This window comes from Alnus glutinosa, chromosome 2, assembly GCF_958979055.1.
Source record: "Alnus glutinosa chromosome 2, dhAlnGlut1.1, whole genome shotgun sequence".
NCBI classification, from domain to species: domain Eukaryota; kingdom Viridiplantae; phylum Streptophyta; class Magnoliopsida; order Fagales; family Betulaceae; genus Alnus; species Alnus glutinosa.
In genome coordinates this window covers 21,207,259-21,336,853 of record NC_084887.1, presented here as the reverse complement: position 1 = coordinate 21,336,853, position 129,595 = coordinate 21,207,259, and the positions used below count along the sequence as shown (strand labels likewise).

The 129,595-nt window shown below is 34.8% G+C and overlaps 3 protein-coding genes and 2 long non-coding RNA genes across 6 annotated transcripts in view; 4 read left to right on the top strand and 1 right to left on the bottom strand.

The window, feature by feature from the left end:
• Window positions 1-1,408, top strand: part of LOC133860149 (uncharacterized) — an 8,593-nt gene extending 7,185 nt beyond the window's left edge. The window contains exons 2-3 of the long non-coding RNA XR_009898876.1: window positions 306-350; window positions 1,201-1,408. This is a non-coding gene — a long non-coding RNA (uncharacterized LOC133860149). The remainder of the gene's footprint in view (window positions 1-305; window positions 351-1,200) is intronic.
• A 20,832-nt stretch (window positions 1,409-22,240) lies between these two features.
• Window positions 22,241-22,913, bottom strand: LOC133861816 (uncharacterized). Its single transcript, XM_062297632.1, has 2 exons — window positions 22,716-22,913; window positions 22,241-22,617 (listed from the first exon to the last, which is right to left on the bottom strand). The coding sequence occupies exons 1-2, from the start codon at window positions 22,809-22,811 to the stop codon at window positions 22,507-22,509; spliced, it is 207 nt and encodes a 68-aa protein (XP_062153616.1). The 5' UTR covers window positions 22,812-22,913; the 3' UTR covers window positions 22,241-22,506.
• Window positions 22,914-38,953: 16,040 nt separating this feature from the next.
• On the top strand, window positions 38,954-49,540 carry LOC133861658 (uncharacterized). 2 transcript variants are annotated; one of them, XM_062297446.1, is made up of 7 exons: window positions 38,954-39,106; window positions 43,701-43,820; window positions 44,432-47,680; window positions 47,773-48,015; window positions 48,158-48,316; window positions 48,600-48,758; window positions 49,016-49,540. In XM_062297446.1, exons 2-7 carry the CDS (start codon window positions 43,746-43,748, stop codon window positions 49,265-49,267), a joined length of 4,137 nt encoding a protein of 1,378 aa, XP_062153430.1. In that variant the 5' UTR covers window positions 38,954-39,106; window positions 43,701-43,745; the 3' UTR covers window positions 49,268-49,540. The 2 variants fall into 2 exon arrangements, with proteins under 2 accessions (XP_062153430.1, XP_062153431.1); XM_062297447.1 differs by having other exon boundaries at window positions 38,961-39,106; window positions 43,704-43,820.
• Window positions 49,541-51,838: 2,298 nt separating this feature from the next.
• Window positions 51,839-53,665, top strand: LOC133860147 (uncharacterized). Its single transcript, XR_009898874.1, has 2 exons — window positions 51,839-51,898; window positions 53,355-53,665. It is a non-coding gene; the product is annotated as an uncharacterized LOC133860147 (long non-coding RNA).
• A 10,089-nt stretch (window positions 53,666-63,754) lies between these two features.
• LOC133861003 (uncharacterized) lies at window positions 63,755-68,347 on the top strand. The gene is made up of 3 exons (XM_062296692.1): window positions 63,755-65,688; window positions 65,805-65,866; window positions 68,034-68,347. The coding sequence occupies exons 1-2, from the start codon at window positions 64,487-64,489 to the stop codon at window positions 65,863-65,865; spliced, it is 1,263 nt and encodes a 420-aa protein (XP_062152676.1). The 5' UTR covers window positions 63,755-64,486; the 3' UTR covers window position 65,866; window positions 68,034-68,347.
• The last annotated feature ends 61,248 nt before the right edge of the window (window positions 68,348-129,595 follow it).

The following is a 129,595-nucleotide window of genomic DNA, read 5'->3' as shown; positions in this document are numbered from 1 at the left end:
CGTTGTAATGCCTAAATGGTTTTTTTTTTTTTTTAAAAAAAAAAAAAATAGTTAAATATCACACTAATACTGTAGTCATGCCCATATATAAATACATGAAAAAGCTATATAGCCGTTATAATGCTCGAATGACATTACAATACTCTAGATATACCATTGTAATATTAATGCTAAAATTAATAGGAGCGAATAGTATCATGCATGTGAATAGTACCATACAGACCTAATAAATAGAAATCCTTAGACTAGATTTTGTTATTAAAATATGAATAAAGACTAATATGCAATCACACAATAAAATGCAGTGATTGCCAGTGTCGAGAGTTCACATCACAGTACAGTTGGAGACTGTAAGTATAATACCTACTGAGACCTTGCTACTTATTTTACAAAGCATATATTTAAACTGAGCCTTGTTATTTTATATATTAATGTTGGCTATACTTTTGATGATTTTTACATGTTTTAAAGAGAATGATTTTTGTAAAAAGTTGAGTTTTGGAAGGAAAACCATATTTGCGAAACGTCACATTATTGCATATTGTTAATAAAAATTGATATTGATATTGTCTGTGAAAAGACAAGATAAGATGGGTTAAATGAATTAATGAAAACCCATTGGTTAAATGTGGTTATTCATTTAGCACCTTCGAGTTATTAGGAGTAAAAACCTTGTTGGTTAAATGGGGTTATACATTTAGCAATCTCTGAGCTATTAAGAGGGGGAACCTGTAGCAACCCGTCAGTTAATTTGGTTATACATTAGCAAACTCCATGCAAGTGGGAGATTTGATACTTGCTCATATGACGAAGAACAAGAAGAAAAATAAGAAGAGGTAAAAAGAAATATAAGAAGATGGTTATACTAGGCATTGCATATTTAATAATAACATGATATTTATATGTTTTATGTGCTTTCTGAATTGTTTTATTGCTCTATTTATATCTATATACATATCCACTAAATGGAATGGGACGTGAAATTTATGTGTGTGTGTGTGGGGAGTTATATGTTATAAAGAAAATGCCAAGAAAAAAAAAACTATAAGAGGATTTTGTATATTTAGATATTTCTATTTTTTTTTTTTTTAAAAAGGCCTCTTATTACAAACGTCAATTTCTATTATACTTGTTGAGACAATGAACTCATATATCTGCTTGTAAAATTTTGGTAATTCTATAATTTCATAAATGTTGCAGGAAAAGAGGCGAAGGACGAGGATCCCTACGCCAGTTTAGGGTTTTGTATTTGAGGCTAACTAGGAGCCTCAGCTTTTTTAGAGACTAACTTATATTAGTCTATCATTGTATATATTAGTTGTGGCGTCAGTGGCACCTTTTGTTAACAAATGAAATGGTGTGTATTTAATCATGTAAAAGCACAATGTTATAATTTATTTAATTAGAAGTTTATACAACATCTCTAGTGTGTTTATTTAGATGTGATATAATGCCATTAGAAAAAGAAACACTATTCCACTGTGTGATCTCTGATGTTATATGAAGTAGTAGTGTCACGTAGAAAATTTAGATATTTTTCACTTACGCCTTCGTTTTAAAAGCCGGGGCGTTACATTATGTGCCCACCCCTCTTTCATGAACTTTTCATAAACTTTCATAACTTAGGGCAACATAATAAAGAGGTTTTCTTTCTTCATAAAACATCTCATTTCTTTCATAAGTACCACGTGTTCATAAAAGACATCATAATTTTGATGAAATATTTTTCGTAAATAAAACATATACATAACACATCAATAAAACATGCTAAAAATATAACTTACAATATATCATAAAATAGTACTTAAAAGGGGCGGTGTAGTATTATTTACCTCTGCTGAAGTAAACTGACTAGCAACTAGAAACCTGAGACACAAGACCTAATTAAGTCAATCTCAAAGATATAAGTTTAATAGCCTTTTAGAAAGAACTATTAAACATCAGATTCTAAAACATGCTTTCTAGGCTACTAACTAGACTAATTCCAATTAGCACTAGGCCCCTTGAAATATAGACCAAAGCCTATATGCATCAATTAAGTGTATATTAAACACAATTGTTGAAACTAGTGTTTTGATTTTTAATAGTTGTGATTGTTGATGATTGATGGAAATGTAAATTTTGACGTTGTGCACGATGGATTGATGGAAATGTAAATTGTCTATTAGGTCAACTACAAAAAATCTAAAAAATATATTTGGGAGAGCAAAAAATAAAAAATCAAAAAATTAAATTTTTCTTGATTATATTTAGTGACATGTCATTTTTTTAACACATCACTAAATTTATTGACGTGTTAAACATTGAAACTTCAATAAATTTTTTTTGATGTGCCAAGGTTTGACACGTCACTAAATTTATTGACATGTCAAACATTAACACATAAATAAATTTATTGAAGTGTGAATAAATTCCTAGTTTTGACACACTGATTCTTAACGTTGGATACACTTCAAAAATAACATGTCACTAAAGTATAGTGACGTCTCAGACCTCCTGACATGTACAAAAAAAAAAAAAAAGCCGAAAAAATGGTTTTTTGGTAGTGCGTGATGCACATGAATTTGAAAAACTTTTGCTGCTACATGATCCGACAAATGCCTAGATCGATGTAGTTTTGTTTTTATGCTTAAAACTCATTATTAAAAGACCCTAGGACTGATTTATAGGTATTTGGAGTTTCTGTCAAGAGCCTAGAATCAGTTTTCGAAAAATATTTTTGAAGATTTAAAACATTACACAACAACTATGCAATCTAGGAATTGAAAAGATGAAGTTGCATTAAGAAACATTGTGTCTGGCCGATCCTATGGGGTACTTCGATAATACTTTTCATGCATAAAAATCAATCAATCTAGAAAATATCAAGTTGGTTCAATGATTAGAAATAAAAAAAGACTCAATCTTTGCAAAACTATGGGTTTTGCAAGAGTTATAAGTGTCGCCTCCGTTCTTATGCCAATAAGGAATTGGTTTATTTTGAAATTGAGTAAGCATAATTTTAGGGACAATTCACATTATATTTTTATGTAGAAATCATGTTAGTGAAAATCTTTTACATAATATTCATAGTTATACCTTTCCTACATATGGTATATTTGATCCCTTAACCCCTTCTAGATAGGGTTTGCGCTGTCCCATGGGACCTATAATAAAACATTGTTGTCTCGATGTTGCTACATACCGTCCATCACTAGCAGCAAGGGGGTGTACAACCGGTTGCGGTTGTGGTTATTTCCTCATAACCTCAACCCCAACTGAGGTACCCGATTATTTGCTTTTTAATAATCGCAACCAATACCAGTTGCGGTTATTAGCAACCAAAGGTTATCCAGTTATTAACCGGTAACCCATCGAGACTAGAAAACAAGAAATTTTGACTCATTTCAAGTAATCTCTTTCTCTCTTGTTGTAGAGTGATATGTAATTTGTTTACAAGTTGTACCTATTTTAATTCCGTTGAATACAAATTATAGATGAAAATAAAGGAATTAGTCATTTTTATCTGTGAGTTTAGTCTTGATTATTTATTCTTTGATTTGGTTCAGTTGCTGATAGTCAGTTTTAGTTTAGTGAAATATGAAATATGAAATTGTTGGTACAGTTTCCGGTACGGTGACGTGTCGCCTTGTGATTTGTTGCCTTCCTCGATGTTCGTTCTCCTCGTAATCTGCAAAATAACAAACGGCTCGTCGGGGGTGCCGACCGGACCCCCACTCCGATGCCTAAGTCAGTTCAACTTATTTTCTGGAAAATATCAGTAATCTCAAGAGTTCAGAGAATCTGCTTGTTTTTAATACCTGGCGTAGTAGTCTTATTTATAGGCTCACAGTTCACAGTTATAAAACTGCTAGAGTGCTTGGAACATAATCTAATTAGGAGTCTGAGTCCTAGATCACATAGTCTTGAGTCTTATCTTCCTAATTAGGAGTCTGAGTCCTAACTGGATATGACACTCTCTTTAGCTAATGTCATTCTATTAGGTACCTTATCCCATATTTGATGGGATAGAAGTCTATCTTGATATATTTTGAATATCCGTCTTTTTGGGGATAACGAATGGTCTTGTACTTAGGTCTGATCTGGCCGGGCCAACCCGATGGGCTCGGCCCCCGATACTACCTTAGGCCCACGTGTCTTTGGAGCTGATTATTTCTCCGACAGTTACCCCCCTAATTATCTTATTTGAATTTAGAATGTAAGAGAATTAAATACCTCAATTTCTGAATCTGGATCTTCCATGATCTGTATCTGACAATTACTGCCTCTTTCAAAGTAATTATGACGAATAATGCCTCGAATCTCTGGAAGGATTAGAATTCCTGCTCCTTGTCGATCTAGAACTGCTGTTAAAGTTCTAATTGGACTCTGATCCTTTATTAGACTTCTAATCTGATATCTTCTTAGACTTCTGATCTGATCATTCTTCTTATCTGATTGGACCATAAGTCCTATCCCAATTCTACTAGGAATAACTGATACCTGATTTCCCTGAAGTAGTTGCTAAATGTTTATCTCCTCCTTGGATCGGGTTGAGTGGATCCAACTTGTGATTTGTCATAGTACTAATATCAACTTCTCATAGATATCTTCTTCATAAACGCCTCTACATAATATTGTCGGTCAGGCCAAAGTTGTAAAAATGATCTCTTACTCTCGGTAGGAGATGGGTCAGACTGATGTGTTGATTTCACCAAGATTGTGGTGAAATGCCACTATGAGAGAACACTTTGCGTACAACTTTCCTGAGATCAAGGTTCTGTCTGACAAAAAATGGTAAACCGTTGAAGAAAAGGCTTAACATACCCGAAGCTTCTTCATCGGTAGTGCTTCGTAGACCGCTTCCACAAAAATCTCTCTTGGGGGCTTCGGAGGCCCAGGCTAGCGCGGAGGCTTTAGTTGTCCGAGACGTATAACGATTAGGGGCTTCTGCCGGCCCGAGGTTTTGTGCTTGGCGTACCAAATCTTCTAATCTGAACACCATCTAGCTTGGTCTTACCTGTGAATATCTTTATTTCCGAACTTTGTAATGTTTGAATTCTTTGTTATGGAAAAACTTTCCATGACAAATCAATTCTCACTTATCCTCTAATAACTTGAACAAACAATCGGTTTGCGTAAGTTAACTCCGAGGAGGGTAAGAAAAATCTTTTGTTTCAAAAATCTTTTTGTTTTGAACTCCGTGACTAGGAGAGAAAAAATCTTTTGTTTTAACCTCCGTGACTAGGAGAGAAAAATCTTACTTTGAGTTATCCTCCTTAACTTAAACAAACAGTCGGTTTGTGTAAGTTATGACCGAGGAGGATATGAAAAAATCTTTTAGAAGCGATGAACTTACTTGGTTATTTTTTGTAGAGGTGATATCCCCGTATGGTTTGTTATAGGGGTTGTCTCCCCGTATCTTTGTTCGAGTTGCTCCTGAGAGATCTTAATTTGAGAGTTTGGTGTAGCTTCGGTGATTTTCCCTTTGTAGAAGCTTTAACTTTGTTGAGCTACCCCCCATAGCTTTAGTCCGCGACCGCGGGCTAAGTCGTTCGAGGCGGATAGTCAAGTCCTCTTGGTATCTTGATGATTTTTTAAAGAGGTTTTATCCTCATACCTTCATGAAGCTTTTCATTCTTGAAACTTTTTCATTCTGAACCTTTTCCTTCCTGAAGATCTGTCTTTCTAAACCTTTACCTTCCTGTTTGCCTTAATGAGCTACCCCCCATAACTTTAGTCTGCGACAGCAGGTTAAGTCGTTCGAGGTGGGTAGTCAGGTCGCTGAGCTTTACCTTTCTTTTCGGAAATCTTTGTAACCTGTAAAAGACTTTATATATTACTGAAATGAAATCATAACTTGAAATCTTTACCTTTTAATTTCTTTTCTGATTGTGGCATTCGAAGAAGCCTTTTACTTAGGCATTTTTTTCTTTTATGTAGTCTTTTCGTATCCTCTGAGGAATAGAATATCTTTTTCTGTTCTCGGTGTTGGTCTAGCCGATAGACTTTTCCTGCTCTCGGTGTTAGACAAACCGAGAGACTTTTCCTGCTCTCGGTGTTGAATGACCGAGAGACTTTTCCTGCTCTCGGTGTTGACAAACCGAGAGATTTTTCCTGCTCTCGGTGTTAACAAACCGAGAGACTTTTCCTGCTCTCGGTGTTGAGTGACCGAGAGACTTTTCCTGCTCTCGGTGTTGAGTGACCGAGAGACTTTTCCTGCTCTCGGTGTTGAATGACCGAGAGACTTTTCCTGCTCTCGGTGTTGACAAACCGAGAGACTTTTCCTGCTCTCGGTGTTAACAAACCGAGAGACTTTTCCTGCTCTCGGTGTTGGCTGACCGAGAGACTTTTCCTGCTCTCGGTGTTGACTGACCGAGAGACTTTTCCTGCTCTCGGTGTTGACTGACCGAGAGACTTTTCCTTGTTTTCTCTGCAAGGTTGTCTCCTTGGCTCTCGGTGTTGGACTGACCGAGAGACTTTCCTTGTTTAATTTGTTGTAGGGGTTGTCTCCCCGTATCTTTTCTGCAAAAAGGGTTAACGAAGCACTGCATATCCTAAAACAAAATAGCAGAATGCACAGTAGCACCATATATTCTTTTCATCTGTCGGGATGATTTTGTGATCCTTTCACTCACGACAGGAGTGAAGCCTCAACATATGAGTCTATTTTATCAAAATATATATACATTTCGGCAAAGCGTACAAGTGCATGCATATATATATTTTTTCCTGATTGGTAAAAACCAACATTTATCCTTACTTTAACATAAATCATGTTTGTCAAAGAAGAGTATGAACTTATCTGGTGAATTCGATGAAGATGAACCGTCTTACTTGGAGCTCCTTATCTTGCACACCACTCGATATGGTGCTTTTTGGGAGAGTTCCTCAAACTGGACCATCGGCTCGGATTTGTCCCTCGGCACGTGACTGTGCACTTAGGAGGATGGCAAATCTAGAGGGGTCCTCAAAGTGTGCCATTTGGAACTAGGAGCTCGGGCATAGTCTCCTCGGGATAGTACCCTCGGAATAATACTCTCGGTATGTGTCATCTCGGTACATACTTTTCGCCTCGGTAGAATACCCTCGGATCAAACTTCTCGGATCATACTTTCTTCTCGGTATATCACCTCGGATCTAACTTTTCGCCTCGGTAGAGTACCCTCGGATCAAACTTCTCGGATTATACTTTCTTCTCGGTATATCACCTCGGATCTAACTTTTCACCTCGGTAAAACACCTCGAATCTAACTTTCCGCCTCAATAAATCACCTCGGATCTAACTTTTCACCTAGGTAAAACACCTCGGATCTAACTTTTCGCCTCGGTAAAACACCTCGGATCTAACTTTCAGCCTCAATAAAACACCTCGGATCTAACTTTCCTCTTTTTTTTTCTTTTTTTTTTTTTTGACATTTCTAGAAAATCATAAACAAGGCCGGCTTAACCGGCTTTTGAACAAGAGAATGACCGAATTGCCAAATCTTGCCTCAAACAACCAAATCGATGAGTCTTGCTTGCAGTTTTAACAAACCCATATTTGGCAGGTTTTCTGACTCGGTGGTCAAGCAGATCATCCCCACTGCCGAGGCCGTACAAGCTATATGGCCTCCACCTAAAAAATTGGGCTTCAACCCATCACATGAATCTTTCTGGACAAAGCATTTCAGAAAAGCCATACTAACCATAAGGCCTACCAATACCCAGCAATCTCTCCTTAACTTGGATGGCACGTGGCTTTTAACCACGTGGTCTGACTACCAAATATTAGTGGTCACAGCAACAATGGGTTAGGGGCCTGGAAAATCTGGTCCCCTGCCGAGATGTCCTCGGGCTCCACTGCTCCAGCACAATCCGGCGATGGAGGGATGATCCGATCCGGCAACGGGACGTCGTGCGAGATGATGCTGATCTCAAGGAGCTGTCGTGTCTCGCTGGAAGCGATTGGGTTTATTCAGAGGAGCAACGTGTGCCTGATGGGCGGGCTACGGGCTCCGGCCGGCGGCGGCGTGGGCTTGCGGAAGTGCATTGTCCTCGAAGAAGGTGTGCATGCTGCTCTAGCGCCTGATCTTACCAACCCTCAGAGTGACCGAGTTGAGGACTTCGCGACCGGTTTCTTGACCCACCGAACTACTCTCAGTTGAGTTGTCAGCTCCGTGGACAACCTTGATGTTACTATGAACCACGTCCCTGAAACTAGGGATCCGAAGTGAGGAGGTTCTTGACTTGGTTCCATGAAGCCGGTGGTTTCTTTTGAGCTAAGGATCCGAGGACGTTCATGGTGGGGGACTCTTCATCACCTGACTCGGCATCATTGACGAGGATCTGAACTTGGCCGAGATGAGCCGGCGTGGATCTTCCTTTGGAGCTCGAACCGAAACGCAAATTTAGAGGCCGTGCAGGTTTTGGTCTCGCCTTCTGGTGATTTCGACTCCTGTTGGATCTCCCATTGACGAGTGTCTCTTCTGAATTTTGGGACTTGCTTGGTCGGTGACCAGTAGACACCAACCTTCCTATATGCCGAGCCTCTTGCCGATACACCATGCAAACCTTTTATGATAAAGGCCTGGGCTACGATCCGTTCATCCTCGACAACCATGGTTCGGTAGCTAGGAAAGTCCTGGCTGCAATCTGGTTCCACCATGAGCTCTGGAAAACCGTGTGGTGAGCTGTTCTAATTCCATCTCCAGCAGTCCGGCAGGTCACCGTCAGGGCCTGATTTCATGGACGTGAGCCAAGTGAGAAGATGGTGCAGGTCCGGGTGTCTACTTGAATCATCTGGAGACGAGCTTGATCTCCTACCATCAATCATCATCGGCCAGAAAACTGAAGATTAGGGCTGTACATCGTTTAGCCCGTGAAGGCCAGCATTGATCCGGTGTGACCAACTGACTCAGCGCCACCGGCAGCAAGGCCAGATCGTGATGTTCTCTGGCGGCAGAAGGGGAAGAGCCGACTAGCCGAGGGGTTCTCCGTTCATCAAGGAAGAAACCATAGCCGGACTGGGTTGGACATACCCGTCGGTTTTTTTTTTTTTTTTTTTGGACCGACCCGAACTCTCCTTTCTTCTTCTCTGTATATTTTTTGTTTGTCTGGGCCAACTCATTGGAATGAATTGGACTAGGCCCAATTTCCCAAGCCTAAGCCAATTGACCTGAAGCTTTCTTTTCTTCTTCTCTGTCTAGAATGTATGTGTCTAGAATGTATGTGCTGCAGAGAAGAATTTTGATTTTTTTTTTATTTGAACCATGAGTCCACGACCACATATTGGATGAAGGAGGACATCGAGACCGCGGTACTTTCCGGAGCGCTCTGAGCACATGGAGACGTCGATGCCCACTGCGGGCTCTTTTAAGCATAGTCCACGCAGATCTTGATCTCCGATTGCGATTGCAGGTCCTGGGACTGCCCCGATTGGGCCATTCCGGTCCAATCCGACCCTCATAAACTGAGTTTTTGGGCACTGGCCACCTTCAATTTCTCTGATCTTCACGCATAGAAAACACGACTCGGTGGATTCTGAGTGGAGTCTTAGATTACACTGTGTCGCCGCTGCCTTGGAGGTCAGGAGCTACGGCTCAGTAGCCTGGAAAGACAAGGGTCGCGATCTTTGGCATCATGTGGTTCGCGTCATTGGGGCTCTTGATGGTTTCGGAGTCGGTGGTAGTGGATCTAGAGCTGGACCTTTGCGGTGGCAGATCCTTCTTCACGCATCATGGGCGAGGGTCTGAACTTGAATTGAGATGAGCCGAGGGTCTCCATCTGGTCTTCTCCTCTTTGGTGGAGATCCGGAGAAGAAGCCAGAATTTGGATCTGGTTGGCTTCTCCTTTTTGTGCCGACTCCTCTCTTCTTACCTTTTCAGGTCTTTCTCTACAAGGTAGAGAGATTTTTGTGGATTCATGACAGGTCGGCGCTCAAGGACATCCTGTGTTCAATACCGACCCGCGTCACATGGAGCCCAATCTGAACACGTTCTCTCTGGCTTCGTTTTGGGAGGGGCTGATGGAAGAGGGAAGTAGGTGTGTGTCTTCCATGTTGCTGCTGTCCCGGAGGTTTAGAAGTGGAGTCGCTCTTTCACCATTGTCTCGGGTGTCTGGGTCACTGAGGTGGTCTCGGGTTCGGATCAAACTTTGTCTATGGTGCCCGGTTCCAGATCTGGTTCAGGCTTCGGCGGGTCACAGCTAGAGCTTGGTTCCAGATCTGGTTCAGGCTTCGGCGGGTCACAGCTAGAGCTCGGTTCCAAAATGCTGTCAGGTTGCTGGTCCATTTGAGTTGGGTCTGGACTTTACAGTCCAGAAAGAAGGGGCCCGAATATCTTCTTGTTGATGTAGCCACTTTTTCTAACCTTGTTTTTCTGAAACAAATCAAACCCATCATGAAGCAAGTCATACGAATTTACAACTGTACACCTGTGTAAATTCGTTATGTCTGTGCGTAGATCTAGTATATTCTCAACACCGATTTGGTGTGATTTAAATTCCGATTTATCATCATAATAATCTTTTTCTTCTTTTATAAACCCAATTATCTGTCTTGTAGTGCCAATAAAAAATATCAAAAATCAACAAGTATTAGAAGAGAAGCACCATTCCAACCAAAACTCATAGTATAGTTGAAAGGCTTCATGTTTTTTTTTTTACGAAGCGCTTGTAAACGGACAAGAGCACAATAGTTATTGATCTTTGCCTCTTGTTGAAGAGAGTGTCAGATCTGACACTCCAAAATTTCTCATCATTGGATTTCATCATAGCACATATAGTTATCCACACAATGAATTTCTTTCCACAATTTAACAAATCATAATGAAAAGAAAGGTATGGACTTATCTTGCGCATCCGCAGTGAAGAGTATTGATTTTGTGTCGGTGGACGCAGATTGGGGGTCTTCATGAAGGAAACCATCGGCCGGTTTCAGCCATGAATTGTCGTGAAGTCATCATTGTGAATTTTGTACTTTTTTGTTGTTTCAAAAATAAGCTGAATCCATCATCACCAAGCAATTAGGTTCCGATCCGTGATTTCAAACTTGACTTGATCGCGCAGTCACCGTTGCAGATTTATTTTTTCGTAAGAACGATTCATCGTTCCCACAGACGGCGCCAAACTGTTGGTACAGTTTCTGGTACGGTGACGTGTCGCCTTGTGATTTGTTGCCTTCCTCGATGTTCGTTCTCCTCGTAATCTGCAAAATAACAAACGGCTCGTCGGGGGTGCCGACCGGACCCCCACTCCGATGCCTAAGTCAGTTCAACTTATTTTCTGGAAAATATCAGTAATCTCAAGAGTTCAGAGAATCTGCTTGTTTTTAATACCTGGCGTAGTAGTCTTATTTATAGGCTCACAGTTCACAGTTATAAAACTGCTAGAGTGCTTGGAACATAATCTAATTAGGAGTCTGAGTCCTAGATCACATAGTCTTGAGTCTTATCTTCCTAATTAAGAGTCTGAGTCCTAACTGGATATGACACTCTCTTTAGCTAATGTCATTCTATTAGGTACCTTATCCCATATTTGATGGGATAAAAGTCTATCTTGATATATTTTGAATATCCGTCTTTTTGGGGATAACGACTGGTCTTGTACTTAGGTCTGATCTGGCCGGGCCAACCCGATGGGCTCGGCCCCCGATACTACCTTAGGCCCACGTGTCTTTGGAGCTGATTATTTCTCCGACAGAAATATATATATATATATTTCGCTTTCTGATGTTATTTGGCCACTAATTGTAGGACCACAGACCTTGTCGTCCTCACATTTAAGAACTTTCATCACATTTATATTTTTAATTTATTTTTAATATCTATATATATATATATATATGAAACTGGTTACCGGTTACCCAGTTATTAACCGGATTCCTAAAACCTTATAACCGATAACTGCAACCAAGGTACCCGGTTATCCGGTTGTGGTTATTTCCGGTTATTTGATTATCCAGTTAACGATTGTTGGCGGTTATTAGTGTTAATAACAGCCTCGTTTGTACACCCTACTAGCAACCCGACCGGGTTCGACCGCGAGTGGCTCACGCTACTAATGATATCCGTCTATAGTGACCACCTATCAAACATGGTGACACCAGTGACTATAAACCATTGGATCCAATACCAAACAATAAACATAAAATATATGGGTCATAGGGTCAAGCTCTTATGCATATGTGCCTATCATCCATACATGATGATGAATATCATATATTCAATTATTATAAATCATTTATCATTTGCAATAATAATCGTTTGATGAAAATATTAGGCTCATAACATAATTCATTAAGTAAACAACATGTATAAAACATCTCATAACTTATAAAAAGAATATTATTGCATTTGTATATTAAAAGAGTTACCCATTCCGTAAACATTTACTTATCTCGATCGCTCATCCACATTTCCGGACATTTTAATCTCATGTCACTACAAATTATATCATAATATTATACATATTGCACACAAGAATCTTACTCTTAGATGTGAAACCCTAATCATGCAGCTAAAACCCTAATTATACCCTTATTATCCCCATCGAACGTTCGGCTCCTCGAGAATCGAACGTTCGGTTCCCCAAGGATTGAACGTCCGGTCCTCTGTAACAGCAATAAAAACCTATGATTTAATTATAAAGTCCTAATTTCATCAATAACCCAACTCCTAATCATCACAGAAGCCCTAATATACATCATGTACCATACATACACATTTAAATTCAAGCATAAACCCATTCACTGTTTTAAAAACATCATAAATGATAGCTTTTGTTTTCATAATCAAATGCCTTTGTAAATCAATCATGTAAGAGTGTTTGAACTACTGTAATATGGGTATCTTGCTATTGTTTTTTTTACTTAAAAACATAATCTACTATTTAAAGCTTATGCAAGAATCATCTTTCTAATAACAGAATACTAACTTAACCTATAACATTGAAAAAATAGCAAGGCATGATTAGCTACCTAATTAAACAGTAAATGCATGCATCACAATGAATTAGAAATCTCAGTTGAGATTATTACCTCAAGGTAGAAGTTATCCAAGCTTTGAGGAGCAAAATCCTCCAAGAAAACATTCTCTCTTTCTCCTCGTTACTCTCTCTTTCTCACTATAGGGTTTAAGAGGCAAGGGGATCGAAATGGGGGCTAAGGGTCGTAAGGATTAATTTATACTCGCACCATATATGAACAAAAAGGCTGAGATGTCAAATTTTAATGGCTTATAACCATCATCGAACGTCCGATCTTCGAATCGAACGTTTATTTTCTAGGGTTGCATCGATTGATCAGTGGTAGCATCGAACGTTCAGTCTTCATAGAACCCTAATATTTTTAAAGCTTTTCAACATCTTTTATGGAATACTTGTACATGGGTGTAGTAAAACATATATATTTCAGAGAAAATTTCTACACTTCAATGGTTTAAAATATTTAAAACTTTTTGTGATTTGTAAGCCTATATTTATTTTAAAATAATTTCCACATAATTATGCGGGGTATTACAAAGAGTCCGTGGACCATATTCTTCTCTATTATGAGGTTGTTGGTGTCTTATGAGATGCTTTTTTCAGTCGCTTTAGGTTGTCATGTGTTATGCCCAGCCGAGTTAGGGGTGTTAATCCGGACCGGGTATAACCGGCTGGGAAACCGGAAAACCCGATTAGTACCCGGGTACCCGACTTCAGGTAACCGGTTACCCAGAGCTGGAGTCGGGTATTGATGTTATAAAATCGTGGTTCTACCCGAGTACCCGGCTCCAGGTACCTTAGTTAATTAAAAAAAAAAAAAAAGATATTACCCCCTTCCCCTTTACCCTAAAATTACACACGGCTTATGAAGGGTTTTTTTTTTTGTCTATTTAGTAGTTGCTGCCTGTTGCCCTAATTCCTTTCTTTAGTCTTTTACGTTTTAGTGTTTTACCCTAACTCTAGACTGTGCCGCCGTTGAGCCGCTCCTTGTGCCTCCCACTCGTTGCCTCGTTCAGCCCATTGAAGCTCCTGCGGAAATCGTCTCCTTCACGGCTTCACGACGTTCAGCCGACGACGGTTCAGTCCACAGTCGCTCGGCGCTCACTCTTGACTCTTCACGTTTGCTCACTTTGCCGAATCACTCTTCTCCAGTTCTCCTCCGCCACTCCTCGCCGACTTCGCCGAATCACTCTTCTCCAATTCTCCTTCTCCTTAGAGCTAGAGAAGTAGTACTAGTTAAAAAATTGATGACTCACGACTAGCCTAGTACTCTAGTAGCCTTGTAATATTTTGTAATATAGATCAGGTTTTGTATGATGTGCGTTTTTTCGTTTTTATCATTTTTCTTTTTTCAATTCTTTTCCTGAACTTGGTTGCACAGATCAAATTTTGTTGTTTCATTTTTTTTTGTAGCTTATGAGAATCAATATAGACGATATTGTCGATGTCAATTTAATATTGATGATGGGTGTTTGTTTGGATGAGAATCAATGTGGCTAAATATTGAGATAAGTTTGTGTTTGTTTGGGTTCTTGTCGTGAAGTTTGTGTATTCATGTTATAGTGTTATGTCCGTGAGAACTTTGAGCTTATTATGCCCCTTGTCAGAGGATTCTCTTTGTCAATTGTTTAGTTTGACATAAGTTTGGACAAATGCACAAATGTCTTCTTATATGAATAGGTGGATTGATTGTTGAAGGAGGCTGGATTTTATGCTGGCACCTTTTTAAAAATGTGTCAAACCTTTCACTTATTTTCCTCAATGATTTTCTTTTTTTATCCAGCTATGATTTGTAGTTGTTTGTGCCTTAACTTCATAAGTATGTGCATGCTCTATCGTGTAGGCTTTTGGGTTTGAGCAATGTTATTTTATATTATTATGGCTCTTAATTGTTTGGTCAATACTATTAAATGTAATACTATTTTTATGCTCCAACTAGGCCTATTATGGAAAATGTCAATGAGTCAAATGACAAGCTTCCAACTACAAATGTTGAAACCTCATCACCTTCCTTGCAAACAAAATTGGATCCCTAAAAAAAAACCCACAAGCTGTGAATCGGTCAAAAGTATGGTTGCACTTTACAAAAGTGGAACCAATTGACAAGGAAAACCCTAAGGCAGCATGCAATTATTGCAATAGGATGTTAGGGTGTCACTAGAAACATAACACTTCAGCTTTAATGACCCACCTTACCTCTAACTGTCCAACTTCTCCACTTAGAAATTCGGAAAAATCCAATGTATCCAAAGGTCAAACTCTCTTGCAACAGTTATTTAAGAAAATGTCAGAGAGCGGTAGTTGCAATACCAACCAACTGGGATTTGTGAAGTATGATCTGATTAAAATAAGGAAGTTGATTGTTCAATATTTCATTAAGGAGGAATTGCCTTTTAGGCGTGTGGAGAGTTGTGGGTTTAGAGAATTGATGAATGGAATTGAACCAAGGTTCAATTTACCATGTCGCATTACTCTACAAAAAGATTGCATGGAACTTTATGAGGAAGAAAAACTTAAATTGAAGGCTTCTTTGAGGGTTCAATTGTTTGGTGCGCACCTCCTGATGGGGTAATCAAGTTAAATTGGGACATTGCCGTGAATAAGCGGTTGTGTATGGTGGGTGTTGGCATTGTTGCTCGGGATTCCGGTGGAAATGTTGTGGCGTCTAAATGTTTTATTCAAAGGTATATGTCGGATGCGGCAATAGCATAAGCTTTCGGGGCATGCCAAGCAGTTTCTTTTGGCTGGAGGCTGGGTTTATCTTCAGTATGGTTAGAGGGTGATGCACTGGATATTATTATGGCATTGGGCAAGGAGGAGGATGACGAGGGTAAGTATGGGAATTATTTGGTTGAAACCCGTGGCATCTTGAAGCAATTTTTGTCCTTTACTGTAGGGCATGTTTGTAGGGAAGGTAATTTTGCAGCACACTTTCTAGCAAAATTGGTTGTTTCTCATCAGTTGAATCAAGTATGGTTCGACTCTTTTCCGTCTTGTATTCTGGGCGTTGTGTCTTATGAGTTTGTTGTTTCTTGATTTATGAAATTACAAGATCTTTTCAAAAAAAAAAAAAAAAGTTTAACTTGATTTCAAGTCATAAGGGTGAAAATATTGGAAGAATGTTGGAGAATACATTGATAGAATGGGAGATTGAATCAGTGTTCACTATTACAGCTGATAATGCGATAGTCAATGATGTGGCGATTGATTATATGAGAAGGAAGCTGAAGAACAAGAGAGATTCTATTATGGGAGGTGAATTCCTTCACATGAGGTGTGCTGCTCATATATTAAATTGTAGAAGTGAAGTGATGCCCACTTTGGGCATCAACAGTTTCTACTTAACTTGTAACCGTTTGACTGTTACATATATAAACAATGCCATGCGGCAATTATTGTATATAGAAAAAGATAACAGAGATAACAGAGATAGAAAAATGTCTCTAGGAAAAACATATGACAGCATGTGTTTTAATCTCTTTGGTTTTCTGAATACGTGGAAGGCATTTAGACCGTGGATTTTATGGGTATTGCTCTAGTAGTATGCTTTATCATCGAGAGAAGAATTTAAGAACAAAGCATATGGAACAACTACGTATGATCAAATTTATTTCAGTATGTCAAAGGTATCGAATGATTTTATTCCGCAATGTATGATTTTATATTTCTAACATAAATCTTATTGTAAATGAAGGCTTAAAAGGATTGGGTGATTGTGTTTCTAATATTAGAAACGCGGTGAAATTTGTGAGGTCTTCACTACAGAGAATGGCAAGGTTTAAAGGATGTATAAAGTGTGAAAAAATTCAATGTACGAAGACAATGTCTCTAGATGTTCAAACAAGATGGAATTCTACATACTTAATGTTGAGTGCAACTGAGAAGTACCAAAAAGCTTTTACTCGACTTGGGGAGGAAGTTGTTCCTAGCTATGATGAGTGGGAAAATGCTAGAGAATTTGTGAAGTTTTTGAAACTTTTTTATGAAGCCACATTGAAGGTTTCTAGTTCAATTCATGTCACTTCCAATGCATATTTCATTCAACTTTGTATTATTATAAAGACATTATCTGATGGGTGTATGAGTTGCAATCCTATCCTTAGTGCAATGAGTTGGGATATGAAAAAGAAGTATGAAAAGTATTGGGGGACTATGGAAAATGTTAACTTATTGTTGTATGTTGCTCATGTTCTTGACCCGCTTACCAAGTTGAAGGCATTTCAATATTACTTGGTAAAATGCAGTGGCCCTAAGCGGGTAAAACAAATCGAGACAAATGTGAAAGACCTCTTGAACCGTTTGTGGGAGCAATACAACAAGTTATATGGGAAGCGCTTGTCTAACTTTGATGTGGGTGTGGAAAGTTCAACTGTTACTTCTATAGATGTTAGTGTTGATGATGATGAAGATACATTTACAAAGCCGAAATATATGAAGGGTTTCATCCAAAACCTTGAGGAAGAGAACAACTCGGAGTGTATGTCGGAGGTAGATCGTTATTTTTTGGATGGGTGTGAAGCATCAACAAATGAATTTGACATCTTACTTTGGTGGAGGGTTAATGCACCCAAATATCCTTTCCTCGCAGAGATAGCCCGTGATATATTGCCCATTCCTATTTCTACAGTTGCATTTGAGTCTGCATTCAGCAACGAAGGATATATATTGGATCCCTTTAGGAGTTCATTATCTCCATTGACAGTTGAGACCTTGATTTGCACATAAGACTAGTTAAAGGGCAATGAAAACTTGGACTATGAGAATTTTATTGAAATATTTGATGAGCATGGTAAATGTTTATAAATTCATTTTAGTTTTCATTATTATTAATTCATTTAGTTATTATTCATTTAACTAATTCTCTTTTTTTCTTTTTCTTCTATTGTAGTTATAGAAGATTGAGAGCAGAGCTACAAAAAGCCAGAGACCGGACCATGCTAGGATATGTTTAATATATGTTTATGAACTTTTGGTTATGAACTTTTTTAATTTGTTTATGGACTTTTGGGTTTGAACGTTTTGAACTTTTTTAATATGTAATATGTTTATGAGCTTTTGGGTATTTAATATGGAATTATGTGTATGAATTTGTCCTCTCTGAAGTTTCACAGTCGAGAAGGAGCCAACATAATCTTTTTAGATGATTCAATCGGCAGTTAGCACAAACAAGAGCTACGAAAAGGTCTTGTTTGCACCTTCTTCAAGGATGGAAAGGCATAAAAAGGAATCGAAGAATTTTGCAAGCATGAACCTTCACTTCATTGGCTTGAAAGAGCACTGTAATCCTAGAGGTTTTGCAATATTTTTTTTTTCTCCTTCCTATTTGAGTATAAAAGCTCGGGCACTATGGAAGCTAGCTCCAATGAAGTACTGCATAAGCTTTTTAGTGTTGCTTCTAATTCTGGGCATTACTGGTATAAAAAAGTTTAAATGAAGTTTAAAAAAGTAGGTCTAATACTAAAAATAAGTCCAAAAAAATATACCACCCGGACTGGATAACCGGTTTTATCCGAGTACCCAGGTAAAAACCGGTTATCCCGGTACCCTGGTTAACTAGGGTACCCGGGTCCGGGGCCGGGTGTTAAAAACAAAAAAACCAGGGACCCGGAGCCAGTTCCCGATTTTTACCTAATACCCGGGAACCTGCTCCGGGTTTACACCCCTAAGCCGGGTGATTGATTTGTTTACTTGCTAGCAGACTAATGGTAGTTGTGCATTGTGTGGTATCTTTGGAGGGAAAGAAATTATCAAAACTTTGAGGACCACAAGAAAACTTTGGAGGAGCTTAGGTCCTTTTGTTTATTCTCTTTATACTTGGATAGCTGCGTTTGTAACTCCTTTGGCGATTAGTTTTAATGATTTTCTTGTTCTTTTTTTCTTCTTCTAGATAAACATTTCTCTTGTATATTTCATGTATACTTGAGTTGCACTTACACTTTTAATAATATTTTGATTACTTATAAAAAAATTAAAATAAATAAATAAAAATTGAATGTTCTGATAGGGCAAGGTCACAATTATGATTAGATCGCAATTGGTGTAAGTAAACCCATATTTTTAAAACATCAAATGGGAGAGAGATTCAAAAGTTGAGTCTCCTGGCCTTCCATTGTTGGTCTATAGTAATATTGTAACGCCCCGCTTTTGCAAAAAGCGTAAGTAATTTTCATCAGAGTTATAAATTAGCAGCGGAATATAATTTTTCTTTAACAATGACACATCAGAGCTGACTGAATAACCTTAAAAATAATAACATTTTGTTCTGATATAATAATCACATTCCAAAATAATACAATATGTGCCACATGCGGCACTTAATAAATACATAAATATTGTTTCCTCCAAATAATGATTATACATTAAAAGTCTCGTCCTTAAGCTGCTTCCTTTATTCCTGCAAAAATTTGCATGCGATTGTGGTTAACACCACAATCCCATGCTGTGGTCGAGTGAGCCAACGGTCCTCAACCACAATGATACACTGATTTATTTAACCATATACAATGCAATGAAATGATGATAGTTATATCTACATACATTTAATCACATTCATTTATCTACTTTAACTCTTTATTTACTTAAGTCATATAATTGCATTCATTCTTGCTAAAGCCTTGTGCTTAGCTAAGGGGTATCTATGAGCCTTGTGCTCCTTAAACTGTAAAGCTTGTTGGTTCTTAGGGCCTTGTGCCTCGACTGTGAGCCTTGTGTTCGCCAGTCTACCATGGGGCCTTGTGCTCCCACTGTGTGCCTTGTACCTGCCAGCTTATTATCATTAATCCTTCAACCTTTGGTTTATCCGTCGGTTTGATCAATGTATTGATGCATTGGTACCTAAACTTTCGGTTTACCCGTTGGTCTAATCAATTGCTTGACTCCTTGATACGTAAATCTCAGTTCATCCGTTGGTCTCCTCAATTCACTGACGCCTTGGTACCTAAACTTCTAGTCTTTTTATTAACCCATTCATAACTCATAATATGATCATGCAAACAACATCATATACATAATTCCAGCCAGAGCATGTTAAACATATCAAATGCCAAACCATATGCATACAATTAAATAAAACAGCAATCACTAGTCATTAAAGACTAAACCACACGTATCATCCTCAGTGAGTAAGAAATACTTATAGTAATTCTTCTGGCTTCAGGAAAGCGTTCACATATATAATCACTGTAATATATACATATACAATACAAGTAAATAGTGAATTAGTATAATTCACTAATAATGCATTTTAATCCTATTTTCATTCTTGACTTTTAAACCTTAATATAATTTCCTAATTATCTACAATTTGTCCGATTACTTTTTATTACTAATCTTTTATGTAGAATTTATTACGGCATTTATTAAGATCCTTAAGCATTATATTTCATTTTTCATTTTTCATTTTTTATCTTTAATCAATATAATGTCATTTGGACATTATAACGACATATAAAATTGATTAATTATTCACGTGGCATTATAATAGCATTTATATATAATAGCCAAAATACTCATTTTATAAAAATAGATAAAATAGTTAAAACTCATAATTTTTACAATAGAATTTTGCAACCCAAAATAACTTAACCTTAAATCAACTAATATTAAGACAAGCATTGTTTCAGTTATTTTAACTGAAACAGTGAGATATCAAAATATATTTAAGCCTATATTTAACTTATTTTTATATCAAATAAACTTAATAAATGCGTTAATATAATTAACGAGTTTTATACTTTAAACACAAGTGTAATAAAATAACTTCGTACTTATTCCTTATTTTAACCTTATAAAAATTGAGCAAAGTAACGGCATTAATATAATAAATGTCTAAAATACTTAAAAGTATTTGGGCAGCGTAACGACGCTTTTGTAAAATAATGAATTTTCACTCGGGCATCATAACGGCGTGTTTTTATATCTCAATACTCCGCTTGAAATACCATATTTAAAACACATCTTAAAAATATTAGATAACAAATAACTCATAAAATCACAATATTAAAATAAAACTTTAATTAAAAACCAAATATCATTTTTCTTTTTCTTTTTCTTTTCTTCTTTTCTTTTATTCCTTATCCTTCTTTCTTTTGTTTTTTCTTCTTCTTCTTTCACTGCAGGCAACAAGAGCGAGAGAGAGACAAAGAGATAGAGAAGGAAAGAAGAAGAGCTTGGGAGAAAGAGATTTACAGTAAGGATCCTCCTAATTTCTTCTTCTTCTTCTTCTTTGTTGGACTGACCCGAGAGAGAGAGAGAGAGAGAGACAGAATTTGAGAGAGATCGGGAGAGAAATTAAGAAAAATTGAGAGAGTTGAGATGTGTGATCAAAGGAGGGGTTGGGTTCTTTATATAGTGAAATGGACGGCCCAAATCACTCCAAAATGATCGTATCCAACGGCTGGGACGAAGATTCGGGTAAATTTGGTATTAAAAATCGAATCTCAGGTGATTCGGTGCATGAATCTGTTTTCTGCAGAAAGTCGATCGATCTACTTGAACAGAAGTTCGATCAATCCACTTTTATGTCGATCAATCTACTATACTTAGCCAAATTTTCATCCGTCTCAACACCCATAAAACTAAATTGCTCAATCGAATATTATAATCAATCGATCGATTTCGACTTCTAATAAAGGTTCAATTCCTTAATCAGACGATCGATTTTAAGACATTAAACAACCGCTCGATCGATTCTATAATCGATTAATCGAATTAGACTTAGTTTAATTCTAATCCATTTTAACTCTTATACACTTATACATATATTTCTAATAAATATTTATACCTATCTTGATGAATATTTATTCCACAAATATTCATATGTATGTTATTCCTATTATTAGGCCTTAAATCATATTTTAAGATATTTTACTCAATATCTTAAAATACGGGGTATTACAAATATAATGTAAATCACCTTGCCTTAACCATGGGTCATGCTCCTTGTTGGAGGGTGTTTTATTTTGTGGATTACAAGAATAAACTTCTTTAGGATAGATGATATGTAATTACATCAACTACGACCACGTTGCCATGAAGTTACTCGGGGATCACATTAAATCTATACAATCTCCGCATTGCCATGTAGGCTAAAGGAAAAGCGGCAAATTATTAATGGTTAGTATGAGATACCTAGATGGCATTAACAATGATAATAGTTTTCGCCTAATTATAGTAGTTAATGTCACCTCACTGCCGAGCGGAGGGATATTAATTGCGGGATAATTGGTTTATTGCACAAAACCAAGAAATTTTTCTCTAAAAGCTTTGAAATAAAATATATGGGTGAAGTATCGAATTGAAATATTTTGAAATCAATTTAGTATCATGCCCCTACAAAATAAGAAGAATTCCTTATACATCTACTGTTGGAAGCTCCATGTGTGAACACAGATGCCCACAAGTTCTTTGATCGGTAATTTTTGGAACAACAATCTCAAAAGACAAAGAAGAACAAAAAAAGGATGGCATTTTTTATTGGATAAATATAACGATTGTCATCTCCTTTTTCTACAAACAAAAACAACGTCTAAGAAAAGGAAATACTCTTTTTAGGATTGCTTTCTGTGTTCAACCTTTGGATTCTTTCTCTGCTTTTCTTCTTGCCCGCCTCTCTCTTGAGCTCACATACTTGAATCCACCATTTTCAGCCTCTGAATCTTCTAAATCTTTAAAAGATTTCTGCAAATCCAAAATTTAAAAAGACAGAACCGAATCAAGAAGTGTGCCAAACAAGAATTACTGATCGAGAGTAGAAAAGCTTGCAGCATAGAAGGTACCTCTCTAAGCTCAGAAAAGCTTACAGCGTAGAAGGTAACAGCTGCAGCTGCTACAATTCCTAGTACGGGTAAGGCTACTTGTTGAATCCCATCCATTTTCTCTTTTCCTTCTGTCTTTCTCACGGGAGTATATGGTTGATGTAAGGCCCTGGTGCCTGATAAGGATAATCACAATCACTGCCTTCAGAGGGGCCTGGTTTTTTTTTTTTTTTTTTTTTTTTTATTATTATTATTATTTTTTAACGAAGCAGTCTTAAATGGGCTAGGGTTGGGTCAACTGAAGCTTGGCCCAACTCAGCCTGTTGTAATAGGTTGAGGCGAGGGTTCTACCAATGGAAATTGATGAGACGATTGTCATTCCTAGACGCACCACAAGTCCCCAACTCCTCCCTTTTAAATTAGGGTGTGTTTGGTTATGTAATTTTGTAATTTAAAAGTATATTTCTAAACAAAATTTTAAAAACTTTCTCGTTTAGGGGTGTGTTGAAAAAATATTGACGGTTTGAAAAAGTAAAAAAAAAAAAAAAAAAAAATCTACTTTTTCAATTCGTAGGCGAAAAGATATTTTTAAAAAATACACAATTTTAAATGCCAAATCGCGCATTTACCAAATAATTAACTCCGCTTTTAAAAATTAAAGTTTCATATCACACATTTTGAATTTGCTATTATTTAATTGCATATTTTGAAATCACATAACCAAATCAACCCTTAAAAAGTGTTAACCTACCTTTCAAAAAGCTTGCAGGTCGCATGCATTATAAAACTCCCAAATTGTTTAACTAGTAAATAGCTTTTAGTGTTACTGTAACATCCCCATGTAACATCCCCATATTATTTAGAGGGCTAATACACAGGTGACAGGAAATCGTCCCCCCCTTTGATTAAAATAAGGGTTTTTACTCAGAAAGGGGGTGCCCATCCCCCGCAAATCATTCTCCTATTATTTAACATGTAAAAAATTTGAAGAGTTACCACTACTCTTCAACAATCAAATAATGATGAAGCAAAAGGGTATATCCTTTTTTTCTTTTCTTTTTTTCTGTTTTTTACAACCACAATAGAAACAATACTAAGTCACGAATATAAACCAGAGCAGCTACTAGACCATAAATAATTTAAAACATCAAATTATAACTTAATAATATGACCAAGTCTAGCATCAATAAGGTCATAAACCAAATAGTTAAGCTTAAGCCATCAAAATAATACAAACAAGTGTAAAACATCATAAGCTTTAAAATAAGTCTAGGATATATATATAATAAGGCCACAAAACAAATCCTCAAGGATCCCGGTGCAATGCCAAATACTACGCCACAGAACTGTTAATGTTGTCATACCCTTCTCCTTGCCATGTGCCTTCTGTTAGGGTTTATGCTCTAAAAGCTAATTTCTTTTGTATGACATTTTAGTTTATTAAATAAATTTGTTTATTTGCTGAATTTTTTGAAGAACATTAGAAATATTATTTTGCATGTGCATATTATTAAATATGGTTTTGAGGTGTGTTAATGAAATTATTATACAAAAGATCTTAAACTCTAAGCCTTGTAACTTATAAATTGTATTTCATAGTCAATAATAGAATTGGACATTTCGTTTATAAGACTATAACATATCAATTATGATGATTTATCTTGATCATAGAAGTTGAGATTTCTTATTGATATATCAATGTGGTTACAATGCACTAAACAGACCACGTGAGTTGTCATTCTATTATAACTATTGTCAATATGAATAACTTGAACTCAAGACTACTTATTGCATTCACTCTCAATCCTGAGAGGAAATATACAAATTGAAATGTGATTTTAAGAGTACTGTAATAATCAAGAGATTAAAAATGATATTGTAACGCCCCGAAAAATTAATTAACCAGTAATTAACTTTTGTGCGACTCCCCAAACCTATTTACCGAGTAAATAAGTCTCGATGGATCCTCTATTCCTCAAAAGAGAATACTAAGCAGCGAAAACATATGATTTTTCTTTCGGTCTATCAACATTAAGCATTACAATCAAAGCATTTACTAAAAATCATCACATTAACTTAAATTATACTATACACATCATCCTTGTAACAAATCCAAACTAAAACTTAATACACAAACATGTCTTAGAACTCTAAGTTTGGAACATTACCCAAAAATACTAATTACCACGAGCGGCCTCCGAAATCTTACAATGAGTCCTCAAGCATTAACCAGATCAATATGATTATGACAAACAGACCATCTGCCTCGAGATCCATCTCAAATTCGACATCTATAGGTAGGCTAACTATAAAACAACACATGTTTTACAAGTGTAAAAGATATAATCGTAAATCCACGACTTGGTGAGTAAGAATATATAAGGAAACATATTATCATATGGTGAACTCAGTTGTTTAGCCAAAATGTTTATAAGTCACCGGCAGTAAATAGGGTGGGCAATTCGGGTTCACGGGTCGGGTTTGTGTCAACCCGACCGACCCGATTACATAAACGGATCAGACATGAACCCGACCCGATTAATAATCGGGTAACCCGAACACGACTAATAATCGTGTCACCCGTTTACCCGATACGAATTTCATAATATGCATGTTTTTTCATATGCTTTTTACCTTCAAATTTCAATTGTCGGTTTCCTTTCCCTCAAAATGTATTTTTAGCTTGAAGTTATGTTTAAACACCAGCCTTTTTCTCAAAATTAAACAGAATAAAACTAATGTATTGAAAATTTAAGCAAAATGGAAAACCACTTGAATTCCTATATATAGAACAAAATGGATAAAAATATAATACCAAACCGAATTCCTTGGTCGATGGTGTGGCCGGTTGTGGCGTCGTTAATCGGTCGGTGGTGTGGGCCGTGTGGCCGGGATTCGGGAATATGGTGGTGGGTAAGAGAGGGGGGAGGGAAAAGTTTGGCGCAGAGAGAGGGGGAAAACTGGAAAAGGCCGGATTCTTGGCGTGCCGCGTGCGGGCGGCCGGCATGCGGGCTGGCAGTGTGCGGGCTGGCGGCGTGCGGGCTACTGGGCAGTGGGCTAGCCGGCTAGGGTTCGCTGTTCGTTGTTCGCAAAAGCAAAATCAGAAGAATGGGCAATTGGGCATTTCGTGTTTTGCAGGTTCTTCTCTTTTCTCATTCTTTAAAAAAAAAAAAAAAAAAAAAAAAAAAAAAAAAAAAAAAAAAAAAAAAAAAAAAAAAAAACTATCAGGTCAGAATCGGGTTGACCCGATTTCGACCTGAACCCGATTATATAAAACTCAAACCCTATTTTTCCGTGTCGTGTTCGTGTCGGGTTTGCGGGTCGTGTCAAAAATTACCAACCCTAGCAGTAATGTAAAGTGAGGTCCTTTATTAAATGACAATAATATCATCATGATGCATTATAGATATAGAATATAATAATTTATAGTGAACATGTCATAGTTTAACTCCATAATGTCTATCTACACTCTTAACCCCTTTATGGTAGGGTTGGCGATGTCCCAGTGAAGCACGTATACTGCCATCGCTAGTGGCCCAACAGTATTTAAACCCCTGGGTGATTCACACCACTAACAATGTCATCATTGTGACCACCACCCAAGTTAATTATTTTAAAATTAATTAATTAATTTTGGGGGAGTTACAATCAAGCGCATATACTAATATACACATGTTCCATACTCTTCACCAATTTTTTCCATGGTAGCACGTCATACAATGATATTAATCATTTATTTTCATTGCATGAATTTGCAAATCACATATTCAATTTACGAATCACATATTCAATCATTCATTATATCAAATATGTGCACAAAACATAGAGTTCATAACATCTATACAAAGCATTTCATGTGAGTATAAGATATGCACGTTTGACAATAAAGTAGGCATGCACAAGTCAATAAATAGTTTCCATGTAAGTTTTACTCACCTTGATCGTACGGGTCCTCTTGGTACACTTCCTCGAACTCACAAATTTTGTTGTCTGCGAAATACCCTAACGTTAGAAGGTTCTATCGGGCTAAAACCCTAAACCTACACCTCAAAATGGCCAAAACACATTGTCTGGTCCAAGGGTGATCGATCACTGAGCAGTGATCGACCAAAACAGCTCAGTGTTAATACTAGCTCAAATAGTGATAGATTAGGACATTGTTCATTATCTTCAACCTCCGAAAAAACTCATTTTTAGCTCCAGTGATGCCTATAGAGGTCCTAAGAATCTAAAAGGTTATCCATTTTACTCATCTAACACCTTTAAACACCTAAAGACCAAACCTTTATCCATTAAACCTACAAAGTTAAAAACTTTATAAACTTTCCATTACAACCCCTCAAAAGCTCCGATGGACAGTCCTTATCCATCTCTCACAGATCCTACACTTGGTATAGCTTCTTTTCTTTTTTCTTTTTTCTTTTTTTTTTTTTTTCAGTTTAATTCAATATTATAAACTATTTTCTTAGTTCTAATCATCTCGATATTCATGGTGATATGGGTTGATGGAGGGATCCCAATAGTACCAATAGGATCACCCCTCTTATCTTGGCCCCTTTGTTTTTTGGTAGGATGTATAAGGAGAGTGAGAAATCTCTACTCAAGCAAGGAACTCACCCATAGGACCCTTTGCTCTGTATGGTAGGAGAGCCTTTCTTACACTCTCTCTATTATTACTCATGGAATTCCTTCTTTTCAAACAGATAATAACATGAGATTTGGATCTGGAGTTGATATCATTTTGGTTAATATCATTAACAAGACTATGAATTTGTATGAACAACTTGTTTGCAATTCAAATAAGATGTGTTTATTCATGTTTTAAAAATCATTAGGAATTGACATTAAGTGAAAATAATTTGCCACCAAATTAAACTAAAACCTATTTAGTCCAATTAAAACAAAAAACAACCTAAGGCTAGGGTTTTTCTTTAAAAAGCTTAAGCTTTTTCTTTAAAAAGCTTAAGCTTTTTCTTTAAAAAGCTTAAGCTTTTTCTTTAAAAAGCTTAAGCTTTTTCTTTAAAAAGCTTAAGCCTCTCTTCTTAAACCATGCTTAAAACACTTAAAACGAGCTTGACACACACAAACACAACCAATTACGGGAAAGAAAGTGAACAACAAGAGATTACAAGACTAGAACAAGGGTTTTCATTATGTGAGGCATTGATCTCCCAAAATTCTTCTCAAAGTTATCACCTCTCTCTCTCTCTCTCCCCCCCCCCCCCCCCCCCCTCCCAAGCAGTACTCTAGAAGCCCTAGCAGACCAAATAGTAGCTAGGGTTGGCCTAAGGGTGAATTTATAACCTAATCACTGCGTCTGTAAGTCTTGGACGTATTCAAGTTTCATACTGGCTAACCTCGATCAATCACTAAAAAATGGGTGATCAATCACTAGGGTTTCCTGGCACTTGGTGATCAATCATTGCCATTGGGGTGATCGATCACTCATGCCCAAAACTGGTCCAAGCGTCAAATCATACCCATTTTTCCTATTTTATGTCAAACATTGTTCCTTATTAACCCTTTAAGTCCTTAAGGATTTTTTAACCATAGTTTAAAATAGGGTGTTACAGTATCACAATATTATCAGTAATTTATTATGGTATAGCTATAATATTATCCGGGCATTATAACGAAGCTATAAACTATTTATCGAAAGGACAAAATGAGAGTGTTAAGTTTTATACCTCTCGAAGCTACATCTCTCGAGCACCTCCTTACACCTCACGTTGGAATTTCATTTCCACAAGGTGTCACCACTCAAGACCCTTCGTTTAAAATGAGAAAATGGGATATTTTGGCAAATTTCCATATGTTCTGAGCTCTATTTATAGAGTTTTTTGCATGTGTTATAGTGCTCGATTAATCGAGCCCTTTTCAGCTTGTCCGTGCATTGTGTGCCACATGTCTCAGTCGATCGATTTTGACTCTCGATCAACCAAGTCATCATGACTCGCAATTAATGCGAGTTGAATCAGTCACATTCGAGTTTAACTCAATTTGACTCAGCTATGCTATGCTGGCTCAGTCAATCAAGCACAGGGCTTGGTTGATCAAGCTTCACTTTTTCCTGCCGAAAATTCTGAACCTGCCACATGTCCAACCTTGGTCGATTGAGCTAGTTGCAAGAACTTCTTAACCTCGCATTTTTTACCTGGTTTCTTTTATCCTTTCATCCTATCTCTCCAAGTTCCTTCCATACTTAATCGATCAAGCGTTATCACGCACATGGTTTTAATTTGGGCATAACTTGAGCTATGAGTGTTATAATCGCGCATAAGATCCCAATCTGAAAAAGCTCTCTTTAGTGCGCATGTTGTGGTCTCCTAACTATGCTCGGTGAGCGTATTTTCAAGTCCAAAATGTCGTGAATATATATCAAAATTTACAATAGAAAATTCCCAAGAAAAAGCATCAAGACAGCATGGTATTAGATCATGCAAAACAAAAATTTACAAAGGAAGAACACTTCCTCACAAAAGTTGGCTAGCACTTTGGTGTGGATTGATTTGATTCCTTTTGCTCCTCTGTCAAGGTGCACGTGTAGGCTAGGATTTTGAAACTTCTAAACCTTCTTCTCAATTCTGATTATGAGACCAAGAGTGTAACACCCTTATCTCACATTAGGAAGATAACAAGTAGCCCACATAGAGTGGGTGGTTTATAAGAGATGCTCATAGGTGCTAAGTCTCACATTGTCTAATTACTAGGTGAAACTTGGCTTTATAAAGAATTCTAGAGAAGCTCCAAATTGAATACTTCTGGGCTGATAACATAAATGTGACTAGCGCTTTTCTCTAGGTCATTACAAAGAGTGTGGACTTTTATGCCTACACAAGACCCCTTTAAATAGGCTTATGTTTCAAAGTAAAAGCAAGACTAGGTTTCTTTATCAAAATAAGACTTAACAAACCTAAACCATACCACCAGTATGCACGGCCACATGGGGCGAATCCTTGTGCAATTAGGTCAAGCCTCTAAGGGATAATAATTAACTTGAGAAATGACCTGAAGGGAAAATAAAATTAGCTCAAATATGCATATGACACTTGTCATCTCATGATTTGCCTTAATTTTGACTTCTTATAATTTCAATTGACCTCTCGATGAATTATCCATAATGGAATTAAAGTCATAGAATTTATTGTCACTTTAATTGACCATCTCTTAATCTTTGTGTTCTCGATTTAATCTCTTGATTATTCTTGTACTCTTGAAATCATACTTAATTTTAGAAACTCCTTACTAAAATACTATAGCCAAAGATTTAGAATAATCAATTTCCATTAAATTTATCTCAACGGAAAATTTCATATTTCTTTGATTAAGATCAAAGGATTATGGATTTCATCATGAGGAGTAATGTTCTCACAATGCTACGTGTGATCACCAACACAGAGATTTTTAACTGTGAAAGATCTCACTCCTAAATATATCAAAGTGACATCTACTTCACATTTGAGTTCATATTCATTTCAAGAGATTGAGAGTCAATGTTATAAGCTGTCATAAATTCAAGTTATTCAATTTATAGTAGTTTATAGAATAACAACTCACATGGTCTATTCAGTGTATTATGACTGCACCAACATATCAATAAGAAGTCTCAACTTCTATGATCAAAATAGATCATTATTATTAACATATCTTGATCTTATCAGATGGAATGTCCAATTCCATTACCGATTATGAACTATAATTTATAAATTAAAAGGTTTATATCTTAGATCTTCTATATGATAATCTCATTAACACACATACGTCATATTTAATATAACTCAAGGACTACGCGCGCGTGCGTGTCTATATATATATAAAATGACATACCCAATGTTTTCATAAAATTTTAAAAAATAAACATGTGTGTGTGTCTATATATATATATAAAATGATATGCCCAATGTTTTCATAAAATTTTAGAAAATAAAAAACTTTATTAAAAAACCGAAAATATTATACAAAACAAATTGGCTTTTTGGACATAAATCCTAACACACAATCCATCGTTTTCACCTCCAAAAACTCCGTTTTAAGATTCTTAGCCATTTCTAGGAAATACATATTTCTTTAGGGACGTTTGGGATTTATTTTTCCCGTATTCATGATTCCTTTCCCTCTTCTCCCAAGGATCTTTTCATTTCACCTTCAAGATCTTGACTTATTATCCCATGTTTTGTCAGAAAATCCCTAGTTCTACATGGTGTCCGCATGTACTAGTTTCAATACTTTTATATTCTCAAATTTCCTATTTTCTTTTAGGTTTTATTTTTCTTGGGTATTATATCAGGTAGAGAAAAAGAAGAAGAAAGTTTACTTTCTCTTATGGCCGTGTACTAGATAAGTAATAGGGAATAAGACTTTGAGGTTTTGAGAGCTAAGACATGTCATTATTCATTTGGAACATCTATTGACATCTAATCTATGTGCAAGAATAAGACTTTGAGGTTTTGAGAGCTAAGACATGTCATTATTCATTTGGAACATCTATTGACATCTAATCTATGTGCAAGGGTCTGTTTGGATTTATGATTTCAAAAAGTGCAATTTAAAAATAGTAATTTTAAAATGTGCGATTTAAAAAAGTGATTTTTAAAAACACAGTTAAACGTTTGGCAAAATCGCAATTTGGCCTTTAAAATCGCAGGTTAGCCTTTTAAAATACAGCGTTTTCAAAAAAAATCTCATTGCCTGTGATTTAATAAACACGTTTCTGCGTTTTCAAATCGCAATTTTTTAAAAACGTAGTTTTTAAAATGTTCATTTTCTACGATTTGATTTAAAATCGCATTTTTTTCTCTACGAAATCGCAATTCCAAATGCACCCTAATACGAAAATGAAATGAAGATTAATTATTTTATGGTTAATATTTTATTTTGTTATATTTAATGGTATACATATGCTAGTAACAAATTTAGCATGCGGCAATACATACAATATTAAATTTATAAAAATATAATATTAACCACAAAATATTATTCTCCATTTCATTTATTAGAATAGAAACGATCGTATTCTATCTAATTCTTACAGGAGTTGGACAAATATTAGACCCTTGAAAGAAGCAACAAATCCAAAATTTAATGATTTCATTTATAATTATTTTGAATTGAAAAAAAAAAAAAAGAAAAAAAAAGAAGTCAAATGTCTAATTATTAATTGGAGACGCCAATTTGGTCCTAACAAACATAGAGTATTAGCAGATTAGTTGACCAATGACTAGATTGTCTGGCCGGCGATTATTTGGTCAGGGTCCTCTCCCATCATTCAAAAAGGGATAGAGGAAAAAAGAAAAATTAAAAACAAAAAGCCAAACGTTTAGCTAATTTCCACTTATTCCCCCCAAATCTTAGTATTTACGTTTTGTTATTTTGCTAAAGGTTTTTCTTCTAACACCCTCACGTCAATTTAGTTGCAAATGTTTATTGACACAGAGAATATAAGATAAAAGGGTTGCGGCCAATTTCAAGGTCTTTGGTAAAACAACATGCGACAGGATCAGTTGAACAAAATGCTAAAGTTTGTTTCTAGAAAACTGCATAATATATTAACAAGAACACGCGCACGCATACAGTAATTAATTGTTTGAATTACTAACAATTTAAATAATTAATGTGAGAGAGTATATAGAGAACCCTCCTATCAGATAGGTAGTCGGGTAATCCAACATTTATTTAAATAGGTGAGTCTGATTTATTAGTGAAAACTTCTGTAATCGGGTTTCGTTCTTCATCAATGGACCCTCTTCGGTTTTTGACAAGGTTTCTTTAGCAACAACCATCTCTCGATAGTTGTTGCCTTTACTGATTGGGGCTCGACTTTGAGTCATTTTGCAATTTAATGCTGCCTAGTGTGGCCCCAGGAAAGGCCCAGCTTATTTATGGTTCTTCTGGAATCATAGATAACTACCATTGCCTACTATTAACTGTTTGTGTTTGTGTTTTGCTACATTTTCCGTTGTAGTTCGGTTGGTTTGTAGTTTGATCCACTTTCCCTTTTCTCATATTTGAATAGGGAAAAAAAAAAAGTGAGTCTCATATATGATCTCTTACATTAACTATCCTAACAATTTGGACAACTAATTACATGGATTTCAATCCCAAATTTGGAATAAGAATCATCTACAATTTCTTTGAAATCATGTAAATTGTAGATTTTAAAATCATGTAATTCATGCCGTTCCTTGTATTGAACGGCTTGAAAATGATACTCATGATTAAAAATGTGAAATGTTATCAATGAAAATTGAGTATATTTTCATCAGATTCTTGCGCACTATGTTGTAAAAAAGTTTTGAGCCAAAAGCTCTCTTTTGATTTCTAAAGAAGAAGTGGGCTTGTTTGGCAAAGAACAAAACAGAACAGAGTAATGGGTTGTTAGTTTTGAAATTAGTAAAAAGTGATGCTCTCTTTTGATTTCTAAAGAAGAAGTGGGCTTGTTTGGCAAAGAACAAAACAGAACAGAGTAATGGGTTGTTAGTTTTGAAATTAGTAAAAAGTGATGATGTAATATAAAATAAAAAGAATTTGTATAAAAAGTGAAAAAAAAGTTGTATTGTAGTGAATTTTTTTATTTGAATAGTAATAAAAAATTATTGATGTGATATAAAAAGTGAGAATGTTTTGATGTTGATTGTTATTGGAAAGTGTAAAAATAAAATAAAAAATTGTGAATAGTACCGGCCACTATCCTGTAATGTTCTGTGGCTTCTCAAACAAGTCCAGTATCTCTTCCAAAGTGAAAAAACAAAAAAAACAAAAAACAAAAAACAAAACAAAACAAAAACAATGTTTTATAAAACAAAACAAAACAAAAACAATGTTTTTTTTTATTATTATTATTTTTTATCTCGGTCATTCCACATTTTTAATAAGTAGCATTTTTTAAGCCGTCTAAGGTAAAGAATGGCCTAAGTTCACATAATTTAATTAAAATTCTACCTTTTTTTTGCCTTTTTTACTTTATCTAAGCTACTTTATACAAAATTAATAAATGCTAGAAATTACATTTTTATCAAACAATTATTTTCCAATGTTATTGTCTTTTTTTTTTTCTTTTTTTCTTTTTTTTTAAGTGAACCTTATTAACTCCTCTTATCTAAGAATCCAATCATCCATCTGTGTATACATACAGTACTATTTCTTGAGTTTTTTATAATCTTTGAGCAATCAATCTTGTAATCTAATTCATTACAAAAACAAAATCATGTAATATTATTGCTATGTTGGTCGCTGATAATATAAGCAAGCCTGTTTTTGCTGCATGACGCACTTCATCTATTTTTTTAAATAAATAAAAAAAAAAAAAAAATGCATGCAACACTTCTAGCGTAATTGTGATTTCATCAATTTTATATTTGGATAAATTCTGAAGAATATTAAGGGAAATTTTGAAAATTTGATCCTTGAGAAAAATTGTTAATGCGTTATGCGTAGATTATGGAGCAATCAATCTTGTAATCTAAATCATTGGATTATGAATTACAACCCATCAATTAAAGAGAGTAGATTATGTCTTCTTTTTAAAGATAATAGCTTTCACATTACGATACAATAATCAATGCATGATTCTTTATTATTAATCCCAAAATAATAATAATAATAATAATAATAATAATAATAATAATAATAATAATAATAATAATAATAATAATAATAATAATAATAATTAATTCATTTTTAATATATTTTTATATTTAGTTTTTTATTTTTTATTTTTTTTATTATAAGTAACAAGTGTCACAATATAATTGGTGCTCATGTGACATATTAACGAAATTTGTCAACTTTCTAAACGCAGAGATTGCTTAATCACTTTTTAAACCAGAATTATTTGTCATAACCCCAAATACGATGACGAATTTAGCAATTTTCGCAAATATTAATAAACTTTATTCAGTATGAAAACTCGCATGAAAGAATGTTCAAAGGAAAGTTTATAAACCCCTTTCCATGAGCTAACTATAAATTAGCATTCCTTATTATTAGGATCGTCCAAATCTCGGTTTAATCAAGCGTAAAAACGAAAAAGAAAAACATTCTAAATCTTAAATGACGACATATTAGGATAATTTTATAAAACTTTTTTTTAAAAAAAAAATATGAGATACGCTGCTCTCATACAATGAATAATATTATTCTTCATACCACTTGACATGACGTGTTTTAAGTAGTTTCTTATTTTAAACATTTAAAAAAAAAAAAAAAAATACCCAAAAGACAAATCATTTAAAATACGTCACGTCAACCAGTATAAAATGAATACAATGAATTGGTTTGAAAAGTAGCATTGCTCGTATGGAATATGTAGTACTATCTTTATTTCTTTTCTTGTCATTTCCTCGATCCCTTTGAACCCCTTTTAGCTGCTTTTTCCTTGTATATGTTGAACTATATTATTGTTCATCTTTAATCAAGGGGCACATTGATATCTATAAAGTTTGTCCATTTATAATCCTAATTATCCCTACAACTAACAAATTAATGACCTGGAAACTTGAAGCCCAAATTGCATCACAAACTCTCAGCCATCCACAACAATAGCTATATGAAACAACGCATCATTAACACATTCTGACAATTCGTCCAATTTGCCTTTGTCTTGTTCTTAGATCCGCATACAAATTGATCCTGGGGCTAAACTAAAATCTTAATAAAGGGGGAGAAAACTAATGCTCGGTTTGATTTGACGTAAAATACTTTTTAAAAAATATATATTTTATTTTTATTTTTTTATGTTTGGTGCAACAAAAAATAATATGCAACGAAAATCATTTTTAGTTTGACCGTAAAAACCTCTTTAATTTTTGAAAATTGTAAATCGTTTTCTGGATTTAAACTCTTCTTTCTTGCACGCATTGGAGTTTGTTGGTAGCCCGAATCTACAGCCAAAGGTCCCCAAATTTTTGTATTTGATTGCCAAAATTCAGCAGCACTGGCTGGATTCCAGCGAAATCACTGGTATATGGCAACCGCAACAGGAATCTAGCAATTTGTGTCGGAATCCAGCGATGTCCAGCCACAGTCGCTAAATCTGGCCATTTGTGACGGATTCCGACCACCTTCGCCAGAATCCAATTAGCCTAAATTCCAACTGGCCGGAATCTGGCAATTGCCGTCGGATTTCGGCAATAATAGCTAAAATCCGGTGAAAGTGGTCAAAATTATACCGGCCAATGACAGAATTTCGTCACTAGCGATTTTTTCGTAAATGCTAAACGCAGAAAAATATTTTCAGGAAAATTATGAAACATGATTTTATAGAAAATATTTTATAATGAAAAATATTCTACGTCGAAACAAACAGAGTATTAAAAAAAAAATTGAAAGATCCCTTCCATAAAAATACATAAAATTTTAAAGAAAATTTTAAATTTTAAAATTTTGGATCGGACAGCTGTGGTTCCGCCCGTGAGTTGATCACAATTTGGTACAATTAAAGAATGGGGTAGAATGGCATGTATTCTTGGAGCAAGAGGGAGATAGGGCAAATGCACAAAAGATTCGGATTCAATTTTGAAACCCCAAATAGAATGACAAGAACAGGTACCAAAAAAGAAAGAAGAAATGTCATAGTCGGCCAAAAAAGACACAGTTTTCTTCATGTTCGCACGCATGCAAGGGCGGTTTGGACGGTCGACACAGGCGGCCACTTTGAGACCAAAAAGCAAAAACATTTTCTTATATCATCTCTTCAATGACCAATTAATCCCCCTTTGTGTCTCAAATTTCGGATGTAGCATGCTTGTGTGAGGAAATAAATCTTGTTTCCCATAATAGAAGTGAAAAATTAAGAAAATAAAACAAGCATTTTCAAACACATAAATTTACGTGGTTTACCGCTAAGAACTTCATCTACCGAGTTGCAGAAAAGTTTTGCTATTTCTTAACAATGCAGCACAAAATCCTAAAAAATATAAGCGCATATAAACACAATCCTTAACCGGGTCAAATCACCGAAACGGGTAAAAAAACTTTCCTAACAACTTGGAATTATAGGTTTATGTCACGTGAGTAATGCTGGAAACTACATTTTTAATATTACAATTATTTTATAATATTAATGTGACAGTTTTAACCGATCTTTATATCCATCTCTATTAAAATCAATTTATGGTTTTAACCTAAGCCTATGTGATTGTGGACCACCCATGGGGAAGGTGGCTAATGGGTAGGTGAAAAGGGAAATAGAAAATGGTGAAATGATGTTGAAATTTTGGGACAACTTAATGTTAGAAAAATAGTTTTGATACATTTGGATGGGTGCTAGGATAAAAAAACATGAATTGGTGGCCTATTTGGAAGTACACCTACACTTCGAATTTTCAAATAAAAATACTCTTAAAATTTTTCAAGAAGACAAATATTTTTATAAATTAAAAAAAAAAAAAAAAAAAAACACAGTCGTGGATGGGTCACTATTTTTTTCTGTTTTTTTTTTTTTTAAATTTTTTATAACAATACTTTTGTCATTTTGTGTACAATTGGCGTAGGTTACATTGTAATTTTTTAATAATTTGGAGAGATATTGCTTTAGTTAAAATTTTTAGAAAAACATTAAAAATTACATAATTTGAGAAGAATATATATAATTTTTTTTTTTTTTCAAAATAAATACAATTTGACCGTTAGAGATGCTGGTGATGAAATGATGAAGTAGGACGAAATTTTAGAAGCTAAAATGAGACAAGTTAATTATAGAAAATGGTGAGGGCATACTTGGAGGCGGCTTAGATTCTTATTAATTTATTTGCTAAACAAAGAATTTAAATTGTTCATAATTAAATAAATCAGAATCAATTCTTGTTTCTTCTATGTGGTAAAGATTTATTTGAAACTGAAAAAAAAAATAAAAATAAATAAATTGAGCTGCTTTCCTAATATTGTGAATTACTGTTCTCAATTATCAAATGTTACATAACATGAAACGGAATTACTCAATTTCGAATGTCTTTGGCACTGCAATTTTATACCAAATGATAGAAAATGCATTTTTTTTAAAAAAAATTGTGATTTGAAAACGTATAAAAATTATATGTTTTTTTAAATTGCAGACAAAATTATGCATTTTGAAAAACACACATTTTTAAAGGCTAAACTGAAATTTTACCAAATGCTTTAACTGTATTATTAAAAATAGCGTTTTCAAATTACATGTTGTGAAATCACAAACCTAAACGGATTCTTAATTAATTATTCACACCTAATTAGTTCTTTTCAATACAACTTTGGTACCGCTATTAGGAAAATATATTGATAATAATTGCTTTGCCTTATATCTTAAAATAATTCTACATACTATACAAACATTCTATAAAATTGAAGTGGCTTAGTCTAATAGTCACTAGATCGGTCATTGTTTATATATATATTCAATTACAACTAAACCTTGCCACATTAATTTTATGATATGTTTATGTGGTGTGTATACTCACTCAATCATCAATATCCTACCATGGTAAGAGAACCTTCGAGCACGACTGGTTTTATTGGCAACAAAAAGAGTACATTGGCCCAATCGTTTCAGAATATAAATTGAAGGGATCCAATTAAAATATAGAAAAATATTACATGTACTTTTAAGTGCTCATTTTTATATGGCAATTAAAAAATATCATTAAATTTTAGATGGATTAATCTACATACTTCACACTAATAATGATTTTCACTACTACATTATAAAGTAAGCACTTACAAGCAGGGGCGGAGCTACCTTGGTTTTTCCTATAAAAAAATAAATAATAATAAATTAAATTAAAAGTTAAAAATTTTACTCTTTTTTTTTAGTTTTATTTTTTAAATTTTTTTTGTGAGAAATGCTATAAACTGCACCCATATCCCATTGGATTAATCTGCGATTTGTATCGGTCCTTAAATAAATAAATCTAAAGCATAGCTATTATTCACATCAACCCAATAAAAATAGAGGGAAACGGGGGTACATAATGTTATAAATTGCCAAATTCCATTTAAGCTTTTATGTTTTCTCTCAATTTCTAAAATTAAGAAGAAAAAAAAAAAAAGCAGTGCCATTACGGATTAAAGAATTTGTTTTTTCAGTTTTCCTTTTTTTAACTCTTTCTAGTTATTTATTCATAAAAATAAAAAATAAATAAATAAAAAAGGTTAGCATGGTAGTTTAGAACAAATCCAGAGGCAAATGTTGAAGGCGTACAAAAGCGGCAGCGTTCCAACCCAGCCATTGTCCGGATGGCTACTAGAGGGCCCCACCTACTGTCCCACGGCACTAAGAAGTGGACGCCTACTCTCTCGACTTATACACCAACAACCTCTCTCTGTTGTCTCTAAATTCTTTTCCACCTCCATCGCCATTTTCATCCGCAATTCCATTTTCTTGTTTTCAGAAAACAGACAACAACGTTTTGCAAGAGCAATCGTATCTCCATATTTCTCAGGCAAGTTCTTTTTCCCCACCTTTTTTTTTTTTTTTTTTTTTTTTGGCTTTTACATATATGTATCATGATTCATGATACGACGTGAGAATTCAATTCTGCGTTTTTAATCTGATTCTTATGCTGTGATGATGTTTATAAACCTGTGATCTTTGTTCGTTGATGGTGATGAATCTCGGGTAGTTCTCTCTTTATTTGTCTGTATGTTTGTTGCTCTGTCTGCTTGTATGAACCAGATGTAATTCTGTTTTGTTGGAGGCCTTCTGAGATTCCGATCATTATGATCAAGATGATCATTTCATCTTCCATCCGCTTACATGCATCTGATCATCAATTTTGTCTTTTCATTTCCCTTTTCTAATTACTTGCTTTGTTTTGCTTGGTTTCTTTGACGAAATTTAGCATCAAAAGGTAGGATAATTTCTTAGCATCAGTGGAAGGTCAAGTTCATCCACGAAGTCAATTTGTTATTGTATAATCCGGGAAGATTTTATTTTATTTTTTAATTTTTAATTTTTATTTTGGGATTAACAGGGACAATTTTCTAGTCTATGAGATCTCTCATCTTTTATAAAAGAAGAAGGAGATCTCTTTTTATTCCTTTTTCTGGGTTTGCTAGGTGGAAATGTTATAACTTGAAAGCTGTTTAGATCTTAAAAAAGATTATTTATGCTAAATTCGAATCTCTTCTGTATCTACTCATATATATATATATATAGGAAATATTTTATAGCTCTATTGCTTCCGGAATAAATAATACAAAAAATAAAGCTGTTTACCCTTAGTATGAAGATTATAAAAGATATTGAAGGGAATAAGCTAAAAGTCGAGGGCTAATAAATGAATTAAAGATGTTAAAACAGTGCTTTTACTTTTACTTTTTTCTTTATTTTTTAATTTTGAGTCAAAGTTTGATCATTTGCTAGATTAGCAGAGCTGTTAGGAATTTATAAAAATAGGAGAGTGATAGCCATGGAGGATGGTGTAGATTCATCTGTCCAGAAAGAAATGATTTGAAAATACAGAAAGACCGAAAGTGATGGGATGCTTACCTTGGTAGTGGGTCCCACTCGCCATGCTTTTCTTTTGGTGTAATTGCTATTTAGCATTCTTCTTCTTCCTATATCCTTTTCAGCTAACTGATATGGCATGCTCGATTATTTTTAGATTAATCTTAATATTAAAGAAATTAAGAGGGAATTAAGCATGTTACGGCAATTAAATAGCATTTATTTGGTTCAAATGCAAGGAATTGTGTAATGAGATGTGTTTGGTGTCATTTTTTTATATGTTTTTTTTTGTAAATTCACAATTAATTATGTGAAATTTACATGTGATCTCATAAATTTAATTGTGAATTTATATATTTTTTGTACGGAGATAAACGAGAAATATATAAGAAAATGAAATAAAATATTTCTAAGCAATCATTTATTAGGGTAAAATAGCGTTTGATCAATCCTTGCAAGTTAATATTTAGTGGGTCCCAGTTGGAACCAGCGGTTCAGATGAATCGATAAAAGAAGGAAAAAGGTAACGGTGATGAAAGCTTAAAAAGTGAGATTGGAAGGCCTAATTAATAATTATATTGGATGTATACTGAAAACAGAGAATTGAGGGGCCCGCAGAGTTAGCTGTTCCACATGATAGCTCACATGAGGGATCAGGTTTATTTTGGATCATGTGGTTTTGATTTTGCAAGAATTTGATTAAAGTATCCATTTGCTTGTACCTAAAAAAGTTATAAATATTAAATACTTAAAAAAAAAAAAAAATGTTATATAGTATACATTTTTTAGCTGTCTGTTTATTTTATTTCGTTCGGCTATCGGAACCAATATTATATAGTTGTCTCTTTTAGAATCTTTATTCCACCTCTTCTGGCCAATGATGTCTTTTTCTTTTCTTTTTTTCTTTTTTTTTTTTTTAAAAAAAAAAAAAAAAACAAATTGACTAGCCACGATCATTAAAATAGACAGAATCTCGATCATGTGCCATACATATGTATTTTTTAGGCCAAATCTAACTCTCTTGCCCTCAAATAATAAAAAAAGAGTAAAAAACTAACGTAGTGTTTGCCACCACAGGAGTGATTCAACCACCATCAGGTATTGAGGGTGGTTCGGGGGTGGCATTTTTCCTCCTTTTTTTTTTTTTTTTTTTTTTTATTTTTTAACTTTAAAAGCTATTTAAGTAAATTTAATTTCTAAATTTAAAGTATTTTTGTCATTTCACATCTAAAGAAGCACATGTATGGCATGTGATCAATATTCTGTATGTTTTAACTATCTTTTTTTTAAAAAAAGAAAAAAAGAAAAAAAAAAAAAGGATTGGTAGTTTAAGCTTGCTGAGTGTAACATATGGCAGTTTGTAAGGGCAATATGTAAATAAATAGTTGTTGAAGGGAATTAAGTGTAATTAACCTTTTTGATTTTATAAGTCATAGCTATAATCCGGTCCAATGTTTGTCACTACATGATTAGCTGGCCCAAGAAATTGGGATCCCACTTACTGTAGGAGGACCATGCAATGATAGGTGTTGTATTACTTGCAACATTTTGCCATGGCATTTTCAATATAATATTTAAGCACATTTGTCTTCAATCAGTCGGTTTGTGTGTGCGATTTCAATAAGTGCGATTTAAAAATAGTGATTTTATAATGTGCGATTTGAAAACGTAATTTTTAAAAAACGTAGTTAAGAGTTTGACAAAATCGCAGTTTGGCCTTTAAAATTACAATCTTTTTAAAAAACTTAATCTCAAACGATTCATTTTTTGCGATTTAGTTTAAAATCGCACTTTTTGTTTACGAAATTGCAATGTTAAACACACCCGAGTCACCAATTTTTCGAAGGGTTTAAAACAATAGTTGGTAAAATAAAAAATAAGCAGACCAGAAAAAGTTGGTAAAATAAAACAATAGTTGTCCTCTCAAAGAAAAAAAATAAATAAAATTTAAGACCCCTTTGTGTTTTAAGCAATTTCAACTTTTAGATTTCAGTTTTCAATTTTGTAAATTTAAGACTTGAGTCTACAAATATTTAGAAAAATCTAAATTTTTATTGGTTTTTCTCAATTTTAAAAATTAAAAATAAATAAATAAAGGCAAAAAAAAAATTAAAAAATATCATATCGGGGTGGCTGCGATCCACTCTTCTATTTGAGGGTGGCCGGTTTGGTTTTTTTTTTTTCTTCTACTTTTTAAATTTTTTAATAGGAGAGACACAATTATATTTCCATTAAATTTTTGTTATTTATGTTAAAGAAAAAATAAACAAAAATCTTAGATTTAGAATCTTTGTAAACTAGGCGTTAAATTTACAATAGAAACTAGGGTCCAAATTTCAATCTCGTGTACCCCTCCCTACCTGATGTTCTTGCTTTTTTTACTTATATAAAAAAAAGATAAAAGGTCAGAAGGCTCGTTGATATTCCGGTGATAAGTGTTTTGGGGTCTGAAATCTGAATTTTATATATATATATATATAAGTGAAACGGCTAGGTATGGTGGTAAGTGATAAACACCGCTCACACGGAGAATTTGAGGAATAGCATACAATCTGTGTGCCTCTGATTTTAGTGGGGCCACCAGTGCCATCATAATGACGTGGTAAGCTCTTTTCTGTGGGTCACAGCTCAGGTGGTTTGTCAAAACACACTTCAATTCATTCTACGGAAAAGACGTTTCTACCCTTACACTGATATGAAACTACTGAAGCACCCTTATGACAATTCGACTTGGCATATACCTTTTTTTTTTTTTCCTTTTTTTTTTCCGTAAATCTTTTTTCTAAAAGTCTTATTTAATTTTTGGATAAGATGCGTATACTCTATAGTAGGATAACCTTTGTTTACGAGTCACCCTATAGAATAAAGTTTGGTTGCATCATTTGTATTTCAAGACAAAATATTTCCTGTTATATTGTAACAATTAATTGTGTGCCAAGGTACCGATAGGAAGTGCATGTAAAAAGAGAAAAAATTAGCAAAAAAACTTACACAAGCAAGCCAACGGGGGGGGGTAGCTCCAATTTTTAAGTCAGTATGAATCAAAAGGAAGAACAGTAGGGAAAACAAGATAAAGTCGAATGAAAGGGGACATAATTCTCCTTTTACTTATGTCTTTCGCTTTTTATAATGAATGTTGCCATAATCATCTACCACGTGTTGCACCTTCACTAGGAATAGAAATTTTTCTACTGCGAATATTCCTTACACCCCACGACCCCATCATGTGTATTCCCTTATGCTTAGGAACTAGGAAGGGATTCAGTGTAGAGTTATTTAGATGTTCTCAGATAAGTTGCAGGACCAAGCAGAGGGTCGACAAGCCCTACATGTACCATTTCATTTAAGGGCAAATTAAAGGCTTTACATCTATGTGTCTTCCCATAATGAATTTAAAATGTGAAACTGATTAGCAATTTTGCAAATGAAATTACGGAACTGCCTTGTGATGTCACAATAAATGCAGTTCAATATTTTGTTTGAGTTTTGTTTTGTGTTCTAGTAAATGATATATTTAAGTGAGCACACTTACATTCCTGCTGTATTTCTTTTGCTTAATCTGACTCTCAAATAAATTTGATCTTCAGAAGATCACAGAGAAGTAAGTCTGTTATTTTCATCTTGGTTTTAATATGGAAGACGACACACTACTGAGCTCAGAAGTTCCGGTTAAGAAGGCCGCTGAGGATGCTGCTAGTAATGCCGAGGTAATTACTGCAATCTTATATTTGTTTTATGACTGTAAAAGTTTATTTGCCGAGGATGCTCCTGTACTTTGTGACAGCCGTTGCCTTCTAAATATAATTTCTGTATTTGCTTTATAATATCCGTTGCTCTTGTTATATATAAATCTTCTTTTGATCTTACCTCCAAGCTTCACCAGATACTTATATGACTCCCATTATTATTGTGAACTTGTCGCTGTGTTACAGAGAAAAGAAAATTGTCAGTATGCATATATCAAACAAAGGGAGAGGGGTCTATGGGAAACTGATAAATTTGTAGTCAATCTCATTTTTATGGATCAGTTGAAAGCAATATATTGGAGACTTTAATATACCAGGCTAGGACTTTAACTTGTGCCAGTATGTATATAATAATGTGACCTTATTCTTTGTTAAATACGGTGTAAAAGCCGCTCACTTATGTGGATGTAGGCACAGAGTCGAACCACATAAAATTCTTTGTGTTGTTTTCTCTCTCTTTTCTCTTTAGTTTTCACCAACTTACATAGTTTCAACAATCACAACATGTCAACGATGAATGCATAGTTTATATTGTTTAGTAGTTGATATTGACTCCAATGATCTTGTAACAGGTAACAAATGGAAGCTTACCTCAATTAGGAAAAGAGGGAAAGAAAGAAGAGGAAGAAACTGATGGAGAATTCATAAAAGTTGAGAAGGAATCTATAGATGAGAAGGATGCGTCACATACAGTTGTAATAGCATCTGCAGAGGATAACAAGTCATCTGCCATTGAGAGAAGTTCAAGCAATCAGAGCAGAGAATTACTAGAAGCCCAAGAGAAGATGAGAGAACTTGAGTTTGAATTGGAAAGACTAGCTGGAACATTAAAGCATTCTGAATCTGAGAACTCTCAGCTGAAGGATGACATCTCGCTGACAAAGGAGAAGTTGGCAGAAAGTGGAAAGAAGTATGAAGAGCTTGAACTCAATCACAAGAAACTGCAAGAGCATATTATGGAAGCCGAGGAGAAATACAGTGTGCAGCTAAACACACTGCAAGATGCACTGCAAGCTCAAGAAACCAAAACCAAGGAGTTGACTGAGGTGACGGAGGCATTTGATGGTCTCAGCCTTGAGCTAGAAAGCTCAGGAAAGAGGATAAAGGAGTTGGAGGATGAGCTGCAATGTTCTGCAGGTGAGTTGGAAAAGCTTGAGGATTTGCATAAACAAAGTGGATCACATGCTGAATTGGAGACAAAGAAGGCCTTGGAATTTGAGAGATTGCTTGAAGTGGCAAAACTGAGTGCAAAAGAAGTCGAACATCAAATGGCTTCCCTACAAGAAGAACTCAAGGGCCTGTATGACAAGATTGCTGAAAATCAGAAGGTTGAAGAAGCACTTAAAACTACAGCAACAGAGCTTTCTGCCATCCAAGAGGAATTGGTGCTTTCAAAGTCCCAAGTGCTGGACACGGAGCAGAGACTTTCTTCAAAAGAAGCTCTTATAAATGAACTGAGCCAGGAACTGGACTCGAGAAAGGCTGCAGAATCTAAGGTGAAGGAGGATATCTCGTCACTTGAAAACCTTTTAGCCTCAACTAAAGAAGATCTTCAAGTAAAGGCTTCTGAATTGGAAGAAATCAAGTGGAAACTGCAGGAGGAAGTGAACGCGAGGGGATTGGTTGAGACTGCGTTAAAAACCCAGGAAGCACAAGTTTTAGTTGAACATGAGGAATTAGCTAATGTGATCAAAGAAAAAGAAGCTCTTGAAGCAGCTGTGGCAGATATTACTAGAAATGCAAAGCAAATGGCAGAGTTGCACATCAATCTGGAAGAAAAATTGAGGCTTTCAGATGAGAATTTCTGTAAAACTGATTCTCTTTTGTCTGAAGTTTTGTCAAAGAATGCAGAACTTGAACAGAAGTTGAGGTCTCTGGAAGATCTTCATAATGAATCTGGAGCTGCCGCAGCAACTGCAACTCAAAAGAATCTTGAGCTCGAGGATATAATCCAGGCTTCAAATGCAGCAGCAGATGAGGCAAAATCACAACTGAGAGAGTTTGAGACAAGATTTATAGCAGTAGAACAAAAGAATGTGGAGCTTGAGCAACAGTTAAAATTTGCAGAACTAAAAAGCAGTGATGCTGAAAGAGAATTGAAAGAACTTTCTGAGAAGATATCCGAATTAAATGCTACATCGAGAGTGGTCGAGGAAGAAAAAGTTCAGCTGAATGGCCAAATGCAGGAATACCAGGAAAAGATAAACCAGCTGGAATCAGCTCTAAACCAGTCCTCAATCTTGAATTCAGAGCTTGAGAAGGAGTTGAAGATCACTGTGGGAAAATGTGCTGAACATGAGGATCAAGCCAATATGAAACATCAGCGCAGCCTTGAACTAGAAGATTTGATCCAGGTATCTCATTCCAAAATGGAGGATGCTGGTAAAAAGGTGAGTGAGTTAGAATTGTTCCTCGAAACAGAGAAGTATAGAATTCTTGAACTTGAAGACCAGATAAGCACATTAGAAAAGAAATGTGGGGATGCAGAAACAGATTCCAAGAAGTACTCTGACAAGGTATCAGAACTTGCATCAGAACTTGAGGCATTCCAAGCTAGAGCATCAAGCCTTGAAGTTGTATTGCAGGAGGCCAATGAAAAGGAAAGAGAGTTGACTGAGTCCTTGAATATAGCAACAGATGAGAAAGGAAGGCTAGAAGAAGAATCGATCAGTTCTGGCAAGAAGCTTGCTGAAGCAGAATATCTATTAGAGGTTTCAAGAAATGAATTGAATCTGATGCAAGAGAAGTTGGCAAGCATTGAAAATGATCTTAAGGCTGCTGGAATGAGAGAGAGTGAAGTTATGGAGAAGCTTAAATCTGCAGAGGAGCAACTAGAGCAACATGGAAAAGTGATAGAGCAAACTACTGCAAGAAACTCAGAGCTTGAACTTTTACATGAATCCCTAGCAAGGGATTCTGAGAGTAAACTCCAGGAAGCTATATCAAACTTCACCAACAGGGATTCTGAGGCGAAATCTTTGTTTGAGAAATTGAAGATTCATGAAGACCAAGTAAAGATTTATGAAGAGCAGGTAGCTGCAGCAGTAGGAAAATCTGCATCTTTGAAGGAAGAATTGGATCAGACTTTATTGAAATTGGCTTCTTTAGAAAGCATAAATGAAGAACTCAGAGGACAGATTTTGACAGCTGAAAATAAAGCTTCTCAATCTTTCTCAGAGAATGAGCTGGTAGTTGAGACCAATATTCAGCTTAAAAGCAAGATTGATGAACTTCAGGAATTGCTAAACTCTGCTCTTTCAGAGAAGGAAGCCACTTCTCAACAACTTGTTTCTCACATAAACACTGTTGCAGAGTTAACTGACCAGCACTCAAGAGACTCTGAACTACAGTCTGCAGCTGAGGATCGCATTGCGCAAGCAGAAAGACAGTTACAAGAATCCATTCACAGATTCACTCGCAGAGATTCAGAAGCCAAAGACCTGATTGAGAAGCTAAGTACTCTAGAAAGCCAGATAAAGTTGTATGACGAACAGGCTCAACAAGCACGTACAACGGCTGAAGCTCGAGAAATTGAGCTGGAACAGAATCTCTCAAAATTAAAGCATCTGGAAAGCATTGTTGAGGAACTACAAACCAAGTCAAGTGACTTTGAAAAAGAGAGCGGGGGGCTGGCTGAGGCAAATATGAAGCTTACTCAGGAAGTGGCCACGTACGAGTCCGAACTGAGCAATTTACAGGCAAAACTGTCTGCAGCCCTTGCTGAGAAGGACAAAACAGTTGAAGAGCTTAACTCTTCAAAGAATGCCATAGAAGATTTAGCACACCAGCTTGCTTCTGAAGGGCAGAAACTACAATCTCAGGTTTGGAGAAATTTTTTTTTAGATATTTTGGCTAACAATGATATGGACATTTCTTTGCCCCATGATGTTCTAAATATGTTTTAAAAATACAGATATCTTCTGTTATGGAAGAGAACAACCTTCTTACTGAAACATATCAAAATGGCAAGAAGGAACTTCAGACTGTGATATTGCAGCTTGAAGAACAGTTGAAGGAACAGAATGCAAAACAAGATGCTCTAAGATCCGAGATTGAAAAGCTCAAGGCTGAGCTTACTGAGAAAACTGTGTTGCAAACTCGTCTCACGGAACTTGAGGAACAATTGGTGAAAAGCGAAGATCGACTGAAACAAGAGGTATTCCAGTAGATTCTCAATTGTTGCTAGAACCAGGATTTCGAGAATAAGCTCTGCAAACTCAATTCAAGTGTTTCACTTTTTCAGTTGAAAATTTAATTGAGATTTGCCGTATCATTTCTGACTGATATGATGACTGTAGGTTCAAAGCATTCAGGTGGCTGCAGCTGAAAAAGAGACAGAATTGCTTTCAAAATTGGACGATCATGCTCATAAAGTCCATGATAGAGATCTCTTACATGAAAAGGTGCTAGAACTTCAGAAAGAGTTACAACTTGCTCAGAACACCACTGCTGAACAGGTTACACACTATTCATTATTTAAACAAATTACCACACTGCCAAATAATTTCAAATCAAGGCTTCATTTCTATCTTTGACATAATTCATAATTCAATAATTAGCCATTTCTAGGAACAAAATTGCAGTTTTTGTGTTTGCAGATCCATTATTATTTTTGTGGCCTGAATCCTGATTCTCAATTTGTAGATCTTTAATTCACTTATTCTATATGGAAATTCAATCTAAGGATTTTAAAAACACTTGTTCTTGAACTGTTCTTTTTTCAAATTTCCAACCAACCAGAAAGAAAAGGACTCTCAAAAGGAGTTGGAAAGCAAAGCAGCACAGAAGCATTCTCTTGAAGAGCTTGAAGCAAAGAACCAAAAAATCATGCTTCTAGAGAAGGAAGTGAAAGAGCTTGAGGAGAAATTGCAGCTAGCTGATGCAACTCTTTCACAAAAGGTCATTTTTATTTCACCCACCTTCTGACACACAATAATACTTTTGTAAGTAGGATAGCGGATGCGTGACTGTAGAGACCAAAACATGTCACTCATACTGCATTGAAATGCAGTATGTATCATAGCAACCGTGTATATCTTATACTGCGTTCTATTAGCAATTCTTCAAGACTAAATTCTTATGGGTTGTATCAAGATGAATTAATTCTCGTGCAAACAAAAATCACTCAAAGTTGGACATATTTTGTTATGTTGCAGAGAGATGGGGGCAGTCCAGGTGAACACAAGGAAGGATTAGAGGTGAAATCCAGGGACATTGGATCAACCATTTCCACTCCATCAAAAAGGAAGAGCAAAAGAAAGTCAGAAGCAACTTCTGTTCAAACCTCATCTTCTTTGGAGACGCATGCCCAATCTGCCAAGGGTTCTCCTCTCATGAGCGTTAAGTTCATCCTCGGAGTAGCTCTGGTCTCTGTGATCATTGGCGTAATTCTTGGGAAGCGATATTAGTTTAGTATTGTGGATTTTGGTTTTGATCTTCTTTTTGTGAAGTTTTTTTGCTCTTGCTTTTCCTTTTCCTTTCAATATAAATTATGCAAAGCAGGTTTGAAAGTTTTGTTTATATGCTTTCAAGCTTAGGTCTTGAGGTTGGTCAGGGAATTTGTTTTCATTTTTATCCCCCTTGTCCATAAGCAAAACAAAATTACAGTTGATGTATTATTCAAGTTTGTATTTAATTTGTTAATTGGATAGGAAGGAGATGCTTCCAATTTCTTGGCTTTATGATTCTGTGAAGTACTTATTACGTCAATCATGGCTTTGTGAGTTTTCTTTACATATAAAAACTTCAGCATATTTTGGAGTTTTCAGTTGCTGATAAAAGCTTGTTATTTAGTGAAGGATTGGTGTTGGGGTTTAGGAAAGGGTTTTGGGAAGGGGTGAGAGATGTACACGTGTCATTATCTCCTTTTCCTAATTAAACAGTAATTGCTCTCCTTTTACCTCAGGTTTAGGGATTAGCAATCCGCAAAAAATGGGGATACCTATTCAACTAAAAGTCGCCCATTAATTTATTGTTTCACTACTTATTTAATTTTATATCCAATGATCCAACGGCTAAAAAATTGACATCCTCATCCAACGGCTAAAAAATCAACTTCTTTCGCATGTTTACTTCACCAATTCTAGTTGTGGGTTAAACGCGCGTTTTTTTTTTTTTTTGAACAAATAGTATGTGCTATTTAGGATCTGAATGCCCGAAGGCTACATCATGAGTAATGAGGGACATATCCCCCCACATACTCTTAAGTCAGAAGGATCTGACTTAAAAAACAATTACATATATAGAATCTCAAATTTAACTAAAATTACAATCAGCTCCTAAACAAAGAAAATTCTAGTAAAACTTGAGCCACACATAAGCAACTGTACCTAGAAACAAGAAAATACACAAACACAACTAGCAGAAAATACAATCCAAAAACGTCAGACGGAACACTGTCTTCGCCGGAGACCGGCGCGTGTACAACACGCGCCTCCCCCGAAACCGCTAGTCGATAGATCAACCACCCAGAGCCCGACCGCCGCCATTGCACGGCGAAAATAACGCCGGAACGAGACACCACGCGCAGGTAGAAGAGAGAACGTCATTGGCGCGTGACAATCACGCGCCGGCCACCAATGATCCCGACAGCCGGAAACAGCAGCGGCGGAATAAGAAAACGCCGGTGAACCCATCTAAGCGGCGCGTGTCTCTAGAAAGCCGATGGATAGCCGTAGATCTAGCGTCAAAAATTGAAAACAATTAAGGCACAAATACGCTCCACCGGCGAGACAAAACGAAGACAAAATACTCCGCCGGACACCTCGGGAAGGACCTCCTGCCAGAGAACAAGAAGAAAGAAAAGAAAACAAACACAAAGAACACAAGCTCCAGTGTCCAAAGGACTCGGAGAACAAAACTCCACAATCAAAACGACTGGGAGACAACCATCCCCATGGTAAACACCATGGAGGAAGCAAAAAATTCTACCGGGGAAGGGGGGCTTCTAAGCCCCCCTTCCCGGCGACCAACAGCCTGAGCCTTTGTTTAGCGGACAGAGAGGGTGAGAGTCGAAGAGAGAGACGCGCGTTTCACCTACACAAAAGGCTGGTCTGCGTCCGTTGTCCATAGCTTAAACAAAACCTAAAGTAACAAGCGTTCCCCCCAAATATTCCCCCCCTCCCCCCATAACCTAAAGCCACAAGCATTCACCCAAATATTCCCCCCCGACCTCCTGAAACCTAAAGCCACAAGCGTTCTCGGCGGCGTTGGTTCACTCTCGACGGTCGGCCACCCTCCATCGGGCCATTCTTCACCGGCGTTCTCTGTCTCCGGTGCTCTGTTTGTACTCTCTCTCAATCTGTGCATTTTTATGGGATTTGTCTGGGCGTGAATCACCCATTGTCTTAGTATATTGCGATATACTATAAGTTGTTCTTCTCTTCTTTTTTATTTTGCCCTCACGAGAAATTGATATTTGTCAGATTCCCGTGGGTTTATCTCTTGTCTAAGTGCTAATTAATGGGGTGTGTGCTAAACTTGCAGGCCTAAGAGCATTCCCAATGGTTTATGTATTTTTCAATCTAGAATAGCTAATCAAAATTTATTTTATCTAGTTTAGCTAATGAATTTTAAATGCACTATACATCCGATTATCTATTTTTAACTCTATATTATTTTTTTATTATTTTTAATTTATTTATTTCATTATAGTATTTTTTTTTCATGTGGGTCCCGCTTTATAACTCCACTACTTTACACACTTTCTCTTAAATCTCCACTATAAAGGAAGAAAAAAAAAAGAAGAACGTGGAGTGGTGGAGGGAAAAAGGAAAAAAGCAAAGCTAAAAAAGTGGAGATAAAGAATAAAAAAAATAGATAAGTGAATAGTATAACTCTACATGTAGAGTTCCACTATTTATGGAATTAAGGAAAATCTATTATAGAGTTGGAATACATAAGCTGATGGAGTCTCTTTTTAGCACTTTTATTATCTATTCTAGCTTAAAGTTGCAAATAGATAATCCATTGGGAGTGCTCTAAGAAGACAGATTTGGAGAAGAAATCAAGCAAGAAAGAAGTGTGGGGAGCAAATTAAGGTATTATCTCATCTTTAATTTTTTCTATTTTATTTCATCTTTAAGTTTTTTTCTTTTTTTTTTGCTTTTTTTTTTTTGTTGAATAATTCATCTTTAAGTATTAAGTCAGGCACTTTATGAACTCTAAATTAAGGTCAAAGATCCAATATATAAATGTTTCTATTATTTCTATTATTTCTAATCCAACTAGAAATTATTTCTAATCCAATATATAAATGAATAATGTTAGAGAACAATTATTTTATTTTTTTAATTTTTTTTTTAAAATTATCAAGAGTGATCTATTTCAAATTTAATGGTTTAGGATTTTCAGCCGCACAATTAAACATAAAGACCACCTCTGCAGTTCCAAGTTCTTTTATCACAATGTAAAGTTCAACACTTAGAATGGCAGCCTTCCAGGCCCGAGACACCAACTTGAGATTTAAATAGTTGATCCTAGGAATTCTAGCAAGAATCTGCATAGATATCTCAGTAGGAAGACTGGAGATTAATCTTGGATTCTCCTCACAAAAGCTTGATGACAACCTTTGCCTCCTGCAAAGTTCACTTCGTAAAACCTCAGAGGGCTCACTCCTAGAGTTGTTTAAGCTCAGTCTAGCCCCCATTGAATTTAAAAAGCCTACGGATTTCAATAAGAAATCAAACTTGATACGAAGTCCACTTGATTTTTCACGCCTTGTGGTGGATTTCCAACAAAAGAGCACAAGATTCAATCTTGCTTCAACTTGGAATTTTTGAATACAAGTCCCCTTAGGCTTGTCTGTTCAAGCCTAAAACAAGTCACTCTTGAATGGTACTTCTATATCCTTTAGCACTCTCGATCTCACTTGCAGTAATCGAGTTATAGGCGGAAACCCTTGTCAGTAAAGCATGTAGGCAGACACTACATTGTAGATTCCTGGCATGACTTATCTAGTCTTGCAGAAGGTGAGCTTGTTTGTCTAAGTGTGGCCGCCCTAGCAATAAACTCCTAAACATATCATTCTTGCTCTACTTTCTTCAATATGGTGGTAAAAATTTGAAGGTGTTGTTGCACTTAAAAAGATATAGCTTGGATGCCGAACAAGCTTGATTTGTAAATTTTATAGAAATATTGGTGGTCATGAAATTTTAGTTCTTTGCAATAACCTTAGAACCTACAGGAAATGTGTGCGGACATAAAATTGAGACATGGACAAGAAACTTGATTAATTTTTACTTATTGAAAAAAAAAAAAAAAAAAAAAAAAAAAGAAAAAAAAGGAAACCTAGAAGCTGTTCCCATTTATCAAAAGTGAACCTATGGCCCTCTGAATGATGCTCTCGAGCATTAGGTACTTTTAATAAGACCTATGGTGCTGCTATCATTTTTTGTACTTAACCATGCTCTTTCATGCCTATTTGATGAGCAAATAAGAATGACACGACTGTTACTCATGTTTGTGTAGTGCTTATGGGTGTGTTAAAACTCGCAGGGGTGAGTAGATTTGTGGGAAAAGTCAAGCAAGCAAGATGTGTTGTGAAAAGCAAGAAGTGTTTTTTTGTTAGTGCAAAGTGGGTTATATGCTAATGCTACTTTTTTTTTTGTTATGTTCTTACTTTATTGAGAGGCCAAATGTTGCCAGAGGAATTTCTCATATCTTCTTCTTTTTTGTGAAGTTGGGAAAAGTTCTTTGAACTTGTGAATAATTTGGAGATATCTTACAAAAGATGTATATTTATTCTCTGCTTCATTAACATATTGTAAAAACATTTGAGGTTTAAAAATTAATCATGTTAAGTTTTATTCGACTTTGTATTTGATTTGCACTTTGCTTACAAATGATTTGAAAAGCGTAAATCCTGTTGCCCTTTTGTTAACGGATTTAAGTTGATCAAGAATCAATTTCAATCTCACTAACATTTTCTTCCTTCAGCTATGATTTTTTTTTTCTATATTCTGTAAATTTGCTAAATATATTTTGAAAAGAGATGTTGAAAATATTGCTTTAAAACAAATATTTGCAAGAATGCAATCTAATTTAAGCGTTTTTTACTTTGGTATTAAATACATTAAAGGAATTAATAATTCTATTCCAAATTTTCTTACTCATGAATTTTTGCAGTGCCCTAATGGCAAGCAAAAAGGACAAAGAAAAATTGAAGGTCACTACTACACCCCTGCTAATACTTTAAATGTGGTTAGAAAATCTTTTGTCAAAAGTGACAACTATTATCAAAGCTAGTTATCCCCCCGGGACAATCTTCTCATAGATTGTAAAGGTGTTGTTACAGCCTCCCCTTTCAAAACTACAAAAGATAACCCTGCTCATCCTGTTTTTTCTGAAACCAAAAAGATTATTGAACAAAATAATTTTGCTAACCAATCTCTCCATACTATTGGTCAATAACTAGACCGTACAGAAGAATAGATTGATGTTCCTATTCCTACTAAGATAGTTGAAAAACAAATAATTTCTTTGCCTGAAGAAAGAAAAAGACTTGGTTTAAAAACTAATAACTAAAAAACAATTGACAAAATGCTTTCTGAATTAAAACTCAAAACTGAAGCAGGTTCTTCAAGGAATGCTTGCGCCATAAATCGTGGCCAAGAAATTTCTAACGAATCTGACTCAGAATCTTCCAACTCTTCTACTGATTCTAACGTTAAAATTCTTGAAGAAAATTTTGGAAAAATTGATTTTTCATCGAAACTTCAAAGATTTTTCAATAAAGCCAAACCTGTTAAACCTCACAAAGAATTGGTACTCTAAACCTACTCCACCTGATTTGCAGTTTGAGGAAAGATTTTTCCAAACACAATTCTCTATTTCTACTGATAAATTGTATGAATGGAATATTGATGGTTTATCTGAAAAAGAAGTTCTTAATAAAATGAATCATATGTCTATGGTAGCAAATGCTTGTGTCACTAATCATGATCTAAGCCACCTAGAAATTGTTGATGTTTTGGCTACTAGATCCTCTAGTACTCTTCGTCATTGGTGGGATATATAGACACCTTACTAAAGACTCTAGAACCACAATTAGACAAGCTGTTACGAAAAATGATGAAGGTTTACCTATCTTTGATGAACAACTTGGTATGGGAATACCTGATGGAGTTAATACTTTAATCTATACTACTATTAAACATTTTGTGGGAACTCCTTCCAATATTGCTACTCGTATTTCTGATTATTTAAATAATCTTCGTTGGCCTACTATGTCTGATTATAGATGGTATCAAGATATTTTCCTTTCTCGTGTTATGGTCAGATCTGATAGTTTGAAACCTTATTGGAAAGAAAAATTTATTGATGGACTACCTTCATTATTTGCTCACAAAGTAACAGATGAACTTGTTAATTCTCACACCGGAATAATTGATTATGAAAACTTAACCTATAGTGATTTATTTTTTACAATTAAAAAATTGGGTATAAAAATGTGTATTGATCAAAAAATGATAAGGAAACAATTAAAAAAATGCTAAAAAGCTAAATATGAAATGGGTAATTTCTATGAACAATTTGGTTTATCTCCCATTGCTCCATCCCGGAGGACAAGGAAGAAACCTAATAACTTTCTCAGAAAAAAACCTGCTCCATATTTTTCCAGGAAAAGAAAATTTAATAAGCCTGTTGAAAAAATGTTTAATAAGAAATCAAAACAGAAGAATAAAATTGAAAAACAAAATCAATACGATAAAAATTGATGACAGTGAAAAAGAAGATATTAATAGAATTTTACAGTCTGGAGAATCTTTTGACTCATTTGACATTGATATTTTCAATTCTGATGAATACGGTTATCAATCTGCTAGTGAATTTTCTGACAATAATGTTTTCAAAATTGATTGCAATGATTCCTGCTGCAAAAATATAAAAACTTGTAATGTTCTTACCAAAGCAGAAGAACAAGAAGATTTGTTAATTACATTAATTTCAAAAATTGAAAATACTAATTTAAATGAAGAATATCTTAAAAAACTGAAGAAAACAATGACTAAAAGTCTTGATAAACCCATTCAGTCAAAAATTTCTCTTGATAAAACTTTGGAAAGGTTTTCAAAACAAAAATCCAAAGTAATTACTGTCTCAGATATGCAGCATTAAATTAATAATATCAAGAAAGAAATCATTGATTTAAAAGGTGATTTACATACTGTTAAAACTGATAAAAAAGATTTAAAACAACAAATTCTATTATTAAACCTTCAAAATCATTTTCATGTAGATAATTCTGATAATGAAGAATCTGCTAAAAAACCTGGGCAATCTAGTGAAGCAGAATCCAACAATAAGATGATCTCTTCCAATAATGATAAAGTTGTCAATATTATTAGGTATCCCATACCTAATAGGAAAGACCTGGTTAGTCGTCTTAGTGAGGCACTAGTATTTTCTAAGTTTGATATGAAGTCTGGGTTTTGGCAGATCCAAGTTGCTGACAAAGATAGATACAAAATCGCATTTACCACTCATTTTGGTCATTATGAGTGGAATGTTATGCCTTTTGATGATGTTCTTATCTATACCAAATCCATTGATAAACATTGGAAACATTTGAATGCATTTTTAGATATTATCAAACACAATGGTATTGTTGTTTATGCTAAAAAGATTAAACTTTTCCAAACCAAGATTAGTTTCCTTGGTTTTGATATTTCTGAACGACAAGTCCGTCCAATTGATAGAGCTATTCAATTTGCTGACAAATTTCTTGATGCCATCACTAATAAAACTCAACTCCAAAGATTTATAGGGTCTTCAAACTACTTTGCTGACTTCTATAAGGACCTTAGGAAATATTGCAAACCCCTATTTGATAGGTTACAAGATAACCCTTCTCCTTTGACTGATACATACCTCTTTTGTCAAAGAGATTAAGACCTATGTTAAAACTTTACCCTGCTTAGGAATCCCTTTTGAGTATGCTTTCAAAATTGTTGAAACTGATGCCTCCGATATTGGTTATGGAAGAATTTTGAAACAAACTATTTCACCAGAATCTCCTAAACAAATTGTTCGACTCCACACCGGATCCTGGAATAATGCACAAAATAATTATAATACTATTAAAAAAGTAATTCTTTCTATTGTTCTTTGCATTACAAAATTTCAATCTGATTTACTAAATAAAAAAATTCTTATTATGCAATGATTGTAAATCTGCTAAATATATTTTGAAAAAAGATGTTGAAAATATTGCATCAAAACAAATTTTTGCAAGATGGCAAGCTATTTTAAGCGTTTTTTACTTTGATATTGAATACATTAGAGGAATTAATAATTCCACTCCAGATTTTTTTACTCGTGAATTTTTGCAGTGCCCTCTTGGTACGCAGAAAGGGCAAAGGAAAATCGAAGTTCACTAATGCTGCAAATGCTCTCATGTTGAAACAAAGGACTCTATTGCTGTTGATGTTGTTGTTGCTGAGGCTGAGCTAAGAACGGGGTGGCGAAGAGCAAGGACCCGTATCCGGTGTTGAAAGACGGCGTCGTTTGAGTCCCGAAAGCCAGGGTCGTAGACGGTAGGGGTGTGCAGAACCCGCCCGTACTCGCGAAACCGCCTCAACTCGCACCAACCCGCCCCGTCAATAACGGATATTATGCTGATTTTGAAAATCACGGATCTTTAATAAGCTGATCCGTGATTTATGGGGAGGGGTTGCGGTATTAGTTTTATTCCACCTCGTTGACCCACCCTGCCTCAAGGTATTAATCCCTTCAGAATTAGATGATTTAGATTTCCCAAACTCAACAAAAACAAAAACTTTTTCTCGCACCAGATACAATACACAAACCCAAATGCAAATTGAAGATGAAAACAAATGTATTCAAAGAGATAAAGCAAAACCCAGTTGGGTTCTAGCCCGAAAACCTGATCCATAACCGGCATATCAATCTCCAAAGCCCTCGTTGCAAGCTTTCGAAACAAACCCATCTTAACCTCCTCTCACAAGCCACAACACTCAAAATGTCCAATTTAGAGCAAAATACGCAGCTGTTATAAGACCCACCTTCTTAGAAGTTCGAAAGCCAAATTCTAAACTTCACCCAGAATCCACAAAACCCCAAGCCCCCAAATTTTGAAGCTTTCTTAGAATTTAATAAAGCAAAAGGTTCAAAGATCAAATTCCTCACGTAGGGGTGTACGCGGGCCGGATTGGGCCAGATTTACATATTTTCCACAACCCACCCCTCAATGAACTAGTTTGAAATTCGGGATCCGCAACCCGCATAGTGAATTGTCAACCTGCTAGACCTCGGGTAGCACGGATCGGGATGGGCTCATGAGGGTTCGAGTATTCATTTTTCTTTTTCTTTTTTTTTTTATTTTTTTATTTTCTGGGCCCAAAACCAAGTGGGCTGTGAGTCGAAGCCTTGATTTTGGGTTGGGTTGGGTACTTCTCCTTGGCAGTTCAATTGGATTGATATTCTAATTTCTAACAAAAAGACACAGACATCGCAAGATACAACTGGGAATGACTTCTCGGCAATCAGAACTATAAACCCCATATTTTCTCCTTTTATCTCTAAGGATGGTACTTCTCATTTGACACATATTAACACAAATCTTGGCCACAAAGACAATCCAATGACCCATCAACAACGACAGAAGCCCAAAAAGCATTAGCTCTGCTTGTAGATAACAACCAAAATTCCAAAAGCTTCAAGAAATAATAATAATAATAATTATGGGGTGGGGGTGGGGGGGGGGGAATTAGAAGATTCAAAAAACACCAGATTTTGCTTATCAGATTCGTCCCGAACACCAACGGACTTCATTTCCCCAGACTCATCATCTGAAACAAAATCTCTTCTCCTCAATCTCGTGCTCGCTACCACCAAAACCCTCATCTTCGAGAATCTCACCCTCCTCCATGTCTTCATCAAGATGAGTAATGTTAACAGCCACAGGAGGAGGAGGAGGGGGAGGAGGAAGGTTGATATCCTCACCCTCATGCTCGCTCTTCTCTTTGTGCTTCTTGCTGCGGAACCGATGATGGTGGTGCCGGTAACGGAGGATGTGCGGCGCTGATGGGGGGATGCGCGGCGCTGCCTGGGACTCTTGCTCTTCCTCTTCTCATTTTAGGTTTTTGTTTTGGGGCAATATGGTCGATGGATGGGTGGTTGCCTGGTTGGGATTCAGATTTGATATTTCAAATTCTAAGCTAAATTTCAAGTTCGGGTTGGGGCGGGTTTGCGAATTGGAAAATGCCCATTTCCAATCCGCCCCATAAGGCACGGGTCTTCATATTTAGTACTCGCTAGTTGCAAAAACCAAGTGATATCTAAAAATTTCAGGGCGGATTGGGGCAGGTTGGGGCGGATTTGCGGGTGCGGGCGGGTTCTGCCCACCCCTTTCCTCACGTCTTCAACAAACCCCACAATTATCTATTATTATATAGCTTCTTGTAGAATAACTCAAAAAACTAGTCTTACGATTGTCTCGTTGCAAAAGCTAACGAAAACTTGTCACATTTTCGTGGGATCAGTTAGATAGATAGGAATCTCAACCGGGAAAAAAAATAATACAAACGAATAAAATAAAAACCCAAAATCACATAGAGACTTCAGCAAAAAAAAAAAAAAACCGATCCCGCATGAACCCGTCCTGATCTGTGCTACTCGAGGCCCAGCGGGTTGACCATTCACTATGCGGGCTACGGATCTTGATTTTCAAACCCGTTCACGGTGGGGATGATTGTGGAAAACATGTAAATCCAACCAGCGCCCACCCCTAGTAGACGGCATGCCAAACATTGGGTTCGCAGACGGAGTGCCAAATGTCAGTGTCGTAGACGGAGTACCAAACGTTGGAGTCGAAGATGGAGTGCCGAATGCTGAGTTTGAAGAGGGAGTGCCGAAGGCGGAGGGGGAATCTTAAGCTCCGAACATTGTTGTTGTTGCTTGGAGAATGATTGGGAAGAGAGAACTTGGAAGGTTTTGGGGGTTTCCTTAGGTAGAGCGCGCCATTGGAAGGGTTGCAGCTCAGGTGCTTGACCTTTTTCCTGACCAGAGACACTAGAGGGGTATTCATAACAGTTAAAGTGGTTGCTCTTAAAACCAATAAAAAACAATATCTAGTTAAAATAGAAAAATATTTAGAGAGTTTGATGTATGAAACTTTTTAAAAGTGATAGATAAAATAATAAAAGAAGATTGTTTGGTTAAAATTTGGAAAAAAAAAATTGGAGGGTTTGATACAGATGCTCTGAGAAAAGATCGTTACAATGCTACCAAAGGAATTTCTCATATCTTCTTCTTTTTTGTGAAGTTGGGAAAAGTTCTTTGAACTTGTGAATATTTTGGAAATATGTTACAAAAGATGTATATTTATTCTCTGTTTCATTAACATAATGTAAAAACATTTGAGGTTTAAAAATTATTCATGTTCAGTTTTATTCGACTTTGTATTTGATTTGCACTTTGCCTACTAATGATTTGAGAAGCGCAAATCATGTTGCCATTTTGTTAACGGATTTAAGTTGATCAAGAATCAATTTCCATCTCACTCACATTTTCTTCCTTTAGCTATGATTTTTTTTATTATTATTAAGAGAAACCCCTTGCTGAATGCTAATGGAATGGCCTTGCTGATTCATTAGCAGATATCTTCTATGTGGTATCTTTTTCCTAAATATTGGAAATTGGTTAGCTATAGTTCTACCCTTACTATAATCATAAAAATCGTTCTCTTTTCCCATGTACCCATACATGCTTTGTCATTCCTCCCCCATACATGATCTCTTCCCCTTCTCTCTTCACGTTCTTTACCTTAATTTTCCCACTCATCCTCTATATTGATTTGAGACCACATTAAGATGATCCTATGCTACTTACATGTACAGACTACGATACCATCACACCATTAAGCATACCTCATAGATATATAGATGTTGTCACATTATTTCATATATATATATATCTATATCCACATCATATATAATAAAATAAAATCTAAAAAATTAAATAAATCATCCCTATTTCAAGCCAAATTATGTATAAGCTCTAAGAACATTGTTTGACGAGACGTAGACAAGCATGAAGTATCTAGATACTTAGATACAATGATTAAGTATGATTTAAGATTATAAATATCTAACAATTCTTAATCAATCATACTTAGACACAATGATTAGAATCATATATATGATTCATAATTCATAAATGCATATAATTACAAATTAAACTATAAGTATAAATTATAATCATATAATGTCATACAAGTATTCAAGTTCATTTTCAACAAGGCTCTTTGAGGGAAGTGGTTGTGACGTTATGTGCATAAAGAGAGGTTTTGTGGAAATCTATTGAGGATGCAAAGTACGGTACTGATTGGGCTGGGTGGTGTTCCTTAGCCCCCCCTGGGTCTCACGGAGTGGGGCTTTGGAAGAACACAAGGAAGGGGTGGAGTTTGTTTTGTAGTCATACCAGGCTTATTTTGGGAAATGGGTCCAAGATCAGATTTGGGGATGATGTGTGGTGTGGAAAGATGACCGTCGAGGAAGCTTTCCCGGTTTTGTACGGGATAGCTTGTTACAAGAATGCTCTCGTTGCAGCTCACTTGGTTTCAAAAAGTGGTTCCTTTCAATGGGATGTTAGCGTTATTCGAGCGGCCAATGACTAGAAGGTGGACGTCTTGGCTTCCTTCTTCACCTTGTTGTATTCCATTAGAGTGGGTCGTGAAGGGGGAAAATCAACTTTGGCGGTCTCCTTCTCACAAATGGAACTTTGATGTTAGATCTTTCAATAAGGTCCTTGATTGCAAAGAGGTAGTTCGCTTCCTCTGGAAAAGTATTTGGCGGACCAAAGGTTCCCTTGAAAGTGTATTTTTTCGCTTGGTCGGCAGCGTTAGGGAAGATCCTTACCATGGATAATCTTAAAAAGAGGCGTGTCATTGTGATTGATAGATATTGTATGTGCAAAATGAATGGGGAGTTTGTGGATCACCTTCTTCTTCATTATGAGGTTGCACGCGCTCTATGGAATGCTATCTTTAGTTGCTTCAATTTATCTTGGGTTATGCCTCTTCAGGTAGTAGATTTATTTGCTTATGGTGGACGGACAGTCGCTCTCGGAGTACTGTTATGTGGAAGATGGTTCATTCTTGCCTTTTGTGGTGCTTGTGGAAGGAACGAAATGATAGACAGTTCGAGAACAAAGAAAAGACAATTGAGGAGCTCATTACTTTTTTCTTCTTTTCTTTGCACTCTTGGACTGCTGCATTCCTAACTCTTTTAGTGATTAGCTTCAATGATTTCCTTGTTCTTTTTTCTTCTCTTTCTTAGCCGTTTCTCTCGTATATTTCATGTGTACTTGACTACGCTTTGCGTTTTTTAATGATATTACTCTTACTTAAAAAAAAAAAAAAAAAAAAAAAAAAAAAAAAAAAAAAAAGAAAAAAGAAAAAAGAAAGAAAGAAAGAAAGAAAGAAGAAGAAAAAAAGAAAGAAAGAAAGTATTCAAGTTCATACTTATATAAGATTAAGTATCTAGATACTTAAGTACAATGATGAAGTATGATCTAAGTATCTAACGATTCATAATCATACTTAGATATAATGATTAAGTATATATGTAAGTATCTAGATTATGATTAAGTATCTAAGTATCTAGATTATAAATTGTTGATTCATAATTCATAAATTTGTATAATTAGAAATTAAGCTATAAGTTTGAATTCACATTATCACATTCGTATAAGTTTTAGTTTACATTATCCAAAAGCACACATTTTCGCTTCCTCTAGCAGTCAGTGGCGGAGCCATTATTTTGTTTTAGAGGGATCGAGATTAAAAAGATAAAGTTAAACAAAAATTAATTAAAAAAATAACTAACAAAAAAAATAAACAATTCAAAAAATAATAATAATTATTTAAAACATATAAATGTAACTTCGACACAAGCTCATATGAAATTTGATTGGAACTTAATAGAATTATTGTTAGTCTTCACAATCTTAGACAACCATAATTATATATTTCGTATAATTAAAATATTTAACAAAAAATATAACTAATTTAAAAGAACAATCTAAATATAAAAGTTTACCTTAACATTTTTATTATTTAAAATTAAATGATAGTAAAAATTTAAGAATGAGAAATTGTCAAATATATATATATATATATATATATATATATATATATATATATATATATATATATATATATATATATATATATATATATATAAAAGAAGTCAATCAAATCTTTTTTATTTTTCTGTTTTTTTAAAGGAGGTGTCATATAGATAGATAGAAGAAAGGCAGATTTTTCAATCTGTTATTTGCACCGTCTTTTCACACTTCAAAAAAAAAAAAAAAAAAAAAGATTTGATTGACTTCTTTGAGAAATTTGACTGCATGACAATTTTTTTTTTTCTTTTTTTCTTTTTTTTTTTTGACAAAATGAGGAGATTTTTGACAAATAGAAGACAATTGGTAGCAGATGGGCGATTGAAGGTGGTTCGATTCTTGAGGTATGTGGTCAATTTAGTTATTAGCAATATTCGTATATTATGGTAAAATATATAAAGAAATTAATAAATTTAAACAATATCAAATGGAAAATGAAAAGAGAAAAAGCATGAGCAATTATCAGATTCGGCCTAGAAGCGAATATTCAGGTACAACCTGTAAACAATATAATTAATAACATGATATGTTTGTTATATATGTGTATTACATAAGGTCTGATATAAGTACAGATAGGGATAGAAATATAGAATAACAATCATATATATATATATAAAATACAAGATATTTGAAATTACAAATAATATAAGTTGAATAAGAATCTACATAAAAGAAATCAAGTATTACAAATATTTGATTTCTAAAAGAAGATTATAAATCAATCACCTAATCAAGATAACTAATTTATTTATGCTGTGACCACGTACACCGAGTTTCCGATGCCGGAGTCTTGCAAAGAGAGCTAAAGGTCTGACGGTGTGCGGGAAGTCGAGCAAGAGAAGTAATTTTTCTTAGATTTCATATTTCTGACTATCACCGGCATTATTACCTTAATGGGTGCGTTCTCAAGGGTAAGATCTTTAGGCCGGTACCGACTTTCCATGAGGGGAGGATGTTCAGCGGTTGTCTTTCCTTTTTAGTGATTAGTCGGTTAATTTGCTTGTTTTCCTTTTATAATAATCCTCGCCATTAATGTATCGGATTCAGCTTCCTTGGCTTAAAGAAAACCTAAAGCCACAAGCGTTCACCCAAATATTCCCCCCCCCACCCCCTGAAACCTAAAGCCACAAGCGTTCTCGGCGGCGTTGGTTCTCTCTCGACGGTCGGCCACCCTCCACCGGGCCATTCTTCACCGGCGTTCTCTGTCTCCGGAGCTCTGTTTGTACTCTCTCTCAATCTGTGCATTTTTATGGGATTTGTTTGGGCTAGATTAAGCTTTTGAGATTGTGGGTATACCTCCAGAGATTGCTTGATTTTCTTTCTGCTTTTTCTACTTTTACTGAACAATATCTCATCTTTCTCTTCCTCCTCTCAACGTTACATCTACCTCACGCCTCTCATCTTTCTCTTTTACCTCCTATTCAACTAAAAGTCTCCTAATCTCCGTTATACGCATAAAGTCCATCCTTGTTTCATTCTCTATGGATCAATTCGTCTCAAACAAAAGAAAAGCCATCTACTCCACCAAACATGGCAGTCCCCCCAAATATACTATGAAAAAATACAAGGATGAACACCTTGACACGGTAGCGACGCTTCTGCCTCTACGACGGATTGGACCATCATCTGATTCACCTGGTTGTCTTTTTTCTCATGACATATTTTTCTGTGTGGATGAGCTTAACGCTCGAGTCGAAGACGATGGAATTTGCTGGTCGGGTGCAAGGTGGTTTAGCCTTAAAATTGCTGGCCCTATCTCCCGAAAACCACTAATTCCTTTTTGGAAGGGAAAAGTTCCATCTGGCGGTGGCTTAGCAGTCCTGGGCTCCCACATCTACTCTTTTGGTGGGATGAGCTATGCTCAATCGCGACGGCCAATTCGATACGGTTACAAGTTGCGGGTTACTCCGCATGTCTCTAAGGAGTTGGTCAGTATTCCACCCATGCTTTCTCGGAGATGTTATTTGGACGTTTCTGTTTTACGCACTAAGATTTATGTGTGCAATCATGATTTTCATCATCGACATTTTCGTCATCAATGGGGTGAGGTTTTTGACCCTGCCAAAGGAAAATGGGAAGCCCTTCCTAACCCTCCCAATTTTCCTTCTACATATCCAGAGCGTATATGTATCTCTGCGGCTCTTGAGAGTCCAGAAAGGATTCTTGTTGCTTACTATGCAAAGGATGATAACTCTTCCGCTATCTTCTATGCGTATGATGTGCAACACAGATCTTGGGGAATGCTTGCACCAGCTAAGCGCAAGCTCCACCGATTGTGTGATACGAGATGGCGAGAAAGAGCAGTAAGTGTTGGCAACACGCTATACTGGATTGAACGCCCTGAGGATGAAGTGCTTAAAGATGATCTTTTATTTATAGCCTATGATTTGGATTTGGATTTATGGCTAGAAGGAACTCTAAAAGAACACGGTGTATTTTTTTTCCAAGATTACGGAATCTTGGGCGCTGAGGCAAGACATCCTGGCTTCCTCCATCTGGAGAAGCACAAGTTCTGCCTCTTACAATGTGCAGATGATGATTATCTGCGCTGTGTTATAGTTGAGATTTCTCCTATGCCCCCAACAAAGTCATTAGGCATATCGGTTGTATGGGACCAAAAATATGCAATGGAACCAAAAATAAGCCGTGGATCACCCACTGTCTTAGTATATTGCGATATAATGTAAGTTTCTTCTTCTCTTCTTTTTTATTTTGCCCTCACGAGAAATGGATACATTTCAGATTTCCGTGGGTTTATGTCTTGTCTAAGTGCTAATGGGGTGTGTGCTAAACTTGCAGGCCTAAGAATACAGATTTGGAGAAGAAATCAAGCAAGAAAGAAGTGCGGGGAGCAAATTAAGGTACTATTTCTTCTTTAATTTTTTCTATTTTTATTTCATCTTATAAGTTTTTTTTTTTTTTTTTTTTTTTTTTGTTGAATAATTCATCTTTAAGTATTAAGGCGGGCACTTTATGAAACTCTAAATTAAGGTTAAAGATCCTTTCAGGTTGGACCAAAAGAAAAGATATATATAAGGACAAAACTTAATATATTGAACTTCATTTGGAATTGTAGTAGGTTAGACAAAGCCAGATTTTGGGAACTAAACTAGAAACATGTTTCTATTATTTCTAATCCAATATATAAATTAATAATGTTAGAGACCAATTTTTTTCTTTTTTAATTTTTTTTTTTTTAAAAAAAATTATCAAGAGTGATCTATCCCAAATTTAATGGTTTCCATTAAACATAAAGACCACCTCATACAGTCATTATTTTCAGTTGCACTAAATTAACACAAAAAATACGGGATTTTTTTTTTTCAAAAGATATTTTGCACCGAAACAAACAGAGCCTAAAATAATGTTAAGGGAAGCTTAGGGTAGTAATTTTGGTTCCTCGGTTAAGAAACACCAAAGAAGTCTATTGCAAGGATTTTTTTTTTTTTAATGTTTTTTGTTTTTTTTTTTCCCCTATATTTAAAAAAGATAATGAAATTTAAAGTGTGTTGCTATTACTCTTAGTGGATGAGACATCTATCTTATCACATATGAGATTGAAGTGGGGTCAATCCACCAGGGCCCTTAGTAACCCCTCCAACAACATAAAGCTTATTGTTTAAGATGCCTGTCTTACAGTAAGCTATACCAATTGACATATCAGCTGCTTCACTCCAACAATTTATTTTTTGTGACAACCACAAAGCCACATTCTATCGAATATATCCTTCTTCCCAAGCCAACCTCTTATCACATGGGCAATTTTGATGCTCGAGCCCACCATATGCCACATCCGAAGGGGGATCATACCCTTTCTACATTAATCTTCAAAAGCAAAATTCGGCATTGGTGGCAGCCTCTGCCATCTTCTGGATAGAGGATCCAAAGCATACCATTGAAGCTTATCATTTTCAACCTTTGTTAATATATACAGCCATTCCTCTGTAGTTCCAAGTTCTTTTCTCACATTGTAAAGTTCAACACTCAGAATGGCAGCCTTCCAGGCCCGAGACACCAACTTGAGATTTAAATAGTTGATCCTAGGAATTCTAGCAAGAATCTGCATAGATATCTCATCAGGAAGACTAGAGATTAATCTTGAATTCTCCTCACAAAAGCTTGATGACAACCTTTGCCTCCTGCAAAGTTCACTTCTCAAAACCTCAGAGGGCTCACTCCTAGAGTTGTTTAGGCTCAGTCTAGCCCACATTGAATCTAAAGCCTTCGGAATTTAATAAGAAATCAAACTTGATACGAAGTCCACTTGATTTTTCATGCCTTGTGGTGGATTTCCAACAAAAGAGCACAAGATTAAATTTTGCTTCAACTTGGAATTTTTTAATACAAGTCCACTTAGGTGTGCCTGTTCAAGCTTAAAACAAGTCACTCTTGAATGGTACTTCTATATCCTTTAGCACTCTCGATCTCACTTGCAGTAATCAAGTTATAGGCAAAAACTCTTGTCAGTAAAGCATTTAGCCAGACACTACATCGTAGATTTCTGGCAAGGCTTATCTAGTCTTGCAGAAGGTGAGCTTTTTTGAATAAGTGTGGCCGCCCTAGCAATAAACTCCTAAACGTATCATTCTTGCTCTACTTTCTTCAATATGGTGGTAAAAATTTGAAGGTGTTGCACTTAAAAAGACATAGCTTGGATGCCGAACAAGCTTGATTTGTAAATTTTATAGAAATATTGGTGGTCATGAAATTTTAGTTTTCTGCAAGAACCTTAGAACCTATAGGAAATGTGTGCACACATAAAATTTGGAAACGGACAAGAAACTTTATTAAATTTTATTTTATTTTTTAAAAAAAAGACACTAGGAAGCTACTCTTATTTATCAAAAGTCAACCTATGGCCTTCTGAATGATACTCTTGAGCATTAGGTACTTTTAATAAGATCCATAGTGCTGCCATTATTTTTTGCCCTTAACCATGCTCTTTCATGCCTATTTGATGTGCACATAAGAATGACACGGCTGTTAGTCATGGTTGTGTAGTGCTTATGGGTGTGGTAAAACTTGCAGGGGTGAGTAGATTTGTGTGAGAAGTCAAGCACGCAGGAAGTAGGTGAAGCAAGAAGTGTTTTTCTGTTGGTGCGGAGTGGGTTATATGCTAATGCTACTTCGTTTTTTTATTATGCTCTCACTCTATTGAGAGGCCAAATGCTGCCAGAGGAATTTTTCATATCTTCTTCTTTTTTATGAAGTTGGGAAAAGTTCTTTGAACTTGTGTATATTTTGGAGATACCTTACAAAAGATGTATATTTATTCTTTGCTTCATTAACATATTGTAAAAACATTTGAGGTTTAAAAATTATTCACGTTCAGTTTTATTTAATTTTGTATTTGATTTGCACTTTGCCTACTAATGATTTGAAAAGCGTAAATCCTGTTGCCATTTTGTTTACGAATTTAAGTTGATCAAGAATCAATTTCCATCTCACTGACATTTTCTTCCTTCAGCTATGACATGTATATATACATATAGATATATTAAGAGAAACCCCTTGCTGAATGCTAATGGAATGGTCTTGCTGATTCATTAGCAGATATCTTCTCTGTGGTATCTTTTCCCTAAATATTGGCAGATTCATTAGCTGCCCAAATGTCTTCCCAATGTCTTACCTTAATTTTCTCACTAATCCTCTATATCGATCTGAGACCACATTAAGATCCTATGCTACTTACATGTACGGAACCACACCATTAAGTATCTAAATATTTAGATACAATGATTAAAGTATGATTTAAGTTTATAAGTATCTAACAATTCTTAATCAATCATACTTATAAACAATGATTAGAATCATATGGTCATATAATATATGTATTATCATTGTATCTATGTATATATATGATTCATAATTCATAAATACGTATAATTACAAATTTAGCTAAAAATATAAATTATAATCATATAATTTAATACAAGTATTCAAGTTCATACTTATATAAGGATTAAAAGTATCTGGATACTTATATTTATAGAGGAAAAGATCAAGCAGATGATTTTATGGCTCTTAATTAAAAATATAAATAAATAAATAAACGATACATCAGAGAGAGAGAGAGAGAGAGAGAGAGAGAGAGAGAGAGAGAGAGCAATATAGAATAGAATCGATACATCACAAAGAAAATTAAATTATAAATTTCTTTCAACAAAGATTTACACAGCCGAGCAACAATTGCAAATTAATCAAAACATGTTTATAAGTCCTCTTCACCAACCTAAGCTTTCAACGTACGATCCATCCATCTTACCATCATTGTATTTATTTTTCTTATTTGTACGGAATAAGTTCAATAAAAACATGTTTTCCGCTGCAACTTTTTACCTTGTGCCTTTATCATGGAGGAGTGAGACAAGAACAACAACAAATATTTAACAAGAAAACAATTCCCAAGCAAGGGGGGTGTAGATTTCGTTGTAGAAAATTGAAGGAATAAAAATGAATGCGTGAACAACTAAATATTAAAAATTTTACCTAATAAAAAATTTAAACCCTATGATAGATTGGAGGGTGTCAATGAATAGAGCTAAAGCTTTCAATGGGATCGGATTCTTCAAGCATGAAAGCAGCTTGAAAGTAGTCTGCAGCATCAGATAATCGTCCATTATTCCTGTGAACCATCCCCAAGTAATATATACCATGCCATACGGTTGGTAGGATCTATGCTTAATGCATCCGACAGTAAGCTTCTTGCCACAAGTAATTCCTTCAGGCCTCTGTTTGACAACACACCACCAATCAAGATCTTGCAAAGAACATTCTTGTATCACAACAAGGTGCTACTGTTTCTGAGTTTTTCCCTCTTTGTTCTCTCTCTTGCCGATACTCATAATATCTATTCTCACTGGTTTTTTTGCTTCTTGCAGCTGATGGGAGAGGAGGGAAAGGGCCTCGTCTCTTCTCTCCTCTCCTTTCTTCTTTCCTTTATGTATTTTATTGCTTTTGTAGGTTTTTCATTGGAAGTTTCTCTAGTATTCCTCACCTTGGTTGAGGATTTATCCTCGCCTTGTACGACTTATCCCACCTTGATTTGCAGCTACAGAGTTTCAGCCTCTCCACCACGTCGTTTGAGTTCGTTGTCGTTCTCTCCGTGATGGTGGTTGTTTTTGTTGTGGTTCTTAGATTTGGTTTTTTAAAACCTAGATCTGTGATTCTCCGATGATTTCAGCCTTTCACGCGCCTCTACACCGTGCTCATCGGCGCCCCAGCTACCCGAGAATGTTGGTCTTTCCTCCATTCTCGGTCCACCTGCCGGCGCGTGGATTGCCTCCAGTGGCGCGTGAATCTTACGCGCCATTAGTCTCCACCAAGCCAGCTTCTGTTGCATTTTTTTTTTTGGTCTTTTTACTGTTGTAGTGTATTTTTATATTATTGGGGTTATTGTCTTCCGTTAGGAGAGACTTTTGTATTTGAATTTGTGTTGGTGTTTTTCTTTACTGTAGTTTCAGTTTTGACCTTTAACAGTACTTTTACCACTTCAGCCTTCTTCAGGTGGTTGTTGTTAATCCCAAGGGGTATAGATAGACTTGTCTTATTTTGTACATTTTTTACTTATGAAACCGCCTTGTGCGGCCTTTTGAAAGGACCGGATCATTTTTTTTGTCTTATTTCCTACTCTTTGTATATATTTTAGCACTATTTGGTTTATGCTGGGCCTATTGTTGGAGAATCCACCCCTTTTTCTTTTATAGGATCAGCCATTTCTTCTTCCTTTGGGATCAGAAGTGGTAAGGATCCCCCATGTAACCTTTTCCTTCGATCAATTAGAATAAATAAATAAATAAATAAAAAGAAGAAGATCTTGCAAGGAACATAATAAGGTTCCAGTAGAAGGGCATCAATATAAACAGCAAGAGCTTCTCGGATCTGTCCACGACCTTCACGCAGTGCACCTGGTAGAAATTACCCGAAAAAATGATACTTTTTACAAAGAATATAGGGTTTCTAAGCAATATTAGGCCCGGCAAGAGATTCTTCTCATTTAAACCCGTAGTAACAAGCTTTACAGCTAATGATTTCTACTCACAGTGCACCTGGTAGAAATTACCCGGAAAAATGACACTTTTTACAAAGAATATAGGGTTTCTAAGCAATATTAGGCCCGGCAAGAGATTCTTCTCATTTAAACCCGTAGTAACAAGCCTTACAGCTAATGATTTCTACTCAAAAGTGATAATAGCAATAACAATTAATAACAACAATATTAAAGATAATAATGTTTTCGATCATCAAGTGCGTACAATAGTGTTGCAATTCACTAGTTATTTCATATGCTTTCCAAATCTTCAAAAAAAAAAAAAAAAACAGGCTATTGTGACTCCTATTATTATACATATTTATCAATTTTGCTGGTTAAATAGATATTTAGTAACAGTATCTATAGAATGTTTCAAAATTTTCTGTACAATATTGTAAGATCAACTGTATTTTTAATATTCCATAAATGCAAGAGTTAACAGTACATAGATATTTCTCCCCAAATTGTTAAAGAGATCAATTCTACAAGTTATTCTAACTTTTGTATATGGTATCAGAGCTTACAAACGATCAAGAGTGAGAATTCATGATTCTCTCATCACTACCATCATTAACAATTGCCACTATAACTCAAATCGCTTCAATGACAACTGCTAAGCTTACCACAAAGAATTATTTAGCAGGGAAGGATTGAATTCTTCCATTGTTTGAGAATGTAAATCTTCTTGATCACATCTCTACAAAATTAAGTAGAAGAGCCTCAAAAGTACAATATAGTTGGTGACAGGAGAGGAACTCAGCCTACGCAGCTAGGAAGAAAAATGATTAGCCTTTAGAAAGTCCGATCTCAGGACCTCTTACACCAGAATTGCATGGATTTATAGCACTCAACCACAGCAAGACAGATCTGGAATTGTGTTGAAAATAATCTACTTGATGCGTCCCAAGAAAGAGAACTTAGGACTTACTCTGAGAACTGCAGACAATCTGGAAAGGTAACCAATTTGCAATATAACATGTCATGGCAAAGCACTATCCTGTTCTTTGTATAGTAGGACTTCAGCTTATGTCCATCCTTTGTTTATTTCTTTTCTTGTCTTTCTCATTCACTTTTCTCTTTCTAAATAGATGTTTTTCATGTATACTTTCAGTGTACTAAGGGGTGTCTTACGCTTTTTCAATAAAATTGATCTCTTACTTATTATATATATATATGGAATGAAGTGAGTGGGGGTTGTAGAGAAAAGATACAAAACAGCTCCATCGCCTCTGTTTGTTCTTATTTTTATTTTATTTTCCTGTAGCTCTGGCTGTATTTCGGGTTCGTCACTAATTCGTTTGGACTCAAACATTAGATTTTTCATTTCAAACGGTTAATTATTGATGAACTTGGTTTCCAACATTTAGCAATTCTTTGAGTCATTCCTTTATTGTTCAATGTTTGTTTTTACATTGGCTTATATTGGCCAATGATATATCATCATCCACCCTAAATTGAGTTTAACACAATAATCACCGGCTTAACTTTCTCACTTTTGCCCCCATAATTTGGACTCTAACCAAACATGCCCGTATCAATCTTTGTAATCATGTGCGCTGATTAATGTGATATTATACGCCATCTTTGTAATCATGGCGTATGCCATTAAACGCATTGATAAACAACCTTGTAGAAATTCTGAAAAAACTATGTATAGGTGGTTAATACATACATTGACTGGTAACGAGACAAAATGTCATGATATGTTTAGAATGAAACCACGCGTTTTCTTTCAATTATATAATGTTCTACAACATACATATTGACTTCAGCACATGAGGCAAATTAGACTAGAAGAGTCATTAGGTATATGTTTAATGACACTTGCACAAGGATTGTGTCGAAGTTACATTTATATGTTTTAAATAATAATTATTTTTTTTTGAATTGTTTATTTATTTCGTTAGTTATATTTTTAATTAATTTTTATCTGATTTTATCTTTTTGATCTTGACCCCTCTATGTGTGTGTGTGTGTCCCCTAAGTATCTAATGATAATACTTATATTATAGAAAAATGATCTATACACTCATTTCTCACAATAGTCTCACAACAAGCTGACGTGGCTGGTAATATTTTATTATTTTTTTACAAAAAGAAAACAAAAAAAAAAAACAAAAAAATAATAAAATATTACCAGCCACGTCAGCTTGTTGTGAGGCTGTTGTGAGAAATGAGTGTATGGATCATTTCTCTATATTATATGACCATATGATTCTAATCATTGTATCTAAGTATCTAGATACTTCATGCTTGTGTAGGTCTCGTCAAACAATGTTCTTAGAGCATATACATAATTTGGCTTGAAATAGAGATGATTCATTTAATTTTTTAGATTTTATTTTATTATATATGAGGTTATATATTTGAAATAATGTGACAACATCTATAGATCTATGAGGTATGCTTAATGGTGTGATGGTACCGTACATGTAAGTAGCATAGGATCTTAATGTGGTCACAGATCGATATAGAGGATGCATGGGAAAATTAAGGTAAGACAATTGGGAAGACATTTGGGCAGCTAATGAATCTTCCAATATTTAGGGAAAAGATACAACATAGAAGATATATGCTAATGAATCAGCAAGACCATTCCATTAGCATTCAGCAAGGGGTTTCTCTTAATAATATATATCATAACTGAAGGAAGAAAATGTCAGTGAGATGGAAATTAATTCTTGATCAACTTAAATCCGTTAACAAAATGGCAACAGGATTTTCGCTTTTCAAATCATTAGTAGGCAAAGTGCAGATCAAATACAAAATCGAATAAAACTGAACATGAATAATTTTTAAACCTCAAATGTTTTAACAATATGTTAATGAAGCAGAGAATAAATATACATCTTTTGTAAGAGATCTCCAAAATATTCACAAGTTCAAAGAACTTTTCCCAACTTCACAAAAAAAAAAAAAAAAAAAAAAAAAGATATGAGAAATTCCTCTGGCAGCATTTGGCCTCTCAATAGAGTGAGAGCATAACAAAAAAACGAAGTAGCATTAGCATATAACCCAATTTGCACTAACAAGAAAAACACTTCTTGCTTCACCTACGTCCTGCGTGCTTGACTTCTCCGGTAAATCTACTCACCCATGCAAGTTTTTAAAACAACCATGACTAACAGTCGTGCCATTCTTATGTGCACATCAAACAGGCATGAAAGAGCATGGTTAAGGGCAAAAAATGATGGCAGCACCATGGGTCTTATTAAAAGTGCCTAATGCCCGAGAGCATCATCCAGAGGGCTTTTGAAAAAATGGGAGTAGCTTCCTACTGTCTTTTTTTAATAAAATAATAATAATAATAAAAATAATAATAATAATAAAGTTTTTTGTCCATGTCTAAATTTTATGTGCGCACACATTTCCTATAGGTTTTAAGGTTCTTGCATAGAACTAAAATTTCATGACCACCAATATTTCTATAAAATTTACAAATCAAGCTTGTTCGGCATCCAAACTATTTCTTTTTAAGTGCAACACCTTCAAATTTTTACCACCATATTGAAGAAAGTAGAGCAAGAAAGATATGTTTAGGAGTTTATTGCTAAGGCGGCCACACTTGGACAAACAAGCCCACTTTCTGCAAGACTAGATAAGTCTTGCCAGAAATCTATAATATAGTGTCTGCCTACATGCTTTACTGACAAGGGTTTCTGCCTATAACTTGATTACTGCAACTGAGATCGAGAGTGCTAAAGGATATAGAAGTACCATTCAAGAGTGACTTGTTTTAAGCTTGAACAGACACGCCTAAGGGGACTTGTATTCAAAAATTCCAAGTTGAAGCAAGATTGAACCTTGCGCTCTTTTGTTGGAAATCCACCGCAAGGCATGAAAAATCAAGTGGACTTTGTATCAAGTTTGATTTCTTATTAAAATCCTAAGAATTTAGGTTCAATGGGGGCTAGACTGAGCCTAAACAACTCTAGGAGTGAGCCCTCTGAGGTTTTACGAAGTGAACTTTGCAAGAGGCAAAGGTTGTCATCAAGCTTTTGTGAGGAGAATCCAAGATTGATCTCCAATCTTCCTGATGAGATATCTATGCAGATTCTTGCTAGAATTCCTAGGATCAACTATTTAAATCTCAAGTTGGTGTCTTGGGCTTGGAAAGCTGCCATTCTGAGTGTTGAACTTTACAATGTGAGAAAAGAACTTGGAACTACAGAGGAATGGCTGTATATATTAACAAAGGTTGAAAATGATAAGCTTCTATGGTATGCTTTGGATCCTCTATCCAGAAGATGGCAGAGGCTGCCACCAATGCCGAATTTTGCTTTTGAAGATTAATGTAGAAAGGGTATGATGATCCCCCTTCGGATGTGGCTTATGGTGGCCTCGAGCATCAAAATTGCCCATGTGATAAGAGGTTGGCTTGGGAAGAAGGATATATTCGATAGAATGTGGCTTTGTGGTTTGTCAAAAAAAAAAATTGTTGGAGTGAAGCAGCTGATATTTCAATTGGTATAGCTTACTGTAATTTAGAGTTCATAAAGTGCCTGCCTTAATACTTAAAGATGAATTATTCAAAAAAAAAAAACTTATAGGATGAAATAAAAATAGAAAAAATTAAAGATGAAATAATACCTTAATTTACTCCCCGCGCTTCTTTCTTGCTTGATTTCTTCTCCAAATCTGTCTTCTTAGGCCTGCAAGTTTAGCACACACCCCATTAGCACTTAGACAAGACATAAAAAAAACCCACGGAAATCTGACACGTATCCATTTTTCGTGTGGGCAAAATAAAAAAGAAGAGAAAAAGAAACTTACATTATATCGCAATATACTAAGACAATGGGTGATCCACGGCTTTTTTTTTTTTTGTTCCATTGCATATTTTTGGTCCCATACAACCGATATGCCTAATGACTTTGTTGGGGGCCTAGGAGAAATCTCAACTATAACACAGGGCAGATAATCATCACCTGCATATTGTTAGAGGTATAACTTGTGCTTCTCCAGATGGAGGAAGCCAGGATGTCTGCCCTCAGCCCCCAAGATTCCATAATCTTGAAAAAAAAAAAAAAAAATACACCGTGTCCTTTTAGAGTTCCTTCTAGCTATAAATCCAAATCCAAATTATAAGTTATAAATAAAATGTCATCTTTAAACACTTTATCCTCATGGCGTTCAATCCAGTATAGCGTGTTGCCAACACTTACTGAAATTTCTCACCATCTTGTATCACACAATTGGTGGAGCTTGCACTTAGCTGGTGCAAGCATTCCCCAAGATCTGTGTTGCACATCATACGCATAGAAGATAGCGGAAGAGTTATATCCTTTGCACAATAAGCAACAAGAATCCTTTCTGGACTCTTAAGAGCCGCAGAGATACATATACACTCTGGATATGTAGATAGAAAATTGGGAGGGTTAGGAAGAGCTTCCCATTTTCCTTTGGCGGTGTCAAAAACCTCACCCCATTGATGATGAAAATTTTGATGATGATAATCATGATTATGCACATAAATCTTAGAGCGTAAAACTGACACCTCAAAGTGACATCTTCGAGAGAGCATGGGTGGAACATTGACCAATTCCTTTGAGACATGAGGAGTAACCCATAACTTGTAGCTGTATCGAATCGGCCGTTGCGATTGAGCATAGCTCATCCCACCAAAAGAGTAGGTGTGGGAGCCTATGAGTGCTAAGCTACAATCAGATGGAACTTTTCCTTTCCAGAAAGGAATTAGTGGATTTCGGGAGATATGGCCAGCAATTTTAAGGGTAAACCACCTTGTTGGCGACCAACAAATTCCACGATCCGAGGGTTCTCCTCATCTACATAGAAAAATATGTCGTAAGGAAAAAGAAAAGCAGGCGAATCAGTTGATGGTCCAGTTCGTTGTGGAGGCAGAAGCGTCACCACTGTGCCGCCGAGGTGCTTATACTTTTTTGTATATTTGGGAGGACTGTACTTTTACGTATATTTGGGGGGACTGCCTTGTTCAGTGGAGTAGATCAATTTTCTTATCTTTAAGACAAATTGATCCATAGAGAATGAAACAAGGATGGATTTTATGCGGATAACGAAAATTAGGTGACTTTTAGTTGAATAGGTAAAAGAGAAAAGATGAGAGGGGTGAGGTAGATGTAACGTTAAGAGGAGGAAGAGAAAGATGAGATATTGTTCAGAAAGATGTGGCTTAGCTTTTGACTTTAGGTTTTTGTTTTGTGTAGCATTCAGCTTGTGACTTTAGGCTTTCTTTAAGCTATGGATTTTCCTATTTATCCCCAATGGACGCAGACAGCCTTTTGTGTAGGTGAAACGCGCGTTTAACCTTCACAACTGGAATTAGTGAAGTAACTCGATCTTCCAATACAGAAGTCTTGAGCGTATACGTGCGAATGAAGATCGAGTAGTCATTGGCGGGTCAAGTCCATAATTGACGGCTGAAAATGATCGAAGTTGTTTCACTATCTTCATTGAATTTGAACAATTTCTTAGGAATAAAAGGAAAGTCTGTTCATTTACGTTGATGTGGCACAATGATGAGCATTCAAAAACGATCCAATGGCCCATCTCATTAAGGGTTTAGCTACTATGGAGTTCTGGATGGTATATCCATGAAGAGTTCGGCCAATTTTGACAATCGGATTGCCTTTGCGCTGGCTAATCTCAACCCTGCCGGATAGCAGCATGTATATTAATTTTCTAGAATTCTAGGATATTTTTTTTTGAACACAGAACCGTCTTCTTCAATATCATTCCAGAGAAAACATTCCAAAGGGGTACATAACCAGGAACATCGCCCAAAGGTGAGAAATCAAAGGCCGTAGGCCAGTCGCAGTGAACAGAGATAATGAATCTCTGCCCACAAAACCAGGAACACCTGATTTGAAGCAGCTACCAGAACGGTAGACTGTGAGTACAAAGGTGGAATATACATAAAAAAACACAAACAGCAAACTCAGAATGCCAACACCGGCAAGAAACTGTTATGATATAAATAACAAGTTTTTTTGATAGGCTAAAAGTATCCAAAGCCAAATTTCTACAATCATTCACGGAAAATATATTGTATAATCATTATGCAATTCTTAATAGTTTTCAATTATTCTCAACTGTTTTGATTTTTCTCAAATATATGTTAAAGAAAATGCATATAGATAAAATTTGCCTTTTAATATATTTTAACAGAAATTCTAATCCATCCTCCTAAACTTGATTCGAATAAAGAAATAAATATCAAAATCCGCACTAGCTAATTCCTAACAAAAATTAAAAATAAAACAAATTCAGTGGGAAAAATAAAGGGCACCAAATGAGCATGGAGCCTGGCTTGATTATAAACAAAGCTTTCAAACCTGCTGTGCATAATTTATATTGAAAGGAAAAGGAAAAGCGAGAGCCAAAAAACTTCACAAAAAGAAGATCAAAACCGAAATCCACAATACTAAACTAATATCGCTTCCCAAGAATTACGCCAATGATCACAGAGACCAGAGCTACTCCAAGGATGAACTTAACGCTCATGAGGAGAACCCTCAGCAGATTGAGCATGTGCCTCCAAAGAAGATAAGGTTTGAACAGAAGTTGCTTCTGACCTTCTTTTGCTCTTCCTTTTTTGATGGAGTGGAAATGGTTGATCCAATGTCCCTGGATTTGACCTCTAATCCTTCCTTGTGTTCACCTGGACTGCCCCCATCTCTCTGCAACATAACAAAATATGTCCAACCTTGAGTATTTTTGTTTGCACGAGAGTTAATTCATCTTCATACAACCCATAAGAATTTAGTCTTGAAGAATTGCTAATAGAATGCAAATATAAGATATACACGGTTGCCATCATGATACATACTACATTTCAATGCAGTATAAGCGACATGTTTTGGTCTCTACAGTCGCGCATCCGTTATCCTACTTACAAAAGTATTATTGTGTGCGAGAAGGTGGGTGAAATAAAAATGACCTTTTGTGAAAGAGTTGCATCAGCTAGCTGCAATTTCTCCTCAAGCTCTTTCACTCCCTTCTCTAGAAGCATGATTTTTTGGTTCTTTGCTTCAAGCTCTTCAAGAGAATGCTTCTGTGCTGCTTCGCTTTCCAACTCCTTTTGAGAGTCCTTTTCTTTCTGGTTGGTTGGAAATTTGGACAATGAACAGTTCAAGAACAAGTGCTTTTAAAATCCTTAGATTGAATTTCCATATAGAATAAGTGACTAAAGATCTACAAATTGAGAATCAGGATTCAGGCCACAAAAAAAATAGCAGATCCGCAAACAGGATAACTGCAATTTTTATAAATATCTCTCCTATTGTGTATTTTTATGTAAAATGGCTAACGACATTTCTAAAAACATCTCAACCCCGTTCTCTACACCAAATGCACTTAATATGATTTTCTCTCTTACTCTTCCTCTCTCTCTCATCAAATAGAAACTGTGTTTGAAAATTAAATAATATAAAAAGGAAATAAACAATCAAATATAAAGTGCAATACTTAAAGATGAATCATTCAACAAATTAAAGTAAAAAAAAAATAAAAAACTTAAAGATGAAATAAAAATAGAAAAAATTAAAGATGAAATAATACCTTAATTTGCTCCCCGCACTTCTTTCTTGCTTTTGATTTCTTCTCCAAATCTGTCTTCTTAGGCCTGCAAGTTTAGCACACACCCCATTAATTAGCACTTAGACAAGACATAAACCCACGAAAATCTGACCTTCCATTTCACGTGAAGGCAAAATAAAAAAGAAGAGAATAAACTTACAGTTTAATGCAATATAATAAGACAGTGGGTGATCCACAGCTTTTTTTTGTTCCCTGGCATATTTTAGGTCCCACACAACCGATATGCCTAATGTCTTTGTTGGGGGCATAGGAGAAATCTCAACTATAACACAGCACAGACGGCGAGAAAGAGTTGTAAGTTTTGGCAACACGCTATACTGGATTGAACACCCCCAATGATGAAGTGCTTAAAGATTATATTTTATTTATAGCTTATGATTTGGATTTGGATTTATGGCTAGAAGGAACTCTAAAAGAACACGATGTATTTTTTTTTCAAGATTAAAGAATCTTGAGCACTAAGGAAAGACATCCTGACTTCCTCTATATCCTATCTTTCCTCAAAAACCAAGATTCCATAATCTTGAAATAAAAATACATCATGTTCTTTTAGAGTTCCTTCTAGCCATAAATCCAAATCCAAATCATAAGCTATAAATAAAATATAATCTTTAAGCACTTCATCCTTGGGGGCGTTCAATCCAGTATAGTGTGTTGCCAAAACTTATAGCTCTTTCTCGCCATCTGTGCTATGTTATAGTTGAGATTTCTCCTATGCCCCCAACAAAGCCGAGGTGTCCATCCTTGTACTTTTTCGTATATTTGGGAGAACCGTACTTTTTCATTTATTAGGGAGGATTGCCTTGTTTCATGGAGTAGATCGCTTTTCTTTTCTTTGAGATGAATTGATCCACAAAGAATAGGGGACTGCCTTGTTTCTCACTTGCTTGACTTTTCCCACAAATCTACTCACTCCTGCAAGTTTTAACACGCTCATAAGTACTACACAAACATGACCACCCAAATTTCTAATAGGTTATAAGGTTCATGCAGAGAACTAAAATTTCATGACCACCAATATTTCTATAAATTTACAAATCATGCTTGTTCGGCATCCAAACTACGTCTTTTTAAGTGCAACACCTTCAAATTATTACCACCATATTAAAGAAAGTAGAGCAAGAATGATACGTTTAGACAAACTCACCTCGAGGCAAAAGTTTGATCTAAATTAAAGGATTGAAAAGAAAATAAATCAAAATTTAAGAAACAAAACATATAAATATATAACTGTGAGTTTTTTTCCCAAAATCTCCCAATCCTGAGATGAAAATTATACAATCTTCCTCAAGTTCATGTGAAGAGAGAAATGGAGAAAAGGGTGAGTGGTTTAGGCTTTCGTCTCTTTGCTTTTATTTTCATCTCAAAAAATTACTGCAACATTTGATCTGTGGCAGAGAAAAATGGACTGTGAAGCAGAAAAATAAGCACAGAAAACGTGAAGTTAACAGGAGTCGATGATATCATTGGCAGGGGTGTTTGTGTAAAAACAACATATTGAGGAAACTATATACCAACTACCCCGACCAGGTGCATGTTAGACAGGTGGCGAGAGAAGTTACAATTATTAGAGCACTCACATTGGATCGTGTATATTTCAATCTAAAATAACTAATCAAAACTCACTTTATCTAGTTTAGCTAACGGGTTTTAAAAGGCACACTCCATCCGATTATCTATTCTTAACTCTATATTCTTATTTTATTATTTTTTTTTCTCTTTCCCATTTTTTATCATTTTATTCTACCAACCAACTTCTAACCAACCAATTGTTTTTCATGGAGACTTCAATTCCTACTGAAACAATGGCATCTTCTTCAATTCATATGGATATCGATCGTTCGAATCCTTTTTTTTTTTCTCGATGAATAAACATTGAAAAATCCAGCACACTCTACAACCCTCCAGTAAAAAAACTGGATCACGGTTCAACAAATACAACCAACAAACAAAACACTCTTACTGAGCCTGCATCCCAAAAAGGCATGACAGAGGGAGACAACACAAGAACAATCAAATACTGCATTAATCAGCAATCAAATAAAACACAACCAACCAATGGCTAAGATAACAAAGCATGCAGGTTCCATTTATACACCAGGGGCAGATTTTCTTGGAGATCTTTAAATTGCCCTCTAGCCAAAAGCCTCGAGCGCACTTCCCATTTAATACCAGCCAAGATGGTTTCTTCTGTGTGGGGGGATTATGGTGCAAAAGAGCATTCCTTTGCCACCATAAACTTTACACAGTAGCACCAAGGATCAATTTCCGCATACAAGCCCGAAAACTGTTGCCATGAAGAGACTTTAGACACCAAGCTACTATATTATCCCAATCTAGAGGAACATTGCCAAAAAAGCAATCAGCCATCAGACTAGTCCATATCCACCGACTGAAACTACACCTAAAGAAAAGGTGTTCACGGCTTTCTTGACATCCATAACAGAAAAGGGATAAAGTATTTCCCACATACCCCCAGCCACTCATTTTCTGTTTAGTGACTAAAGCATCATGGAAGACAAGCCACATAATGAAGGAATGCCGAGGAATAGCATTAGGAAACCAAATCAATTTCCACCATCCAACAACTGGCCATTTCTCTCTCAAAAGCTCCCATGTATCTGCACAATTATACTGATCACTCTTATAATTCCAAATAGGTAGATCAGTAGCCCCAATCTCAACTTCAAACAGCTTACTCTGCACTTCAACAAGTTCATCTGACCTGGCATGAGGCCAGAACCAGCTGCCATTCTTGATGATGACATCAAGTTTGGCCTGCATCTCGATTGCTCCATCTCCCTGCCTCCCCCCTCCAATTACTGTTTCTCTTTCAGATTCACTGATTATCATCCTCTTTGTTTTGATATTGGTGTCCTTAACCCAAATTTTAAAAGAGCATATATGGTAGCTGCACCTATCTAAAATGGAATGATTTCACTTTCTTTTTTTCTTTTTCTCATCACTTTTCCAAGAGTTCCTTTTACTAGTTATACATGACAACAGTTTGCCAACAACATGCACCATTGAAAGATGTATCAAACTGATCTAAATTGCTTTACTGCCATTGTTATGATCTTTATATGACAATCTTTTACTCAGGGAAAATAAATTTATTACTCATTGATTGATCTATTCTGTCCAATCATAACCAGCTGCAGATAAAAGATCTGCTGAATTCCTAATACAAGGACAACTATATATTGGCCAACAGCCATAAGCTCTTCTATTTCTCAGAACAAGAAATAGACAGTAAAATAACCTCATCATAAAGAAAAGGTGAAAAGGTTGGGAGTAGTTGTCATTGCCTTATTGATTTTACACCCATCGTGAATTCTCAAAGGAAAGTAAAAAAACAGAAAGATGGTGAAATTGGATCGTGGGCGACGTGGGGGCGTTGGAGTGTGGAAATGGAAGGAAATGATTAAATAAGCATGAACAGAGGAAAATTCTGGAACAAAGCAACGAAAATTGGACAACCTCCTAATTCAGAAATATTAAGAACCAAAAAATTAAACAAACACTTCCACAAACACACATATCTTTATTATTTGAACAAATCACAGAAACCCAACAAATCATTTACCCATCAAACTTAACCCATGAAGAACTCATTGAAGCTAAATATGTTCTCAAGCACTAAAACTCATCGATGATTCACAAGAGCATACTCAAAATTACTATTAGAAAAAGCAAACTCAATCCAAATATCAAAGAGCAAATCAAAAACCCCTCTAAAATTTTGGCCACCAGCATATACATCCAACGAAATCAACACCCAAATTCCACTAAAATTTAAAATCAATTAACATTAAGAGTATGGACCCATCATAACAAAAATTTCACAAGGGAAGAAAAACGAAGAATCTTACCTAGCTAGCTTTGTCGTTTCTCCATGTGCTTTTTTGAAGACACCCACTCCTTTCACCTTCTTCTTCTTCTTCGTCTTCCCAGACTCTTGGCTCTCTCTCCCTCTCTCTCTCTCTCTCTGGTGCGATGGGAAGCAGGGGCCGGGAAGGGGATGGGTTGTGCGGCTAAGAACAAAGTTCATGAACTAGACGATTTCGTCACGAGTCCTGGATTAAAACAGAGAAGAGAGACCATAAATCGAGTGAGAGAGAGAGAGAGAGAGAGAGAGAGAGAGGGAGAAGACCTTGAGAGATAGAGAGAAGTTGAGGGAAAGAGCAGACCTTGAGAGACAGAGACGCAGATGAGAGAAAGCAGCGGGAGGGGAGAGGAAAAGGAAAAGGCAGAGGGAAAAGGAAAATGAAAAAGAAAAACAAGCAACAGACCTTGAGGTAGAGGGAAAAGGAAAAACAAGCAACAGACCTTGAGAGACAGAGACGCAGACGAGAGAAAGCAGAGGGAGAGGAGAGGAAAAGGAAAATGAAAAAGAAAAACAAGCAACCCATCCGTCAGTTCGCGCCGAGGTTGATTGGCAAATGGCTAACCCGGTGTGAGTGCTCTTTGGCAAACAATTCTCCCTCTCTTTTTATTTTATTTTTTTACTTTTTTAAAAAAATTAAATAAAAAGCATTTTCTCTCTTTTTTATTTTTATATGATATTAATAATTTTTTATTATTATACAAATAAAAAAATTTACTACAAAATTAAAAAAAAAATTATTTTTCTATAAAACAAATTTAAATTATTTTTATACTTTATATCACATCAATCACCATTTATTACTATTCAAACAAATATTCTACAATTATAACCATTTGCTAAAAACAAGTCCAATAAAATCATTTCATTCAATTTTAAAAATAAGTAATCAAATCTGCCAAATGCAAGTAGGTAATGGCAGGTTTGATTTGTACTTGAATTAACCTATGTATTTGAAATCTTAGGTCTTACCTACGAGATATAATACATTATCATCTTAATACAAAACTCCTGACTACACTTATTCACATGAAAAAATAAATAAAATTACTTACTTTTTTAAGGAAAAAAAAAACTCTAAAATTAGATATGGACCGCCTTGTCAGATAAATAAGATAGTCTAAAATTGTATCTTGCAATGACCAAAGATCATATATCTTTACCCGCACATTATTTTAGTTGTGAGAATTTACAAATGGCCACGATTGTATGTTGGATCTAGAGAAATGCTTGGTTGTACACTCTCATCCCACTCTTATCCCACCCTTGTCTACGTGGACCAATAATGTTGTTAAAAAAATCTGGGTCCCACTACACTCTCCCTTCTATCTCTCACATTATTGGTCCACGTAGATAAGGGTGGGATAGGAGTGGGATGGGAATGTACAACCAAGCATTTCTCTAAATTGAGTTTGAGGACCTCACTTGATCCCATTTTCATATATATTTTAGAAAAAATGAATAAATAATATAATTCTCACATTAATTTTAAAAAGTCAAATGGAAATCACATCTTTTTTAATCATCAAATGTAATTTGATTGTTAATGCTTGATCACCGCAACGTTTTATAACCCATTTTACCCCTCCCCCATTTTTTCTGTCAACTGGACTCTTTTAAAGGAAGAAAAAGGCCAAAAAGGAAAATATCACGGATTTGCAGAGAGAAAAAGCTGCCCCTGAATAATATATTTACTGAAAAGCTGATTTGTGAGAAGACACAACTCTGACAATTTTTACTGAAAAATGAAGCATTCAAAAACCTGCTGCAAGATAGGTAGGTGAAGCTTTCTAATGAGTTCGGAAACAATTTATGAGGGTGCAGTAATTCTTCTGTAGTATTCAAAAAAAATGAGTCGGTGGAGCTTCTTTTAATGAGTTTTAATTTTCAATCTTCACGAATTCAAATTAAGTACAGTCACATTTATGATCTCAGGATCTAAATGTTAGATTTTTATTTTGTATTATTAAAATAATTTTATTAATAAACAATTTAAAATTAAAAAAAAAAACCCAAAATTATTTTTAATATTTGTATTAATTACAACAAAACATTTTATTTAAACAAGAAACAAAAAAATATACCCTAAAATACAACAACAAACGTGTCCATACACTATTGATCGGTTTAATTATTTAGAGTTACTCTTATTATTTTATCAACTCGAAGAATTTTGGTGGTATATATGTTTTTGTAGAGGTCATAAATGTCATATACATAAAGAATCTCATGCCTCGAAACACTGTCCTGACTCCTGAAGAGTCGTATATGAGAGAGGGGTGCTTAATTGCTTTTCTCAGTCTTCTGTCATACTTCTTCACAAGCCCTTTCTTTCCATTTTAGGAAGGTTTTCTGACCCAAGGCATCTAGACCCTGTCCAATCAGGTCCAATCGTCGTTGCCGGGTCAAGGACGGATCCCCGACTGGTCTGTTTCACGGGATTTCACGGGTGTTCTTGAAGAAAGGTGTAAAAGTTGAATGAGGAGACGAAGCTAGAGTGCTCCGCAGCTTCACGTATTATTCCACAAACTACCAGCCAATAACCGTACACGAGGAGACCGCTTGGCTGTTCCTGTGAACGTGTATGTCCCAGATTTGTGGCGCATTGAGGTTCATAGGGCTGATGCGCATCTCGGAGGGGCAGGGATGTTTGACAATTCTTCATCCAGCCACTGCACGCGTGTCTGCATTTGAACTCCCCTCTGAACCCATGGGTCAGATCTCGGCATGCCTTTTAACATGCATCTATCTGACCGAAGAATGCCTGTTTAAGTTCTAAATATAATATTCAACGAAAGACTGTTCCTATTCAAAGCAGAGACCTTTATAACAGTACTTCATAATCATCCAACGGCCCATATTCAAATAATCGATTAGAATAAATAACTACACGGATCCTTATTCAATTAAAAAAAAAAACTACACGGTTCCATTTCAAGCAATATATTACACACGAAATTCGATTAAATTTTTTACAATTATTTATTCGAATTTGAGAGAATTTAAATATATAAATAATTGTGAAAATCCATTTAATCAAATAAATATTGGGTTGTCAAACTATTTATCTGGTTAAGTAATTTCCATAAATAATTTCTTAATCATCTGTCCAAATTTTTTAAAATTTTTTCAAATAATTATAAAGGCGATAATTTCCGCACAAAATCAAATTTGCAGGGATACGATCGATTTTTTTGCAGGATTCGAATATTGGGTTTCTGGATTTGAAATGAGCATTTCATTGATTGAGATACGTGGGTTTTTCTAACAATTATATTAGAATACTGTTAAACGTGACCTATGCTATATGTTTTGATCATTTCTTCGAAATTTGATAATAATTTATCATAATTTTAATGATAATTTTAAAAATTAATCAATTTAAAAAAGACACAACAAATACATTAATCATATATTTAGCATTACTTTTTATATTATAGATACATTATTAAATCTTTAAGTATTGTGAATGCTACAATTTTACTACAAAATTAAAATAAATTTTCTTATTTATTATTTTAATACAAAATTATGTATCTTTCCTCCCTCGTATCTTTGTATTTTATTGAGATAATAATAAAATTTTGTGAAAAAAAAAAGTGAGGGCTGCAATATGTCCATAGTTTTCGATCTCCATTTTTCACTCGTATCTTGCCTGACAGAATATCTGTACGTTCAAAAAGCAAAGCCGGAATATCTTTTGACTGATCTTCTCGGTTAGAGCATGATTGATCTCCTGTGTTTATTTTTGGTCTTTTTTGGTCCTTTGGAAACAGCGGGACAATCCACTTTTCTTTGTGGATTTGCTTCACATGATGGGAAGATGGAGATGAGAGGGAGATTGAGATGAGAGAGAGATGGAATCGGATAGGAAGACAGATGAGAGAGAAGACTAATTAAAGTTAAAAACAAAAAAATGTAAAACGTAAAAAAAATAATGTTTTAATATAAAAAAAAATAATAATAAAGAGAAGCTGTTGTGATGTGTTTTTATATAGGAAAAAAAAGTGGTTTGATTTTCTAAATTTTTCTTAAATTAGGAAAAATGGTAGGAGTCTGCTGCTAGTGCTTTTACAGTCGACAAATATGCTGAACAATGAAAATGACAGAAAATAAATGATTTTTGTACTTCTTATTTTTAAATTTATTTATATAAAAATTGTAAAAATATCATTTTTTTTTCCTGAAAGCCTAACCTAGTTTTAAATCAGAGGACAAATTGTGATTCGTAACAACTAACTCTGATCACCAACTTATATAGTGTATACCCGATGTTTAATTATTTAGAGTTGTTTATACTACTTGCAAAAATATAGAAAGTTTTTATTTTATTTTTTCGTATTAAATTTTATAACTACAACTGAAATCTTTTTTTTTTTTTAAAAAAAAAAAAATAAGAAACCAAAATAAGGGTATTTTGCGATTTGAGTTCAAGTGTAACATGAAGCATTTCAAGAGGGAGGTAATTCTGCATTTGTTGGCCCGTTTAATAACCCCCTCTCCTCCGCTTATGGTCGGAGAGAATTTTTTTTTTTAAGCAAAAGTAAAAGATGATTAATGTAATATAAAATATAAATAATTTTTATGAAAAAATGAAAAAATTTGTATTGTAGTGAATTTTTTTATTTAAATAATAATAAAAAAAATTATTGATGTGATATAAAAAATAAAAAATAAAAAATATTTAAAATAATTTAAAATTAATTTTTTGTTTGAGTGATAAAAATAAAAGGAAGAAGAAAGGTATGAAGTTATAAAACGGGGCATAATCAAAAGTCAAAGATATTCATATGAAGAATCTGAAGGAAGTGAAGCAAGTTCACGTGACACGGGCGTTTTCAGCCTTGTCCAATTCGCAGACGAACGCAGCCTGGGTCTGGTTCTTGTCGACAATCTGGGGCTCAATCCTCCAGATAAGAGATACCTAACTTTTTCACTGATATGGTTGTATCAGCCAATTCATGAAGTGCCCGTGATCATGTGTCGTAGCTACTTTCTTTTTTTTCTTTTTCTTTTTCTTTTTAATTTTTAATTTTACTTTGCTTTAATCGATGAAATCATGACTAGTCAACATGCTGACGCTTATGCTCCACATTACTTTCGACACATTTATCTTTTCAAGCTCAACAGCTTTTTTTCTTAAATCCACAAATATATTAATAAAATTTGTTTTATTATTTCGAAGGTTACTTATTAGAATAATTATTTGCAGCAATTTGATTATCATATATATTTTTATTTTTACTTTTATCAAGTGTAATATTTTTCTATTTAACTATGATAGAATAATAAGAAGATAAGTAAAAAAATATCTCGAGCTTTGTAGTTGAAAAAATGTAAATTTCTTTAACAAATTTAAAGAGTCTAAATTCTCTTAAAATCTAACAAATTATCATATTACATTTTTGTGAAATCATTCACGTAACAACGTTATTGTACTCATTAAGAGGCTCTTTGATTAGCTATTTATCGTTGCAAAATGCAAGTTGGGATTGTTGGCTGTCCCATATGCTATATGCATAGTTTATATGGTTAAATTTAAATATTATAGATTATCTGTCTATTTTGGTGGACATGTTATTAGATTTTATAAGAAAGAAACTTCTTTTGATTTTTCGAAATATATTTCAAACTCATAAGTAAATATATTCAGAAAATAAAGGAAGAAGAAAACACCAATACCAAATAATCTTTTTTGAGCATCAAAGCCGCCGCGATCACTACACATATGTGGTATGAGTTTTTTTATTAATAGGCATTTTTTTTCTTCTAAAAAGGTAAAAACACAAAATAAGAGCCTGTCTATAATATAAAAGAAAAAACTATATATTTTATATTAAAATAATAAATAAAGAAACTCTTTTAATTTTTTATATATAGAGTAGAATGATACCATTTCTCAATACTTAAGTAACTAATAATGAATGAGAAATGATCCCTACATTCATTTCTCACAACAGTCCCACAACAAGCTGACGTGGCTGGTAATATTTTATTATTTTTTTATAAAAAAAAAATAATAATAATAATAAAATATTACCGGTCACGCCAGCTTGTTGTGAAGTTATTGTAAGAAATGAGTGTAAGGATCATTATAATATAACAAGTAATAATAAATGTATGCATGCATGCCTCATGTATTTGTCATCTCTTTTTAAAATTGATTAGCTTATTACAATCTTAATTGTAATAAATTATTATTAAATTGTTTTTTTAAAAAAAAAAAAAACAAACTCACTTGAAAAGCCTTTCAAGATCGTTTAGAAAAGAAAAAGCGGAAGAAAATTAAAAAGAAACAAGTTTCGTGAGAAAGGAAAGCTTGCAGAAGAAAATCAAAGGGAGAATCCAGAGGAAAGAGACGTTTATTATGAGAGACACAAAGGACATGCAGTCTGCTTTTTTCACGTGATAATGATATGTGAAACTCTTACAAATGCTTTGACATTTGACAACTTAAAGCTGGTTGTTGAATTGTCAAAGTCTCAAACAATTAATTTTTCAGGCATATTTAAATCTACAATAATTTCTTTGCTCGTAGCTTTGCGGGTCTATAATTTGAAGTAACAGTTTGGCTTATTAATTAATCAATAAAAATTAAAGTTTTGGCTTAAAAGTTTCGATTCTCACATAGTAATTAGTAATAAATCGAGGTTTCATTAAAAAGGATTACTATAATCTTATCTCAACATTAATACAGATTGTGTTTGTGACTTATTAGGTATCTTATTAGGTATTATAAGAGCATACCAACAAGTTTTTCAAACTTTAATTAAATTTTAGCTTAAAAATTTATTTTTGTTAATTTAACTATTACTTTTAACAAATTTTTTACACTAAATTCTCTAATTATTTTTTTATTTTAACTAAATATTTATTTTTTTTCATTGGTTTTAAGTAACCACTCATAATAAAGGAGGAAAAAACAAAAAGTAAAAAAAAAAAAAAAAAAAAAAGTAAAACAGAAGAGGAATTTAAAAAATGATAAAAAAAAATAAAAATAGATAGCTCATTAAATTTTTGAGCCAAATTTGAGGTAGAATTCTGACAAAAGATAAAATAAAAAAATTATAAAAAATTTGCTAAAATAAGTTTTTTTTTTTGTTTTTAGATATTGATCAAAATTTAATAAAAACTTTGAAATTGAGAAATGGTCGGAAATGTTCTAATAATAGATAATACTCGTTTAAGTCTTAACTAACTAATTAAAAAAAAATTAATAAACATTTGCATTAGTAATAGAGAGAGATTTGCAATGATGAAGCAGTGAGTAACTCCTTTCATTTATGAGTTGTAAAAACTAATTTTATTATTTATGAATTAGGCTAATTTTTAATGTAACTTTTTGTTTTTCTGGTTGGTGATTTATCAAGGTACTAATTTTATTATTTATGAATTAGGCTAAAAAATCAACTTCTTTCGCACGTTACTTCACTAATTCCAGTTGTGTACTTTAAATGCGCCTTTCACCCACACAAAACAAAAAGAGTAATGATTCACTACCACCTAAATATACAACTTTTCACCACCTTGTCTATGTGGCAAAGTGGTCCCCCACTATAATTTATTTTTAAAAAATAAAAAAAACTCAAAAAGTAGTGGGGGACCACCTTGCCACATAGGTAAGGTGGTAAAAAGTTGTATATTTAAGTGACATTGAATCATTATTCAAACAAAAACCTAACGCCAAAAGCTAAGCCTCATCTCTCTGAACAATATCTCATCTTCTCTTCCTCCTCTCAACGTTACATCTACCTCACGCCTCTCATCTCTCTTTTACCTATTCAACTAAAAGTCTCCTAATCTCTGTTATCCCTATAAAATTCATCATTGTTTCATTATCTGCCTCCACGGCGAACTGGACCATTAGCAGATTCACATGCTTGTTTTTTTTTCTTTCGACATATTTTTCTATGGATGAGCAGAACCCTTGGGTCGAAGACGAAGGAATTTGTTGGTCGCAAACAAGGTGGTTTACCCTTAAATTTGCTGGTCTTGTCTCCCAAAAACCATTAATTCCTTTCTATAAAGGAAAAGGTCCATTTGATCGTGGCTTAGCACTTTTAAGTTCCAAAATCTACTCTTTTGATAGAATGTGCTATGTCCAGTCTCGACGGCCGATTCGATTCAGCTACAAGTTACGAGTTACTCTTCCTATCTCTAAGGAATTAGATGAATGTTTTATCTGTGCTATCTCGAAGATGTCACTTGAACGTGTCTACTCTACGCTCTAAGATTTATGTGCGTAATCATGAGTATTGATAATCATCATCATGATTACGCACATAAATCTTAGAGCGTAAAACAGATACGAGAGCATATGTGGAATATTCAACCAATTCTTTAAAGACATGAAAAATAACTCATAACTTGTAGGCAGGGGCGGAGCCACACTATGGCTTGGGGGGGCTTGGGCCCCCCCAAGCCAAAGGGCTCCCCCCCAAAAAAAAAAAAAAAAACTAAAAAAAAAAAGAAAAAAATATAATTTTTACCCTATTCTTTAAAAAATTTGTAGTTTTGGCTCCCTCAAATTATTTTTTTTTCAATTTGGCCCCCCCAAAGCCTAAAAGCTGGCTCTGCCCCTGCTTGTAGGTATATCGAATTGGTCGTCGCGACTGAGCATAGCACCTTCAACCAAAGATTTGTGAGCCTAGGAGTACTAAGCAATAATTAGAAGGAACTTTTCTTTCCCTAAAGAAATTAGTGGGTTTTGGAAGAGATGACTTGCTGTCAGGGAGCATCAAAGCAATTTGCTCGTGATTTTGAATGTTAGACACACCGTTGCTTACAGTATATACTGCTAAGTAGGGAATGGAATTTTGCCTCATGCCCACGTGAAAAAAGTTCAAAACCTGACGAAGGCAAGACGCGTTTCAGCATAACATTTGCAGGTATTGTTAATTGTTACCGTTTCAAAGCATTGGCAGGTGTTGCAATTTTCTCTCTTTCATTTATTTTTCTTTTTTTTCAAAAACAAAATCTTCTTTCTCTTCCATGAATGCAATTTCCTTCCTCTTTCTAGCTATTTTTTTACTAACGTTCAAATTTGACATGACGACACGAAGCATTAATAATGCTTGAGTTGTGCAATAATTAGATTAAACATAAATCAAGGCCCTTCACTAAAATATCTCTGCGCATCTCTGTTCTCTGAATCACTAAACATCTCTCGTCGGTTTTTCCCTTTTTATTTATTTATTTGTTTTTTTGATTTAGTTGGAGTGTTGTAAAAAACATTATTAATTTTTTATGTAGTTTCGATTTAATAGTAATTTCAAAAAATAATAATTTTATTTAATACTAAATAGAGTAATTTGTAATTTTTGCGAAATAATTAATAGTGAGAGGCAGAGATTTTCTGTACCATCAAAAGCTACTCGATCTCTTCTTTTTATACGAAAATCTCTCTTGATCTTCTTCCCTAACGCCTCTCTTTGTTTTTATTTTCATTTCAGAGAATCGATCGCTGCAGCATTTGATCCGCGGCAAAGAAAAATGGACCGTAAAGCAGAAAAGTGAAGCACAGAACAGAACACATGAAGTTTCTCGCAGGACTCGATGATATCACTGGCAATGGTGTTTGTGTAAAACCAGGGAAATGCTAAAGAGGAAACTCTCATCCCCTTTGTCACCCCATTTTCCTTAAAAAAAAATGATTTTTATTATAAAGGGGTGACAAGGGGGATGAGGGGTGCATGTGTAGAAGGACTCGTAAAAACAACATATTGAGAAAACTATACCAAGTACCCTGGGTGTATGTTAGATAGGTGGCGCGAGAAGTTATAAATATGTTAAAATCTTTTTCATTTGATTTTAAAAAGAAGTAATCAAATCAGCTATATGAAAGTAAGTAATGGCAGGTTTGATTTGCAGTTGAATTAACCTAGCTATGTATTTGAAATCTTAGGTCTTACCCCACACATTATTTTAGTCGTGAGAATTTATTTACCTTGAAATGGCCACGATTGTATGATGGATATTTTATTGGCAAAAATTTCTTTATAAATTGAGTTTGATGACCTCACTTGATCCTATTTTCATATATATTTTTGATAAAATGAATAAATAATATAATTCTCACATGAAATTTAAAAGGTCAAACGGAAATCCCACCATCTTTATTCATCAAATGTAATTTGATTGTTAATGCTTTACTGAAAAAATGAATGCATTCAAAGAACATGCACAGATGGTAGGTGGAGCTCTTTAATGAGTTCGGAAGCAAATTATAACGGTGCAGTGATTCCTCTCTAGTATTCAAGAATCTTTAATGAGTTTTAATGTTCAAACTTACTGAGGAATTCAACCTTACTGGCGATTTCAAATCAAGTACAATCACATTTATGATCTTAGGATCTAAATGTGAGATTTTTATTTTGTATTCTTAAAATAATATTATTAATAAACAATTTAAAATGCAAAAAACCCAGAATTATTTTAAATATTTGTATTAATTACAACAAAACATTTTATTTAAACAAGAAACAAAACAAACAAAAAAAAAACCCTAAAATACAATAACAAACGTGCTTATACACTTTAGATCAGTTTAATTATTTAAAGTTACTCAAATTATTTTATCAAATCGAAGAATTTTGGTGGTATATATGTTTTTGTAGAGGTCATAAATGTCACATACATAAAGAATCTCATGCCTCGAAACACTGTTCAGAAAAGCCATACTTCTTCACAAGCCCTTTCTTTTCCATTTTAGGAAGGTTTTCTGACCCAAGGCATCTAGACCCTGTCCAATTAGGTCCAGTCGTCGGTGCCGGGTCAAGGACGGGTCCTCGACTGGTCCGTTTCACGGGTGTTCCTGTACACGAGGAGACCGCTTGGCTGTTCCTGTGCACGAGTATGTCCCAGATTTGTGGCGCATCGAGGCTCATAGGCAGGGGCGGTCCTACATGGAGGCTAGGGGGGCCCTGGCCCCCCAAGCCTCAAAATTTTCCCCTAAAAAAAAAAAATTTTCCCAAAAAAAAAAAAAATTTAAAATTTTACCCCTTAATTTTTTAATATTTTTAGTTTTGCCCCCTCTATTTTTTTTCTTTTCAATTTGGCCCCTCCATTTTTACCGGCCTAGGTCCGCCACTGCTCATAGGGCTGATGCGCAACTTGGAGGGGTAGGGATGTTGATAATTCTTCATCCAGCTACTGCACGCGTGTCCGCATTTGAACTCCCCCAAACCCATGGGTCAGATTTCGGCATGCCTTCTGACATGCATCTATCTGACCGAAGAATGCCTGTTTAAAGTTTAATAATATTCAACGAAAGACTGTTCCTATTCAAAGCAGAGACCTTTATAACAGTACTTCATAATCATCCAACGGCCCATAGCCAAATCATCAATTAGAATAAATAACTACACGGACCCTTTTTATATAATTATTTATTCAAATTTAAGAGAATTTGAATATATATATATTGTGAGAATTTATTTAACCAAATAAATATTATGATGTTTAACCATTTATTCGGTCAAGTGAGTCATTAATAGTCTCTCAATAATCTGCTCAAATTCTTTTAAATTTATTTAAATAATTGAGGTAATTACCTTTTCCACCATGAACTACCAAAAAATGCGTGATGCCCCATGAACTACCAATTCGACCAAAATAGAGCATTCAACTACCAAAGACAACTATTTTCCCCCCTTCCGTCAGTTAGAGGGGTTAAAAGAAACAGTCAACGGGTCATGTGCCGTATTACATGGGGGCATGTTGGAAGATGGTGGTGGTTCATGGGGAAAAAGATGAAGAAAATGAAGGTAAAATGGCGTGTGACGGTCATGTGACCCGTTGACCGTTTGTTTTAACCCCTTTGACTGACAGAAGGGGGAAAAATGGTTGTCTTTGGTAGTTGAATGCTCTATTTTGGTCGAATTGGTAGTTCATGGAGGCATCGAACATTTTTTGGTAGTTCATGAGAGGAAAAAGGTAATTACCCCTAAATAATTTAAAAAGATCTTGATCTCATAATGCCCGCACATAATCAAATTTCCAATGATACGATCAATTTTTTTGCAGGATTCATGTATTGGGTTTCATTTCAAATGAGCGTTTCATTGATCGAGATACGTGGGTTTTTCTAACAATTATATTAGAATATTGTTAAATGTGACCCCATGCTTTATGTTTTGATCATTTCATCAAAATTTGATAATAATTTATTACAATTTTAATCGTAATTTTAAAAGCTAATCAAATTAAAAAAGACACAACAAATACATTAATCATATATTTAGCATTACTTTTTATATTATAGATACATTATTGAATCCCTGAGTATTGTGAATGCTACAAATTTATTAGAGAATTAAAATAAATTTTCTTATTTATTATTTTAATACAAAATTATTTATCTTTCCTATTGAGATAATAATAAAATTTTGTGAAAAAAAAGTGAGGACCTTTCAAAAGCATGTCGCGTTTTCTTATTCCTGCTTTTTTACTCCTTACACACTTCATTGACAGCAAACCATCTCTAGTCGCATACTTTCACCACATCAATTTTGAATCCATATATTTGAAAAACATGAAAGCAAAACCACTCAACCCCTTCTCTCTTCCTCTACTTAACATGAACTTGAGAAACAAGCAATAATTTCCATCAGAAATCTGTGTCAGAGTTACGAAGGAGATGTCCTCTTGATTCTGCCTTTGATTTTCTACTGCAACCTTTCTTCTCATCAAACTTGTTTCTTTTTTAATTTTCTTCGCTTTTCTTTTCTGAACGATCTGTAAAGGATATTTTTTTTCTTTCAATAATTATTATATTAGAATACTAACAAACAAATGATTGTTTTATCAAAATTTAATAATAATATCATAATTTTAATTGTAATAAGCTAATCTATTTTAAAAAGAGATAACAAATACATGTGGTATGCATGCATTTAGTAAATGATAACCATCTGTCTTTAGACACATGATCTCGGGCAGTTCATGAATTGGCTGCAGAAGAGCTACTCCTTCTGCTTTTAACCTTTTACTAAAAATTGTGAAAGGTTAAAAAAATAAAAAAGTCACGGAATCATGTCTGATACAATCATATCAGTGAAAAAGTTAGATATGATTGTCGACAGGAACCAGACCCGGCCTGCGTTCGTTTGCGGATTGGACAAGGCTGAAAACCCCGTATCACGTGAACTTGCTTCATTTCGTTCAGATTCACTTTATGAACAATACCGAATTACAAAACACTCTTATTACGAAACACTCGAATTACAAAACACTCTTATTTTATTTTTAAAAAAAGATTTCAATTGTAGTTATAAAATTTAATACGAAAAAAAAATTTAATACGAAAAAATAAAATAAAAACTTTCTATATTTTTTCAAGTAATATAAAAAACTCTAAATAATTAAACATCAATGTATACACTATACAAGTTGGTGATCAGAGTTGATTGTTAAAAGAATCCTAATTTGTCCTCTGATTTAAAAATAGGTTAGGCTGTGAGAAAAAAAAAATGATATTTGTACATTTTTTATATAAATAAATTTAAAATAAGAAGTACAAAAATCATTTATTTTCTGTCGTTTTCATTGTTTAGCATATCTGTCGATTGTAAGCGACGGAGATACTAATTATTACTCTGAGTCTATGGTTGTTTGAATCAGAAAATTAATAAAGCACATTACAGAACTGCCCTTACCAAAACTTCAATATTACAGCTTTTTTGTTTCCTGTGTAAAGTAGTATAAAAAAGACCAAATAAAATAAACACAGATAGATATATAAGAGACAATTGCATTCATGTCATGCTTTTACCGAGGAGATCAGTTAAAAGATATTCAGGCTTTGCTTTTGAACGTACAGATATTTTATATTCAAAACGTGACATGACAAATAAGAGCATTTTCGTCCAGTAACTTAAGCGCATTCATATTGCATGAAGGTTCTCATTGCAATGAGGACCTTTATGCAATGAGGACCTTTATGCAATATACATGCGCTTAAGTTACTGAACGAAAATGTCTTTATTTGTCATGTCACGTTTTGACTGACAGAATATCTGTACGTTCAAAAGCAAAGCCTGAATATCTTTTAACTGATCTCCTCGATAAAAGCATGACATTAATGCAATTGTCTCTTGTATATCTCACTGTGTTTATTTTATTTGGTCTTTTCTATACTACTTTACGGAGAAAACAAAAAAGCTGTAATATTGAAGTTTTGACAATGACAGTTTTATAATGTGCTTTATTAATTTTCTGATTCAAACAATCAAAGACTCAGAGTACTAATTAATATCTCCGTCGCATACAATCGACAGACATGCTGAACAATGAAAACGACAGAAAATAAATGATTTTTGTACCTCTTATTTTAAATTTATTTATATAAAAAATGTACATATATCATTTTTTTTTCTCACAACCTAACCTATTTTTAAATCAGAGGACAAATTAGAATTCTTTTAACAACCAACTCTGATCACCAACTTGTATAGTGTATACACTGATGTTTAATTATTTAGAATTTTTTATATTACTTGAAAAAATATAAAAAGTTTTTATTTTATTTTTTCATATTAAATTTTATAACTATAATTGAAATCTTTTTTTAAAAAATAAAATAAGAGTGTTTTGTAATTCGGTATTGTTCCGTCACTTGGCAAACAACCCCAAAGATATTCATAAAGTGAATCTGAACGAAATAAAGCAAGTTCACGTGATACGGGATTTTCAGCCTTGTCCAATCCGCAGATGAACGCAGGCTAGGTCTAGTTCCTGTCGACAATCATATCTAACTTTTTCACTGATATGATTGTATTAAACATGATTCTGTGACTTTTTTATTTTTTTAACCTTTCACAATTTTTACCCAGACATAAATAAAACAAAAGCAGGAGTAGCTCTTCTGCAGCCAATTCATGAACTACCCGAGATCATGTGTCTAAAGATGGATGGTTATCTTTACTAAATGCATGCATGCATACATACCACATGTATTTGTTAACTCTTTTTAAAATAGATTAGCTTATTACAATTAAAATTATGATATTATTATTAAATTTTGATAAAATAATCATTTGTTTATCAGTATTATAATATAATAATTATTGAAAGAAAAAAAATATTCTTTACAGATCGTTCAGAAAAGAAAAGCGGAAGAAAATTAAAAAAGAAACAAGTTTCGTGAGAAGAAAGGTTGCATAAGAAAATCAAAGGCAGAATCAAGAGGACATCTCCTTCGTAATTCTAAAAAAAATTTTTGAAGGAAATTATAGCTTCTTTCTCAAGTTCATGTTAAGTAGAGGAAGAGAGAAAGGGTTGAATGGTTTTGCTTTCATGTTTTTTAAATATATGGATTCAAAATTGATGCGGTGAAAATATGCTATTAGAGATGGTTTGCTGTCAAGGAGCATCAAATGCAAAGAAGTGTGTAATGAGTGAAAAAGTAGGAAAGGTAAATGCGGGTTTGGAAAAGAGTAGGTCTAGATCAGTATTTTCGTCCAGGGGAGTGGAAAAATGAGGCACTAGTTTCACTCAAAAGCAGGTGAGAGAGATGACCGTCGAAAAATGTTGTGTGCTTGGGATTTCGAGCAACACGAAGGCTTAAAAAACTAAGTTTTTTTAGAGTGATTGTTACACTCTTGTCGCACAATTCCTGCACCAACAACCGACACAAAAAAGTGAACCCACACACTGTACCCACTTCCTTTATTCTCGAGACATTTTTTCTTTCTTTTTTTTTTATTTTACGTTTGAGAAATTTTATATTTTATCCATGACTCCTTACACATATAAGGTTATTTGTTTACTGCTCTATTAATTTTGTTAAGATTAAAAAAATTCAAATCTTTATAAATGCTTTGTTCGTTTTGCAAAGTGAAACAAACTATTAAAAAAAATGTCATAACAGCTAAAAAAAACTAATTATCTACCACCATCTTATATATTAAATTAATAGATATACAACATATGGAATCTATAAAAAATGTGTAGATATAAAATTTACACGAATAAGGACACCGCTAATTTTAACTAAAAAAAAATTTAGAAAGCTGCTATCATTCATTAAAAGTTATCCTTAGCTCTCTGAATAATGCTCCCGAGATTTTTAATAAGACCCATATTCTTCTAACAATTTTTGCCTTTAAGTACGATTTTTTATATCTATTTGATGTACACATGTAAATGATATAACTGTTAGTTATGATTGATTAGTGCTTATAGGCCTATTTAAACATGTATAGGTGCATAAATTTATAGAAGTCAGAAATCATTCTTCCATATAGAATGATGTTGCCCAACTATTAAAAAAGTACAGTGATTGTTACTCTTCTTTTATTTTAAAAATAAAATCCAAAACAATATATAAAAAAACTTTTAAATGAACAAAGCTATAGGGAATGAACAGATTCATAAATAAATGTATCTGTATAATAATAAATTATGTGAACTTTGTATCAAGTTTGATTTCTTATTAAAATCCGAAGAATTTCAATGGAAAAACAAATTTAACAACCACTGCAATTTTTTTTTCTAAATGTAAATATGATTTCTGACTTTTTTCATAAATTTTCTTCGTGACTTCTCTCATAAATGTTATCACTCATAAGCACTACACAACTATAATTAACAGCCATATTGAATAGGCACAAAAAAACACAACTAAAAACAAAAAAATAATAAAAGAATTATGATACTTATTAAAAGTGCCTTATTCAAAAGGCCATAAACTGACTTTTGATCAATGAGAACAATTTTCTAGTGTTTTTTTTTTTTTTAAAGTAAAAATTAATAAAATTTCTTGTCCATGTTTAAATTTTATGTCCACACATTTTTTTATAAGTTCTAAAATTCTATATGTTATACATCTATAAATTTATTATAAAATGGTAATAAATGATTACCGCTTCTCAGCTCTTATGACACCATTTTTCGTTCAGGGACCTTTTCATCATGTTCAGCACAGTTCGCTTTGCTTTGCAAAAACGAACAAAGCGACTTCAGAGATTTGAATTGTCCTGATCATGACAAGATTAATAAAACAGTAAGCAAATAACTGATAAAACGTAGAACTTCTCAAAAGAAAAAAAAAAAAAAAGGTTCAAGAGAATAGAGATGGGCAGAGATATTTTAGTAAAAAATAAGATTGACATACATTAATGCTTCGTGTTGTCCCGAATCACGAGTACACAACAGTAATGTAAACCTGCTCTTCTTCGCATTTACTTTTTTCACTCTTTCAATCATTACACATTTTTTTTGCATTTTATCTCTCCGGTAGCAAGTCATCCCTGGTCGCGTATTTTTACTGCATCAATTTTGAATCCAAATATCTAAAAAAAAATAAAGCCATAACCATTCGACCCTTTCTCTTTTCTTTTTCTTTTTTTACATAAATTTAAGAAAAACGTTATAATTTTCATCTCAGTCCTCTGAATTTTTTCTCAAAATCTCCCAGTCTCGAGATGAAAATTATACAATTTTTTTTAAATTCATGCGAAAAAGAGAGAATTGGAGGATTAAGTGATTTTGACTTCATGTTTTTCGATATTGAGAAATCAAAGTCAATATACAGACAGTATGCGATCATAGATGACTTGGGGATCATCAAATGCGCAACAAAAAAGAAAATAAAAAGAAAATAATAAAAAAAAAAAGAAGAAGAAGAAGAAGAAAGAAGAGGGGAGCAATGAGTGAAAAAATGAAAAAGTTAAATGCAGGTTCGGAGAAGAGCAGCGCCTGATTAGTATATTCGTCCAGTGAAATGAAAAATAAGGCACAACTTTCACTCAAAGACTGTTTGCTCGTGATTAGTCACCACCGTTGCTTGCAATATATGAGCAGTGCTTAGGAGAAGCACATTTTCCGGAATTCATCCGGAAAGTGTGCTTTTCCATGACACACTTGTAATTATAAAAATTACAAGTATGCCATGGAGAAGCATTTTTTCCGGAATTCTTCCGGAAAAAATGCTTCTCCTAAGCATTGCCCGCAATATATAGTGCGAAGTTGGGAAATGGAATTTTGCCGCGCTCATGCCCGGCCACGTGAAAAAAGTTAAAAACCTGACAAAGGCAAAACGTGTTTCAGCTTACATTGGCAGGTTTTGTTACTGTTTCAAAATATTGGCAGCTTTTGCAATTTTCTCTCTCTTCCATGAAAACACGAAGCATTAATTTTCTTCCTTTTTCTAAGTTTTTTTTTTTTTTTAACTAACTTTTCAATTGGACATGACAACGCGAAGCATTAATAATGTCTGTCAAATTTACTTTTTACAGCCACGTGAAAAAAAGTTAAAAACCTGACAAACGCAAGACGCGTTTCAGCTTACATTGCCAGGTTTTGTTACTGTTTTTACTAACTTTTCAATTTGACATGACAACACGAAGCATTAATAATCTGTCGAATTTACTTCTTTTTTTTTTTTACTTCCACACCCGTGAACCGCGTTCCTGTCATCCGCGATAGGGAGACGGAAAAGGCAGAGCGAGATTTAAAAAATAAATAAATAGAAAAATAAATCACAATAAATAATGCATTGATGAATAAAGTATACCGAATAATACCGGCTTGTTATCTTTCACGAAATTAAGTCCACGAAAATGACGTTTACGATTTTTGTACCGTTTTTATATAATTTTAACAATTTTTTTTTTAAAAAAATTAATTATTAAGTATGTAAAATTCAAATATAAAAAATAAATATAATAATTAATTTTTAAAAAATACATATATTAAAGTTCTACAAAAATTATAAATATATAATTTATCGACATCTGACAAGCCTGATTCCATGCCAATTCAACTTGCACTGACTAGTCTAAAACGTAAATTATGAAAGCGTAATTTTTAACAATACAGCTAGTTTTTCGTAAAATTTCTTGAAAAATGCAGTTGATGTCAATTGAAAGTTTAAAATACTTTTAGGATAACAATTTTAAATAGTGCAATTTAAAAATATAGTTAATTTTTGGATAAAATTGTAATTTAACTTTTAATAGTGTGTGTTTCCAAAAAAAAACTAATTGCTCACTATTTAAAAACGCAAAAGTACAACCTTTTTGGAAAAAAAAAAAAAAAAAAAAAAAAAACTATTCATTTTATGTGATTTAATTAAAAATCGCATTTTTTTTTTTTTTTTTTTTTTTTTATATATGAGATCACAATACTAAAAGCACAATACTTAGAATTAACATAAAAGTGGGTTTTCATGTTCAAATTACAGACAATACAATAACAATGCTATTATATAGAATAAAATCTTAGAAGGTGATTTTCTCAATGTCATTTTGGTGCTTCAGCATTAACTACAGATTAACAAATTGCTTCCAACATTCTCTCCATCCTTCTACTAACAATTAGCTAGAAAGCTAGTTATGTTAATCAAAGTACAAATTTTTATGCACATTATATGACAAATTAGGTCACAACTATAATTCATTTTTGACTATATTCCTATCATTTTTCTTTTATTCATATCTTTTCCTCAATGTATGGAGAAAAATACTCCCTCCACTTTTTTTGTTCCGTCATAGGGTTTGTTTGTTTAGGGACGGAACAGAACAACATAGTATTGTTACTGTTCATGTAATTTTTTTATCACTTTTTTATATTTTCAACTACCAATTAACATCAAAACATTCATACTTTTTTCACTTTTTAAATCACATCAATAATTTTTTATTACTATTCAAATAAAAAAATTCACTACAATACAAAATTTTTTCACTTTTTTATACAAATTCTTTTTATTTTATATCACATTATCACTTTTTACTAATTTCAAAACTAACAACTCACTACTTTGTTCTGTTCTGTACATGTCTTTGTCAAACAAGCCAATAATTTTTTCTTTCATTTTGTTCTTTCTATAATGTATTTTAAAAAAAAAAAAAAAACTTTTTATTTTATTCTTAACAAGATAAAATGTCATTTCATAATAAAAAATAAAATAAAAAAAAATCATGAGTAATTGTGCCAAGTGCTTCGTTGCCAACTGAAATTGACGGGTTGAGGACAAATCTCAGCCATTGGGGAACATAAAAAAGATACGTCATACCAAAATAAAATAAAATAATAAATAATAATAAAAAAAAGAAAAAAAAAGAAAAAAAAAAGGATATCACGGATTTGGGATTTGCTAAGAAAAAGCTGAGCTGTGAGTTGACTGGTTTGTGAGAAGACTCGATACTGAGAAAGTGAGCATTCAAAGACGTGCTTAATGGCATCTTTAAAAGATTCACATTTGGCAGAAAATCAGATATCATGTGAAAAGATCAGAGCACATCGGGTGTTCGTAGGTGTCGGTCAAGGATCTTCAGCTTTTGATGTTTTCCAGCAAGCTTTCCTTTCTCATGAAACTTTTTGCTGCAAGTCTTGATGCATTACGAGTGTTTTGAATATAGTTTAATTAAGATTTTAATCCTTAAATTGTGTAAGATAAGGTCTTATTTCTTGAAAAATCCTGTTTAAGTAGGACTAATCTTAAGCCAAAGTCAAATCAATCTCTTATTTCATATCTCGTAGGATAAGAGCTTATAGAGTCCATTCATAATTTTTAGAGATTAAAGATAAGGGGTTAGTTTGGCAACCCATTGTCATTCTCCCTCTATTTTTTTTTTCACTTTTTTTAAAAATATCAAATCAAAAACATTCTAACTTTTTTACACTTTTTATATCTCATCAATTATATTTTATTATTATTCAAATAAAAAAACTCAGTACAAAACAAAATATTTTCACTTTTTTATAAAATATTCTCAAATTTTATATCACATCAATCACTTCTTATTTTACAACACACAAATATTCCATAACACAATTACTTACCAAACAAGCTCCATCTTTCTATAATTCTTTGCAATAATTTCCGGATAAGGATTTCAATGTATTCTATTTATATCTCTTCATAGTAGTCCCAATAAATCCGTTCTCGGGACCATTTATATATTAACATGCCGTGCGTATTCTTCTAATGTTTCCAGAACAATAATGTCCTCGAAACGTATCAACTGTGCTTATCCCGACTTTGGTAACCGAAGAAATTATAAGATTCTTATCTTATGAATATCTTCATGGCCTTTCCTCGGTTCGTGTATACCGACTAGCCCCACAGGAGTGAGCTTGTTTGAGCTTAGGGAATAATAATTTTCTTAACAAAACTTATTTCTTTTTTAATTTTCTTCTGTTTTTTTTCACGGAACGATCTTCAAAGTTATTAAAGTGAGTTTTTTTTTTTTTTTAATGGTAATATAAAATGATTGATTTGATAAAAAGATAGAAACAAATTTGCAAAAAAAATTGAGATGATTCTATTTAAAAAATAAATAAATAAATTTATATGATATAAAGAAGACAGTAATTTGGAAGAACTTTACCTATAAATCCTTATCTTTTATCACTTTTAAAAAAATATAACCAAACTTAAACAAGTGTCAATTTAAAATATCCATCTTTTAATTTTTTTTTTTAATTTCAATTGTCCGTTCAAATTTTTTAGTAAAATCTGTCAAAATTCTAAACATACCCATCTTTTTTTATGAAAAAAAGAAAGAAAAAAGAAACAAATTGCTAACATATAGGTGTTTGACATAATTTAATAGAATAAACAAAAATACCCATACCTGAATCTTTGAAATTTTTTATAACTTTTTTTTTAAAAAAATAATAATAAACATAGCTGTATTTGAGAATTTTTATAGGATTTAATGAAATTTTTTAACAAATGCATGAAATTGAAATATTGATATCTTAAATTAACATTTTTTCAAGTTTGAATGTGTTTGTGTAAAATTGATGAAAGATCATATTATAAGTAAAGTTTCCTCAAATAATTTAAAATTTTTAATAAAACATAGTGAAAAATGTTGTAAAAAAATAAGTAATTAATTTGATATATAAATTAAAAATATATATATTAAAACGACATTGAAATGATATAAAAAGTAAATGTTTTGAAATTGATTTTATTTTAAAATAAAAAATAAAAAGTCAAAGTATTTACCAAAAAAACCCATAGCTGTCTAGTCGAGGTTTCAATATAAAAGGATTACTATAATCTCTTAAGTCAAATCTTTTTAAAGGTAGGCCAAGTTAGTAGGGGCCCAGGTTGAGGATTATGGTGTAGTTCTGCCCGTTTCTAAGCCCAATTCTCCCTTAATAGATAAGGGAACGCGGGATCACATAAAAGAGACACGTAGCACAAGTCCAGAATACTCATTTCTAAGAGCATTACTAGCAGCTTCCCTACAAGGGATCTTGTTCCCTAAATTTTAGGGAAAATTTTAAGAAAGTCAAAAAAACCATCCCACAGCACCTTCCCTACAATTATCTGTTCCCTAAGAAGTGAACAGTGCTTCCTAATGCATTGGGAAGCACTGTTCACCTCCCATTCAATTGTTTATTCTAAAAATATAATCTCTCCCTTACTTTATCTCTTTCTTTTCTTACTTTTAATTAAAGTAAAAGTAACAAAATAATATTTTAATGATATAAGGAAAAATGAAGGGAAGCTGCTGTGGGGTATTTTTTGATAGGGAAGTAAAAAGTAGTTTTATTCCCTACATTTAGGAAAAATGAAGGGAAGGGAAGGGAAGCTGCTAGGAATGCTCTAAATGGTGCGTCAGCTTCTCTAGAAGGTCATAACACGCGCACTGTAGTTCAACTTTCCCACTCTATGCCAACTCAAAAGGGAGCTTCTTTTGGTGGGCGAGAGGTTGGAACTCTAACAGTGAAGTCTACTAAGAGCATTACTAGCAGCTTCCCTACAAGGGATCTGTTCTCTAAATTTTAGGGAAAATTTTAAGAAAGTCAAAAAAACCATCCCACAGCAGCTTCCCTACAATTATCTGTTCCCTAGGAAGTGAACAGTGCTTCCCATTGGGAAGCACTGTTCACCTCCCATTCAATTGTTTATTCTAAAAATATAATCTCTCTTACTTTATCTCTTTCTTTTCTTACTTTTAATTAAAGTAAAAGTAACAAAATAATATTTTAACGATATAGGGAAAAATGAAGGGAAGCTGTTGTGGGGTATTTTTTGATAGGGAAGTAAAAAGTAGTTTTATTCCCTACATTTAGGGAAAATGAAGGGGAAGAGAAGGGAAGCTGCTAGGAATGCTCTAATAAGATAGATGGAGAGGGTCTTCCCAAGAGTGGAGGAGTTAAGTTCTGGAAGAGATTGGCGAGAAGGGAGTCGTTGGGGTCTATCCCAACTAGCTCTCAGAGCAACCAAGTGGAGAAAAGGCATTTGGAAGAGAATAACCTGGATACACTACAAAAAAACCAGCATTTTGCCACGTTCAATTAGCCACGTGTACGGACATTGTACACGTAGCTAACAGTTGGCCACGTGTTCTACGCGTGTTAGATCCGGGTGTAGCTAATTGCACATTTGGCCGCGTGTACAGTAATACACGTGTCCAATTATTTTAATACACATGTCAGACAGTCTGACACGTGTATTAATACACGTGGCAGACAGTCTGCCGCGTGTATTAAAATACACGTGGCCATATTGCCACGTGTATTATGTACACGCGGCAGACTGGCCACGAGTATTAAAATACTCGTGGCAAGCTGTCTGCCACGTGTACTATAATACGCGTGTTCAGACTGCCACGTGTATTATGGTACACGTGACAGACAGCTTGCCACAAGTATTTTAATACTCGTGGCCAGTATGCCGCGTGTACATAATACACGTGGCAAACTGTTTTCCTTTTTTTAATTATATTTTTTATTTAATATAATTTCCGAATTAATTTAATTTTTATTTTTATTCTTTTTTCAAAATTTAATTGTATTTTTATTTAATTTAATTTTTATTTAATTTAATTTTTAATTGTATTATTTTTTAAATACCTAATTATATTTTTATTTAGGCTAATTATTTTTGAAATTTGTTTTGTAATTTCTTTTGTTGTAGTAATTTTGTTATTGCCGGCCTAAAATATCGCGAAATCTATTTTACCCCAAAATAGAACAAAATGAAATTACACATATCAATAATTAATAACGTATTTGTTATTTACACATATCTTTACAAACCAAAAATAATTACATAAAATATCTACGAATCGGAAAGGCGTCTCTGCGGTACCGTTGCAGGAGTATACTGGCCACCCGGCGATTGCTGCGCAAGGGACGGTGTAATAGGCGATGGTGTTCCGACAGGGGAGTGCTGGCTCAGCCGTCGTCCAGAGGGCGACAACGGACCAATTGTTGTCGCATTACCTGCAAATAATAAATACACTTATAATATATAATACTATACGCAAAGTATGACAATTAATGAAAAGAAATTTAAAATAATTATGTCATATACACAATATGAATCATACCTGTAGATGCACCAGTCGCTAACGATGTGCTACCTACGTTTGCAGGTGAAGACTGCTGAGCACCTCCTGTGCCATGCAATACTTCCATAGAGGACATGAATGCCTCGAACCCTCGCATGTGCTGCTCCAAGATGTCGTTTCTCTCTCGCTCGGCATGTAGCTCCGCCCGCAAATCCGCCACCTCCCGGGCATTTTTAGCCAAAGCCTGGGACGTGCTAACTGATGGAGCCCCCTGTGAACGAGACCGGTACGCGAAACATGTCCCATGAGCAGGAGTAATGTTCAGCCCAACCTGCCGAACCCTCCCCGCGTACTCAGGCCTCCCAATCGCCTGTTCGTACGTGTCGTTCGGTGCCCAACGCACCGTGTCTTGTGAGACTCTCTGCGTGACGGCGGGATCAATGGATAAATTATGCGCCATCCTCTCCTGTACGTCATCAACATAAAATACACATATATTAAATAATGTCATATCACACACATAACTTAGAAATACACGTGTAAAATAGATCAGTAGCATACGCATAGGATCCGTGTGCGTTCATTCAGGTAAGTACCGTCCTTCCTTGTGTGCGTCTTCACGAGCGACTCGGCGCGAGTGGGAGGCGTGCCAGATGTACATGCCTGTCGCCATCCAGTTGAAATATATAACAAATAGAGAGCGAGAAAATAGTGACAATTGGCAACAAATATTGTATTTACATATATTTGTTCATACCTCCTCGTGATTAAATCTAGCATAACTTTTGGATCCCGTACAATGAAGGAGGTCATTCTGCTCGCGCAAACGCTTCATCCGTTCAGAGGTCGCCTACGCATTGAACATGATGGTAAAAATGTAAGCATTAACACAATTAAATTAGTAATCAAAATTAAATTAACTGTTATTAAAAAACACAATATTTTTATGTCATACAATCAAGACCTATATACCTTTTTTTGTTCAGAGCACCAGTCGGTCAGCAAGAACTCTACATCTTTTGCGTCATACTTCTCAAAAACACTATCTGGCACTCTTGCACGTATGATCTCGGGTGTGTCACCGTCTCGGATATGTAGCTTGGTTTTGAACTTCGACTTCCACGAGCGGTGCTTGCGGCCAATATCATTCCATGCTTCTTGTTGTGCCTTGCGCTCATCTACTGACACAGGTAGATAGAACTCTTCCTGCACATTCAATGTAAACATTAATTTTTAAACCTTCAAGAGAAACTTAATCTTAGATTTAATTTAAATAAATAAATAAATTATATTCATAACCATATCATGAGCGCGTGCCACATAGCCTTTTTAATCTGTTTATCTAAATTGGCTCATTCGTCCCGCATATGTCTGAATGACCCGCTCCTAATAAGCATGCCCTCAGCCCGCCTAAACCGATTGCATGCTCGTTCTACAGGTTGTATCACAGCATTGTACTGCAATACAATTTTCTTCCCCCTCGGGAATACCCAATTTCTCTCTAGGTCCCTAATCACCTCATAATAGATGCTCCCGTCTGGGTTGTACCCTAATCAAAAAAATATACAACATTTAATTGTTTAACACTAAAAAACATAATTATTTTAATAAATTGAAAATTAAATTTATTTTTCTTCCAAACTTATATTTATTTTCGGTAACATAATATTAGTTTTAATGATGTCTAAATATGTACTTACCTATCAACCGAATCTGGTCAATCTCTATGCGCTGGGTCGCCTGCGACCTCCTCGCCAACCTCTCCCGCTGGGGGAGGCTGCTCATCATCCTCTGAAAGCATATCCTGGGGGCTATCGGGGGCCAAACAATCGGGACCCAACATCGCAACGTCCCCCTCATGGGGAAGCTGGCTCCCCCCCAAATCTGGCATCTGGCTCTCACCGGCCAGTGGCACCTGGCTCTCACCAGATAAAGGCACCTGTCTCTCACCAGATAAAGTCACCTGGCCCTCTCCAGGCCCCGGGTCCTGACTCGCTGCCGATGTTGGCATCTGTCTCAACCCCATAATCTGGCCCTGCATCGCTAGATGTGCTGGTATCTGTCCCAACCTCACAGCCGGCATCTGCATCTCCCCGGTCTGTGATAGGAGAACCCTATCATCCCGTGTCTCACTATCAGGGTTACACGGCGTAGGTGGAGTATATGTATACGGAAAGTACGGCGCATAACCATGTGGCCCCATCCCCTCTCACAGCCACCATCGAGTCACGTTACCCGGTGGGGTGAACCCTATCTGAGATAATGTCGAGAGCTCTGAATATGGAGAACTGGAACATCCAGTTGTGCTGGTTTGCCTGTGATTTGACGTGGGCACGGCCACCGTACCCGGCAACAACGGTTTGTAAGCGGCATCTGGGTGGTGCCACGTCGCAGTATATAATGCCGTCGAATCTGTGGGCGTGGTCATGGGGGGCGCGGGTGGGCGGGGTGCCCGATGTGCACAAGGAGGGGGTCTCTGGTCCATCGGTACCTACAAACAAATGTTGACAAATTAATTAAAACTTGTATTTTATATATTATTAATGAATATGCAAATTATACAATGAAATTTAGGGTTATTAAAACAAGTGTATTGAGTTCAAGCGAATTATACTCACAAAAAATATATCAATCATTGTATCACGGGAGTTTCAATCGGATCAATGTCGGGCCTATCGTACTCGAATTCATCATTCGTATTGGGTATGTCATCAGTGGCTAGTACGAGCGGTACGCGCTCATGATAGGTTTTACCTGTCTCATTACTCCCTTCCCCCTGACCAACGTCGTACACGTTGCGCGGTTTGGTCCTAACTGCACAAACCCAATTTGGGTTCCTTCCATCTTCGACGTAGAATACTTGATCTACTTGAGATGTAAGCACGTACAGTTCGTCCTGAATCAGTTCTCCCATGTGGACGAGGTGATTGAAGTTGACAAACACCAGGCCATACTCGTCTATTTTGAACCCTCTGTCCATCTTGCGGTCTGCCCAATTGCACTTAAACAGAACGTACATAGTCCTGTCATAGTACTCGACCTCAACTATATCGGTTAACTGCCCAAAGTACGTTTCGCCGTCAACGGTTGGAACACATACGCCGCTGTTCTGAGTTCTCCTTCCCATATCATGGGCAAGCGTGCGTAACAGTTTTCCATTTACCACATGCCTGTTGTACTTGACTGCTGTCTCCTTCAGCCCTCTACAACGCATAACCAATTTGTGGCCCGATTCCTCCCTACGTTGATCGTCCAGGCCATCAACCTATGTTATAATTACATATATTAAAGACTACATTGGTTAATTCTACTGAACACGCATAAATTTTTTCAATTTCAAAATTACCACTATTTTCTTACATATGCACGGTACCATTCACAGAACTGCTCATGATGTTGTGCATCAATAAGAGCCTTCGTGATGCGACCCCTAGTGCATGATCGCCTAAGCGCGTCTTTGTGCATCCTACATGCAGTGTATACAATTACGTAATAATAATTATTAATTTTTTTTTGAGAAATTCTATTAAATATATAAACACTACTTACATCTGCAAATTGTGAAACTCGTCAGAGTTGAACACAATATAACGATGAATTTGGTGCATTGTCAACCGATTCATGGTAACTCGCGTGCCCGCTCCCTTGGATCCATCAGGATTTCTCTGAGGTCTGTTGTGGAAGGTTGGTGCGTTATTCAGATACCTAGAACAGAACGTTATCAGCTTCGTTGCTATGTACCCCTCTGCAATGCACCCCTCAGGAGCTGCTTTATTGCGCACATTAGACTTAAAACTCCTAAGACTCCTGGTGTACACACATAAACGACGATAAATTGACATCGTTTAGTGAACCAATTAAATCGAAGAAATTTTACTAACGGAATTTTACCTCTCTGCCGGGTACATCCACTTATACTGCATGGGTCCGCCGAGTCTACACTCGCGCACAAGATGCACGACCAAGTGGACCATGCTGGTAAAAAACTCTGGAGGAAATACCTGTTCTAGCTTGCACAACGTTATACAGACGTCACCCTGCAGTCGGTCCATCTCATCTTGTGTTAGCTTGGTTGAGCATATTCCTCTGAAAAATGCAGAAATCTCCACAAGAGGTCTAACCACTTTGTCTGGCAATGACTGACGCAATGCAATTGGGAGAAGCTGTTGCATCAATATGTGGCTATCATGGCTCTTCAACCCCGAAATTGTACGGTCCTTGAGCCGAACACACCGTGAAATGTTCGAGGCGTATCCGTCCAGGACCCTCACATTTTGAAGAACCTTCAAAAAATTTTCTTTGTCCTCCCTAGACATGGTGTGACAGGCGGCAGACATATATGTCTTACCATTTGCGGCTGTGAACGGATGCAACTTAGGTCTCAACCCCATTTCCTGCAAGTCCAGCCGAGCTACCAGGTTGTCCTTTGTTTTCCCTTTGATATCCAAAAGAGTGCCAAGTATATTATCTATGACATTTTTTTCTATGTGCATGACATCAAGATTGTGCTGAAGAAAATTGTCTTTCCAATACGGCAATCTAAAAAAAATACTTTTCTTCTTCCACAACACATCATTAGAACTTGCTGCACCCGTCTTCCGCTTCTTCCGTTTCCTCTTCTTACCCGCGTTCTCATCCCCTACGCAACTCCGTCTAACTGTTGGAGGATCTCGTCTCTGCTTGGCACGTTTGGCGCGCTTTCAAATTCTTTAGTACCGTCAAATGTTCTTCTGTTCAGCCGCCACAGATGTTCAGTTGGCAAGTATCGCCTGTGCCCCATATAGCAAAATTTACATCCGTTCTTTAAATGTTTAGAACGTGTCGAATGCATACAGCAATGACATGCCTTCACACCCTTATTAGGCCAACCTGATAAATCTGCATACGCTAGCAAGTCGTTTATTGTCCACATCAACTGAGCTCGCATATTAAAATTTTTCATCTTTGAAGCATCAAATGTCTGTACCCCAACATTCCACAATTCCAGCAACTCATTAATCAATGGCTAAAGGTAGACATCAATATCCATACCAGGTGAGCTCAGTCCAGGGTTAACCAGTGACAGGATGAACGACGTCTGTTTCATGCACATCCAAGGAGGTAGATTGTACGACACAAGCATTACGGGCCAGGTGCTGTGGGATGTGCTCATGTTCCCAAAAGGATTAAATCCATCTGCTGTCAAACCAAGCCGAACGTTCCTGCTGTCTACCATGAAATCTGGATGTAAAATGTCAAACGATCTCCATGCCTCACCGTCGGCCGGGTGCCTCAAAACGCCATTTCGCATGCAGCCTTCTGCATGCCATCTCATATATGGCGCAGTATGCTCAGACATGAATAACCTCTGTAACCGTGGGATGAGTGGAAACCACCTCAACGTCTTCACCGGACGTTTTTTCCTCGATGTTATGACCTCACCATCCTCATCTATATGTGTATCAGCCCTCCACTTAGATTTTCCACAAACGACACATGAATCTAAGTCTTTATTGTCTTTCCAGAATAACATACAGTCATTACGGCACGCCAGAATCTTCTCATACCCTAGACCCATGGAACTTATGAACTTTTTCGCCTCATACGTATTAATTGGCAAAGTCTCATCGCAAAGAGGCAATAGCTGGTTGATAAACTCGAGAATGTCTGAAAAATTTTTGTTACTAATACCTCCCACGCACTTCAAATTGTACATGTGTACAGTAGCACTCAATTTACTATGCTTGGTACCAAAGTGAAGTGGCTTCTCGGCAGTCTTTAACAATTCTTGGTACTTCAATGCATCCCTGCAAGAGATTCCTTCATCAACTTGTTGCGGATCCGTACTGAAGGATTCAGGAACATCGTGCATGCCGAAGGCGTCACGCAACATGGCGTGCATGTCACCCCCCCCACTGTTCTGTGAATTCACCCTGTGCTGTGAATTCACCCTGTTCAGTGCTACCGGTCGCCGGAGCTGTGCCACTAGGATGACTCGAACGCTGACCAGAACAGTAGACCCGCTCGTGGTCTCACCATGCATATACCACAAATTGTATCCCGGACTCATCCCCCTACCTCCTGTCAGGTGGGCAAGAACGTAATCTGGAGTGTGACGCTGGTTATTTCGACAATACTTGCATGGACAGAAAATTTTGCCATCGACAGCCGTACATTTACTAACGGCAAATGCAACAAACGCCCTACACCCGTCGTTATACTCTGTCGTACCCCTACGTCCTGACATCCAAGACTTATCCATATTTCTCTGTGTAGGAGTAAGAGACCTAGACAAATCATATTTCTTACAGTATAAACTTGTAAAAAAGGAAGATCATGTGTTACAATTTGACGGTTATGGTTTTACGGTTTATTGTTTAGGGTTTAGGTTTTATTATTTTTTAAGGGTTTCAGGTTTATGGTTAGGGTTTTTGTTAGTTTCAAAGGGTTTAGGGTTTTTTGGTTTAAGGTTTAGGGTTTAGGGTTAGGGTTTTAGTTCTTTTTTTTTTTTTTTTTTTAGGGTTTAGGGTTTAGGGTCCGGGTTTTAGTTTTTTTTTTTTTTTTAAATGGTTTAGGGTTTAGGGTGGGTTTTAGTTTTTTTTTTTTTTTTTTTTTTTTTTATTTTTTTTTTTATTTTTTAAGGGTGTAGGGTTTAGGGTTAGGGTTTTTGTTTGTTTTGAAGGGTTTAGGGTTAGGGTCTTAGTTTTTTTTTTTTTTTTTTTTTTTTTTTTTTTTTTTTTTAAAGGGTTTAGGGTTTAGGGTTCGGGGTTTAGTTCTTTTTTTTTTTTTTTTTTTTTTTTTAAATGGTTTAGGGTTTAGGGTTAGAGTTTTAGTATTTTTTTTTTTTTTAGGGTTTAGGGTTTAGGGTTCGGATTTTTGTTTTTTGTTTTTTTTTCCTATGCTTTAGGGTTTAGGGTTAGGGTTTTAGTTTTTTTTTTTTTTAAGGGTTTAGGGTTTAGGGTTCGGGTTTTAGTTTTTTTTTTCTTTAAGGATTTAGGGTTTAGGGTTAGGGTTTTAGTTTTTTTTTTTTAAGGGTGTAGGGTTAGGGTTTTAGTTTGTTTTGAAGGGTTTAGGGTTTAAGGTTAGAGTCTTAGTTTTTTTTTTTTGAAGGGTTGAGGATTTAGGGTTTAGGGTTAGGGTTTTAGTTCTTTTTTTTTTAGAGGGTTTAGGGTTTAGGGTTCGGATTTATGATTTTTTTTTTTTTTTCCTATGGTTTAGGGTTTAAGGTTCGGGTTTTAGTTTTTTTTTTTTTTTTTTTAAGTGTTTAGGGTTTATGGTTAGGGTTTTAGTTTTTTTTCTTTAAGGATTTAGGGTTTAGGGTTAGGGTCTTAGTTTTTTTTTTTTTTTTTTTTTTTTTTTTTTTTTTTTTTTTTTTTTTTTTAAAGGGTTTAGGGTTTAGGGTTCGGGTTTTACATTTTTTTTTTTTAGGGTTGAGGGTTTAGGGTTAGGGTTTTAGTTCTGGGTTTTTTTTTTTAAGGGTTTAGGGTTAGGGTTTTAGTTTTTCTTTTTTTTTTTTTTTTTTTTTTTTTTTTTTTTTTTTTCCTATGGTTTAGGGTTTAGGGTTAGGGTTTTAGTTCTTTTTTTTTTTTTTTTTTTTAAGGGTTTAGGGTTTAAGATTCGGGTTTTAGTTTTTTTTTTTTTTTTTTTTTTTTTTTTTTTTTTTTTTTTTTTTTTTTCAGGGTTTAGGGTTAGGGTTTTAGTTTTTTTTTTCTTTAAGGATTTAGGGTTAGGGTTTTAGTTTTTTTACTTTAAAGATTTAGGGTTTAGGGTTAGGGTTTTAGTTTTTTTTTTTTTTTTTTTTTAGGGTGTAGGGTTTATGATTAGGGTTTTTGTTTGTTTTGAAGGGTTTAGGGTTAGGGTCTTAGTTTTTTTTTTTTTTTTTTAAAGGGTTTAGGGTTTAGGGTTCGAGTTTTAGTTCTGGGTTTTTTTTTTAAGGGTTTAGGGTTTAGGGTTAGGGTTTTAGTTCTTTTTTTTTTTTAAGGGTTTAGGGTTTAGGGTTAGGGTTTTAGTTCTTTTTTTTTTTTTTAAAGGGTTTAGGGTTTAGGGTTCGGATTTATGTTTGTTTTCTTTAAGGATTTAGGGTTACGGTTTTAGTTTTTTTTTTTTTTTAAGGGTGTAGGGTTTATGGTTATGGTTATGGTTTTTGTTTGTTTTGAAGGGTTAATGGTTAGGGTTGTGGATTTACGGTTTAGAGTTTTTGAATTTTTTTAAGGGTTTGTATTGGTGTTTTTTTTTTAAGGGTTTGTGTTGGTTTTACGGTTATGATTTTAGGATTAAACTCTAACCCTAAACTTTAAATATTTAAAGTTTAGGGTTAGATTTTAGCTATTTCTTAAAAAGTAGACGGTCAATTTTAATTTTTTTCTTTAATTCTTATTCAAACAAATATATATATATATATATATATATATATATATATATATATATATATATATATTTTAATTTATCATTTTCAAAACTGTCATCGTTGGTTTATAACGGGAAACTAATAGCGGATATTGTTTGATTTTTTCCACTAACAAAAAAACTCCTAAATTCATAATAACACATTAAAATATGTATATAAAACCTCTCAAATCAACCATTAGAACCAAAAAATTATAAACAATAAAAACACAACAACATAGTGAAAAAATACGTGGCTTCCAAAATAAATAAATAAATAAAACCCTAAATGACACAAAAATACGAAAGTGTACACAAAAATTTCATCAAATGTGTAATAACCAATACATGCAGCATTGTTTAAAAAAAAAAAAATAAATAAAAATTAACCAAATTAACACAGCAAAACCGAAATACCAGGTCCATAAAAACAAAAAAAAAACCCAAATTATATGTATACAAATTACAATCGGCCAGTAACATTGGCATAAAAAAAATAGGAATAATAAAAAAATTATTACAACACTGCAGTTTGCCGGCCAGTACTTTGATCCAAACAAAAATACAATCCTCAACAATATCACAAGGAAATGAACAAATGCACACAGCCGGATATACATGTAGAAGAAAAAAATAAATACAAACAAGGAGACACAAAATACTCACAATAAATTTTGGTGCGTTATGGATTTAGGGTTGCTTATATATATACCTGCATATATGGAGGAAAAAGAAGGAAAAAAAGTGAGAAAAATATCTACATGTATGTCTGTAGAAACCGGTAGACAGAGAGCTAGAGCAAAATGACCATTTCCGGAGCAAATCGACGCACGACCGTGCCCAGCTGCCGGAGAGTAGTCCTAGTAGAGAGAGAGAGAGAGAGAGAGAGAGAGAGAGAGCTAAGATCCGGTGTATATATACGTGAGAGAGAGGGAGAGAGAGAGAAACAACCGGTGAGAGAGAAAGGTGATCGGTGGTGGACGGTCACCACGGCGGAGTCAAGGCTGCGAGGCACTGGAACAGGTTGAGCTCGACGGAGAGAGAGAGAGAGAGAGAGAGAGAGAGAGAGATCGTAAGAAATGGGTAGCTTCCAGAGGAAGCTACCCATTTCTAATATATATATATATATATATATATATATATATATATATATATATATATATATATTTATATAAAATATTATATTAATAGAAATTTGAACGGATACTAATCAACAATTAGCATTCGGATGGCCAGGTGGTGCGTGGGAGAACTCCCGCGCAGTGTGCCTGGCCAAACAACGTACACGTGTCCAATTGAAGACGTGGTATCATGCCATGTCTTCAATTGGAGACGTGTATTTAAAATACACGTCTCCAATTGTATTAGTTTTTTAATAATAAAAATATATTATAATTATATATAAATTATTATTTATATAAATGTATATATAATTTATTCACGTGCTACAAATATAAACCCATGCAACCCTATTCATAAAAAAAAAAAAAAAAAACCATGCAACCCTAAGTGTATGTAATGTACACATTGCTAAACCCTAAGCCCTAAAACTAAACCGTAAACTATAAATTAAAACTAAATCCTAACTATAAATTTAAACCCTAACACTAAGTATATATATATATATATATATATATATATATATATATATACTATATTAAACCCTATATTAAAACTAAACCCTAACCATAAAATTAAACCCTAAAACCCCTAACCTCATGGTGTATATACTATATATAGCCATAAACCATAACCTTAACCCTATAAACGACACCCCTAAATGTATATACTATATATATCTATAAACCCTAACCCTACATACTATATATAGCTATAAACCCTAACCCTAAATGTATATACTATATATATCTATAAACCCTAACCCTATACACTATATATAGCCATAAACCCTAACTCTAAGTGTATGTACTATATATAGCTATAAACCATAAACCTAAGTGTATATACTATATACTATATATAGCCATAAACCCTAACTCTAAGTGTATGTACTATATATAGCCATAAACCTAAGTGTATATACTATATATAGCATATAAGTATATTATATATATATATATATAGCCATGAACATTTCTCTTTAAAGAATGAGAAAAATCAACATTTAGCTTTTTAATTTTTAATTTTTTAATTGTTTGAGGAGATTATCTCTTTAACTTGATTGAATAAAATTCGACTGAAATGCCGTAATCTTTCTCATTCAAAATTAGAGTAAATACACTATAGTTTTTTGTAATAGCACATAAGCCAAATTCATTCGAATTTCTATAATATCGGAACAATCTAATTATAATCAATCTAGGATTTAATGTTATATTTAAAAGTGTACAATAATGACACATGAAAAAATATTGACATTATTATTCATGTAAAATCAATTAAATTATAACCCATAACCCTAAGTGTATATATTATATATACCTATATATAGCGATAAACCTTAACCATAAGTATTTAATTTATTATGTAGCACGTAACCCTCAAAATAATTGCATTTACTATATATATATATACAAGTCATTAATTTTTTAGGGTATATATATACAAGTCTTTTTTTTTTTTTTTTTTTTTTTTTTTTTTGTTTCTAAAGGTTGATGGTGTACAAAACTAAACCATAATTTGAACTATTTGGTTTAATTATGCATATAGTACAATATGTAAATTAGGTTAGGGTTTACGTACTTATGATATATACTTAATAAAATAAGGAGATATTTTTTTTTTTTTTTTTTTTTTTTTAAAAAAAAAAGAATGAACACAAAACAATTTTTTTTTATTTAATAAATATTTGGGAAAAAAAAAACATTTGGCCACGTGTATGAAGAACACGTGGCAAAATATGGACATGTGTATTTAAAACACGTGTCCAGTCTACTGCGTGTACTAAATACACGTGTCCAATTAGACGCGTGTATTTTTACACGCGTCCAATTGGACGCATGGATTAATACACGCGTCTATATGGACATGTGTAATATAACACGTGTCCATATAGACACGTGTAATAATACACGTGTCCAATTGGACACGTGTATTAATTATACGCGGCCAATTGGGACGTGTATACCACTAGCCACGTTGTCATAATGACACGTGGCTAGTTGGACGCGTGTCTACAGTAACCGGTACTGTAGACACGCGGCCAATTGTTGGTTTTTTTGTAGTGATACCTCGCTGCTACCGAAACAAAAGAAGGAGAAAAGGTATGTTTCAAAAGCTCTTGTGGCTTCAAAAATTTCTTTGTTTAACCGCCTCGCCAGTCTCAATGAGCCTGTTAAGTTGAAATTGTCGAGGGCTTGGGCACCCTCGCACAGTTCGGGAACTTCGCCATTGGGTGAAGGAAAAGAGGCCCACCCTACTGTTTCTCATGGAAACTAAGTTGAGAAATAGTAGGATGCAACGTATTCGACATAAATTATAGTTGAGAATAACTTCTATTCGGTGGTGGCAAAAACCACCACCTTTTTGCCCACCAATAGCAAGTTGACATATCAGCATGAAACAAAAAAAACACAAAAATGAAAGTGTAGGCAAAAACACCGGATCATTCTCCTTCCTTCACTCTTTTAGTCTTTAGAAAAAAAAAAACAAAAACCAAAAATCCTCCTCCCAGCCACTGCCCCACGCGGCCATGCCGGACCTCGAGCTCGGCGGCAACTCCACGGCTGGATCGGCGACTCCACGGCGTCGAAACTCGAAGGAGAAGACGAACGTGGTGGGTAGTCCCTATACGGGAAGGAGAAGATGAACTTCTTGGACCCAAAGTTGGCCGGGGATGGCCGCGGGGCCACCCCCAGCCACTGGGGGGTGGCTGCGCGGCTACCCCCGGTCCATGGGGCGGCCGCGCAGCCATCCTCGGGGTCTGGGGGTGGCCTTCGGGCCAACCCTAGATCCACCTAGGGCTGGCCCGATAGGTTAGTGCTATATATAGTATATATACGTAGGGTTAGGGTTGTGTACTACACATATAAAACATATACTTTAAAAAAACATAACAATTTGCAATATATTAATACTTTATACATAAACCGCAATTGTGCTTGTCTAGTACGCATAAGAAAGTGAATGCACAAGTTCATGAGGATCATCTGCAGAAAAAACAAACCTCGTCAAATAGAACATGGTAATGTGTTGGCCTTTTGATCTCGAGCATTCCAGCATATCCTACAGAGATAGAAATTTGCATGCCTTTATCATTTGATCCAGTTCAAAACGATGATCATGATCGACCTACTAGATAATTACTTCTTGGCAGATGAGGATTATGTTGCCCATAAAGTCGAACATGTGACATTATTTCTATGTTCCTAGCTCGTGAACTTCTCTTCCCCTCTGTGATTAGGGTCATGTGACACATCCATCCCAATTATCTAGTAGGTGGTAGCCTTGAAAACTATACGAGTAGAGGGAGACTAGTGTTCAATTGGCAAAAATGAATTCAAACCATAGGTGGTTTTTGCATTTATCTTCAAACACACCGTGAAGGAGGGCGAGTTGAATTCCCTTCAACTTTCCACATTTACTCAAATCTATTATAGGTCCTTGTATAGTATATATACATGTGTTAATGACATATTTTATTTATTGAACCCTAACCCTAGACATATACTATTTATAGTATATGTACGTATAGTTAGGGTTTACATTTGTGTACTACATACATATATAAAATATATGCTTTAAAAAATATATATGTCAACTTGGGGGTTAATATTATTTACATAATGTATATATACTATTTATATACCCTAACCCTAGATTTGTGCTATATATAGATATATATATATCAACTTTATACTTTAACAAATTAATACTACTTAATTAATTCAACATAGATATTTTTCTTGGTATATTTTATTTATTGAACTCTAACCCTAGTTTAATACTATATATAGTATATATACTATAGGGTTAGGATTTACATTTGTGTACTATTTAAATACTTTAAAAAATATATGCCAATTAACGTCCAATTAATTGGCATATATACATAATATTGTACATATAATATTTATATATATACCCTAATCTTATATTTGTGCTATATATAGTATGCGTACGTATATATTGTTACATTATATATTTCAACATATATACTTTTTCTGGGTATATTTAATTTATTGAACTCTAACGTACCCTAGTTTAATACTATATATAGTATATATACTTAGGGTTAGGGTTTAGGGTTTAGTTTTAGGGTTAGGGTTTATGTTTTAAGGCTTAAAGCTTAGGGCTTAGGGTTTAGTACTATGAATAGTATATACACTTAGGGTTAGAGTTTGTATTTGTGTATTACAAATACAAAATTAATATATAGATAAGTATTTTAATTTATATAAAATATTATATAGTGAGTGACGTGGCTAAATGACACTTTTGTGTCCTATATATATACATTTTTAAATTATTCATGTTAAAAAATTTATATTAATTTATATATTTCAACATATATACTTTTGGGATAAATATATTTTAGCCCCCCAAACTACCACAATTTCTCCGGATGGCCCCCTAAACTACCAATGCTTAGATTCTGGACCCCAAACTACCACTTTCTGACTTTTTGGCCCCATCTGTCCATTTATGCCATCAATTTTAAATAGAAATCCGAAAATACCCCTCCTATACTTTGAAATTCCCACGGTTAAGGGAGGGGTATTTTCGGGTTTTTGGCCAATTTCTGTTAGAATTGACGGCATAAATAGACGGATGGGGTCAAAAAATCAGAAAGTGGTAGTTTGGGGGGCTAGAATCTAAGCATTGGTAGTTTGAGGGGTCATCCGGAGAAAGGGTAGTAGTTTGAGGGGCTAAAATATATTTAACCCTATATTTTTTCTAGGTATATTTAATTTATTGAACTCTAACGTACCCTAGTTTAGTGCTATATATAGTATATATACTTAGGGTTCGGGTTTAGGGATTAGTTTTAGGATTTATGTTTTAGGGCTTAGGGTTTAGGATTTAGTACTATGTATAGTATATACACTTAGGGTTAGGATTTGTATTTGTGTATTACAAATACAATATATATATATATAAAGTATTTTAAATTTATATAAAATATTATACAGTGAGTAATGTGGCTAAATAACACTTTTGTGTACTACATATATATATATATATATATATATATATATATATATATATATATATATATATATATATATATATATATATATATATATATATATATATATATATCTATATATATACATTTTAAAATTATTCATGTTAAAAAATTTATATTACTTTATATATTTCAACAAATATACTTTTTCTGGGTATATTTAATTTATTGAACTCTAACGTACCCTAGTTTAGTGCTATATATAGTATATATACTTAGGGTTAGGATTTAAGGTTTAGTTTTAGGGTTAGGGTTTATGTTTTAGGGCTTAGGACTTAGGGTTTAGTACTATGTATAGTATATACACTTAGGGTTAGAGTTTGTATTTGTGTATTACAAATATAATATATATATATATATATATATATATAGATAATATTATATAGTGAGTGACGTGGCTAAATGAGACTTTTGTGTACTATATATATACATTTTTAAATTATTCACGTTAAAAAATTTATATTACTTTATATATTTCAACATATATACTTTTTTTTGGGTATATTTAATTTATTGGACTCTAACGTACCCTAGTTTAGTGCTATATATAGTATATATACTTAGCGTTAGGGTTTAGTTTTAGGGTTAAAGTTTATTTTGTAAGGCTTAGGGCTTAGGGTTTAGTACTATATATAGTATATACGCTTAGGGTTAGAGTTTGTATTTGTGTATTACAAATATATATATATATATATATAAAGTATTTTAAATTTTTATAAAATATTATAAGGTGAGTGACGTGGCTAAATGACACATGGCATAATAGCCACGTGTTTACTCCCACGTCACACAGTGGGTAACGTGTCACGCCCCCGTTTTGGGATATAAGCGGAAACGCGAACTTGAGTGCTAAAAACAAACATTTTAAATGGAAGCGTGCATTTACAACATATAAATTTAAATCTCCTACTTTATTATACCTTTCTATTAATAATTCTTTACAATACCTTGAATTCTCCAAGAGAAACATACTATACAAAATAAAGATTTGGTCGGTCCGCAATGATCTATTGCTCTTTGCGAGATCTATGCCAATGCCAAGAAATGTCGTCATCTTATTGGGTCATCTGGAAAAAGGTTGAGGGAAAAAGGGGTGAGTTCGACAACTCAGTAAGGAAAATACAACACCAGGGGAATAAAACATGTTATAAACCTTTATGCCATAATCTTTAGTCATGCATAATGACAGATTTATTCTACCCACTGATAAGAATTAATTTCATATATAGTGAATTTCATAATGTATACTGTTTTACAACCTAAACCAAGTGTATGATTGATTTTAATTTATTTTGGATGATTTGAGTATTTTTGGATATATTGAAACTATGATGATGTCTAGAAGTATGAATAAGATATGTGATCTTTGAGTGATTATAAGTTGGAGATTATAGTTATGCAAATTGTTTAAGAAATGACATACTAGACTGTTTATGATTTATAAGAAAACACGTGTTAAAAACATGATTCGTGATAAGAAATGTATTGTTTTAAAGCAGGAGGCATAATCATATGAACAATTAACAGAACAAGTGAATGAGGAATATAAATAATGGCATATGAAATTTATAATGATTTAATAAATTCTTTTTTTATCTGTTTTACCTTTAATCCTTTATCTGTGGTTTAATCCTTTACAGACTCTACACCGCTGTTTCTCGTGAGCGGAGCACGTTGGCTTTTGTCACACAGACCTATGGACTCAGCCTGTCGTCACAAGGGAGAGCCGTACCGGGTTGGGGATCTTCCCTAGGTGAAGGCCAACCTCGGATGGTAGCACACACCGACTTACGGTATGCTTGCCATGCTACCCTATGGGTACCAATCCTAACTGTAATAGTGCCTCAGGGTTAAACAATTATTATTGCACATGAACTCTTTCTGTAATTCTGTAGGCTCTGCAATAACTGTAAACTTTACTTTAAAACTGTATGAGCCGCGTTCATAACTGTAGTCATGTGCAGAATTTAAACTTTAGATCCTCTTTTCTTTCAACACTGTATTCTTGAATAAAATCATATACTTCAGAATGCTCTATAATCTTAACTTTCAAATGCTCTTTTTCATGACTATAAGTATGCATAATCCATAACTTTGAAATGCTCTTCATTATAACTGTAATTATGCATAAATCTTAACTTTAAAATATGCTCTCAATCATATCTGTGATTTATGCACAAAATTCTTGAACAATAACATATGAGTAATAAAGCTTGGCATTAAAAATCACATAAGCAAACGCTTTGTAAAATTCCCCAACACTTTTTCAAAAGATTTGTAATAAAATCTTGTTGGGGTTTTTTGGTGTTGTATCCCCTTACCTGGACTTTCCATTAGCGTCAGAATCGACTTTTTACCTAGATAAAACACAAAGATAAATTTAGCGGAGCGTTCTGAAATTTCAGTTTTAATACTTAAATTAATTTATCCTATATATATTAATAACCAAAATTTCTATCCAAAGATTAAAACATTTAACCAATATATCCAACACCTTTTTATAAAAAAAAAACTCTACATATCTTCAAAATCCCAAAACTCCCTGAAATCCCATACTCAAATGATCATTAACAAACAATCACTAACATTATCTATAATTCCTCGAATCTCCAAAGCATGCCTCAAAACACTCACAAGAAAACTCATCTCTTATTTTCAACCCCGAACAGAGTTTGATCATAATACCTATACATCAATAACTGAATTTATCCAAAAGTTACACTCACAGTCAATATTCCACAAATCACCACACAACACAGAGACACCGAGCTTCAAAACCCCACCATCGGAATACACACACAAAAAATCAGAACCTTCACCAAACACAGTGACCGAACAGCTCAAATCAGAACCCAAATCTAGATTTAACAACTAAAAATAACAACCAAAATATCAATCTAACAGTGAACTAATTACTCAAGAAATTGGAAAATTACATTAAGAATTTTCTCGGAAAACTACCGAAAAATCGCCGGAATTCACACCTCCAAACCACCGGAAAACACCCATGGAGAACTGGGTCTCCTCATGAGTTCAGCGGGTCACAGGTTCGGGTTGCGGGCTCTGCCGGCGATGACTCAGCACCACCACCAGAAAATCGGCCCTGGTTTGTCGGAGAACTCGCCGGAAAACCGTTCCTGGAGGGTCGGCCACCGTAGCTTCACCAGAGGATCCTTGAACGATCGGATCTCCTCCGGCTCTCCCTCTCTGTTTCGTCTTTGTCAGACCGGCCGGAAATCGGGTCCTGGTCCCACCGGCGTCGATCCACCGGAGAATCGGTCCCCATCTCCCGATCTCCCTCAATCTCTGGGCATCTCTCTCCCGATCTCTCAGTCTCATCTCTCAGTCTCTCTTTCACGCTTAATCTCTCTGTCTCTCATCTCTCAATCTCTGTCTCACTCAAACAGAAGAACGAAGAAAAAGAAATGAAGAACAAGAAAGAAGAAGACAGAAATAAGAAGGGAAGAAGACTAAGAAAAGAAAGAAGAGAAGAAGAGATAATAAAGGAAAAGAAGAACTTGCGGTGCAAGTTGTTGCTTCGCTTTTTTTTTTTTTTTTTTTTTTTTTTTTTTTTTTTTTCAACTTACTTATTAAGTTAACTTACTTAATAAGTTTTTATTATTTTTTTTATTATTATTATTATAAAAATCTGGGATATTACATAACGTGTATTACTAATACACGTTGCCCATTCGCCATGTGCAGCATGCCACATGCAAATATTGGGCCAGGAGCATTGAGTGGGACAATTTTGCGAGTGCCACCTGCCCAAAAAAAAAATTAATAAAAAATTTCAAAAAAATAAGATATTTTAACCATTTCGATCTCTCCTTCTCTCTCTCTCTCTCTCTCTCTCTCTCTCTCTCTCTCTCTCTCTCTCTCTCTCTCTCTCTCTCTCAGCACAACCGACCCTCGCCCACCACCACTCCACATTTGGCCTCCCCTTTGGCGACCGTCTCCACCGTCCACTCCCTCTCACTCTCATTGATCTTCTCTATCTCTCTCTCATAAAATCTCCCTCATTCTCTGATCTCTCACTAACCTAAAAGGCCTACCGTCCAGCAACCACCTTCGGCAGGCGACACAACCCCTGTTAGTGTTTTCTCTCACTCTCTCTCAGCTTAGTTCCCTCTCTCTCTCTCTCTCTCTCTCTCTCTCTCTCTCTCTCTCTCTCTCTCTCTCTCGCGGTTTACAAAGTTTTTTTAACGATTTTTTTTTTTCTCAAAAAATGCAAGTACACACAGGCAACCGTCTTTACACTACAAAATCCACTGTGAGTAATTTTTACATTTTTTTTTTCATGCAATGTTACTAGTTTTTTTGGGTTTGTATATATATATATATATATATATTTTGGTTTTGCTGCGGTAGGTCATTATGTAGAAATTTTTTAACGTGATTTTTTTTTGGTGTTTATGTTACTATCATTTTCTGTGTTTTTTTTTTTTTTTTTTTGGGGGGGGGGGGGGGGGGGGGGGGTTAATTGTTTATGTGAGAAGATTTGTGATATATTTTAGTGTGCTATTATGAATTTTGGTAATTTTGGAAAAAAAAAAACAAATTTCCCAACATTTTAACATTATAAAAATATGTTCGTAACCAACAATGACAAACTAAAATTAAAATCGAAAATTGTAATCAATAATTTGTGTTATGAATATATATAAATTGTAATAAAAAAAAAAGAAGAAAGATTGTGCTACTAAGATATATAAATTGTGTTGTTTTTTTGGAAAAAAAAAATTTAAACAAATTTTCCACCGTCCACCATTTACAATAATATTTGTAATAAAAAATTTAAAACAAATGTCATAAATAACTAATATCGACGAATATGTTTTTCTCTTTCATTTTGAACTTTAACTGTTGATGTGAGGAGATTACAGATTTATAAGAAGAATTTGGTATCTTTGGAAAAAAAAAAAAAAAACCAAAAAACAAAATTTTCCACATATGCAATATAAAAATAATATACGAAATTCACAGTTTAAAACAAACGCCAAATTCAAACACTTTAATCGGCCACGTTCTTAACTATGTTTTTTTAATAAGTTTAATTGTTGATGTGAGAATGTTCTATAAATTTTAAGGTGCTATGAATATAGATGAATTTTACTATCTTTGAAAAAAAAAAAAAAAATTGACCCTGTAACCACGCATATTTAAAATAATATACGGAATCCACAATTTAAAACAAATGCGAAATTCAAACACTTTAATCGGCCATGTTCTTACCCCCCCCCCCCCCCCCCCCCCCCTTTTTTTTTTTTTTTTTAAAGTTTAATTGTTGATGTGAGAAGGTTCTAAAATTTTTAAGGTGCTATGAATATAGATGAATTTTACTATCTTCGAAAAAAAAAAAATTTAAACCGCATGGACCATGCATATTTAAAATAATATGCGGAATCAACAGTTTAAAATAAACATTAAATTTAAACAAGAGCGACAACCACGTTTTTTTTTAATAAGTTTTTACTTTAATAAATTTAAGCACTTTAATTGCTCAAATTAAAAATCTTAATTTGATTCAGTCTGTTAATTCACGTACAGAGAAATATGGACAAGTCTTAGATGTTACCACGTAGGTGTACGACACAGTATAATGATGGGTGTAGAGTGTTCGTAGCATTTGCCGTTAGTAATTGTACGGTCGCCAATGGTAAAATTTACTGTCCATGTAAGTCCTGTCGAAATAACCAGTGCCACCCCCCAGATTACGTTCTTGCCCACCTGACAGGGGGAAGTGGAATGACCCAGGGATACATTTTGTGGTATATGCATGGTGAGGCACGGATTAGTGGACTTGTTCCTGGCCGGCGTTCGATTCTTGTGGCCGCAAATGCAACGGCTGGAAGCACAAAACAGGGTGGAGGCACAAAACAGGGTGGAAGCACAGAATAGGGTGGCGACATGCACGCCATGTTGCGTGACGCCTTCGGCATGCACCATGTTTAGGAAGACGTCAATAGCTAGCCACAAGCAGTTAATGAAGAAGCGGTTGGAGGGGACGCATTAAAGTACTACGAATTGCTAAAGATTGTGAGAAGCCAATTCACCTCGGTACCAAGCATAGTAAATTGAGTACTGTTGTACACATGTACAACTTGAAGTGAGCTGGAGGTATTAGTAACAAAATTTTCTTAGATATTCTAGAGCGAATCAGTTGCTGCCTCCTTGCAATAAGACTCTGCCAGGTTATACATACGAAGCGAAGAAGTTTCTCAGTGACATGGGGCTCGGGTATGAGAAGATCCTGGCGTGCCGTAATGACTATATGTTATTCTGGAAAGACAATAAGGACTTAGATTCATGCATCGTATGTGGAGAATCTAAGTGGAAGGATGACAATCATTTAAACAAGGACGATGAGCCCATATCATCGAGGAAAAAACGTCCAGTGAAGGTGTTGTGGTGGTTTCCACTCATTCCACGACTATAGAGGTTTTTCATGTCGGAGCATGCTGCGTCCTATATGAGGTGGCATGCAGAAGGCCGCACTAGGGACGGCGTACCGAGGCATCCGGCCGACGAGGAAGCATGGAAATCATTCGACAATTTACATCCAGATTTTATGGCAAACACTAGGAATGTGCGGCTTGGTTTAACATCTGATGGATTTTATCCTTTTGGGAACATGAGCACATCCCACAACACTTGGCCCGTATTGCTTGTACCATACAATTTGTCTCCTTGGATATGCATGAAACAAACATCGTTCATACTATCAATGGTTATCCCTGGCCCAAACTCACCTGATATGAATATCGATGTCTACCTTCAGCCATTGATAGATGAGTTACAAGAACTGTGGAATATAGGGGTATACAGATTTGCTTGGGTGGCCTAACAGGGGTGTAAAGGCATGTTCTTGTTGTATGCATTCAACAAGGTCTAAATATTTAAAACACAGTAAAAAATTTTGCTATATGGGGCACGTGAGATACTTGCCAACGGAGCATCTGTGGCGGCGGAACAGAAGAACGTTTGACGGTACTGAAGAATTAGAACGTGCTCCCAACATGCCATGCGGGGATGAAATCCTTCAACAGTTGGACAAAATTGCATTCAGGGATGAGAACGCGGGTAAGAAGAAACAGAAGAAGTGGAAGACGGGTGTAGCAAGTACTGATGATGTAGTGTGGAAGAAGAAAAGTATTTTCTTTAGATTGCCGTACTGGAAGGACAATTTACTTCGGCACAATCTTGATGTCATGCACATAGAAAAAAATGTCATTGACAACATACTTGGCACTATTCTGGACATCAAAGGGAAAACAAAGGACAACCTCGAAGCTCGAAAAGACTTGTAAGAAATGGGGTTGA

Excerpts from the sequence above, each read along its gene's own strand:
- LOC133861658 (XM_062297446.1), top strand. The coding sequence starts at position 43,746 with ATGGAAGACGACACACTACTGAGCTCAGAAGTTCCGGTTAAGAAGGCC. Across the intron at positions 43,821-44,431 it reads ATGCTGCTAGTAATGCCGAG|GTAACAAATGGAAGCTTACC; the intron begins GTAATTACTGCA and ends ATCTTGTAACAG. Across the intron at positions 47,681-47,772 it reads GGCAGAAACTACAATCTCAG|ATATCTTCTGTTATGGAAGA; the intron begins GTTTGGAGAAAT and ends TTAAAAATACAG.
- LOC133861003 (XM_062296692.1), top strand. The coding sequence starts at position 64,487 with ATGGATCAATTCGTCTCAAACAAAAGAAAAGCCATCTACTCCACCAAA. Across the intron at positions 65,689-65,804 it reads TTAGTATATTGCGATATAAT|GCCTAAGAATACAGATTTGG; the intron begins GTAAGTTTCTTC and ends CTAAACTTGCAG.
- LOC133861816 (XM_062297632.1), bottom strand. The coding sequence starts at position 22,811 with ATGGATGGGATTCAACAAGTAGCCTTACCCGTACTAGGAATTGTAGCA. Across the intron at positions 22,618-22,715 it reads GCTTTTCTGAGCTTAGAGAG|AAATCTTTTAAAGATTTAGA; the intron begins GTACCTTCTATG and ends TTGGATTTGCAG.